This window comes from Schistocerca cancellata, chromosome 1 (genome assembly GCF_023864275.1).
Source record: "Schistocerca cancellata isolate TAMUIC-IGC-003103 chromosome 1, iqSchCanc2.1, whole genome shotgun sequence".
Lineage (NCBI taxonomy): Eukaryota > Metazoa > Arthropoda > Insecta > Orthoptera > Acrididae > Schistocerca > Schistocerca cancellata.
This window is the reverse complement of record NC_064626.1, coordinates 146,564,682-146,708,860: the sequence shown is the minus strand read 5'-3', so window position 1 is coordinate 146,708,860 and position 144,179 is coordinate 146,564,682. Positions and strand designations below refer to the sequence as shown.

General features: G+C 41.6%; 1 protein-coding gene across 1 annotated transcript; it reads right to left on the bottom strand.

Moving 5' to 3' along the window:
• Positions 1–37,377: 37,377 nt before the first annotated feature.
• On the bottom strand, positions 37,378–135,069 carry LOC126167210 (hydroxyacid-oxoacid transhydrogenase, mitochondrial). The gene is made up of 10 exons (XM_049920459.1): positions 134,915–135,069; positions 119,206–119,320; positions 99,495–99,703; positions 99,224–99,420; positions 98,919–99,087; positions 96,072–96,239; positions 82,579–82,737; positions 77,149–77,300; positions 47,286–47,407; positions 37,378–37,880 (listed from the first exon to the last, which is right to left on the bottom strand). The coding sequence occupies exons 1-10, from the start codon at positions 134,965–134,967 to the stop codon at positions 37,797–37,799; spliced, it is 1,428 nt and encodes a 475-aa protein (XP_049776416.1). The 5' UTR covers positions 134,968–135,069; the 3' UTR covers positions 37,378–37,796.
• Between the last annotated feature and the right edge of the window lie 9,110 nt (positions 135,070–144,179).

The following is a 144,179-nucleotide window of genomic DNA, read 5'->3' as shown; positions in this document are numbered from 1 at the left end:
CCCTTATCTGCTTTCTTTCGCTTCTCTCATTCTTCTTCTACAGTATTGCTGTTCTCCTCTACAGCATTCTTTCTCTTGCCTCATTCCTTTCTTCTATCTTTCTCCTACAACCTTCGTCAAACCAGATTTGAGTTCTCAATTGCTTCTTTCTACCCAGTACAGTTTCACTGTTTCCTGTATTATATCTTTGACTGTTTCCCATCTTTCTTTAATAAACCTCTCTTGCCTGATCTTTAGCCTCATTAGGTCATTTTGTCAAAATAGTTTTATACTGTTGTACTGTATTTTCATCATTTCTTATCTTGGCATCATCAAACCTAGGCATAGTAGTTTGCTTGGTCGGTCTGTAACTGGCTATTTTCTATCTGTATTTGATTCTTACCAAACAGTGATCACTATCTCTATCTGCACCATACAACTTTCCACTTCTAATATACCTGTAGCATGTCATCTGTTTATGAGTACTTGACCAATCTGATTTTTTGTGATCCCATCTGGGTAGCACCATGTAATTTTCCTTGTATCCTTCCTTTGCATCCAGGTTCTTTTGATAATCTTGTTATTGCCCATGGCAAAATCAGTTTGTCTGATACCATTGTCATTAGAAGCTTCATGCAGACTGTCTTTACCAGCTGTCTCTGTATGTAATTTCTCATCCTACTTGAGCACTGAAGTCCCTCACAACCACCTTAACATCGTGTTTTGCCACCCTTGCTATTTTGTGTTCCAGTTCCTCACAGAATATGTCTTTTTTCACTGGCTCTACATCTTCGGTTGGGACAGACATGGATATGAAGATATAATATGCAGATTCTTTCACCACAAGGTTAAATTTCAATATGGCAGCCTTATGAGCATTATCAACTAGAAAACCTGTGCCTCCATATCCTCTGCCTCCACAGCTGTAGAACAATGTGTGTGTCCGAGATGCTAATATTCAACTTCCTTTCCATTTCACTGCTTGTACTGCTGCCGCTTGTACTGCTGCATCATCATATTATATTTCTTCATTTCCTTTTTCAGATTCTGCAGTCCTCCAGTCTTGTGTAGTGTTCTCACATTCAGTGTCACCAAATACCAATTCATATGTTGTTTCTGTTGCCAAGGCCATTTATCTGTTATATCCATCCAGCTTCCTTTGGCCTTTGGTTCCATAATGAGCTCTTTCTTCTGGGGCAGGGTTGTTAGCCCCATAACGAATCCTCCTCCTTTATCCAGGCTTGGGACTGGTACTGGGATTTCCATAGTATCTTCCAGTGGACCATGGAAAGTAGGTATAAGCTATAGCAAAGAAAGAGTTATACACAGTATGTAAAAGGCAAAAGATACACTGAATTATAAATTATTTAAATAAAATAGAAGCTCAAGAGTAGAATAAATTGAGCATGAAAGCATATCAATGATAAGATTCACTGTAAACATTGCTATCCCAATAAAAGTAAGGAATAGTTACAGATCCTGTTGATGAAAAAGTCCAATTAGCACAGAATATGGACCAAGGGTAAACTAAATAAAAATGGAGGATATTAATAAAATTTGTCAAATTTGGGAATCACAGGTAGAGAAAGTGAATAATACACAACAGACAAAGCAAGGAGAATATAGTACGCAGGCTAGTACACACAAAGAGGGCATTCCTCAATAAAAGATGCCTGATAGTATCAAACATATTTCTTAATTAGAGGAAGAAATTTTTAAGAATATAGTTCTGTAGCACAGTGTTGTATGGAACTGAACCATGGACTGTGGCAAAACTGGAAAAGAAGAGAATTGAAGCATTTGTGAAGTGCTGTATAAGGATGTGGAAAAAAGCTGTTTCTCAGAACTGGTTGGGAAATGAATATGTAGAAAATATTGGCGAGAAGAATGGATGGTATGACAGAACATATCAAATGTTAGTATGTCAGGGAATGATTTATATGGTACTAGAGAGAGCCATAGAGGGAAAAAAACTTTAGGGTAAGATTGGAATATATACAACAAATGATCATGGACTTCTGTGTAAGTGTTTGTGACAAAGATGTTGGAATAGGAAAAGGAGTCATGGTGGGCCACATAAAACCACTCAGGAGATTGATGGGGAAAAAAGCACTGTTGGTGAATTTTTCACTGTCATCACAAAGGCTAAAACTGTGCTTTACACACAGAATTCCAAGAACAAAGCAAAGGCAATTTCTTACTTTATTAGGCATAAAACAAATTTACTTGTAAGATAAAAATGATATCCAGCTCCCTGATAACAGTAGTGGTGAGACAGATTATGTTAAATTCAAATTATTGGCTTCTGAATGCAAAGAGTTCTTCTTAACTGTATCTGAAAATTCAGGCATAAAAATAAACTGTAAAACTGTATACATTAAACATAGACATACATTGTACATTCCACAACCAGACACCAGTTTTCCTCAGCAAACTGTAAAGGCATTACGACAAATCATAAGTTAAATGTCAAAATTGTAACTCTTCTGGCCATAATTTTCTTTCAACCAAACTACTAAAGCATTGTACTGACTTGATAGCATATTCTTTAATCTACCTACATAATCAGTGAAGGAGTCAAGGTGTATTTCCTAAGAGACTGGAGTATATGAAACAGACAAGTGACTTTTCTTTGAGGAAGTAGCTTGCAACAGAAAATTGAACTGCATATTGGACAGAAACCTTTTAGCAAGAGATTATTTTGGCTTCCATAAGCATTTCTCCCAGAGACAGCTATGTATGATGTCATAAACTCAGATCTAGTAGAACTAAACAAGAAAATTTAGTCTGTTGGCATTTTCTGTGATTCTACCAAGACCTTCCTTTTTGTAAATTATAAAATTATGCTAGGAAAGCCAAAGTGGTATGGTATTAAATGCATTCCCCTAACAAGTGTGAAGTCGTAACTTTGAAACAAAAAGCAGAGGGGTCCAATTAATAAATGATGCCTTATAAATAGGATTAAATTTGGAGTGGGGGAACATAAGTATGGTTGTTGTTCCACACAAGTTTTGATTCTAGCTCTGCTCCTGCTCTTGGTCCACATAAATGATTTGTTGAGACACAAGAAAAAATTGTTGTATTCATTGATAATAGAAGTATAACAATAAAGAGCCCAAAGACAATCATACCAGACACAGTGAGGAGATTAATGGAACAGCCAACAGTTCAATTCTTAATCTCACAAAAGGATATATTACGAATTTCCAAACACATGAAAGTGACTTAAGGTATAAGGACTAGAGATCACTGGGGGCACACTGGATGTCAAGATCCTAGACATATGGGTGGCTGATAAAACGAGGTGGCACCGGTGTATTAATAAGTTGACCAAAAGCACTCAATTTTGCCTGCTTTGCACATGAAATTCCCATTCTGTGTGTTGATTTGCGACCAGATTTTTACCATTCTTTGTTGATGTTGTCCTATGGCATAAACCTGTAAGGATTGTAGCTAAGGCCAAGAAAAATATTTATTCTACAGAAGTGTGCAGTAAGAATATTACATATAGCTGATAATTGATCATCTTGCAAATATCTGAGGTGACAGAAGTCATGGGATAGTGAGATGCACAGATGGAGATGGCATTACTATCATGTATACAAGGTACAAAAGGGCAGTGCATTGGTGGATATATTATTTGCACTCAGGTGATTCACGTGAAAAGGTTTCTGATGTGATTATGGTGCACTATGGGAATTAACAGACTCTGATCATGGAATTGTAGTTGAAGCTTGATGCATGGGACATACTGTTTCAGAAATCATTAGGGAATCAATATTCCATCGTCTGCAGTGTGGAGAGTGAGCTAAGAATACCATATTTCATGCATTACCTCCCACCACAGGCAACACAGTGACCAAGGACCTTCACTTAATGACTGAGAGTAGTGGTGTTCGCGTAGCGGTGTCAGTGCTAACAGACAAGTAATACTGCAAGATATTACTGTAGAGATTAATGTGGGATGTACAATGAATGTATCAGTTAGGATAGTGTAGTGAAATTTGATGTTCATGAGCTATGGTAGCAGATAACCAATGTGAGTGCCTTTGCTAACAGCACATCACCTGCAGAGTCTCTCCTATGCTTGTGACCATATCTGTTGGACCCTAGAGGATTGGAAAACAGAGACTTGGTCATATGAGTCCTAATTTTGGTTGGTAAGAGCTGATGACAGCGGTCAAGTGTGGTACAGACTCTACGAAGTCATGGACCAAGATTGTCAACAAGGCACAGTGCAGGCTGGTAATGTCTCCATAATGATGTGGGCTGTGTTTACATGGGATGGTCTGGGTCCTCTGAATGTTTGTCTACTTAGAGACACTTTGCAGCCTTTTATGAACATCATATTCGCAAACAAGGATGGAATTTCTGTGAATGACAATGCACTATGTCACCAGGCCACAATTGTACATGAATGGTTTGAAGAACATTTTGAACAGTTAGAGTGAATAGTTTAACCACACTGATCCCTCAGCATGAACCCCTTCAGACATTTATGGGACATAATTGAGAGGTCAGTTTTTGCACAAAATCCAGCACTGACAACACCTTTGCAATTATGGATGGCTATACAGGCAGCATGGCTCCGTATTTCTGCAGGGAACTTTCAGCGGCTTGTTGGGTCCACGTCACATAGAGTTGCTGTGCGGTACCAGGCAAAGGATGTCCAACATGGTATTAGGAGGTATCCAACAAGTTTCATCATCTAAATGTATGTGCCGATACACTTATTGCCTAATTATATGTGTGATTGATAGACAGAGTGAATTTATAATTAACTGAATGATTAATGGAAAATCTCATATAAAGATGTGAAACAAATACTAACAAAGAGATAGAGGGGCTGCCCAGTACTTACCTCAGCTCAGTACAGCCGATAGATACACATAAAACAGAACCGAAAATGTACATTCCTAGCTTTCGGAACAAATGTTGCTTCATCAGGGAGGAGAGAGGGGAAAGATAGGGAAGAAGGGAAAGGAGATTCAGTTACTCACAACCCAGGCTATGAAGCAACAGGGAAAGGAAAATAGGGAGGGTACCAAGGATGGAGGCATGGTTGTCAGAGGGAAGCCAAAGATATTCTACTGTAAGTACTGTGCCAGCTTCAAACCAAAGAGGATGCATACAGAAGTAAAGAGGTATATAGTATAAAGATAAACACAACTATGTAGGATGAAAAGATGTGTGAATGGCTAAAGAGGAAAGGGAAAGAGGAGAAGACTGAAGAGTAAATGGGAGTGAGGTTGTTTAACGTAGGTTCAGTCCAGGGGGATGGCGGGATGAAAGGATGTGTTGGAGTGCAAGTTCCCATCTCCGCAGTTCAGAGGGACTGGTGTTGGGTGGGAGAAGCCAAATGACACATACGGTGTAGCAGGTTCCTAGGTCCCTAGAATTATGCTGGAGGGCATGCTCCGCTACTGGGTATTGGGCATCTCCTAGGCGGACAGTTCGTCTGTGTCCGTTCATGCGCTCAGCCAGTTTAGTTGTTGTCATGCCGATGTAAAAGGCTGTGCAGTGCAGGCATGTCAGTTGATAAATGACATGTGTAGTTTCACATGGGGCCCTGCCTTGAATTGTGTATGTTTTACCAGTAGCGGGGCTGGAGTAGGTGGTTGTGGGGGGATGCATGGGGCAGGTTTTGCAGCGGGGTCGGTTACAGGGGTAGGAACCGCTGGGTAGAGAAGGTAGTCTGGGAATATTGTAGGGTTTAACAAGGAAGGAGGGAATGGGATAAGTGATAACCTACAAAGCTGTTACCCAGGATCCCATTCCCTCCATCCAGACTGAGCTGCAAAAACTCCTAAAAATCCAAGGTCCCTCACAAGGCCTCACAACGGCTTCCATAGACTTACTCATTCCACCTGAGCCACGTACCGATACCTTCTACCTATTACCCAAAATCCACAAAGAGAACCATCCTGGCCGTCCCATTGTAGCAGGCTTCAAAGCCCTAACCGAACGTATCTCAGCTCTGGTAGACCAGCACCTCCAACCTATCACCTGCAGACTCCCATCCTACATCAAAGACACAAACCACTTCCTAGAATGCCTCAAATCCATTCCCACTCCTCTCCCACCTGAAACCTTTCTTGTCACCATAGATGCTACATCCCTTTACACAAACATCCCACATACCCATGGTCTCTCTGCCCTTGAGCACTACCTCTCCCAACGCCCACCTGAAGATCTTCCAAAAACCTCGTTCCTTATCACACTTACCAACTTCATCCTCACCCATAACTACTTCACTTTTGAAGGCCATACCTACAAACAAATCAGGGGAATGGCCATGGGAACCAGGATGGCTCCATCCTATGCCAGCCTCTTCATGGGCCGCATGGAGGAGGCTTTCCTGAAGACCCAACAGCTGCTTCCCCTGGCCTGGTATAGGTTTATAGATGACATCTTTGTGGTCTGGACTCATGGTGAAGAAACACTCCTTAATTTCCTCCATAACCTCAACTCCTTTTCGAATCTGAATTTCACCTGGTCCTTCTCCAAAACCCAAGCCACCTTCCTGGATGTTGACCTTCATCTTGTTGAAGCTCACATCCACACCTCTGTCCACATCAAACCCACAAACAAACAACAGTACCTTCACTTTGATAGCTGCCATCCATTCCACATCAAACACTCCCTTCCCTACAGCCTAGGTATTCGTGGCAAACGCATCTGCTCCAGTGATGAATCCCTCAACAATTACACCAATAACCTGACCAGTGCTTTCCTCTCCCGCAACTATCCTGCAGACCTTGTCCACAAACAGATCTCCCGAGCAATACATTCCTCCCTGTCCAACAACAATGTTCCTACCACCAGACCACACAGAAGCATCCCCCTTGTCACCCAGTATTATCCTGGCCTCGAAAACATCAACAAATTACTCCACCGGGGATATGACTTTCTCAAGTCAACCCCTGAAATGAGATCATCCCTTGACAAAATTCTCCCCACACCACCCAGAGTTGCCTTTCGTCGCCCCCCTAACCTCCGTAACATCCTTGTTAAACCCTACAATATTCCCAGACTACCTTCTCTACCCAGCGGTTCCTACCCCTGTAACCGACCCCGCTGCAAAACCTGCCCCATGCATCCCCCCACAACCACCTACTCCAGCCCCGCTACTGGTAAAACATACACAATTCAAGGCAGGGCCCCATGTGAAACTACACATGTCATTTATCAACTGACATGCCTGCACTGCACAGCCTTTTACATCGGCATGACAACAACTAAACTGGCTGAGCGCATGAACGGACACAGATGAGCTGTCCGCCTAGGAGATGCCCAATACCCAGTAGCGGAGCATGCCCTCCAGCTTAATTCTGGGGACCTAGGAACCTGCTACACTGTATGTGCCATTTGGCTTCTCCCACCCAACACCAGTCCCTCTGAACTGCGGAGATGGGAACTTGCACTCCAACACATCCTTTCATCCCGCCATCCCCCTGGACTGAACCTACGTTAAACAACCTCACTCCCATTTACTCTTCAGTCTTCTCCTCTTTCCCTTTCCTCTTTAGCCATTCACACATCTTTTCATCCTACATAGTTGTGTTTATCTTTAGACTATATACCTCTTTACTTCTGTATGCATCCTCTTTGGTTTGAAGCTGGCACAGTACTTACAGTAGAATATCTTTGGCTTCCCTCTGACAACCATGCCTCCATCCTTGGTACCCTCCCTATTTTCCTTTCCCTGTTGCTTCATAGCCTGGGTTGTGAGTAACTGAATCTCCTTTCCTTTCTTCCCTTTCTTTCCCCTCTCTCCTCCCTGATGAAGGAACATTTATAATTAACTGTGCAGTTCACAGCCACAACACTAGAAATTTATTAAATGCACTGAAATTAAATGAATGGATTAAAGGGAATGAAGTCGATTGGTTGAAGGGTACTAAATGGGAACTAAATGGCAAGGTCATACTCCCTGTGATTGCAAAGCTACTTGTGTAAGAGAAAGGGTCCATTAAAAGTGGATGGAATCAGCCAGAGGTGTCAAACTGTAAAGCAAGGAAGTTAAATCACACACAGTAGAAGGTATAAAAGTGTAGGCCAAATCCAAAAACTGGAAAAACACAGGGATAAAAGAGTAGTCTTTGCATGGGTGGGAGGGGGAGGGGGATGGTGATGGTGATGGTGATGGTGATGCTGGTGGTCGTGAGTCCCAGATCTAGAAAACATGAAGAGAGACCCGAACCACAACTACCATACCCCTGCTCCAGGAGTAAAGCAAAACATTATATCTGAAAATAGAAATCACTTTCACACAGGAAACTGAGGACCAATTCAACCAATCATGAATCATCTGCTAATATTAAAGACAAGGAATCTGGAAGGCTATACTTATTGCAAAGGGTTAAAAGAAGGGGACATTTCACCCATATATGGGACACCATCAGTCTGGCTCCACAGCCACATTGTGGGGGTGGCTCATTACACAAAAGAAAATAATGAGTGAGCCTGGTACAACCAATTCATAGACAGCATAAGACAGTGGACTCCTTCCAAGAGGAGAAGGAAGAGTGCCAAATTGCAGTAGTCTCCTTGATTGTGCAGAGTTTATTACAGACAGCAGTGGCTTACCAGATGTCATTCCACTTTTGGGCAAAGAGAGATTTGATTTATTTTATTTTATTTACACATCGGGTTCCATGGGACCAAATTAAGGAGCAAATCTCCAAGGTTGTGGAATGTGTCAGTACATGAAATTACAACAAAAAAGTAATAACAGATAAAAATAAATGTTTATGTCAATCAGTCCAAAAGTTTAAGTAAACACAGTCAATAGTACAATAAGAATCAGCTTAATTTTTCAAAGAACTCCTCAACAGAATAGAAGGAATGACCCATGAGGAAACTCTTCAGTTTCAATTTGAAAGCATGTGGATTACTGCTAAGATTTTTCAATTCGAGTGGTAGCTTATTGAAAATGGATGCTGCAGTATAGTGCACACCTTTCTGCACAAGAGTTAAGGAAGTCCGATCCAAATGCAGGTTTGATTTCTGTTGAGTATTAACCGAGTGAAAGCTGCTTATTCTTGGGAACAAGCTAATATTGTAAACAAGGAATACAGTAAGGAATACATATATTGAGAGGCCAATATCAAAACACCCAGACTCGTGAACAGGAGTCGACAAGAGGTTTATGAACTTACACCACTTACTGCCCGAACCGCCCATTTCTGAGCCAAAAATATCCTTTTAGAATGGGAAGTGTTACCCCAAAATATAATACCGTATGACAGAAGCGAATGAAAATAAGCAAAGTAGACGAATTTTTGTGTCAAACGATCATTCTCTTCAGATACCGTTTGAATAGTAAAAATGGCAGTATTAAGTCTTTGAACAAGATCCTGAACGTGCGCTTTTCACGACAGCTTACTATCTATTGGAACACCTAGAAATTTGACCTATTCAGTTTCACTAATCATATACCCATTCTGTAAAATTAAAATGTCGGGTTTAGTTGTATTGCGTGTTAGAAGCTGTAAAAACTGAGTCTTACTGAGATTTAGCGTTAGTTTATTTTCGATAATCCATGAACTTAGGTCATGTACTGCACTATTTGAAACTGAGCCAGTGTTGCACACAACATCCTTTACTACCAAGCTAGTGTCATCAACAAACAGAAATATTTTAGAGTTACCCGTAAGGAGCAGGAGTGGCCACAACACTGATCCCATCCCTGGGGCACCCCCCCCTCTCCCCCACCCCAACTTGATGGTACTCCACTCAGACCCCACATCACAGCCATTATAAACATTGTGAATAATGACCTTTTGCTGCCTGTTGCTAAAGTAAGAGGTGAACCAATTGCGAGCTACTCCCCATATTCCATAATGTTCCAACTTCTGGAGCAATATTTTGTGACCAACACAATCAAATGCCTTAGTTAAATCAAAAAATACGACAAGCTTTTGAAACATTTTGTTTAATCTATCCAGTACCTCACAGAGAAAAGAGAATATAGGATTTTCAGTTGTTAAATGACTTCTAAAGCTGAACTGTACATTTGATAGCAAATCGTGTGATATAAAATGATCAATTATCCTTACATACACAGCCTTTTCAATAGCTTTTGCAAACACTGACAGCATAGAAATAGGTCTAAAATGATCTACATTATCCCTTTCCCCCTTTTTAAAGATCGGCTTTACTGCTGAGTACTTTAATCGTTCAGGGAACTGACCATTCCTAAAGGAGAAATTACAGATATGGCTAAATACAGGGCTAACATGTGCAGCACAGTACTTTAATATTCTGCTAGGCACTACATCATAACCATGTGTGTCCTTAGTCTTCAGTGATTTAATTATTGACTCAATCTCCCTTCTGTCTATATCACTGAGGAGTATTTCAGACATCAATCTCGGAAAGGCATTTGCCAAGAAAATGATACGATTCCCTGTAGAAACTAAATTTTTATATAATTCACAAGCAATGCTAAGAAAATGATTGTTAAATACTGTACATATATCTGATTTATCAGTAACAGAAATATTTTTACTATGAACTGATTTTATATTGCCGACCTTGTACTGCTGACCAGACACTTCCTTCACAACTGACCATATGGTTTTAATTTTATCCTGTGAATTAGCTATTCTATTTGCATACCACATACTCTTTGCCTTCCTAATAACATTTTTAAGCACCTTACAATACTGTTTTTAATGGGCTACTGTAGCTTGATCATAGGTACTTCTAACATTTTGATATAATTCCCATTTTGTTCTACAAGATATCCTTATCCCACTAGTCAGCCACCCAGGCTGTCTATTACTGGTAGTACCCTGTTTAGAATGTTCTAATGGAAAGCTCAAAGAGCATGAAAATGTGTTAAGAAAAGCATTGTATTTATCGTCTATGTTATCAGCACTATAAACATCCTGCCACTCTTGTTACTTGACAAGGTTTAAAAAAAAGTCTCTGTTGCTGTTGTATTAACTTTCCTACATAGTTTGTAATTAAATATGACATCTGTTTGAGTTTAAAAGCTTTTTAGTGTTAAAATTTGTGCATCATGGTCTCAAACGCCATTCATGCTTTTACTAACAGAAAGCCCATCTAGTAATGAAGAATGAATAAAAATATTGTCTATGGCTGTGCTACTGTTTCCCTGCACTCTAGTTGTAAAAAACAGTCTGCATCAGATAATATGAATTTAGGAGATCTACCAACATCCTTTTTCTTGCACCGTCATATACAAAATTAATATTGAAATCACCACATATAACTAGTTTCTGGTTCTTCCTACAAAGTGAATCAAGAACCCTCTCTAGCTTAAGCATAAAAGTTCTGAAGTCAGAGTTATGGGACCTATAAACGACAATTAGAAGTTTAGTTTCACTAAATTCAACTGCCCCTGCACAAACTTTGAATATCTGTTCAGTGCAATGTCGTGTTACGTCTATGGACTCAAATGGAATACTGTTTTTTACGTACATAGCCACTCCCCCAGCCCGCGAGGAACTCCTTGATGTTGATCCCCATATCTTCACCTGGAATCATGAATGGGAATGAGGAATTGAGGGGGGGGGGGGGGGTGTAAGTATCTGCCTCTCTAGCCAAAAGGTCAGCCAGTTCATTACCTGGGATGCTCACATGACTTGGGATCCAGAGAAAAGGTGAGGTGACGAGAGTAGAATCGGTCTGTAGTCTACAGGCTGCTCATTGAGTCGGTATGTATTAAAATACTAAGGAAGGAGGCCTGAGAAACAAAATGGAGGTTTTAATGGCTAGCAGCTCTGCTGTGAGCCCACTACATTATCCCAGCAGTAAATGGTGTTCCATACCAGTAGGAGACGTAAAAGCATATCCCACCTTATCTCTTATCTATCATTTTAGAACCATCAGAGCAGAAGATGGTAGCACCCTGGAACTCTTGAAGGATGGAAATTACAAAATGCTGAAATATCACAGGCATGACAGAGACCTTAGGACCCTGGAATAGGTTGGTCCTAACCTGTAGTGGAGGCACCTTCTGAAGGTGGAAGGGTTGGGGGGGCTGGGAGAGGAAATACATGGTGAGCATTCCAGTACGTGGAGAAGATCCCGACAAAGGGAAGTAGATGCATTCCAACCGGCAATCCCACACAATGGCAGATATCAGGAGGGAGACATCCCTCATTTGAAAAAAGTACGGGATACATGGGATGGTCAGGGAATGATCAAATGATGATTACGTAAGAAACTAAGAGTTGGCTCTGTCTGGAATCCCCCCACTTCTGCAAGAAGACTGTCAATGGGACTAGTGCAAAAGGCATCATAGCTAGACACACTCCATAATGATGAATAGTGTCAAGTAGTTTCAGAGTGAAAGGAGCTGCCAAGCCATTAACCTGACAAACATAAACTAATCTCGAAATAAACCAGAGTACAGTAAAGTTGGAGAAAATCAGCATGGTCTGCATTGCAAGATTAGTGGGCCAGGATGTGGATAACATGAACCTTCCGCCTACAGATAGTCTTCAGGTGGTGAATATGGGGCAGCCATGTCAGCTTTTTATCAAAGACAAGGCCTAAGAAATGGGTCTGTGCTAGAACATCTAGGAGCTGGTCACCTAAATAAAGTTCTGGATCAGGGTGTACTGTGGTTTGATGGAAAAATGCATAACCTATGTTTTGGAGGCAGAAAACTGGAAGCCATGGGAGAGGACACACGTAGAGACTCGTTGGATGGTGTCTTGCAGCAGCTGGCAATCAGCAGGTGCCACTGAGTGGGAGCTGCACCAAATCCAAGAACTGTTGACATACAATGCCAGGATAATCAGAGGCCCAACAGAGGTTACAGCCTCATTGGTGGTCATGAGGAAGAGTGTGACACTCAACACGTAACCCAGTGGGATAAGGGGATACAAGGGGTACTGAGTGGAGTGCCAACTCAAACCTGGAAGATTAGTGGGATAAAAACTTGCAGATAAAAATATGAAAGCCCCAGTCATGGAGGGTAACTAAAATGTGACGGCACCAAGCTATGTCATATGCCTTATGTAGGTCAAAGAAGGCTGCGACAAGGTGCCGGCAGGTAGTAAAAGCCTGTTGGATTGCTGTTTCCAATCTGAGTAACTGGTCAGTTGGAGATCATCCTTCCTGGAAGCCACACTGATATGGGGACAAAATGCCAAGTACCCAACATAATCAGAAGCTGACCATCCTCTCGAGCAGATTACAGAGTACATTGGTCAGGCTAATTGAGCAGTAGCTGTCGAGAGACACTGGATTCTCCTCAGGCTTAAGGGTGGGGATAACTATACTGTTTCACCATTGCAAGGGAAGACACCCATGAGCCAAATGCAACTGAAGACTCTGAGTAGATGTTGCTTCTGGGTAACATCCAAGTGTTGGATCATCTGGTTGTGGATGGAATCCAGCCCGGGGGTGATGTCATGTGAAGAGGTAAGAGCGTGCAAGAATTCCCATTCATTGAAGGGTTTATTACAGGATTCACCTTGGTGAGGGCTGAAACAGAGGAGGGTTTCTTCACCTCATCAAATCTGCCAGAGAAAGGTAGCAGGATAGGAAGAGGATGTTGATGCTGTTGCAAAGTATGTCGTGAGGTGTTCTGCAAGGACCAATGGATCAGTGCACAGAGCACCCTGTGGCATAATATCCTGAATAGTTAATTGTTGCTGGCAGCCCATAAGGCTACAGAGCTTGGACCAAACCTGCAATGATGAGGCATACATCACCAGGGATGAAACGTAGCTCTCCCACTATTACATTTTACTCTACATAATTAGGTAGTGAGCCTTAGTATGGAGATGCTTAGAAGCAATAAGGTTGTCCACAGAGGGTGTTGTTTAAATTGTTGTAGCACCTGTCGGCAGTCGGCAGTCAACCACAGGATTGGTCAACGATGAGGGCGACCTGTGGGTAGGAGAATGGCAGTGCCAGAGGCATGAAGATGAGTGGGAGAGACATCTAGCATGACCACATCAATGCAGTCCGAGAGAGAGGTGTTGAAGTGTGCAGCAGACACATATAAAAGCCAGTTGGTTCTGTGGAATGTCCAATGTGGCGGACATGACTGCCTGGAGGGGGCAGGGGAATGATATAATCACCAGAAAGTGGTTATTGTCACAAAGATCTTCATGGGGTGAACAATGTAGGAAAGCCATGATAGCAGGGGAGGAAATCATGAGAACAGCACCAAAGAAATAGGTAGGGGAATCATTGAGGAGACACAAATCAAAGTCAGTAATAAGTTGGTCAATCAGAAGACCCCGACCCATCAAAGTGATGCTCCCCCACAGGGGATGGTGTGCACTGAAGTCCTGCAGGAGGTGGTTCAGGAGCGAGAGTTGCTGTCTTAAGGTAGGCAGTCCAACATAAGGAAGTGGCCGGCCTCAAGGGAGGTAGACATTGCATATGGTGATTGCTGGGGTTGTGTGCACTTGTTCCAGGTTGCTACAAAGGGGGATCCAGTCACTGATGACATTGATGCAAACCAAAGTGCGCACCCTTCCAGATGCTATCCCAGGGCTGGCCCTGCTCCAACAGAATGCCTAATAACCACAAAATATTGGAGAGTGGTCATCATGGAAGCATGTGTCTTGAAGAGCAAGACAGAATGCAGAATAAGCTGTTGTAATTGTGGTAGGTGATGGTAATTTCCCTTGCAGTTTCACTGGATTATTGTGTGGTGAGAGTCCAGGTTAGACATAAAGAAACTGAGGGGAGGTCATGTTAGTAGGTCAGTGGTCATCAGTGACAAGGATGGGGTGACATCCATAAATAGGTTGTCGGATTCAGGTTGTGAAGGGGAAATGGCAGCTCTGGGGGCACCAGGGGGCCTGGTCCTAGGGCTTATGTTTCTTCTTCTTCTTCTCTTTAGGTGCTTGAGGAGAGCAGGGCACAGAGGGATAGCAGGCTTCCACAAGATCCAGAACTGAAAGAGAGCAGGCGACCTTGCGGTGCACAGATGGTGCATCCTGTGAGTTGTGGGAGCAGGCCTTCAATGTGAGAGACGCCGGATGGTAGGTGCCCCGGGGGTGCAGCCCCATCACTGGCAGCACTGAAGAAGGGGGAGGGGCGGGCACTTCTTCAGCCAGGGAGGGGGAGGTGCACCCAAAGGGGAGGTCATGGTAACTGCAGGGATGGGGGAGATGAAAGGGGACTGGGGCTGGGGAAATGATGTAACAGAGGCAAAAGTGGAAGAAATCAACACAGGGTAGAAGCAGTTATATTTTTGTTGAGTCTCAGCATAAGATAGACGATCCAGGGACTTGTACTCTTGGATCTTCTTTCCTTTCTTATAACCTGGGCAATCTGGTGAGTGTGGAGAGTGGTGTTCATGACAGTTGAACGACCCACCCACCCACCCACCCGCCCACAAAGTGGCTTCCCTCATAGAGTGGGTGGCCAGTCACCACACAAAGGCTCCGCCATACGGTGGGAAGACATGTGCCCAAAACACAAGCACCAAAAGCACCTCACCGGTGGTGGGATGTACAGCTTCATGTCACATCAGTAACACATAACCTTAACCTTCTCTGGGACAGTATCCCTGTTGATAGCTAGAATGAAGGTGCTGATATCAGTGCAGTTGTCTTTATGACCCTTCTGCACACATCAAACAAAATGAATGCTGCACCACTCCACATTATCTCATTCATCAGTTTGTAGGATTAGGTTCCTATGAAAAATCACTCCTTGGAACATATTCAGAGACTGGTGAGGGGTAATAGACACTGGGACATCGCCAAGGTGATCACAAGCACGAAGGGCTGCAGACTGGGAGGCAGAAGAAGCTTCGATCAACAGGGACCCCAACTGCATCTTTCCGAGAGCCTCCACTCACCAAACTTGACCCCAATATTGTCCACAAAAAACACAGGCTTTGTAGTGGTGAATGTGTCCATCCGAGTACAGATCAGGTAATGGGGGCATCCCAGTACAGACCAGGTAGTGGGGAAAGTGTTTCATTCTGAGATGGTGAGCCTGGCCCTCCTCTCAGGGTGTAACCAGGGAAGAGAAAGCTGCAGGGTCACACAAAGCAGCATTCAGTAATCCGCTACCACTTCAAGTGATGGACATTTGATAACAGCCAGATTTTTGCAACTTGATATGTTCCATATGCTAAGCATCTGCACTGATACCAACCTCTCTGATCAGGAGCTTTCCCCAAGGGTGCACTCAACCACAGCAACAGCAGTCTGGCATGGCAGCCATTACAATGAGTTCTGATGCTCCACGATGAGAAGCAACAACTCCTTGGCATACATGCTGCGGGAACAGCTCAAGTGTCAGTAGTGTGGTCCTTGTGTTGTCAGGGGGCTCAGCCATATGGGCATGTAACAGCCCTACACTGAGGGGAAGGAGGGGGCAACAGGGAAGGGGTGAGGAGGACAGGGATGGAGGGGCACAGTGAATGAAATGCAGCTCAGGAAAGAAGAATAGGCTGTAATAGCTCTGGGCCCCATGTGCGCCACACAAACTAACAAAAGGACTGTGAGCCCCCTGGTAGGTGGGAAATGAAGATGTAATGACATGAAATGATATCACTGTTACTCATTCAGATATACTGCATACGTAATACAGAGAAACTGTAGTGACAGTTCAAAATCTTTGTCTCACTTAAACTTGAAACCTGATTTCCTGCCTTTTGCAAGCAATCATCTAACCATTAAGCCAACTAAGCATGCCCTCAGGCCTGACTAGAATTTTCATTGTTCATGGTATTTCCACTTATAACTTTTGATCACTACTATCAAAGTTCCAGACGGTAAGTTTTTATGTGCATCAAATTTGGTTGTAATTGATAGAGTGATTTAGGAGGAGATGTGGAACATACAGACACATAAACACTCATTTTATATATGTATATATGATACATTTAAAAAGAAAGATGTGAGACTTACCAAACAAAAGCGCTGGCAGGTCGATAGACACACTAACAAACACAAACACACACACAAAATTCAAGCTTTCGCAACAAACTGTTGCCTCATCAGGAAAGAGGGAAGGAGAGGGAAAGACGAAAGGATGTGGGTTTTAAGGGAGAGGGTAAGGAGTCATTCCAGTCCCGGGAGCGGAAAGACTTACCTTAGGGGAAAAAAGGACGGGTATACACTCGCACACACACACATATCCATCCACACATATACAGACACAAGCAGACATATATATGATACAATGAATAACCGTCTTACCACATGAGAAACCACTTGGCATGAATCTATTTAACCACAATTTGTTTTTATGATATGCTTCTACTTGCTTCTCCATTTTTGATTACCTATTTCTTTTAATGGTACATATTCTCCTCTAATAATCATATTGTCAGACTTTTTTTATGTGGTTTTTGTGTGAAATGACAGTCCTCAATATTGTTGTACCCATCTACATCCATAATTGCCTTTTTTGTCTATGTCTGTGTCTTTATTTTTTTCAATGTGCTGAACTTCTAGTTTAATTCTATGTTATATGTGACTATTAAATGAATTTTCAATATTAAACATTGGAAAATCCAGAATGGAATTAACAATATCAGAAAAAGGATAGTCACTGCTCACCATATAGCAGACATGCTGAATCACATATTGACACAACAAAAAGACTGTCAGAAAGTGAGCTTTCTCATTCTGGAAACATCCTCTAGGCTGTGGCTAAGCCATGTCTCTGCAATATCCTATCTTCCAGGAGCGCTAGTCTTGCATGGTTCACAGGAGAGCTTCTGTAAAGTTTGGAAGGTAGGAGATGAGGTACTGGCAGAAGTAAAGCCGTGAGGACGGGGCGTGAGTCGTGCTTGGGTAGCTCAGTTGGTAGAGCACTTGCCCGCAAAAGGCAATGGTCCCAAGTTCGATTCTTGGTCCGGCACACAGTTTTAATCTGCCAGGAAGCTTCATATCAGCACACAATCCGCTGCAGAGTGAAAAATCTCGTTCTGGGTCAAAAATACACACACACACACACACACACACACACACACACACACACACACACACACACACACACACACACACACACACACACAGCACACAATCCGCTGCAGAGTGAAAAATCTCGTTCTGGGTCAAAAATACACACACACACACACACACACACACACACACACACACACACACACAGCAACTATCCTTTCTATACTATTGAATTTATAGTATTAACTTTTCTGAGTTGTTATGCGAGTCTGTTTTGTGTGTGTCGTGAGTCTGTTTTGTTTTCTTCCCATATGTCTCTTTCCATCATGCATCATGTTATTTTCTAACCACTTTAAGGTCACAAGAGGTTTAGGGCTTTCACATTGTTTGTACTTTGTTTATCTATGTATAGGAAATAGATGTATGTGGGCGGGTTTCTTTCAGCATTGCTCTGGAATGACCTGAGCTGTTTCAATCAAACTAGGTACTAATGTAACACACTGATTGGAAAAATGAAGAAGAAAAAAACTTTTATGGGGGTTAGAGACCCTTAGCTCCCCTAAGGGCAAGTTAAGGTTAGATGAGGACAGAGTAGGTTAAGTTCACTATGGTTATTATAGGTTTGGCAAGGAGATGCTGCTGTGTAAAAAGAAATTGAATGACATGATGGTGTCAAATCCACAAGTTTAAGTGTCACTGTGCTTGTTGGTGGCAGTTAATGGTAATGTACTCCTAGAGGTAGTGTTGGTGGTGGGAATGGGACACTGGAAATAATAAAAATAATTTAAAATAACCAATATTAGTGTCAAATGTCAAGTTATTTGTGTTCTGCAATTGCAAACATATGTCATTACATAGGACTCAGTGTTCTGCCTTGATATGGTGAAAACATAACACTCTTCATAGGAGTATTCCTAACTAATACTACTACTACTACTACTACTACTACTACTACTACTAATAATAATAATAATAATAATAATAATAATAATAATAATCATAATCTATTTCAGACAATATATGATTTGCAGCCGTCAGTGTCTTCAGAGAGCTCGTATTATTTTGCACGATTGCTTACTGTTATGTATTGAGTGGGACTCATGTTTCAGCTATTAATATTCATATATGGTGGATTTGTGAAGTGCTGAAGTGACTATAAGATAACAGTAAGAATGATTCATGATGATTTTTATGTTATGCTTTCTGACATGTTCCACACCCATGAGAATCATCTCATTTTTGGGTTTGGGGAATGGAAACTGAATCTAATCTAATCTAATCTAATCTAATCTAATTTGTGTTTTGTCTCTTCTGCATGTATAAAGCATAAACATTTTATTATATGATACTGTATTGTTTCCATACAAAATGAGTTACCTCACCTTCTGCAGAAAATTATGGAGGACAACAAACCAAGGATTGTATCCAGAATGAATTCTCACTCTGCAGTGGAGTGTGCGCTGATATGAAGGTTCGCAGGAGAGCATCTGTAAAGTTTGGAAAGTAGGAGACGGAGGTACTGGCAGAATTAAAGCTGTGAGGACGGGGCGTGAGTCGTGCTTGGGTAGCTCAGTTGGCAGAGCGCTTGCCCATGAAAGGCAAAGGTCCTGAGTTCGAGTCTCAGGCTGGCACACAGTTTTAATCTGCCAGGAAGTTTCAAGGATTGTATGTTCAGCTTTCATTGCACTTTCAGGCTATAATGACAGTGGTCTTTATTCTAAAAAAGCCATAATATCCAGTTTAAGGCAGCAGGTAACTCTGGTTGTAATGTTAAATGGCAATATTTATTTATATTCTTGGATTCTAACATCTTGTTGTCTTGCAGGTATTCACTGATCAAAACACAGTTTCAGTATTTGAGGTATATCAGAATCTTAATAGATTAACATGGGGCTTCTATAATCATGGTGTACAGAAGGCCATTACAAGGAAAAATTTAATGAGACATGGTGAATTATTAGTTCTGTTAGCAGTGTACACAAGTTCGCAGGATTTTGATGGTACTGATGAAAATTGTGCAATTATAAAAACTTTTGGGGTACTATTAGAAACTTTCAGAGAGGAAGATCATGAAGCATACAATACTATAAAAGACTAATTATTAGGAAATTAACAAGACTCTGGAATATGTGCCTTAAGAATAATAGAGGTCCTTGCTCAAAGTACATTTGAATTCAGGTAATGACTACTGCAACTTTGTACACAGTGCTTATTATGTACATGAATGTTGTTTCAAAATAATGACTTCATCCAAGTATTTTAATTTTTATACTCAACTTTTTATTGTGGTTTAAGTGATCAACAGAGATCAAGAACACTATAACATTAACACTATAATGGTAACACTATCAGTTTATTATTTTTGTCTTAAAAAGTCATGAGTAAGGAGAGTTACTGATGTAATAAGTGCCTTGGATTTCATCTAAGGAATGATTTTAGAAAAAGAATTATAAAATCCATTCTTATATGTGAAATATTAATGCTTTGTTTTATGAATAAAAATGACTTTTGTACTAATCTTTTATTTTCATGTGCAAAGTTATGAGTAAGAAGAATTATTAATGTAGCAAGTGCCTTGTGTTCAAAGTGAAGAACACTTTTAGGGAAAAATTGCATTTAAATAACTCATTTTGTATATAAAATATGAATCATCTGTTTTATGAATAAAAAGGATTTTTATGTTAACCATCTGTTAATCTTTCTTGTGTAGTACCTGTACTATCTATCATAATAAGAGCTTATTAACACTGTCAAGGTGAATGCAGGGCCATGGAACAAAACCTTTAGACCACTCTTTAAAAAGCTAGAAATCCTCCCACTTCCATGTATATATGTGAGAGAGATAACTGTGTTTGTGAAAAAATATTCAATGGAAAATCCCCCCCCCCCCCCCCCCTTTCCAGAAACATGAAAATATCCACTCCTATAATACCAGGCAAAAAGAAGACTTTCATCTAGAGCCCACCAACACCACCCTGAATAAAAAAGGAACCCTGTATTATGGGAAAGTTACATTATAAAAACTTCCCCCACAAATTAAATCAATAAATGACCTGGTAAATTTCAAGTCAACTGTTAAGGCATATTTAACTCATCACTGCTTCTATAGCCTCCATAAGTTCCTTCAGAAACTTCACTAATGATTTATATTTTTGCCTTAGTGCTGTATCATATAAATGTTACTAGAATTTTAATGATTTACCATGTAAATGTTACTGTAGAACAAATATTAATGTCCCAGTACAGTACATGCTCTTTCTCCTTTAAAATATCTACTTTTTATTTTTGTACAATATTTGCTCTGTACATTGTAACTCAGCGATCATTTAATGTAGAAATAATGACGTTAATGCAAATTTAATGTTATATTTTGTTATACATTGACTTGTTCTACATCAGAATCTACTATTTGTGTACTATATGATTACCAGGACCAATAAAACTCTGCTCTACTCTGACTATGTATCACTGGTACAATATAGTTACTAACGCTGCTCTGGAAGCTAATGGTCAATATTTGGAAGAATAGAGATAAATAACAACTGAATAAGGCAGCTGAGACACTTGACACAAATTCTGATATATATTCTAATAATGGACAAGAGTTTGTGTGCAATATATTCGTTGAACAGAAATGAAAATTCCAGGGAAAAATGTTTTTCCATCAGTAGAGCCCTTTGGGATATGGAAATAACATTACTAGTGTAATTGATTTGGTGGAGAACCATAACTTACCCTGCAACATGTACTTACATCAACTGAAGTCAATTAACTCAGTTCACAGGATATCAGTAGAATGGTGTGACATGAAATGATGAAGCTGCTATTCAATGAATATATATCATTAGAAACAAAAGTTTTGTCAGACTCTCTTCCACTGTGGATTGCGTTAATGGTGATCAGACAACAGCCTGTGATTTGGAAACCTCTAGGCATGAGAGCAGTGGTTCTGCCTGCTTGGTTTCCCAGACTTGGCCTAGTAACTTCCATGGGCACAGTTCCAATTCTTATTCTATCTCTCATCATGTGGATGAAGATTGTATACGAGAGTAGTTTTAGCATATTGTGTTTAAGGTTGGCGATATCTGGAACTTGACTCCTGTGATGGTGGCATGGGCCCTACAGGCCATCACGGTGGCAGCTGTTTTTATTAGCATGTGAGGTAATCATGTATGACCTCAATCATGAGTAGTTTTGGACTTCAATGCCCCATGATGGTACTGACTGTCCAGCCAAGGGAGCATTTGTAGGTGAGGTACTAAACTGTTGACACAACTTTGGAGAGGGACATGGTTTCTATTTCAAGGACTAATGCTGCAATTTGTGGACTAGAGAAGGTCTATCGATGTCTGGTGTCTACAGCCACACCCTCAGCTTAGCAGCTGCTGTTTATTTGGGATGAGCTTGATGCAATTATAAATGTGATGAGGATGTGATTGATTCAATTCTTTTACAAAACTCTGCTAATGCTGTGACATATAATTGAGGTTTCTTATCAGAGTTTGTAGTCCAGGACAGAGGTCTGCACATTGGGGGAGGGGGCTTTTGCTCACTTTGACATTTACATCTACATGATGCTCTGCAAATGACCATGAGGTATACGGCAGAGGGTACAGCCCATTGTACCAGTTATTGAGGTTTCTTTCTTTTCCATTTGTGTATGAAGCGTGGGAACAATGATTGATTGAATGCCTCTGTGAGTGCTGTAATTATTCTAGTCTTATCCTCACTATCCCTATGTGAGTGATATGTAGGGCACTGTAGTATATCTCTAGAGTTATCATTTAAAGCTGGTTTTTGAAATTTTGTTAACAGACTTTCTCAGAATAGCTTATGTCTGACTTCAAGAGTCTGCAGTTCTGTTCCTTCAGTCTCTCTGTGACACTATCTCACGGTCTAAATAAACCTGTGACCATTTGTGCTGCCCTTCTCTATATATGTTCAATATCCCCTGTTAGTCCTATCTGGTATGGGTTCCACCCATTTGAACAATATTCTAGAGCCAGTCACAGGAGCGATTTGTAAGCAATCTCTCTTGAATACAGATTGCACTTCCCCAGTATTCTACCAATAAACTGAAGTCTAGCACATTATTTACCCATGACTGAAGCTATTGGATCATTTCATTTCATATCCCTACAATGTGTTACACCAAGGTATTTATATGAGTTGGCCAGTTCCAGCAGTGACCCATTGACATAGTCATAGGATACAACGTGTTTTCGTTTTGTGAAGTGCAAAATTTTACATTTTGAAAATTGAGAGCAAGATGGCAATCTCTGCATCATGTTGAAATCTTGTCAAGATCTGACTGAATATTTATGCAGCTTCTCACATAGTACCTCATTATAGATTACTGCATCATCTGCAAAAAAATCCTGATTTTGCTATTAATATTGTCTGCAAGGTCATTAATATAAAACATGGACAGCAAAGGTCCCATCACACTTCCCTGGGGCACACACAAAGTTACTTGTATGTCTGGCAATGATTCTCTATCCAAGATAACATGCTGTGTCCTCTCCACCAAAAAGTCCTCAATCCAGTCATAAATTTCACTTGATACCCAATATGATCACACTTTTGACAATAAACATAGGTGCAGTACTGAGTAAAATGCTTTTCAGAAATCAAGAAACACTGCAACTACCTGGTTGCCTTGATCCAGTGCCTTCAGTACTTTCCCATAATTGATGTTTTCAAAATCCATGCTGGTTGGCACTGAGGTCATTCTGCTCAAGACACCACATTGTGTTTGAGCTCAAAATATGTTCTAAGATTCTACAACAATTCGATGTCACGGATATTGGATGGCAGTTTTGTGGATCACTTCTACTACCCTTCTTGTAGACAGGTATGACCCATGCTTTTTTCCAGGGATCTGCAGTAGATTATAGTTAGAAGAGGGAGTTACTCAACTACAATTTCAGTATCAGTCTGAGAAGGATTTCATCAGAGTCTGGAGCTTTGTTCAGTTTTAATGATGTCAGCTGTTTCTCAACACCACGGACACTAATACTTATTTCAATCTTTTCAGTGGTTTGAGGATTAAATTGGGACAATTCTCCTGGATTTTAATTTGTAAAGAAACATTTGAAAATAGAGTTAAGCATTTCAGCTTTGGCTTTGCTACCCTCAATTTCAGTTCCTGTCTCATTCACTAGGGCCTGGATGCTAATTTTTGTGTCACTAACAGCCTTTACATTTGACCAGAATTTCTTTGGGTTCTGAAGAAGATCACTTGACAATATTCTGCTACAACAGCCATTAAAGGCATCATGCATTGTTCTCTTATTCAAACATGTTCCACTCAGCATCTATCTAGTGATAGGTCTACACTTTGTTTTACACCTATTATGCAGTAATCTCTGTTCCTTTAGAGGTCTCTTTGCAATAATTTTATATGATGGAGGTTCCCTCCCACTATGAACTGTTCTACTGGGTACATATCTGTCCAGCATGGTCAACTATTCTTTTAAACTTGCTCGAGTGCACCACAGTCTGGAATGGCTTGTTCAAATATGAATGCTCAGAATAGGCAGGCAGTGTTCAAATAAGGTATTGTGGGGGTGGGGAGGGCAGATGCCACTCTGATGTTGAGGCTGTCAAAGCCACTCTGTGTGTGCAGGCTGGTGATTATTTTGGTATATTTCCACAAGTTGATGGTAAAACACTCGTATTAGTTATGCTGTACATTTATATTCCTGTGTGTAGGATGTAAAGCTTTAAACAACAAAGAAGATTCGGAAACTGTTAAAACTCTTTGAGGACACTTCAGTTGTTCTGTAAAACTGTCAGTTCATTGTTGCATTCGATTGTAGCCAACATAAACACAATTTCAACCATCTTAAAACTTATTCAGGTACGCATTCATTATTTTTTCATAGAGTTTCTGTGATTATAGTCTTTTCTCTAGTATGTCACATTAAGGGTAAACTTAGCTAGTAGAATATCTTTAGTTTTTATAACTACTGTTTGTCATTGTTTTATAATTAACCTAAAAATTACACAGTGGTAACTGTGAATTTGGACTATTACATATGATTTTAAACTTGGGAAAATAGCCAATTTTGGACAATTTCACCGGTATGACTAACCTGTGTCACTTTCACTCTAGAGTACCATGTCCAGAACCAAAATATATCTCAGAGGGAAAAAGGGAGAAATAGAATGAAAGAAATATCACGTGTGCCCAAGGTAATTCATGCGGTCATAAAACATAAGGGCACTGAAGGCTGCTAAGATATTAAATGCACTATGATCTAAGTTACAAGCATTTAGTAATGCTGAAGTTTCTCCTTCAAAATTAACTTCGCAAAAAACTGGAAGAATACTTGTATTAGGTGTAAAATTGGAAAAGGAAATAGTGTCTAGTGTACTTCCAATAGAAGAGACAACAAGGCACAATCTATAATATCTGTTTAAGAAGGGAGTTGTAGGAATAGCTTGTATAGATTTCTTTTTGCAGCATCATAAGAAATGGATAAGAATTAATTGCTTTTACGATGTGTGTGTGCGCTACCTGTGAGACCAGAGCAGATGATTTACCAGAGTAACTGGTCATCACTAGATAAAAAATTCTTATATATCTGGGATTTCTGAACCTGTATGATGGAAAATCACACGAGTGTCTGATAACAGGCCTGCACTGATTGTTAGTAATTTGTTCTTCCCTCCTGTAGTGTTTGACAGTGTGAAAACCATGCACGAACTCCACTGGCTTGTGATTATGGCACTGAAGCTGTTTAATAACTTACATTCAGCTGTAAAAGAAGATATTCATGTCACTACAATTTCAAAAACTCTTGTATTTTTAGCTGTATTTTACTAACAGTAATGTACGGTCTAGAACGTAGTAATTGATAAGCTGCATGCTATCACACTTTTTCAATATGAGATTTGTAAAACAAGTTCACATGCTTGGCAAATAACATCATTTCACATTGACTGTTATTAAATATGAAAAGATAGAGGATTTATTAAAGAGCTAAGATTTCACACTGCCACAAGTGAAGAAATCAGATTTTACAATGGCATACTTTCTTCAAAATCAACTGAGAAACATTATGAAACTAAACATCACAAGAAACAAAAATGAGCATTTTTTTTTCTTTTTTCACATGGAAAGTAAAGCTACTGATGAAGAACTGAGTTCATAATATGAAGTGACATGGTCTTGTACACCAAGTATTTTTGCAGCATGAAAATCGGACAAGTGGATTATCTCTTTTTCCTGGAGTGGACAGTCAGGTCATTCAAGCATAGGATGCTGAACAAGCATGAGGGAAGTCAAACACAGTTTCTTTCTGCATGCAAAGTGTCTAAACTGACATCTGTTAGACTTTCATGGAACTACAAGCACCAAATAATTTGAGCAATAGAGATACAGACTTCTGGTCCGGGGGTTCGCCTGTGATGACAAAGACTTTTGATACAACTTGCCCAATGGCTGCTGATGTGCTAGACATAATTCATATGACACACAAAAATACCAATAGCTTACTCAACCTGTAACATTCTTCTAGAAACCAGTCTGAAATACTGACAACAAAGCCCAGTCTTGTAGCTGGCTTGTAATTAATTCACAGAGCATTTCTACAAAGTTCTGTTATAAATAATGAACTGTTACTTGTCTTTGTCATTTGTCACTGAAGGGGTGATTGTTAACAGTTCTCAGTTCATCACTTGTGTAGGATCTTTGAATCTTCTCTCTAGTTAAACAATGTACACACATTTGTTATCCACCTCCAGTGTCTCATAAAACACGTTAATTTTTACATACTTACACAAAACAACTACTGCTGAGCTGTAACCACAACTGAGCCAAAACAATTACTGCTACTTCTACTGGCTAGGAACCCACTTAGATATAACATAATGATGTCCATTTACCACCATTGACATGACAGAGTTTACAAGGAACATTTACAATTCAATAAGAATTCAGATATTATACATATTGGTTCTTAAGAAAGTAATATATATGTCTGCTTGTGTCTGTGTATGTGCGGATGGATATGTGTGTGTGTGCGCGTGAGTGTATACCTGTCCTTTCTTCCCCCTAAGGTAAGTCTTTCCGCTCCCGGGATTGGAATGACTCCATACCCTCTCCCTTAAAACTCACATCCTTTCGTCTTTCCCTCTCCTTCCCTCTTTCCTGACGAAGCAACCGTTTGTTGCGAAAGCTTGAATTGTGTGTGTATGTCTGTGTGTCTATCGACCTGCCAGCGCTTTCGTTTGATAAGTCACATCATCTTTGTTTTTAGATATATTTTTCCCACGAGGAATGTTTCCCTCTATTTTTTATATTATATATATATATATATAAAACTCCGCTGTACCGGTCCCAAGCCCGGGCCTCATTATGCAAGTGATGAGGAAGGAGGAGGGGGAGGAGTAACAACCTCGTTTAAAAAACCAGAGTTCACCTGGCCCGGGTGATAGTGCTCTGTCAGGGCCCCTTTGCTAGGGTTACAGCGAAGACCTCAACGGTAGTGAAGGCGGAGAGAACGAATCTCGGTACGGTGGAACTAGCGGAAGAGGCACATAATACAATAAATCCACCTTGCGTCTGACTTGTAACAAGCGGCACTGTGGTCGGCGTCTGTTCACCAGAGGTGCGGCCGTAATACAAATTCTGGAACTAACCACTCCAGTCTTAACCACTGAGCTTTTCTGAGCTCAACCCTTTGATTCTAAGTACTATTATGGAGCGTTTTAGTAATTACAAAATTACCCCAGGTGGTAACAAATCCTCCGCCATCAGTGGCGCAACTAGTCTATCGGATTCTGGGGAGACTAGGCTGAAACGCTATATCCCAAACCAGAGGAAATCCAAGTCTTTTGACCGACTCATGCCCAAGGTCGAAACATTTTTTGGAACTATCAATATTAACTCTCTCTTGACACCAGGAAAACTCTATAAATTAGGAGACACACTAAAAGAACAAAATATCAAAATTTTAGCCCTGCAAGAAACAAGGTTACCTGATGAGAATACCATGGATTTTGGAAACTACCGATTGTTTAAAAGTAAAACAGACAAAAGAATTCTTAAAAACACTCCACATCTGGGTGTTGCATTCGCAATTTTGCAAGACATTCTTGGCTCCGTAATCGAAGTAAATCCAGTAAACAACAGACTAATGACAATTTCCATGAAATGTGCAAATAAAATGTACTGTTTAATTAATGCACACATGCCTATCAACCAGGAAAATAAAACAAATCCAGAAAAAGTAAATAAGTCATGGGAAGTGTTAGAGAATACAGTCTCCAAAATTCCTCAAAATTATGTAAAGATTTTAATGGGTGATTTTAATGCACAGTTAGGGAAAGAGAGAAAATTTGGAAAAACGGTCGGTGAATTGCCTGCACATAAATGGACCAATCAAAATGGAAAGAGGCTGGTAGAATTTTGCAGAAATTTCAATCTCAAAATTATGTCAAGTCATTTTAAGAAAAAACCTTCAAAACAAAAGACATGGCGATCACCTAACAAGGACATAGGTGAATTCCAAATTGACCATATTGCAATCTCGTATCCATGTCACAAAGAAATTTTAAATGTTCAAGTTCGTAAAGGCGCCAATATTGACTCAGACCATTACTTAACCCGTGTGAAACTAAAGCTAAAACCCCAAAATTTCAACAAAAGGACACCATTAATCCCCAAATTTGACACCAGTAAAATCCAACCATCATTATTAGCAGACGAATTTGACAAAACAAGTGCACAAAATTGGGAACAACTCAAACACAAGATTATCAAAACAGCTCAAGATCAAATTCCTTTACGAAAACACAAGAAACATGCTTGGTGGAATGAAAACTGTGATCATGCAATCAAAGCCAGACAAGAGACATTTAAAGCATGTAATAGCAACAAGACAGAAGACACATATGATACATTCCTGACAACTAGAAAAGACACTTCAAAACTAATTAGACAAACAAAAAGACAATATGAGAATAGTCAACTCTTAGAAATTGAAGAAGATTTTCAGAAATACAATACCAGAAATTTTTATAAAACTTTTAAAACCAAAATAAAGGGGTACCAACCCCAGAATCTTTGCTTCAAGAAGGAAAATGGACAGTTGGCTCTTAACAACCAAGAAAATTGCAAAGAACTTTCTAAATATTTTAAGAATCTTCTAAATTGCCCTGAGCCCACAGAAAGATTTCCACCAAAAATTCCCCAACAATGCAATCCAGTTTCACTTGCACCAAATGAAGAGGAAATCATTAAAGAAATTCATAGGTTGAAAAACAACAAAGCATCTGGTGAAGATGGAATTGTTGCAGAACTTTTAAAGGCAGCTGGTCCAAAAACCGTTAAAGAAATTACTTCAATCATGCAAAACATTTGGCAAACTGAAAAAATTCCTGATGAATGGAAAACCGCCTTGATTCACCCACTTCATAAGAAGGGAGTCAAAACTGATGTTAATAATTACAGAGGAATTTCTCTTCTTCCAGTCACATACAAAATCCTCTCTCAATGTCTTCTGAACCGAGCACAACAACAACTTGAATGGAAAATTGGCGAATATCAAGCAGGTTTCAGGCCAAATAGATCTTGCCCAGAACAGATTTTAGTCCTCAAACTAATTCTCAGACATCAAAAAATTTACAATAAAAAACTAGTTTGTACCTTTGTAGATTTTAGAAAGGCTTATGACTCAGTGGATCGTGAATCTCTTTTCCAAATTGTGAAAGAACAAGGCCTGGATCCTAAAACCACGGCAATTATCAGAGACACGCTAACTGGTACAAAATCAAAAGTAAAGTTCAGAGGAGAAATTTCAGAACCCTTTGAAATAAAAACAGGCGTGAGGCAAGGTGATGGACTCTCTCCGTTGCTATTTAACTGCGTTCTAGAAAAAGTAATACAAGAGTGGCGCGAACGAAAATTGGAGTTCAAAATTGACCAACCAGTGAAATTAGGACGAACAAATATTCGAATAGACTGTTTGGCCTTTGCAGACGACTTGGTTATTCTAACGCAGGACATCCAAATTGCTCAGAAACAAATAGAAATTCTTAAAGAAACAGCAGAAAGAGTAGGTCTCCAAATCTCATTTGAAAAAACACAGTATATGACTAGCAACAAACTGGCACACAAACTTTTGGAAACTAAGTATGGAAAAATCAAAAGAGTTTTGCAATTCAAATATTTAGGTGAAACAATCTCAGAGACTGGTCTAGAAAAAATTGGAAATGAAATTCGTTGTCAAAAGATGGAGACAGCTTTTAGACTTACAAAAGACATCTACAACAAAAAATGTCTCTCGAGGTACTCTAAATTGAGACATTACAACATGGTCATAAAACCAGAGTGCCTTTATGGGGCTGAAACGCTAATTTTAAACAGAAAAAAGGACATTCAAGAAATCCAAAAAAGAGAAAGAAAAGTAATCAGAAAAATTCTAGGTCCAAAATATACTGAAGAAGGAACATACAGGCTAAGAGCAAATAGTGAAATTCAACAATACACCAGCATATATTCAGATATGAAAAAACGCAGATTAAAATTTTATGGGCATATTAAAAGAATGGATGCTACCAGACTAACTAGACAAGTAGTGGAATTCTACGAAAATCGAAGTAAAGCTAAATTTGAGACAATAAAATGGATTGCTGCTATAAAAGAGGACATGAAAGAGGCAGATATAAAACAAGATGAAATTCAAGACAGAAAATTATTTAGGCAAAAAATTCATGACTGGGTAGTTGGTCAAGCTGAAAAACCAAAGAAAACTGGAACCACATGGTCTGATGAAAGGAAAAGAGCTCATTCCGAGAGAATGAAAACAATTTGGGCAGAGAGAAAGTCTAAAAGAAAATAACTGAATGCCCCGTGATTGTACTTCGCGTGGTCCAGTAGGGCCCAAACGTGAATAATATATATATATATATATATATATATATATATATATATAATAGAGGGAAACATTCCACGTGGGAAAAATGTATTTAAAAAGAAAGATGATGAGACTTACCAAACAAAAGCGCTGGCAGGTCGATAGACACACAAACAAACACAAACATACACACAAAATCTAGCTTTCGCAACCAATGGTTGCCTCGTCAGGAAAGAGGGAAGGAGAGGGAAAGACAAAAGGATATGGGTTTTAAGGGAGAGGGTAAGGAGTCATTCCAATCCCGGGAGCGGAAAGACTTACCTTAGGGGGAAAAATGGATAGGTATACACTCGCACACACACATACATATCCATCCGCATATACACAGACACAAGTAGACATTTGTAAAGGCAAAGAGTTTGGGCAGAGATGTCAGTCGGGACGGAAGTACAGGGGCAAAGATGATGTTGAAAGACAGGTGAGGTATGAGCGGCGGCAGATTGAAATTAGAAATTTGTAAATGTCTGCTTGTGTCTGTGTATATGCGGATGGATGTGTGTGTGTGTGTGTGTGTGTGTGTGTGTGTGTGTGTGTGTGTGTGTGTGTGTGTGTGTGTGTGTGTGTGTATATATACCTGTCCTTTTTTCCCCCTAAGGTAAGTCTTTCCGCTCCCGGGATTGGAATGACTCCTTACCCTCTCCCTTAAAACCGAAATCCTTTTGTCTTTCCCTCTCCTTCCCTCTTTCCTGACGAGGCAACCATTGGTTGCGAAAGCTAGAATTTTGTGTGTATGTTTGTGTGTCTATTGACCTGCCAGTGCTTTTGTTTGGTAAGTTTCATCATCTTTCTTTTTAGATATATTTTTCCCACGTGGAATGTTTCCCTATATATATATATATATATATATATATATATATATATATATATAATAGAAGAAAACATTCCACGAAGGAAAAATATACCTAAAAATAAAGATGATGTGACTTACCAAATGAAAGTGCTGGCAGGTCGACAGACACACAAACGAACACAAACATACACACAAAATTCAAGCTTTCGCAACAAACTGTTGCCTCATCAGGAAAGAGGGAAGGAGAGGGAAAGACGAAAGGATGTGGGTTTTAAGGGAGAGGGTAAGGAGTCATTCCAGTCCCGGGAGCGGAAAGACTTACCTTAGGGGGAAAAAAGGACGGGTATACACTCGCACACACACACACACATATCCATCCACACATATACAGACACAAGCAGACATATTTAAAGACCAAATAGTTTGCTGTCAACTGAGCGGAGGGATGATACTGGTCTACAATAAAATATTGCATTAGGATATCTTTTAGCTTATGTTTATACTGCATGAAGGCTGGTTACATGGATTGCCCTAATTTCTTTCAGATTTTTAAATGTATACATCCAAGTACAGCAGCTTGTTGAGTTGTGCTTATTAAATTTTTTAATGCAAAGTTAAGTGTCTTAAAATGGATATTTTCTTAGACTGAGGGCAAAGAACTCTTAACATCTTGCTAATATATTAATCACTGCGATAACCCACCTTAATGACAGTGGGAGAGCCAGCCATGACAAAACATCTACATCTACATTTATACTCCGCAAGCCACCCAACGGTGTGTGGCGTAGGGCACTTTACGTGCCACTGTCATTACCTCCCTTTACTGTTCCAGTTGCATATGGTTTGCAGGAAGAACGACTGTCAAAGCCTCCCTGTGCGCTCGAACTCTCTCTAATTTTACATTCGTGATCTCCTTGGGAGGTATAAGTAGGGGGAAGCAATATATTCGATATCTCATCCAGAAACGCACCCTCTTGAAACCTGGACAGCAAGCTACACCTTGATGCAGAGCGCCTCGCTTGCAGAGTCTGCCACTTGAGTTTGCTAAACATCTCCGTAACGCTATCACGGTTACCAAATAACCCTGTGACGAAACGCGCCGCTCTTCTTTGGATCTTCTCTATCTCCTCCGTCAACCCGATCTGGTACAGATCCCATACTGATGAGCAATACTCAAGTATAGGCCGAACGAGTGTTTTGTAAGCCACCTCATTTGTTGATGGACTACATTTTCTAAGGACTCTCCCAATGAATCTCAACCTGGTACCTGCCTTACCAACAATTAATTTTATATGATCATTCCACTTCAAATCATTCCACATGCATACTCCGAGATATTTTACAGAAGTAACTGCTACCAGTGTTTGTTCCCCTATCATATAATCATACAATAAAGGATCCTTCTTTCTATGTATTCGCAATACATTACATTTGTCTATGTTAAGGGTCAGTTACCACTCCCCGCACCAAGTGCCTATCCGCTGCAGATCTTCCTGCATTTCGCTACAATTTTCTAATGCTGCAACTTCTCTGTATGCTACAGCATCATCCGCGAAAAGCCGCATGGAACTTCCGACACTATCTACTAGGTCCTTTATATATATTGTGAAAAGCAATGGTCTCATAACACTCCCCTGTGGCACGTCAGAGGTTACTTTAACGTCTGTAGACATCTCTCCATTGATAACATGCTGTGTTCTGTTTGCTAAAAACTCTTCAATCCAGCCACACAGCTGGTCTGGTATTCTTACTTTGTTTATCAGGCGACAGTGCGGAACTGTATCGAACGCCTTCCGGAAGTCAAGGAAAATAGCATCTACCTGGGAGCCTGTATCTAATATTTTCTGGGTCTCATGAACAAATAATGCGAGTTGGGTCTCACACAATCGCTGTTTCTGGAATCCATGTTGATTCCTACAGAGTAGATTCTGGGTTTCCAAAAACAACATGATACTCGAGCAAAAAACATGTTCTAAAATTCTACAACAGATCGACGTCAGAGATATAGGTCTATAGTTTTGCGCATCTGCTCGACGACCCTTCTTGAAGACTGGGACTACCTGTGATCTTTTCCAATCATTTGGAACCTTCCGTTCCTCTAGAGACCTGCGGTACACGGCTGTTAGAAGGGGGGCAAGTTCTTTGACGTACTCTGGGTAGAATCGAATTGGTATCCTGTAAAGTCCAGTGGACTTTCCTCTGTTGAGTGATTCCAGTTGCTTTTCTATTCCTTGGACACTTATTTCGATGTCAGCCATTGTTTCGTTTGTGCGCGAGGATTTAGAGAAGGAACTGCGGTGCGGTCTTCCTCTGTGAAACAGCTTTGGAAAAAGGTGTTTAGTATTTCAGCTTTACGCGTGTCATCCACTGTTTCAATGCCATCATCATCCCAGAGTGTCTGGATATGCTGTTTCGAGCCACTTACCGATTTAACGTAAGACCAGAACTTCCTAGGATTTTCTGTCAAGTCTGTACATAGAATTTTACTTTCTAATTCACTGAACGCGTCACGCATAGCCCTCCTTACACTAACTTTGACATCGTTTAGCTTCTGTTTGTCTGAGAGGTTTGGCTGCGTTTAAACTTTGAATGAAGCTCTCTTTGCTTTCACAGTAGTTTCCTAACTTTGTTGTTGAACCACGGTGGGTTTTTCCCGTCCCTCACAGTTTTACTCGGCACGTACCTGTCTAAAACGCATTTTATGATTTCCTATTAACTTCCATATTCAGGAATGCTGCAACGGCCTTATGATCACTGATTTCCTGTTCTACATTTACAGAGTCGAAAAGTTCAGGTCTGCTTGTTATCAAACTATTCCACTTGGTACGCAAGGACTTGGAGCTGCAGTTGATCGGGATGGACGGTGTCTTGTACATGCTGTTCAATGATGTGTGCAGATTTATAAAATGATTTACCTAAATGTGAGTGATGGGGAATAAACTGCCTAAAGGAATAAAAGGTGAAAAAACTAAAAAGCTATTCTCTAAACTATGGGTTAAAACAGCGGTCTTCAAAATTTTCTGCTCCAGTACGAACATTGTGGGGCAGCACCTAGGGCCAAATACATACCGAACTTATTATTAATTGACAATCTACATAAATTAGTATGTCCTGAGCAACCTAATAGACTAGCTTTAGTCGGGGCGTGAGATAAGATGGACTCCGGATCCCAACTACTGATTGTTAAAAGTCGGCACCATTCGGAATGCTGTGTCAAATCTTCCCTGTTTTGGTTTGCTGTCACCCTCAGTGGGCCTAAAGATGCAAAGGTGTAATTGCCTGACAAAGTGTTGTGTTGTCTGTGAGAGCAGATGATTAACTGGTTAACAACAGTAACTGCACAAATATTTAAATGGCATATTCAATACGAGACATGATCACAAATGTTTACTAAATGTTTTGAATTTCATTTTCCTGCTGCTCATTGTGATGTATTACAGTCAGTCTTAATTTCATATTCCTTGCTACAAACCTTTACCACATTTGAAAATGAGCATTCTTGAATCTGTGCCACTTCTGTAAAGATTTGCAGCTCACTAGCTGCTCAGTACACTTTGCACACAGCTGTGAGTTGTCAGGACTCGAAGACGGTGACACATTCCCCCTCTAACTCCACAGTGGCTGCACTACTTACATCTCTGCCCCTGCGGTAAGGCAAATCTTACTTAGCTCACAGCCAAATTCACCAATGTCAATTCAAAATAAGCATCTCATATTACTACCTCTAAGTATTTTTGTTACTGAGCAGGAAAACTACACTCTTAAGAACCCACATTAGTTGACTTTTGGATTCAGCTGTTGGCTGATAGATGCATATTATGAAATACAGCTGAGAACAGCAGGCTGCGCAAATGTTTATTCATGTCACAGTTGATGACCACTGGCTTAAAGTGGAGGCACATATTTGAATGCAGTTAGATGTAAATGGCTTACATACAAAACAAAAAAGAAGGCACAGGGGCAAAAATTGACAGTCTAGAATTCTTCTCTCAGAAGGAGGGAGAAGTATTAATAAAAATTGACAAATAAAATATTGCATCAAAAATCTTAATAACTTGAACTATGAAAAATTGGACGATTTATTCAAGAGGAAAGGCTTCACAACTGAGTTAATCATGAGATGAGCCACCTCTGTCCCTTATACAAGGAGTTATTCACCTTGACATTGATTGACAGAGTTGTTAGATGTCCTCCAGAGGGATATTGTAACAAATTCTGTCCAATTGGTGCATTATATCATCAAGATTTTGAGCTAGTTGGAGGCCTTGCTTGTAATGCTCAGCTGGGCAGACATCTGGCAACCATGCTGGCCAAGGTAGGGTTTGGCAAGCACAAAGACAAACAGTAGAATCTATCAGCATGTGTGAGTGGGAATTATCTTGCTGAAATGTAATCCCAGGATGGCACATAGTGAAGGGCAGCAAAACAGGGCATAGCACATCATTGACATACAGTTGTGGTGTAAGGGTGCTATGGATGACAACCACATGAGTCCTGCTACAAAGCTACAAAATATAATCGTACACCAGACCATCACTAATGGTTGTCGGGCCATATGACAGGCAACAGTCAGTTGATATCCCACCCTGGTCCAATAAAATCAAGCAATGTTGAGTGATTAGGAAATTACACACTGAAAGTAGTAGACAAGTTAAAAAAACTGATGATAGCCAAAGCAAACTAGTAATAGCAAGAAAATAATTTATGAAAAAGAAAAATGTTACTGGTCAAAATAAATTTAGGTGTTGGAAAGTGTTTTGTGAAGGTATTCACCTCGAGTGTAGCCTTCTATGGAAGTGGAACTTTTAACTTTGAGCAGTTGGGGAGAGGGGAGAGGGGGAGAGGGGAGAGGGGAGAGGGGAGAGGGGAGAGGGGAGAGGGGAGAGGGGAGAGGGAGAGGGGAGAGGGGAGAGGGGAGAGGGGAGAGGGGAGAGGGGAGAGGGGAGAGGGGAGAGGGGAGAGGGGAGAGGGGAGAGGGGAGAGGGGGAGAGGGGAGAGGGGAGAGGGGAGAGGGGAGAGGGGAGAGGGGAGAGGGGAGAGGGGAGAGGGGGAGAGGGGAGAGGGGAGAGGGGAGAGGGGAGAGGGGAGAGGGGAGAGGGGAGAGGGGAGAGGGGAGAGGGGAGAGGGGAGAGGGGAGAGGGGAGAGGGGAGAGGGGAGAGGGGAGAGGGGAGAGGGGAGAGGGGAGAGGGGAGAGGGGAGAGGGGGAGAGGGGAGAGGGGAGAGGGGAGAGGGAGAGGGGAGAGGGGAGAGGGGAGAGGGGAGAGAGGAGCTTTTGAAATGTGGTGCTACAGAAGAATGTTGAAAGGATCAGATAGCTAATAAAGAGGAAGAATGGAAATTTATGGCACAACCTTACTCTTGATAGCATACTTCCTGAGGCATCAGTTTGGTTATGGAAATAAGTGTGTGGGGTACCAATTTTAAAGGGAGATGTAAACTACAATACAGTAAGCTGTTGGAAATGAATGTTGGTTGCAATAGTTATGCAGAGATGAAGAGGCTTGTATAGGATAGACTAGCGTGGACAGCTGCATGAAATCAGGCTGAAGAAGCAACAGAGGAGGAGGAGGAGGAGGAGGAGGAGGAGGTGAAAATCTCCGAGTGTTTCTGTAATTTGCATAGTTTTTGCTCTATGATACCATTCATCTCGCGTGCTTTTTTTGAACATGATCAGATACTCACTGGGGAGATTCATCAATCTTTGATTGAATCAAATGGTTGTTGTCTTTATGAGCTGCAAAGATTGAATGGATACTACTGCTCAGCTGTAAGATGGAACCACAGAGAGATCTGTATGAGCAACCTTAAAAATTAACATTGAATTAAATTTATTTATCAATTTTTAACATCCAGGTACAAAAGATACACATAAAAATACGTAACAAATCAGTGCTTTAACAGTAATAAGCCACTGAAACATATGTATGTATACATCAAAACATTTTTAATACATTAATAACAAAAAATATTTGTGGATTTCTTTTCCCTTCAGATAACCTGCCTTCTTACAAATATGAAAGATGTTTCAGTAAATTTATGTTGGTTAATTTTGTCCACATTACATTATATGGGGAGAAAATCTCCTTGAGCGTGTTATGCAATTTCTTATTGGCAGATTTGCTGTTCAGCTGCCTCTCTCCAGTTATTGCACAAAAACAATGTCTCACAAATAAGAAACATCATGTTGCATAGCTTCATATATTCTGTATTTCAGGACACATGCTTTGTGACTAATACACTGTAAATGAATTCTCAAACATTGTTGTCAGATCCTCTTCAGTTTGTTCCAATGGAGCCAACTTCCTGACACGGTGCTGGAAAAAAAAATTTAATTTAGAAACCAGAGCCTGTCAAAATCCAGAAAAAAAAACCTAAGCAATGCCTTAACTGACAGATTATGGAAAAATTTATGCATCAAATTTCAAACTAGCTGACAATTTCTAAGTATAATTTTTTTTTACAAAATACTCATGACATTTCAAAAATTTATTCTCATTACAAAGTCGAATATTTACATACATACTTTATATGATGTTTGTATGTGTGCTGTTCTGGCTCTTTTTGCCCTGCAGCAAGGTTTTAAGGTAATGTGACACCTCTATTACATATAGACACCTCCCCTCCCCCCCCCCCCCCCTACACACACACACACACACACACACACACACACACACACACACACACACAAATGTGGTATTTTTGCACAATATTTTAATTTCACATACACAAATTGTATCAGTGATAGATTGTGTATGTGTGAATTTCTGCAAAATGGAGCCATCACAGTATCTTCAAACCACAGATAATGCCTGTAGACCAAGAGAGGTAGAACACACACATGCAAACATCATATAAAGCATCTATGTAAATTTTTGCACTTAATAATGAGGATAAATTCTTTAAGTCAGTCATGCTAGGCATGAAGAGATACACAACTGATCTATTGTTTCATTATTTAACTCTTATTTCCTTTTTATATGATCCCATTAACACATTACATCATGAGCAATTACCATGCATTTCCAACACACTTTCATATTGCAGAAGGGTGTACCTTCACTAGTCAACCAAAACATACTCTTCCACAATGGATGGTTTGAGATTAAAAAAAAGGGGGTAGTAGATAGTCTAGAGAAAAGAGTTACTCATTACATATGTATATATTATGGCGTGATGCACGTTAATCTATAGTCATCAACTCAGATTATTCTGTGTGCTTTTGATAAATGTTTGCGTAATTTAACATGTTCAACATATATTTTCAGCTTTTTCATTGTAGTTAGTTTGTTACGACAGATAACTTTGATGCTTTAATATGCTGTCAAAACAATTGACCAGTGTTGTCTAATTAAGCACATAGGCTACAGTTTCACACAAGAGAACTGAGATAGCAGTCTAGCAGTCCCACCCACCCTCCCAAATGTCTCTTCAGTCAGGGAGCTAGGATATATAGTGGTGAAAGGTTTATCAGAGCAGACATTTTTGCATCTACACTCTGAAAACCACAGAAATGGAGGGTACTTCCTGTTGTACAAGGTAGCAGAGCTTCTTCCAGATCTATTTAGATGACTGCTTGAATGCCTTCGTATACACTGTAATTAGACTAAGCTTGTCTTTGCGATACCTACAGAATTGATACATAGGAGGGTATAGTATATTCCTCACTTAAAGCTGATTCTTGAAATATTTTTAAGTAGGTTCTCCATGAGATAATTGTACCCCTATGTATCTTCAAGTGTCTTTGAGTTTAGTCCTTTCTGCATATCTAACACGTTTCACAGGTCAAACAAACCTGCAATCATTCAAGCTGCTTTTTGTACACATTACTCCTCTGTTAATCCAATTTGGTATGGTTCCCACATACCTGTGCAATATACTGGGATTTATCATAAATATCTTTTATCTAATCTCCTATATAGACTGGTTCATTGCCAGGTACTAAGAGAATCAAATTAAAGTCTGGCCTCTGCTTTACATATGATCAATCCTATGTGATCATTCCATTTCATATTCCTACATGGATACGAATTATGTGTAGGGGTAAGCATAAAACTCATGTATACAAATCAGGACATATCTGGCTTCTACGTGATCACTTCTAGCCAGAGCAATATATTTTATAGAGGTTTGAGCAACAGAAATATCACAATTTAAACAGCATATGGACTACTACAGGCAGGGGATATAACAGACAGAGTGCAGTACATATCCGAGAAAAGGCTGTGTGTTGAAAATTATTTGTGTATCACTAGACCACCTCAGAACTATACCATACATTAATGAGTTAGGAATATGTTCCTACCTATGTGTTAACTTTCAAATGACACAAATCACTGTGCCCTGTCATGTGATGTATGACTGTTGCATACAATGGATGAATTCAAGTAAAATGGACAGTGTACCAGCATGTGTAAAACCACTAACAAATAATTTGCAAATGGCAGGTGAGCAATTAAACTGTAATATCACCGTATATTTCAGAGAGTTTGGCTCAATCGAAATCAGCAACTGTGCATAATACAGGATTGTGACAGAAATGAGAATGTTCGTATGTTACAATGTGTTAATTTTAACTGATCATAGTATTTACAGTGCTATATATTGGGAATCCTGTTTATGCTGGTAAAGAGCATCATATGGAAGGAGCTCAAACTGAAGTCTAGAGCAGAATACTGTTGATACTTTTGGACTGTCAACTAAGTGTGTCATGTGCATGGCCCACAAAATTTAAGTCAGCAAGAAGTCCATGAGCTTGTTTCACTGATTTCATAGTCACAACTAAGTTCTTAATGAAGTGTTTTGTGCAGAAACAAGGCTGTGGAGGCCTGGGCTACAGTGTAATGAGTGTTACATGGAAGGGATGGCAATAACTTCTAAGTAGCTAGCACTATTCACATTTTGTGGAGAGAGATCTAGAACCACAGGAGGGAGAGGCCACAAACAAAAGTGAAAACATTACTAACCTATCCAATGATGTCTTTTTTTGTGGTTTTAGGGCGCACAACTTCAATGGTCATTAGCGCCCTGACTACTCTAAAAATGCACCGCGAGCCACAAGTTGACAACAACAACTAAAAGGAAAAACACAATAAAAGACAGACTGACAGGCATAGGATTAAAAAACTTCATCAAATGTCCTTAGCGAGGTGTGTCAAATTGATAAAACAAAGAACACGAGCAGCTGCTCGTGGGTCATCCGCTAAAATGTCATCGAAAGTATTAGGCAGGTTAAGATCGAGGCGCAGTTGGTTAAGATCGGGACAGGACATTAAAATGTGTCTAACCGTCAGCAAGTGCCCACATGGGCAGAACGGCGCCAGCGCAGCCGTCAGCAGATGGCGATGGCTGAACCGGCAGTGTCCAATCCTTAACCTTGCTAAAACGACCTCCTCCCGCCGAGAAGGGCGTGAGGAGGACGTCCAAGCCACGGGAAGAGGTTTTAAGGCCCGAAGCTTGTTGTCGGTAAGTGCAGCCCAATCGGCATGCCACAGCGACACAACGCGCCGACAAATGACCCTGCTAAAATCGGACGAAGGGACACAACAAGAAGCTGTCCGAGGCTGGAGGACCGCAGCCTTGGCCGCGGCATCTGCAGCTTCGTTCCCAGGGATACCGACATGGCCAGGAACCCACATAAAGCTAACCGGCGGACCGACGTCCACCAGCCGCTGAAGAGAGCGTTGGATCCGGTGTACGAAAGGGTGAACCGGGTACGGATCACTGAGGCTCTGGATGGCGCTCAGGGAATCTGAGCAGATGACATAAGCAGAATGTCGGTGGCGGCAGATGTAAAGAACAGCCTGGTAGAGGGCAAAGAGCTCAGCTTTGAAGACCGAACAATGGTCATGGAGCCGGTATTGGAAACTTTGTGCCCCGACTATAAAGGAACACCCGACCCCGTCATTGGTCTTAGAGCCATCTGTATAAATGAAAGTCATGGTGATGAACTTCGAACGAAGTTCCAAAAAACGGGAGTGGTAGACCGAACTGGGGGTGACCTCTTTTGGGAGCGAGCTGAGGTCAAGGTGAACGCGGACCTGAGCCTGGAGCCAAGGTGGCGTGTGGCTCTCGCCCACTCGAAAGGTTGCAGGGAGTGAAAAATTAAGGTGTTGAAGGAGGCGACGAACGCGAACTCCAGGGGGTAGCAGGGCAGAGACATACAACCTATATTGACGGTCAAGAGAGTCGTCAAAAAAGGAACGATAAGACGGATGGTCGGGCATTGACAGTAGCCGACAGCCATACCGACAAAGCAGTATATCGCGCCGGTAAATGAGTGGCAAGTCGCCAGCGTCAGCATGAAGACACTCTATGGGACTGGTATAAAATGCTCCGATCGCAAGTCGTAAACCCCGATGTTGTATGGAGTTGAGGCGGCGTAAGATGGATGGCCGTGCAGAGGAGTATACGAAGCTCCCATAATCCAGCTTGGAGCGGACGATCGACCGATATAGACGAAGTAGGACGGTTCGATCCGCTCCCCACGACATACCACTGAGAACACGGAGGACATTTAAAGAACGGGTACAACGGGCGGCCAAATATGACACATGTGGAGACCAGCTAAGTTTCCTGTCAAAGGTAAGGCCTAAAAATTTGGTTGTCTCCACGATTCGGAGAGCAACGGGACCAAGTTGTAAGGACGGTGGGAGAAACTCTTTGTAGCGCCAGAAGTTAATACAGACCGTCTTCTCGGCAGAAAAACGGAAGCCATTGGCGACACTCCAGGAGTAAAGACGGTCAAGAGAACGCTGAAGACAGCGCTCCAGGACACGTGTACGCTGCGCGCTGCAATAGATGGTAAAATCGTCCACAAAAAGAGAGCCTGATACATCAGCTGGGAGGCAATCCATTATTGGATTGATCGCGATGGCGAACAGAGCGACGCTCAAAACTGAGCCCTGTGGCACCCCATTCTCCTGGCGAAAGGTGTCGGACAGGACAGAACCCACACGTACCCTGAACTGTCGATCCATTAAAAAGGAACGAATAAAAAGAGGGAGGCGACCGCGAAGGCCCCATGTATGCATGGTGCGGAGAATGCCCGCCCTCCAACAGGTGTCGTAAGCCTTCTCTAAATCAAAGAACACAGCCGCGGTCGGGCGCTTCCGCAAGAAGTTATTCATAATGAAGGTCGACAAGGTAACCAGATGGTCAACAGCAGAGCGGCGCCTACGAAATCCACATTGGGCATTGGTAAGTAGGCGTCGAGACTCAAGCAGCCAAACCAATCGAGAGTTAACCATTCGCTCCATCACTTTACAGACACAGCTGGTAAGTGAGATAGGTCGATAACTGGAAGGCAAGTGCTTGTCCTTCCCCGGCTTAGGAATCGGGACAACAATAGACTCGCGCCAGCATGCGGGAACATGTCCCTCAATCCAGATGCAATTGTATGTACGAAGAAGAAAACCTTTACCCGCAGGAGAAAGGTTCTTCAGCATCTGAATATGAATAGAATCAGGCCCTGGAGCGGAGGACCGTGATCGGCCAAGTGCGGTTTCGAGTTCCCGCATGGTGAATGGGGAATTATAACTTTCACAATTCGAGGAGCAAAAGTCAGGTGGCCTAGCCTCCTCTGCCTGTTTGCGGGGGAGGAAGGCAGGGTGGTAATGAGCGGAGCTCGAAACCTCGGCGAAAAAGCGGCCGAAGGCATTGGAGACAGCCTCAGGGGCCACAAGGACTTCATTCGCGACCTTCAAGCCAGAAACTGGGGAGTGGACCTTAGTGCCAGATAGCCGGCGCAGGCTACCCCAGACAACAGAAGAAGGAGTAAAACTGTTGAAGGTGCTTGTGAAAGCAGCCCAGCTGGCTTTCTTGCTTTCGTTAATAATACGACGACACTGAGCACGTAATCGTTTATAATTAATACAATTCGCCACTGTAGGGTGGCGTTTAAAGGTGCGTAAAGCACGTCGACGAGCACGTAAAGCGTCTCTACATGCTGCGGTCCACCAGGGGACCGGTACGCGACGTGGAGAAGAAGTAGGGTGAGGGATGGAATATTCAGCAGCAGCGAGAATGACTTCCGTGAGGTGTGCGACCTGACGATCGCAGCTTGTGAAGGTTTGATCCTGAAAGGTCGCCCTGGAAGAAAAGAGCCCCCAGTCTGCCTTGGAGATGGTCCAACTAGAGGAGCACGGAGAGGGAGTATGCTGCAGGAGATGGATAACACATGGGAAGTGGTCGCTCGAATAAGTATCAGCAAGTGCATACCACTCAAACCGGCGTGCAAGTTGGGGAGTACATATAGAGAGGTCTAAATGGGAATAGGTATGAGATGTGTCCGAAAGAAAAGTAGGGGCGCCAGTATTAAGGCAGACAAGATTGAGCTGGTTGAAAAGGTCTGCTAACAAGGAGCCCCTCGGGCAGGAGGCTGGAGAACCCCAAAGGGGATGGTGGGCATTGAAATCTCCAGTTAACAAAAACGGTGCAGGTAGCTGAGCAATAAGTTGCATCATGTCTGCCCTGGTAACGGCAGATGACGAGGGAGTGTAAACGGTACAAAAGGAAAACGTAAAAGTGGGGAGAGTAATGCGGATGGCGACTGCCTGCAGGCCGGTGTGCAACGTGATGGGATCGTAGTAAACATCATCCCGGACCAGCAACATAACCCCTCCATGAGCTGGGATTCCTACCATAGGGGGTAGGTCAAAACGCACAGAGGTGTAGTGTGCCAAGGCAATGTGATCGCATGGGCGTAGCTTCGTTTCCTGGAGGGCTACGACGAGCGGACGATGCAAGCGGAGCAGCAACTTCAAGTCCTCTCGGTTGGAGCGAATGCTGCGAATATTCCAGTTAATAAGTGCCATCGTAAGAAAAGGAAGATGAGAGAAGGGGTCACCTCGAAGGCCGCTTAGGGCCTGGCTTCGAGCGAGCACTGCCGCCGCTATCAGTAGGCGGACAGTCATCGTCCATGGGGTCTATAGGGTCATCGGCCATCTCGGGAGGATGGCCGGGAGGGGGAGCGTCCTCCGCCGGTGAACGGCCAGATGTTCGGCTACCAGCGGTGCGGCCAGGCGAAACGGATGACGGCCTGGGGCGGCAACCGCTGGGTGGCGCAGGAGAAGAAAGGCGCCGTGGCGGAGAAGGAGAACTGTGCTTCCTATGCGCCTTTTTAGAAGGACGTTTGGTGGAAGTACCGGTCGAAGGCTGGGAGGTCGAGGGACGGAGGAAGTCTGCACGGGATGGTTCCTTCTTGAAGGACCGTGCATCTGACTTCGGGGTCTTCGACTTAGCAGAAGCTGAGGAAGTGGCTGGTGTCTGTGGTGTGATGGGAGGAAGAGGAGACGTCGACCGCGCGATCTTAGCACTGGCCGAACGGACGACCGTGGTGCTGAAGGTCAGATCGCATGTCTGGGTTGCGACCTCTCGGGTAGTCCGAGGAGAGGCGAGGACAGTACTATATTTCCCCGCTGGGAGCAGCGTGGGCTTCCTACTAGCCAATAGCTTGCGAGCAGCCGAGGTGGACACTTTCTCTTTGACACGAATTTCTTGGATGCAACGTTCGTCCTTACAGACAGGACAGTCGCGGGAGGATGCGGCATGGTCACCCTGACAGTTCACACAATGAGGAGACGGAGGTGGACAGTCACCCTCATGGGCATCCCTGCCACAAGTGACACATTTAGCCGCATTGGAACAAGACTGTCGAGTGTGATTGAAACGCTGACACTGGTAGCAGCGCGTAGGTGTCGGGACATAGGGGCGAACAGAAATAACCTCGTAGCCCGCCTTGATGTGCGATGGCAACTTAACACTATCGAAGGTCAAGAAGAGTGTCCGGGTCGGTACAAGGTCGTTGTTGACCTTTTTCATGACCCGATGGACAGCCGTCACGCCCTGCTCAGCGAGGAAAGATTGAAGCTCCTCGTCAGTCAATCCGTCGAGGGAGCTAGTATACACTACACCACGAGACGAATTCAAAGTTCGGTGGGCCTCCACCCGGACAGGGAACGTGTACAGGAGGGTGGCCCGAAGCAGTTTTTGTGCCTGAAAGGCACTCTCAGTTTCGAGTAATAAGGTGCCGTTACGCAACCTGGTACAAGATTTGACAGATCCGGCTATGGCATCAACGCCCTTCTGAATAACAAAAGGGTTGACAGAGGAAAAATCCTTTCCGTCCTCAGTGCGAGAAACTACGAGGAACTGTGGGGCACGCGGTAGTACTTTTGTCACTGTTGGCTGGTCACGTTTCCGTTTTTGGGTCGAAGTCGAAAGCGATGGAGTAGAATCCATTGCGGAGGAATCCCCCATGATTGCCAGCGTCTCCGATGGCGCGCTCCTTCCTTGTGGGGACCCTCTCAGAGGGCACTCCCGCCTTAGGTGAATGTTTACACCTCAGGTCACACCTCCCGAGAAACAGACGGAGGGACCAATCGGCATGGTCAGAAGGTATCAGCTCAGGCAATCACCCCTCCCCGGGCCTGGCCTTTACCAGGGGGTACGCGCGTGCCTTACATGTCTACCCAGGGCGGGGACTTACGCGTTACCCCGTCACCGGCTACGCGTGCGAACGCGTGGGTCGGCCTTCAGACACGCACAGGGAGGAAGGAAGAAGAGGAAAAAGAAGAGAGAGAGGGAGAAAGAGGACAGACTGTCTCAAACGCCGAGGCGGAGACCAGAGAAGGCAAGGAGAAGAAGGCAATGAGAAGGCAAGGAGAAAAAGGCAATGAAAAGGCAAGGAGAAAAAGGCAATGAGAAGGCAAGGAGAAAAAGGCAATGAGAAGGCAAGGAGAAAAAGGCAATGAGAAGGCAAGGAGAAAAAGGCAATGAGAAGGCAAGGAGAAAAAGGCAATGAGAAGGCAAGGAGAAGTCAAGGGAAAGAGTAAGGAAGACAGTGAGGTGGAGAAGAGCAAAGAAAGGGACCAACAAAAGGAAGGAAGAAACGAGAAGTGAAAAACCAAAAAGACCACGATTATAGGTCGTGAAACCGTCCGTCTCCGGACGCAGGCGCTAACTACCCCCGTGAGGGGGATGGACTCCTTTTAGTCGCCTCTTTCGACAGGCAGGAATACCTCGGGCCTATTCTAATCCCCGGACCCGCAGGGGGGATGATGTCCTTTAGTGTTAGTGCAGTGCAGAATACATACAAATCTGCACTTGCATAGGTACAATGTCCCAGTTGACAATAATGTAACAACACTGCAACTGTCACATGAAAGTAATGAAATGCTAACAGAGTTTTATGACATATCTTCAAACTGGCTTCTAACACTACATATCTTGTTAACACATTAAGACTCTGGTGTCCATTGTTCATGGCCATGGAACCACCAAATAAGGCATGCTTAAGGTGCATCTTACAGCTTCTACCTGCCAACAGTTATTTTCCAAATTTTGCATAAGGGCTGTTGCTGACACTGTGGGACAGGTGGTTTTAAAAAATAGAGCAGAGGGGAGGGAAGAGCCATCACCTATATTGCCACTTTGCTAAAATTATACAGACGTAGTTCTGGATAATATGAGATACATGAATTGAAATATTTCTCTTTAATATTTAACTTCAGTTGCTAATGATAGGCTATGTAAAACACTAGAATAATAATCAAGGAAAATACAGTAAATTATGCTCATGAAAGACTGCTATCATTTAGAAAATAAGAAACTGTTCAATGTAAATTTCATATTGCTCATTCTTTTATGAGCCACTTATGTTCCTATTTTCTGAGCATCGTGTCTTTATTCACCATTATGTATCTCCCTGTTGGAAGACTTACCTGTGGAACAGTGCCTTTAACTAAGTTAGGAACGTCATCTTTAGTGAAGCCAAGGGCAGACAAGCCATTATCTACTTTCATGACCTGCATATATTCTCTTACAGTATCTGCCAAGATTTTTCCTGCAAACAATCAGATACATGACTTGTGAAAAAATGCTGTTTATCCTCTTAAATACAAATCAATTGGTTTGCTGTATCCAGACTAATGACGAAAACGTCAGCAAAACTATTGTATGAAAAAATGACTCAAAAAAAGATTAAGAGCATTAAAACCTGAGTTGATCAGTGAAATAATTCAGGATAGTATTTAAAGCTCAGATTAATGCAATATTTCAATTTCAACATCAATAATTATTTGGCATACTATTTCAACCAAACTCATTGGATAATGATACAAAGCCAGGTGCTCTGAAGCAGTATACAGACTAAAAGAGTAGATTATGCAGTATCGAATGGGTGGAAGTATCACAATGTGAAGCAACACAGCATTTACCAAAAACCAAACAACTGTAAATAAGAGGCTATGGTTTAAGGAACATAAATAAGGATTCTTTGCAAAACCAAGTAATACTGGCCTTTCTGGTCTGTCATGTAGCACTCAATGTACTGGCAGATGAACAATGAAAAATGAGAAATCAATCATAAAAAATTATTATAAAAAGAATCTGCTAGTATGAAGTACAAGGTTTTTTTTCCCCATTAGTCTTCCGGCTGGTAAAATGTGGCCTGGAACGAATTCCTCTCCTGGGCAAGCCTCTTCATTTCTGAGTAGCACTTTGACTCAACATACTCTATTTGCTATATATATTCCAAACTTTGACTTCCCTTGCAGCTTTCTCCTCTATAGCTCCCTGTAGTACAATGGAACTATTCCCCCGATACTCCATCTTCTAGCTGCTGTTTCCCATATATTCATTCTGTCACTGATTCTGCAGAAAACCTCAATTCTCATCTTACTAGCCCATAATTCTCAGGATTCTTCTGTAGTGCCACTTCTCAAATGTTTCAAATCTGTTCTTTTCCAGTTTTCCCATAATTCGTTATTCACTTCCATACAATGCTATGCTCCAAATGTACCGGTAGATCAAAAAGTCAGTATAAATTTGAAAACTTAATAAACAACGAATTGATGATGATAGTGTGCTCAGCCACCACTTTCGTCATGCTTGGCCTCCCAGGTCCCCAGACCTCAGTCCATGTGATTATTGGCTTTTGGGTTACCTGAAGTCGCAAGTGTATCGTTATCAACCGACATCTCTAGGGATGCTGAAAGACAACATCCAACGCCAATGCCTCACCATAACTCCGGACATGCTTTACTGTGATGTTCACAACATTATTCCTCGACTACAGCTATTTTTGAGAAATGATGGTGGACATATTGAGCATTTCTTGTAAAGAACATCATCTTTGCTTTGTCTTACTTTGTTATGCTAATTATTGTTATTCTGATCAGATGAAGTGCCATCTGTCTGACATTTTTTGAATGTTTGTATTTTTTTGGTTCTAATAAAATCCCATGTCATTCCAAGCATGTGTGTCAATTTGTACCTTTCTATCTACATTATTCCGTGATTTATTCAGTTTTCAAATTTATACTGACTTTTTGATCACCCGGTACATTCTCAGAAATTCCTTCCTCAAATTTAGCCCAGAAATGCACTCTTTGCATACAATAATCCACTTTTAACATCCTCCTTGCTTTATCTGTCATGTGTTATTTTGTTTCCACATTATCCTTCACTTCACCTACATCACGATCCCCAAATCTGATGTCGATAGTATCACTTATTTCATTTCTGCTACTCCTCATTACTCTCATCTTTCTATAGTTTACTCTCAATCCGTGTTCTCTACTTATCAGACTGCTCATTCCCTTCAAAAATTCCTTCAATTCTTCCTCACTTTCACTGAGGATAACCATGTCATCAGCAAACCCTACCATCAATATTCTTTCATCCTGAATTTTAATTCCACTCTTGAATCTTTTATTTCCATCACTGCTTCTTCAATGTATAAACAGAACAGTAGGTGTGAAAGACTGCATCCCCGTCTCACACTTCATTCTTTGCCTTTCATTCTATTGTTCCCTGTTGTGTCTTGTGTATTTTGTGCATTACCCATCTTTCCATATAGTTTACATCTACTTTCCTGAGAATTTCTAACAACTTTCACCATTTTATATTGACGAATGATTTTATAGGTCAACAAATCATCTGCATGTTTCTTGCTATTTCTTAAATCTTGCTTCCATTATACACTCCTGGAAATTGAAATAAGAACACCGTGAATTCATTGTCCCAGGAAGGGGAAACTTTATTGACACATTCCTGGGGTCAGATACATCACATGATCACACTGACAGAACCACAGGCACATAGACACAGGCAACAGAGAATGCACAATGTCGGCACTAGTACAGTGTATATCCACCTTTCGCAGCAATGCAGGCTGCTATTCTCCCATGGAGACGATCATAGAGATGCTGGATGTAGTCCTGTGGAACGGCTTGCCATGCCATTTCCACCTGGCGCCTCAGTTGGACCAGCGTTCGTGCTGGACGTGCAGACCGCGTGAGACAACGCTTCATCCAGTCCCAAACATGCTCAATGGGGGACAGATCCTGAGATCTTGCTGGCCAGGGTAGTTGACTTACACCTTCTAGAGCACGTTGGGTGGCACGGGATACATGCGGACGTGCATTGTCCTGTTGGAACAGCAAGTTCCCTTGCTGGTCTAGGAATGGTAGAACGATGGGTTCGATGACGGTTTGGATGTACCGTGCACTATTCAGTGTCCCCTCGACGATCACCAGTGGTGTACGGCCAGTGTAGGAGATCGGTCCCCATACCATGATGCCGGGTGTTGGCCCTGTGTGCCTCGGTCGTATGCAGTCCTGATTGTGGCGCTCACCTGCACGGCGCCAAACACGCATACGACCATCATTGGCACCAAGGCAGAAGCGACTCTCATCGCTGAAGACGACACGTCTCCATTCGTCCCTCCATTCACGCCTGTCGCGACACCACTGGAGGCACTCTTAATATTGACACTTTTACCTTTGATTTCACTATAGATTGTTCTGACTATTCTATACACTGAATGTGTTGCATGACGACCATTTCTTTTTTATTTCTTTGCATTTGTTCTGCAAGCATTTTGCTAGGTTTCCCTGCATTCGCTATTTATTTCATTCCTAAGTCTCTTGTAATGCTGTACTTCTGCCCTGTCTTTAAAATTTTTTTTATGCTTCCTTCTTTCATTGACCAATTTAAATATTTCTTCTATTGACCAAGATTTCTTCACAGTCACCTTCTTGGTACCTACATTTGTCTGTCTAACTTCAGTGACTGCTCTTTCTAAAGATGTCTGCTCATCTTCAACTAAACTGCCTACTGTGGTATTCATCATCAAAATATCTATAGTCCTAGAGATTTTCAAATGTACGAGATCACCATTTTTCAGCATCCGAGTTCTTCCAACTGATTCTTTTGAGCAGTTCTCTTTAAGTTCAGCCTACTCTTCATTATTACTAAACTGTGATCTGAATTCATATCTGCTGTTGGAAATGCCTTGACACCCAATATCTGATTTCAGGATCTCTGTCTTACCATGTCTTAATCCATTTGGAATCTACGTCTCCAAATAAGTTACTTCCTCTTGCGATTTTTTAGCAGTATTTGCTATTACCAGCTGAAATTTATGGCAGAACTCAGTATTTCTCCTTTCACATTGCTACTACCAAGACCACACACTCCTGTATGCAACTTTCTTCCCCCCCCCCCCCCCCCTCTCTCCACTACAGCATTTCAACTCCCCATGATTATTAGATTTTCTTCTTTTACATGATGTATTATCCTTCAAACTCCTCATATAGTTTACCTTCTGCTTCGTATGAAGACATGTACACCGGAACTACTACTGTTCTGACTGGTTTGCTGTTGATTCTGATGAGAATAATACTATCACTGAACTATTCATAGTAGCCCACTCTCGGCCTGACTTTCCTATTCATGGTGAATCATTCTCTAATTATCACATTTACCTCTGATGTTCGTATTACCCTACATTCGTCTGACCAGAAACTACCATTTTCGTTCGATTTCACATCACGGACCCCTATTGTGTCTAGATTGCACCTTTGGATTTCCCTTTTCAGATTTTCTAGCTTTCCTATCACATCTGAAGTTCTGACAGTCTCCATGCTCCGACTCTTAGAATGTTACTCTTACATTGGACATTCGATCTTTTTCTCATGGTCAACTCCCACTTGACATTGCTCTACCAGAAATCCAAATGGAGAACTAATCTGGAATTTCTTGTCAATGGAGAGATCATCATGTAGTGTGGATACATATTATGTGACTTTAATGCAGTGGTTTCAATTCCCTTCTGCATCATTGAGCCATTGATCTTGGCTGATTCTTCCACTTTTAGGATCAGTTTCCCACCCAAATAGCAAGAAGGTATTCCTCTGCCTGCTCCTCCACCCTGTTTGACAAGGCTCTTGGCAGAACAAGTATTTGGACATCATTGCTGATTTTTATTTATAATTCAAGCAGTGGCAGGATTCAAACCCAAGGCCAAGGACATATTGATTACTAGTCAAATGGTACTACGTTTAGATCACAGCCTTAAACGAAGTGAAGATAAAATAGTGAAGAGAAAAGTGACAAAAATAAGACTCAAAGGAAAAGAGGAGTGAAATGCAAAGGAGGAGGAAGGATGTAAAAGGAAGTGGCAGAGAGAAAAACAAAACTTTAGGCTCAAGAACAAGAGATTACTTTTAATACATACAGGTGATTAATCCATGTGATTCACAGAAAATGACATGCATGTGTTGGGGGGCTCATGCACACAACACTTTTTCAATAGCAGTCCCTAACAAGTAGACCAGCAGCAAACATACAAGTATTCATCTACATCTACATCCATACTCCGCAAGCCACCTGACGGTGTGTGGAGGAGGGTACCTTGAGTACCTCTATCGGTTCTCCCTTCTATTCCAGTCTCGTATTGTTCGTGGAAAGAAGGATTGTCGGTATGCCTCTGTGTGGGCTCTAATCTCTCTGATTTTATCCTCATGGTCTCTTTGTGAGATATACGTAGGAGGGAGCAATATACTGCTAGACTCTTCGGTGAAGGTATGTTCTCGAAACTTTGACAAAAGCCTGTACCGAGCTACTGAGCGTCTCTCCTGCAGAGTCTTCCACTGGAGTTTATCTATCATCTCCATAACGCTTTCGCGATTACTAAATGATCCTGTAACGAAGCGCGCTGCTCTCCGTTGGATCTTCTCTATATCTTCTATCAACCCTATCTGGTACGGATCCCGCACTGCTGAGCAGTATTCAAGCAGTGGGCGAACAAGCGTACTGTAACCTACTTCCTTTGTTTTCGGATTGCATTTCCTTAGGATTCTTCCAATGAATCTTAGTCTGGCATCTGCTTTACCGACGATCAACATTATATGATCATTCCATTTTAAATCACTCCTAATGCGTACTCCCAGATAATTTATGGTATTAACTGCTTCCAGTTGCTGACCTGCTATTTTGTAGCTAAATGATAAAGGATCTATCTTTCTGTGTATTCGCAGCACATTACACTTGTCTACATTGAGATTCAATTGCCATTCCCTGCACCATGCATCAATTCGCTGCAGATCCTCCTGCATTTCAGTACAATTTTCCATTGTTACAACCTCTCGATACACCACAGCATCATCTGCAAAAAGCCTCAGTGAACTTCCGATGTCATCCACCAGGTCATTTATGTATATTGTGAATAGCAACGGTCCTATGACACTCCCCTGCGGCACACCTGAAACCACTCTTACTTCGGAAGACTTCTCTCCATTGAGAATGACATGCTGCATCCTGTTATCTAGGAACTCCTCAATCCAATCACACAATTGGTCTGATAGTCCATATGCTCTTACTTTGTTCATTAAACAACTGTGGGGAACTGTATCGAACGCCTTGCGGAAGTCAGGAAACACATCATCTACCTGTGAACCCGTGTCTATGGCCCTCTGAGTCTCTTGGACGAATAGCGCGAGCTGGGTTTCACATGACCGTCTTTTTCGAAACCCATGCTGATTCCTACAGAGTAGATTTCTAGTCTCCAGAAAAGTCATTATACTCTAACACAATACGTGTTCCAAAATTCTACAACTGATCGACGTTAGAGATATAGGTCTATAGTTCTGCACATCTGTTCGACGTCCCTTCTTGAAAACGGGGATGACCTGTGCCCTTTTCCAATCCTTTGGAACGCTATGCTCTTCTAGAGACCTACGGTACACCGCTGCAAGAAGGGGGGCAAGTTCATTCGCATACTCTGTGTAAAATTGAACTGGTATCCCATCAGGTCCAGAGGCCTTTCCTCTTTTGAGCGATTTTAATTGTTTCTCTATCCCTCTGTCGTCTATTTCGATATCTACCATTTTGTCATCTGTGCGACAATCTAGAGAAGGAACTACAGTGCAATCTTCCTCTGTGAAACAACTTTGGAAAAGTCATTTAGTATTTCGGCCTTTAGTCTGTCATCCTCTGTTTCAGTACCATTTTGGTCACAGAGTGTCTGGACATTTTGTTTTGATCCACCTATCGCTTTGACATAAGACCAAAATTTCTTAGGATTTTCTGCCAAGTCAGTACATAGAACTTTACTTTCAAATTCATTGAACGCCTCTTGCATAGCCCTCCTCACACTACATTTCGCTTCGCGTAATTTTTGTTTGTCTGCAAGGCTTTGGCTATGTTTATGTTTGCTGTGAAGTTCCCTTTGCTTCCGCAGCAGCTTCCTAACTCGGTTGTTGCACCACGGTGGCTCTTTTCCATCTCTTACGATCTCACTTGGCACATACTCATCTAACGCATAATGTACGACGGTTTTTAACTTTGTCCACTGATCCTCAACACTATCTGTACTTGAGACAAAATTTTTGTGTTGAGCCAACAGGTACTCCGAAATCTGCTTTTTGTCACTTTTTCTAAACAGTAAAATCTTCCTACCCTTTTTAATATTCCTATTTATGGCTGAAATCATCGATGACGTAACCGCTTTATGATCGCTGATTCCCTGTTCTGCGTTAACTTTTTCAAATAGTTCGGGTCTGTTTGTCACCAGAAGGTCTAATATGTTATCGCCACGAGTCGGTGTAAATCAGGTATGTGCTGTAAGAATTGTAAATCAACGCTGATCTGACAACTATGTAATAGGTATTCACAGAAAGTAACATTCAAGTAGAATTTGTCTTCTTCTCTAGGGGATTCTGCATTCAAGTACAAATGTCTAACAAGCTGGTCACATAATGCAAAGAACTGACACTATGCACATTAAAAGAAAATTAAGCACACACCTTACCGGTCACTCTCTGTACACATATTCATTTTTATGGATTACTACTTGTCATGTTGTTAACACTAGTCTTCAATGTTCAACAAAAACATAACTTTACAAAGACATGGTGTGTGAATATTATCTGTGATTCGTGTTAAAGTAACAGTAATGAAGAAGCAGCTGTTAAGTAACACAGGAGGAGGTAACTTTTCTTTCCTGCTATTTTTATTACATTCATTTCTGCACATATAAGAACTAATGCACTGGTGAGCCAGTATGTCCTAACTATTGTAAACTGCAAGGCTAAATACTGCCTGGTGACATTGCAGACATGTAACAGTACATAAATTATATAAGCAGAGGAGAGATAAATTGGAATCACTCCACCAATGATACAGGCTGTGAATTGGGAAATTCATTGAAATAAGCAACTCTGATAAAAGGATTGTTATTATGGCCTGGCACATGAGAACAAGCATCTCAGAAATGGCAAAGCTTGTCAGCTGTTCACATGCTACTGTTGTGACCATCTACAGAAAGTGGTTGAAGGAGGGTAAAATCATGAGTAGGTGATGAGGTGTTGGATGTCCACACTGTGGTATCGATAGCTAGGATGCCATGGTGTAGCTGCCAGTTAAGTTGCCACTATGACAAACGATGACAGTGCCCTCTAGCAGGCGCTGTTCAGCTCTACGAGCACCACTGTAGATTCAGCCCATTTGATTCAGAGCAGATGGCCAGGACACCTCGCACTTCATTGCAAAGTCATGTATTCTTGCCAAAGTAAAGGTGATTTTAATTCACACTGCAGTACTGATGTGTATTACCTTTTCCTGCTCCTACCCACGCACCACCTTCCAAGGCGGGATACAAAAGCTGTCGACGATCAGGGATTATTTTTTTTTTTTGTTCTTATCATTTCCTTTTTTGCTCAGTACTGCTTTAGCTTTTTTGTGATTTCCCCAGTGTGACCATGTGAGTGTATGACTGCTTCCCCCAGTTGCTACAAGACTTTCATTTGTGTAAACCATGGCTTCGCCACAGGAACAGGCTTCGCTGTCCGATCTTGTCCGTTTTCAGGCTCAGCAAATGACTCAGCTACTTGCTGCCATAAATGGACTGATTACACTACAAACTGCAGCTACTTTGCCACCTCTGACGGTGCCACCATTTCGTGCCTTCAATCCTGACGTTGAATGCTGGCCAGAATACATCGCCCAGCTCGAGGCACACTTCGCAGCATACAACATACCAGGTATAGAGCGGCTTGCTTTTTTCATTGCCAACGCGGGTGTTGTGTTGTAATGTGTGCTCATCAAGTTGTTTCCCACCGCCCGCCCAGAAACTAAAACTTATGACGTAGTGATTGACGCTTTGAACTCCCACTTCCGTGACATTGTAAATGTGGTAGCTACATGCTACAAATTCTTTCGCCTCCGGCATGGCCCTACTCTGTCGCATAAATCTTGGTTATAGGACCTTAAGGGATTAACTTCTGACTGTGACTTTAATTGCTCATGTGGACACTCATATGCAGATATAATGATTAGAGACGCTATTGCACAGAGTGTGGTGGACCACTGCATCCACAAACAAATCCTCAGATTTAAAAAACTGTCTTTGCAGGAAGTAGTGGACTTGCTAGACAGACAAGATACATCAGACATGGCTACTTCCACGTTTGACATGACCCCGGGTGTGTGTACTGTTAGCGCGGCACAACACGTGCTCTTCCACCCAGCCCCAGCCACACCGTGGCGCTCGCGCGCACACGCACGTAAACGTGGTTCAAACCAGGCACCCTCCAAGAAACTGAAATGATGTGCGAACTGCTTTAGTGCCCACCCACGGGACAGTTGCCCATCCCGTCAAGCACAGTGTTATTTTTGTAATAAGAAAGGACATGTGCAAGCTGTGTGCAGCCAGAGAAACTCTAATTCACAACTTGTCTCCCGTCTGCATGACTCACGTGGGCGTCACCACAACAGCAACCGCCATAACCATGATTCACATCAACCTATGGATGTTAATGCCATGTATTCAAAGCCTTCTGCTTCACGTGCTTCAGCAGCTTGTTGTGTTAATCAAGTTTTGCCAGACACTTCCCCTCGCATTCAGCACGATACGAGGAAACTTTTTGTGGACGTTCTGTTCGCATGCAGCTGGACACTGGTGCGTCAGTTTCTTTACTCAACTAATCAACGTATGACTTGCTTGGTTTGCCCCCGCTTCATCATTCTCATTCCACCCTGACTGCATTTACTGGACAGGAAATCTCAGTGCCCGGCGTGTGTAGTTTGCAAGCCACATATGGTGCAACAGCCCGCACACTGTGCTCCACTCTAGTGATGCTACGAACATTTTTGGCATGTTGATGTATTTGAACTTTTTGGCCTTGCCATTCAGGACAATGTACTTTGCATCAACACTAGTGATCATGCAGACAGTGTCGCCACACTATGCGATGAATTTGATAAACTGTTTTCTGATGGCCTTGGTTGCACCACAGATATTGCAGCGCATGTTATAGTTACAGACAATGCCATGCCTATTTTCTGGTGTGCACACCCCGTACCGCACTCACTGCATGACGCCGTAGCTGCTGAACTTCAGCATTTGCAAGCCATTGGTGTCACTGAACCTGTTTCTGCTTCGTCATGGGCTTTGCCTATTGTGTGTGTGAAGAAACAAAACAGTCATCTCCGTATTTGTGCTCACTTTAAGCCTACAGTAAATCCCCAGACAGTGGTAGCTACATTTCCCTTACTGCGTCGTCAAGACATTTTTATAAGCTTGGCGCGGGAAAATTCTTTTACACAATTGACTTGATGGACGCATACTTTCAGATTCCGCTCAACGAACAGTCACAGCGCTATTTTGTGATCAACACCCACCTTGGATTGGTCAAGTTTCGCCGCCTTCTGTTCGGCTGTGCTTCGGCTCCTGCTATTTTTCAGTCTTATTTGCAGCAGTTGTGTGCCACTGTCCCTGGTTGTTTCAATTATCTGGACGATATAGTTGTATCAGGTCGCACCCCTGACAAACATTTGTAGAATTTGCATGCCTTATTTACTGTACTTTTGCAGACAGGACTAAAGTGTAACAGAGACAAGTGCAAATTTTTTCAAACTGAGATTCAGTATTTAGGACATATGGTTAACGGACAGGGTATCCACCCCTCGCCATCGCATCTTTGTGCCCAACACAGACTGAAGTTCTTTAAAATTCCTGGGTGCTGACAAGTCTCTAATCGCACTATTACATATTATATTCGGTTTATACCAAATGCAGCACAGATTGCAGCGTCTCTGCATCACCTTCGGTGTAAGAACATTCCTTTTGTTTGGTCTTCGGAATGTGATTGCTTTCCACAAGCTCAAATCTGCTTTGTTGAGTGACTGCTGTTTGATTCCTTTCAATCCCTCCAAAGCAGTTGTTTTTGCTGTCGATGCGTCTTCTCACGGCATTAATTCTGTCGATCGCCTGATCGCTTTTGCTTCTAAGTTGCTCAATTCTGCTCAGCAAAACTATTCTCAAATCGAGAAAGAAGCTTTCGCTATTGTCTATGGAGTGACTAAGTTTCATGATTTTTTTGTATGGTCGTAAGTTCTATTTGGTCACTGACCACAAGCCTCTGACGTAGTCGTTCCACCTGTCAAAGCCAGTTCCGGCCCGTACTGCACAAAAGCTGCAACGTTGGTCTTTGTTTTTATCTAACTACAATTATGAATTTTTGTTTCAGCCTACGGCCCAGAGTGGCAATGCTGATGCTTTGTCTCATCTGCCTATCGGTCCTGACGAAGTGTTTGATTCTTCCGAACTGTCCTGCAGTTTTATTGATTCACAAGATAAGGAATTAGCTGATGGTTTTCCGGTAGATTTTCGTTGCATTGCTTCTGCGGCAGCGGCTGATGCTTCTTTGCAGATTCTTTTGTGGAATCTTTGTACTCACTGGCCTCAATCTGCTATGCAGATTTGTGATCCACTTGTTCAACGTTACTTTGCGCAATGTTGTCTGAACACCATGGTGTTATCTTCTTACAAACTGACAATCATCAGCCTCGTGTGGTTGTACCTCGTTCGTTGCAGTCTGAAATACTCCGAATGCTGCACGCTGGTCATTGGGGTACAGTGTGGACGAAGCAATTAGCACGTCGTCACTGCACTTGGGTTGGCATTGATAAACATATTGAGAATTTGCTAACTGTCGCTCTTGCACAGAGCACCAATCTACTCCCCGCCAGTGCTTCTTTGCGTGGCCAACTCCTACTGTGCCTTGGCAGCGCGTTCATATTGATTTTGCGGGTCCATTCTGGGACACCCGCTGGTTCACAGTTATTTATGTGTACAGCAACTTTCCTTTTGTTGTACCTTTGTCTTCTACTACATCTACCAGTACTATTCAGGCTTTGACATCTATTTTTTGTATAGAGGGCCTTCCTGAAGTTATTGTCTCCGACAATGGCCCCCAATTCATATCCTCAGAGTTTGAAGCATTCTGTGCAGCTCCTGGCATTCGCCATCTAACCTCATCCCCGTTACGCCCCCAGCCGAATGGCAAGGCCGTACGCTTTGTGCGTACGTTAAAGTCGCAGATGAGCAAGTTGCGTGCCACACATTCTCATTCTCATGAGCGCGCGCTCTGGACTTTCCTTGGTTCCTATCACTCTCAGCCACGCGGCACCCATTTCCCAGCGGAATTGCTACACGGCCATGCCCATCTGTCGCACCTGCAGCTATCGAACCCGTCGCTGCATGCTCCCACTGCTTCACCTCCTTCTGGCTTGGCGCCACATGATTTGGTGTTCTATCGCCTTTTCTCTGGCAGGCAGCACTGGGAGCAGGGGCGCATTGTTCGCCAGCTTGGCCGTGCCTTATTTGTCATTTCTGGTCCCTCCAGCACTGTCCTGCGACACCGGAACCAAATCCGTTTGTGCCGTCCTCAATTTTCTGCCACTGGTTTGTTGTCCGGCAGAATTGGAGGCTTCGCTGTTTCCGCTGCCTCAGCTCACGACTCCACCGAAGGTGCCTCCGCTGCAGGTGCGTGCACGCCTGCTGTCGTCGCTGCTGCCGGTCCGGTCACCTGCACCGGAAGGGCGCCTCTCGCCACCACCACAACCCCACCTCCAGCCACCGCTACCGCTGCCGCCGCCGCCGATGGATGCTGAGACTGCCGTAACGTCACTGCTGCCGTCGTCCATGGAGCTCGTTGCTCTGCCTCCTCATCTGAGCATACCCAGTGGTTGTGCGCGGCCTGGGCATGTTTTCCACAGGGCGTTTTTCTCGCTCCCTCGTGAGCAATTCGGGGTCACGGGTGGACAGCGCGCCCTGGCAGTTCCGCTGTCTGCCCCCTCAGCTGCGCCGCCCCTGGGTCCCTCCACCCGCTGTTGGAAGCCATACTCAATGACGGTGCGTCATTTCAGGGGGGAGGGATGTGGTATCGATAGCTAGTATGCCATGGCATGGCTGCCAGTGATGTTGGCATATGACAGACAATGATGAGAGCACCCTCTAGTAGGTGCTGTTCAGCTCTACGAGCACCACTGTAGATTCAGCCCATTTGATCCAGAGCAGACAGCCAGGACACCTTGCACCTCATTGCAAAGTTATGTATTCTTGCTAGAGAAAAGGTGATTTTAATTCACACTGCAGTACCGACGAGTATTACTTTTTCCTGCTCCTACCCACATGCCGACTACCAGGCGGGATACAAAAAACACATTATCGCAAAATGTGGAAGTTGGAGGCTTGCCTGCTCTGTAAGGCAAGATAGGTGGCAATATGTGGCAGATCTGATAGGGTATAGCTCTGCTGCAGGCACAGGTAGTTTGAAGCACATCATGCAGCACACAGTGTTAATACTGAGCTACGCAGCAGAAGACCCCTATGTGCTGCTATGTTGACCCAACAACACTGATGTTTATGATTGCAGTCAGCACAGGATCACCGAGATTGGACTGTGGATCAACAGAAACAAATCATCTGGTTGGACAAATCACTTATCTCGTTACACCATATCAATGATTATGTACTGATATGCTGTCATCCAGACAAATGACTGCTCAAAACATGCACCGTGCCACAGGTGCAGGATGCTATGGGGGGATATTCACCTAGACTTCCATGGGACATGTGGTAGTGATATAAGGCAATGGGACAGCTCTGGACTGTAACTGTGGACCTCCTGTATCCCTTCAAGCTTAAAGTCTTCCCTGACAGTGATGGCATCTTCCAGCAGGATAACTGTTCATGTCACAAGGTCCATATCATGCTACCATGGTTTTATTAACAGGACAGCAAACTTGCACTGATGTCATGGCCACCGAATTTGCCTGATCTGAACCTAACCTAACGCATCTGGGAAGACACTGAGTGCCAACTCCAGAAACACAAATCATCTGCCCGTATTTTGTAGGAATTGTGAAATCTGTGCCCAGACATTTGGTGCCACATACCTCAGGAAACCTACTAAGAACTTTTTGAATACATGTCAGGAAGAACTGATGGATTGGGCTCCAAAAGAGGGCCACCATAACATTAAGTAGATGGTATAATTTTTTGACTCATCAGTGCAGTATTCAGGAGATAGACTAAAGTTAATTCTTAATGTAGTGCACAAGATTTGGTTCTGGTAATTGCTTCTCTCCAGTAAAGTGTATTTTGGGTCATTCCCATTTCTGAAGTCTTCCTTTCTTCTCTAACTTATCTCGCACCACTGACAAATCAGCTCTAAGTTTCTACAAAAGGTAGCAGTAATGACAATCACAGCACCTCCAGAAGTTAGTTGGTTGGGTGGAGAAGGGATCAAACTACACCGTCCTCAGTCCCTCTGACCTTGGGTTAACTAAAACCGATAAAATCCCACATTAGAAGAGGAAACTACAATGTCCATAAAATGATAAACTATGGACAGGGAAGGAAGGAAAAGGGCGGAAGAAGAGGTGAGGGAAAGGAAGTGACTAATGACGGGCGTGAAGGAAGAAGCACAGGAGACAAGAGAGACGCTCAAGATATAACAGACCCCATAAGGAAAGGGGGGGCAAGGCAGAGGGCCAGGATGAACCACAAAGTCCAGTTGAAGCCAATTCAGTTAGGGCAAAGGGGGGGGGGGGGGGGGGGGGGGAGCAAGAGGGCCTGCCATCCCCTCTACTCACTGATAGGGTGGAAGGTCCCTCTCTTAAACAAAGTGATAAATAACCCCCCCCCCCCCAAAATCACGAATAAAACTTAAAACGAGATCCACCACTGAGGCATTGAGGCATTGTCAGCCAACACCAGGGGTAGTGAGTCTGGAAAGCTAAAAGTCCATCGCAGGGTGGCCAAGTTGGGGCAGTCCAATAAGATGTGAGCCACAGTCAACATCAATCCACAATGACAGAGAGAGAGAGAGAGAGAGAGAGAGAGAGAGAGAGAGAGAGAGAGAGAGAGAGAGAGAGAGAGAGAGAGAGAGAGAGAGAGAGAGGGGGGGGGGGGGGGGGGGTCCTCACGACAAAGGAGATAACCGTGAGTCAGCCAAGTATGGCCGATGCGGAGCTGGTACAGAGGCTGTAAGGAGGACCACACGGAGTTGTAGAATCCTTAATCACCCTGAGCTTGTTTGGCAAAGAAAGAGTGTGCCATTCTGCATCCCAAACGCCCAAAACCTGATGATGTAATGCTGAGCGAAGGTCTATTTCCGGAATGCCAATAGGAAGCGATGGTCTGGTAGTAGTTAATTTAGACAGTCAATCGGTACTTTCATTACCAGGAATCCCAACATGGCCTGGGGTCCAAATAAAAACCACCAAGCACCCACATTGAGCAAGGAGAGAAAGGGCGTCCTGGATAGCGATGAGCAATGGGTGGCGAGGGAAGCACTGGCCAATAACGTGCAAATCGCTCAGTGCATCACTACAGATAGTGAAGGACAGTCCCGAGCAGGAGCGGATATGGTCCCGTGCGTGCAAGATGGCTACCAATTCTGCAGTAAAAACACTACAGCCATACGGCAAGGAATGAAGTTCCGTGCGTCACGCATAGGTGTAAGCAAAACCAGTACGGCCAGCAACCATGGAGCCATCAGTATAGATCACTTCTGAACCCGGAAAAGAACTGAGGAGACAGTCGAACTAGTGGTGAAGAGCCATGGGAGGGACAGACTCCTTTGAAGTGACAGAGATCAAGACAGAGCTGCAGCCGAGAGACGCACCATGGAGGGGTACGTGTTTGGGTGGAGAAAAGAGGTGGTAAAGGGAATTTCTGGAGCTCAGAAAAGAGCGACTCAATACAGATAGCAGTGGTAAGCCCACATCGTGGCCACTGCTGTGGCAGGGTGATCTCCATGTCTGGATAAAGGAAACTATAATTAGAGTGCTTTGGAGTGCAGCAAATGCAGAGTGCATAAGATATCAGCTGTTATTGGCGCAAAACTCGCAGTGGTGGAATCCCCGCCTCTGCAAGAATGCTAAGTACAGGGATAGTCCAGAAGGCACCAGTTGCAAGTTGGACCACACAGTGGTTGATGGGGCCTAGTACCTGCAACGTCGAAGGCAACACAGAACCATGGACAGGACTTCCATGGTCTAAACGAGACTGGACCAACACTTGATACAATCACAGGAGAACAGAGCAGTCTGCACCCCAGGTGGTATTCCACAGACGCCAAAGAACAGTGAGATGGGACCAGCTCATCCTCTTCTGCTGGCAAAGATGAGGGAGCCATGTCAACCGGGCATCGAAGACCAGACCCAAGAAGTGATGGCTGTCCACCACCACCAGGGGCTGGCCATCAAGGAACAGTCCAGAAGAGGATGGACTGTATGGCGATGGCAGAAATGCATGACACATGACTTGCTCGCCGAAAACTGAAAGTCACCAGACCATTAATGGCGATAAGAAAGAGAGGGACACTCAGCATGGAACCCTGGGGAACCCCATTTTCTTGCTGATGTGGAGTGCTGTAGGAGGAGCCAACTTGGACCCAAAAAGAGCGACAAGAAAGGAATTTATGGATAAAAATGGGCAGAGTGCCCTAAGGCCCCAGTCGTGAAGGGTGGTGAGGATACGGTGGCGCCGGGTGGTGTCATAGGCTTTATGCAGATCAAAGAAGACTGCAAGGAGGTGTTGCTGATGGGAAAGAGCTGACCAGATAGCAAACTCCAGGTGGACGAAGTTATCCACCACAGAGTGGCCACAGCGAAAACCATTGAGTCGATGACAACAGGTCGCAGGATTCAAGGATCCAAAAGAGCTGCCAACTCACCATGCATTCAAGGAGCTTGCAGAGGGTGTTGGTAAGGTTAATTGGATGGTAGCACCCAACTGAAGAGGTGGCTTGCCTGGCTTCAACACCGGAACAACAATGCTTTCCTGCCACTAGATAGGAAAGACTCCCTCATTCCACAGACAGTTGAAGAGGGTCAGCATACGATGGTGGCCAGCCACCAATAAGTGTTGGAGCATTTGGTTATGTATCCGATCCAGTCCAGGAGCTGTGTCAGGACAAAGGGCAAAGGCATTGGCACATGCCCACTGGCTGAATGGGGCATTATATGGCTCCGAGCAGAGAGAAACAAAAGACAAAGGCAGTCGTTCTGAGCACTCTTTCAGGAGAAGGAACATGGGCAGATACTGAGCCAATGCCGAAGCTTGAGAAAAGTGTTGAGTGAAATTTTCAGCTACAAAGTCCAAATTGGTAAGGACAACACCACACACAGAAATTCCTGCAACCCCAGTGGATGGACAGTGGCCAAAAATTTGCCTGAGTTTCGCCCAGACTTGGGAAGAGGGGGTGTGTGGTCCTATGGCAGCTACATATCATTCTCAGCAAATCCGTTTCTGAAATTTGACTGCGTAGGGGGCCCAGGTGTGGAGTCATTTAAAGACCAGAAGAAGAGCAGTAGAAGGGTGCTGCTTGAAGTGTTGAAGAGCATGGTGGTGGTCTTTTATGGCAGCAGCAATTTCCAGAGTCCACCAAGGGACCATCTTCCGTTCCGGTGGGGGGAATCTGAGCAAGAAGGGATTGCTGAAACAGCTGCTGAAAGGATGGCAGCAGTCAAAGTCTGTGTAGATTCATCAACACTGTCATGTGGCAATACAGGGGGGGGGGGGGGGGGGGGGGGGGATGGGAGAAGAGAAGGCACCCCAATCAGCCTTAGATATGGCCCACCTGGGAGGGTGACGGAGCGAGAGACACTGAAGGAAGATCAAAACAATCTGTTAACGATATATGGAGGTAGTATTTGTTCCCAAAAGAACAAATACCATCGATGACCATGCAGATTCTCTAGAATGAAATGATAATTAAATCGACACCCAAGCTGCAAACACGTGTTAATATACATTACGCACACTACGAATGTAGTGGTGTGGACATGGTGGGAATATGGGGCTCACAGGGAACGTGAAAGGGATAAGTCCCTGCAGGTGCACTATCCTCTGTGCCCTCGGTGGCTCAGTTGGACAGAGCATCTGCCATGTAAGCAGGAGATTCTGGGTTCGAGTAACAGTTGGGGCACACATTTTAAACATGTCCCCAATGATGAATATCAACTTTTGTTTGCAGCTGGTGTGTTGATTTAATTATCATTTCAATCGTGTAATGGTCGCTGTCACATAAGTTATCCTGGACACTCCACTGAGGGAAGAAGGCCGGGACTGCAGATGCAGAGGTCAATGGTAGAGGAAGTGCCGTGCACCACACTGGAGTGTGTGGGAGTCTTTTTTTTTTTGTGGTTTTAGGGCGCAAAACTGCTAAGGTCATTAGCGCCCAGCCCGTGACTTAAGACAGTAAAAAACCGAATTTTAAAACCAGCAGCAATGGGAACAAAGTCAGAAAATTTGAGAAACTAAAAATAGAAGAATGCTTAAAAATCCACTACAGGAAGGGGGTGATTGTCCCCAAAAAAAGGTTCAAATGACTGACGCCATTTCACTGTCACTAATAAACTGGAGAACGCGGTCGGCGGAGCGCGTGTCATCTGCTAAAATCGACGATAGATCAGGCGATAGCTGTAGACGGGAGCGTAACGGATTAAAATAGGGGCATTCAATTAAAACGTTTCTTACCGTCCACAGCTGAGAGCAGTGGGGACAGAGTGGGGGAGGATCGCCGCTTAAAAGATGTCGATGGCTAAAACGACAGTGCCCTATCCGGAGTCTAGCTAAAATTACCTCCTCCCGACGACGCGTTCGGGAGGAAGAGGTCCAAGCGCAAGGAAGGGCTTTCACTTCCCGCAATTTATTACAGGGAAGTGCCGACCAATGCGCATGCCATAAATGAGCAACTTGGCGACATAAACCGCTCCGTAGATCGGTGAAGGGAAGCGACCGAATAGCTGGCCGAGGAAGAGAGACTGCGGCCTTGGCCGCTATATCAGCCGCCTCATTCCCACAGATACCAGCGTGTCCCGGGAGCCAGAGGAACGCCACCGAGACGCCCCTCAGGTGGAGCAAGCGCAGACAGTCCTGAATCCGGTGGACCAGAGGGTGCACAGGGTAAAGAGCTTGGAGACTGAGGAGAGAGCTGAGAGAATCTGAGCAGATTACGTACTGTATCCGCTGATGGCGGCGGATGTAGTGGACAGCCTGGAGAACAGCGTAAAGCTCCGCAGTATAAACCGAACACTGGTCGGGAAGCCGAAATTGATTTGGGGTGTCGCCAACAATATAAGCACTCCCTACACCTAACGATGTTTTCGAGCCGTCTGTGTAAATAAATGTGGCCTCCGTCATTGCTGCACATAGAGCAGCAAATGCCCGACGATAAACAAGTGTAGGGGTACCATCCTTGGGAAATTGACAAAGGTCACGGAGCAGGCAGATCCGGGGACGGAGCCAAGGCGGTGCTGTACCCCAAGTTGTCCAGAAGGTTTTAGGAAAGCGGAAGGAAAGAGAATGGAGCAGTTGACGGAAGCGGACTCCCGGGGGTAGTAGGGAAGAGGAGCGGCCTGCATACCCTACATCAAAGGAGGCGTCGAAAAAAAGGTCATGGGCTGGATTAGTAGGCATGGAAGACAGATGGCTAGCATAACGACTCAGGAGTACTGCCCGCCGATTGGACAGCGGAGGTTCAGCAGTCTCAGCATAAAGGCTTTCCACAGGGCTAGTGTAAAAAGCTCCAGACACTAAACGTAATCCACGGTGGTGGATAGAGTCGAGACGCCGAAGAATAGACGGCCGAGCAGAGGAGTAGACTATGCTTCCATAATCCAATTTCGAGTGCACTAAGGCGCGATAGAGGCGGAGAAGGACCACTCGGTCCGCTCCCCAGGAGGTACCATTCAGGACACGGAGGGTGTTAGGCGATCGCAGACAGCGAGCCGAAAGATAGGAAACGTGGGAGGACCAGCTTAGTTTTCTGTCAAACATAAGACCCAAGAATTTAGCGACGTCTGAAAATGGAAGGTTGACAGGACCTAGATGTAAGGAGGGCGGAAGAAACTCCTTACGTCGCCAAAAATTGACACAAACGGTCTTACTGGGTGAGAAACGGAAGCCAGTTTCGATGCTCCACGAGTGGAGGCGATCGAGACATCCTTGAAGACGTCGTTCAAGAAGGCTGGTCCATTGATAGCTGTAGTAGATCGCAAAATCGTCCACAAAGAGGGAGCCCGAGACATCAGGAGGGAGACAATCCATAATTGGATTTATGGCGATGGCAAATAGTACAACACTCAGCACGGATCCCTGGGGTACCCCGTTTTCTTGGGAGAAAGGACGGGAGAGAGTAGTGTTCACCCGCACCCTAAAAGTGCGCTCTGCCATAAATTCGCGAAGAAAAAGGGGCAGCCGGCCTCGAAAGCCCCAAGAGAACAGTGTGCGGAGGATGCCTGTCCTCCAACAGGTATCGTATGCTCTCTCCAGATCAAAAAATATTGCTACCGTTTGGCGTTTCCGGAGAAAATTGTTCATGATATAAGTGGAGAGAGCAACAAGATGGTCAACGGCAGAACGATGCTTCCGAAATCCGCATTGGGCTGGTGTTAAAAGACTGCAGGATTCTAGCCACCAAGCTAAACGGTAATTCACCATACGCTCCAAAACCTTACAGACACTACTCGTGAGAGAAATGGGGCGATAGCTAGAGGGGAGATGTTTGTCCTTTCCAGGTTTCGGAACGGGAACGACAATAGCTTCCCGCCACCGTTTGGGAAAGGTAGTGTCAGTCCAAATTCGATTATAAAGGCGGAGGAGGTACTGCAGACTAGGGGTTGATAAATGCAGCAACATTTGGACATGGATACCATCCGGTCCCGGGGCGGAGGAGCGAGAAGATGAGAGGGCATGTTGGAGTTCCCGCATGGAGAAAACAGTATTGTAGCTTTCGTGATTTTGAGAGGAGAAAGCAAGAGGTCGCACTTCCGCTGCACGTTTCTTCGGGAGAAACGCTGGCGGGTAATGTGAAGAGCTCGAAATCTCAGCAAAGTGCTGACCCAACGAGTTAGAAATTGCGACGGGGTCCACTAAGGTATCATGCGCGACAGTGAGCCCAGAAACCGGGGAGAAACTAGGCGCGCCTGACAACCGTCGAAGCCGACTCCAAACTTCCGAGGAGGGAGTGAAGGTGTTAAATGAGCTAATAAAGAATTTCCAGCTTGCCTTCTTGCTATCGCGGATGACGCGACGGCATCGCGCACGGAGCTGCTTATAGCGGATACAGTTGGCCAAAGTAGGATGGTGACGGAAAATGCGAAGAGCACGTCGCCGCTCACGTATTGCATCACGGCATGCCTCGTTCCACCAAGGAACTGGGGGGCGCCGGGGCAATTCGGAGGTGCGTGGTATTGAACGTTCCGCAGCTGTAAGGATAACGTCGGTAATATGTGTGACCTCATCGTCGACGCTGGGAAAGCGACGGTCATCGAATGTCGCGAGAGACGAAAAAAGTGTCCAATCGGCTTGGGCAAACTTCCAGCGTCGCGGGCGCATATATGGCAGTTGAGGCTGCAGTCTGAGGACACATGGAAAGTGGTCACTCGAGTGTGTATCATCAAGGGCGAACCATTCGAAGCGCCGAGCTAGCGGAACAGTACCGACCGCAAGGTCCAAATGAGATAAGGTTGTCGTGGAGGCAGACAAAAATGTGGGGACCCCAGTGTTGAGGCAAACTAGATCCGCTTGGTGGAAGACGTCTAGCAATATGGAGCCACGTGGACAAGGATGTGGAGATCCCCAAAGCGGGTGGTGGGCATTGAAGTCCCCAACCAGCAAATAGGGGGGTGGAAGCTGACCAAGGAGATGAAGGAGATCAGCTCGTGCCATTGGTGTGGATGATGGAATGTATACAGTACAAAGAGAGAACGTGTATCCAGAAAGGGAAAGACGGACGGCGACAGCTTGGAAGGAAGTGTTTAAGGGGATTGGGTGATAATGGAGAGTATCATGGAGAAGAATCATGAGTCCTCCATGAGCTGGAGTGCCTTCAACAGAGGGGAGGTCATATCGGACGGACTGAAAGTGAGGGAGAACAAAGCGGTCATGGGGACGCAGCTTTGTTTCCTGAAGACAGAAGATGACCGGCGAGTAGGAGCGTAAGAGGACCGACAATTCATCCCGATTGGCTCGAATGCCGCGGATATTCCAGTGGATAATGGACATGGGGTGAAAGGAAAATGGAGGAATGTGACCGAAGTTGCTGTCAACTCCGAGACTGCTCGGAGCTAGCAACCGACAGCATGGAATGGCATTCAGCCGAAGGCAGAAGATCCTGATCCATAGGTTGGTCAGGAGCAGTCCCTGCCACCAGCGATCGGCCGGTTGACCGGCCACCAGCAGTGCGCCTCGGCGACACAGAAGATGGCCGAGGGCGATTTCCGCCAGGTGGTGCTGTAGAGGGGGCACGTCTTGGCGGAGAAGGAGAGGAACTGGGTTTCTTTGTAGCCTTCTTGGAAGAATGTGGTTTAGATGAAGAAGGAACCGATGGTTGTGAAGTTGCGGTACGTAAAAACTCTTCACGAGTATGCTCTTTTTTCGAAGACTTGGCGTCCGACTTTTGGGCTCGAGATGTAGCAGAACCCGACGAAGGGTGAGCCACAGAGTGGGCAGGCGAAAGTGGTGAGGTTGAACGAGCGATCTTTGCGCTGGCCGATCTGACGACCGTGGTACTAAAGGTGAGGTCGCAAGTCTGCGTGGCCGCCTCCTTTGTTGGCCGAAGAGAAGCAAGGACAGTGCTGTATTTTCCTGTCTGAGGCACGGTGGGCTTGCGACTGGCGAATAATTTTCGAGCAGCAAAGGTCGACACCTTTTCCTTCACCCTTATTTCCTGGATGAGCTTCTCGTCCTTAAAAACGGGGCAATCTCGAGAGGAAGCAGCGTGGTCACCCATACAGTTGATGCAGCGAGGGGATGGAGGTGGACAAGCACCCTCATGGGCATCCTTGCCACACGTAACACATTTGGCTGGATTGGAACAGGACTGGCTGGTGTGATTGAACCGCTGACATCGATAGCAACGCGTAGGGTTTGGGACGTAAGGGCGAACGGAAATTATCTCATAGCCAGCTTTGATTTGCGATGGGAGTTGAACTGTGTCAAATGTTAAGAAGACAGTGCGGGTTGGAATGATGTTTGTGTCAACCCGTTTCATTACTCTATGAACTGCCGTTACGCCCTGGTCAGACAGATAGTGCTGAATTTCTTCGTCAGACAATCCATCGAGGGAGCATGTATAAACGACTCCACGCGAGGAATTTAAGGTACGGTGCGGTTCCACCCGGACAGGGAAGGTGTGGAGCAGAGAAGTACGCAGCAATTTTTGTGCCTGGAGGGCACTGTGTGTTTCTAACAACAGGGTGCCATTCCGTAATCTGGAACAAGACTTTACAGGACCTGCTATTGCGTCGACACCTTTCTGAATAATGAAAGGGTTGACCGTGGAGAAGTCGTGACCTTCATCAGACCGAGAAACAACAAGGAACTGTGGAAACAATGGAAGAATCGTCTGTGGCTGAGACTCAGTATACTTACGTTTGTGAGCAGACTTCGTGGAAGGTGAGGAAACCATTGCGGAAGAATCCCCCATGATTACCGGCGTCTCCGATGGCGCGCTCCTCCCTTGTGGGGGCCCTCTCTGAGGGCACTCCCGCCTTAGGTGATTGTTCACACCTCAGGTCACACCTCCCGACAAACGGACGGAGGGACCAATCGGCATTTTTGGAAGGTATCAGCTCGGGTAATCACCCCTCCCTGGGCCTGGCCGTTACCAGGGGGTACGTACGTGTCCTACCTGTCTACCCGGGGCGGGGAATTACGCGTTACCCCGTCACCGGCTACGCACGAAGGGCGTGGGTCGGCCTTCAGACACGCACAGGGAGGAAGAAAGAGAAAGGGAAGGGAAGGAAGAGAGGTCTCAAACGCCGCAGTGGAGAAAAGGGAAAGAGAAGAGGTAAGGAAAAGAGAAGGACAAAGGAAGGAAAAAGACAAAAGCAAGGAAGGCGAAGAATGCAGTACATTTACGAGCGTCCGTCTCCGGACGTAGGCACAAACCATACTCCCAGATGGGGAGAAAGGGAAGGAAAGAGCCAGAGGTGAGGGGAGGAGGGGCGAAGATAGGGATGGGGAAGGATGCGGAAAGGGAAGGTATGCAGCCCAGAAAGGAAGGAAGGCCACATTAGCTCGGGGTCCCGTGCTCGCTACGCACGTATCCACAAAAGAGTTGTGGACCCCCTGGGGGGAGTGTGTGGGAGTGCCTGTGTTTAGTAAACAGAGCTCAAGCCCTGCCAGAACAGCTTCAACTGTCCTGCCTAGGGCAGTAGTCGTATGACTACCCCAAAGAGGGTTGTTGGCATTAAAGTCCCCCAGTAGCAGGAAGGGAGAATGGAGTTGTTGAAGAAGGGTGATGAGGGCAAGGGATATGGGCAGCCGTCAGGTGGGAGGTAGAGATAGCAAATTGTGATTGGAGTCGTCACATGGACCCTGACAGCAATGGCTTCCAGAGTGGTATGGAGGGGAACCCACTTACTAACTATGTCCTTGCAGACCAAGGTGCAAACACAACCAGAAGCCCGCAAGCGACCAAAGTGGTTCCGACAGAAGGTGTGAACCCACGAAGGGCGGGTGAGTAAGAATTGACAAAATGGGTCTCCTGGAGCACAGTACAAGTGACAGAGTAGAAGAAAAGAGGGGGCTGCAACTCTAGAAGGTGACGCAAATAGCCATTACAATTCCATGAAGGATTCTCAAGCCAGAGTCCAAACGGGAAGTGAATGAGCCGAAGTTGGTCACACTGCCGAGTCGCCATCCGTCACCGATAAGGATGGGTCAGACTCTGTTGGTTCATTGACTGGAGGAGGGGAAGGCTGCACCTCAGGGGGTACCAGAGGGGCCTTGTTCTTGCATTTCTGCTTCTGAGAGCGGGCACAGAATTACACCGGGCAATCTTGGCATCCACCGGCTGCAGATCGCACTGCTCATGTGGAGCAACAGATCTCCTTGCAGAGGGATGCCGGGAAAAGGAGTCCCGGGAGAGAGCTCCAGTACTGGTGGCTGCCAAAGGAGGGGAGCATTTCTCCGGCGGGGGAGGGGGAGCAGCACCCGAAGGGGTGGGTATGGGTACTGACAGGGAGAGGGAGGGGGAGGGGGAGGGGGAGAGGGAGGAGGAGGCTGAAGGCATGGGGTGAATGGGGTGGGGCTGGGAAGAGGAGGGGGTAGGAGGGGAATGGACATAACTGCAGCAAAAGTAGAAGTCTCTGACACAGGATGGAGCTGGTCATACTTTTGGTGAGCCTCAGTGTAGGTGAGCCGATCGAAGGTTTTGTACTCTTGAATCTGTCTTTTTCACAAACACCGGGCAAGCGTGGAGAATTCTGACCATGACAATTACACACACTGGCAGTGGAGCACAGGCACTCCCCTCATCCCTCATGGGGGGGGGGGGGGGGGGGGGGGGTGCCCACAGTCACCGCAGAGGGGATCAGTGGTGCAGGGATAAGACATGTGTCCAAACTGTAAGCATCTCATCGGTGGTGGTATATAAGGTTTTGCATCACACCAACACACCGATACACCATTACCTTGACCTTATCTGGGAGGACATCCACCTCGAAGGCCAGGATAAAGGTGCCCATAGCGGTGCGATTGTTTGGAAAGCCTTGCTGCACATTGTGGATAAAACGAACCCCTCGCCGCTCGAGGTTAGCACGGAGCTTCTCATCAGTTTGCAGAAGAAGATCTTGGTGGAAAATAATGCCCAGTACTGACTTCAAAGATTTGGGGGAGTGTGACACAGAATGGGATGTCACCAAGACAGTCCCAAGCGTGCAAGGCATCAGATTGGGCAGCAGAAGATGTCTTTATGAGCAAAGCACTGTACCAAATTTTACTCATTGATTCCACTTCGCCAATCTTATCTTCAATCGTCTCCACCAGAAACAAAGGCTTGGTCGCGACAAAACTTCCACCATCCATCCTGGTACTAACCCAGTACCGAGGGAAAGGTCTCAACCCATGCCAGTGTGCTTGACCCTGCTCCCAGTGGGTGGCCAGGGAGGTGAAGGCCAAAGGATCAGAAGGAGTGTCACATCTGCTACCACTCTTGAGAGATGGCAACAGGGTGGCCAGGATGATGAAGCTTTTGTCACTTCATGTCCAATGCGTCCGCCCTAGAACCACCCACTCCGATCAAGGGCTCGCCCTGTGGGCGCCACCCAGCCACAGCAAGGGCCGTTTGGCATGGCGGCCATTGCCGGGAGTTCTGGTACCCCAAAGTAATGAGCATTGACTCCTGGGCATACACGAGGCTTTAACAGCTCAGGTAGTACCAGTGTGATTCCTGTGGTTTCAGGGGGCTCAGCCAAGTGTGTAATACAGCTCCACCACACCGACTGGCTACTGTGCTGGTGACCTAGCAGGAGGGGGGCCAGGGTGCAAAGGGAGAGGGGAGGGGAGGGGGAGAGGAACCTGCACAATGGAAGCTAGGTAGGGAGTCGATCCCCAAATGGCTCACACTGAACAGAAAATTTTGGAAATTGAGGTCAAACCCCAAGGGGACCAAAAACGCTGAAAAGGAGATGGAAACAGCAAACTAAACAATAGTACAGACCAAAACAAAGCCAGGAGGATAGCCAGGTCGACATAAATAAGTCCACTATGAGGGAAAAGAGGGGGCAGGGACAAAGGAGCAAGGATAGGGAGGGAGAGGTCAGGGATGGTAATGCAGCCTGGAAAGGGAAGGAGACTGCAATAGCTCGTGGCCCCGTGCGCGCCACATCCACACACCCACTAAAGGACTGTGGGCCCCCTGGGGAGGAGGGGGTGGATCTCCAGAAGTGATCAGCATCATTGTTCATTTGTGTAATATTACAACATACAACGTGAAGATAATGCCAACATTACTGACACTTAGTGTCATTTATTAGGTTAGCAATTTGTACACTGGACTTCAGGCAGTGCCCAAGGATGGAAAAGTCAGGGTGTATATGTGGACAAGGAAAAAAAAATTCCTGGATTTTTCCTGGATCTACTGGTTAAAAATACATTTTCTCCCAGGCAAAAATACACTTTTTCTGTGTTAAGTGACAGTATACTTTCCATCAGAAGTGTAAAACTTATCAATCCTTTGAATGGATATGGTTTTATATAGCAGCATATAATATCTCGGCATTTTAGAAAATAAAACTCGGGAGGGGGGGGGGGGGGGGGGGGGAATAACGCATTTTGGAAAGATCTTTGATGGTATGCTACATATTTTTATATTATGAAAGTATAAATACAAATTCCACCAACACGAAAAGTTAATATACAAAGTGTTGCTACAAGAAATGCAAAGCTTTCACATATAATATTTGTCTCTAAGATTAATAAGCTACAAGAGAAGCTAATGTTTCACATATAACGTTTAGCACGTTTCACTTTTAAGATACATCACACAAATATGCCAGTAAAATTTTTACTACTGACATAAATCTCTGATCTCATACATGTAAAACATTAAAAGATCTGACTTACACTATGTCATAAAAGAAACAAGCCATCAGAGGGTACTCCAAGAGCGTCGGAATTTCGTGAACCATACTAAAATGCATTGTTCACCTTAAAGCGCACATTTCTATGTCAAGATTCCCAATGACGTAGGCCTCGACCTGATACTAAGCTTTTTGGTATGATTTTCAGGACGTAAATTTTCTTGGAGTACCAGTACTGTATTATCTCATGTTTGGTTCTTTATTATGGCATAATGCCATATGTGCTAGACAATGAAAATATCCACTTGAAATGCAACGAACAGTTGAAACTAGCCAATAGTGTGGAATTAAACACTTTGTTTCAAATAAGTTTCCTGCCTCAGTAGGAAAGCTTAATAAAAGCCAAATTTCTTTAGTAAACCAACAAAAATAATTTACCAGAATGAGATTTTCACTCTGCAGAGGAGTGGGTGCTGATATGAAACTTCCTGGCAGATTAAAACTCTGTGCCCTGTGGCTAAGCCATGTCTCCGCAATATCCTTTCTTTCAGGAGTGCTAGTTCTGCAAGGTTCGCAGGAGAGCTTCTGTAAAGTTGGGAAGGTAGGGGACGAGGTACTGGCAGAAGTAAAGCTGTGAGTACCGGGCGTGTGTCGTGCTTCAGTAGCTCAGATGGTAGAGCACTTGCCCGCGAAAGGCAAAGGTCCTCAGTTCGAGTCTCTGTCGGGCACAGAGTTTTAATATGCCAGGAAGTTTCAAAAATAACTTAATTGTTGTGCAAGGTTATTAATGCTTTACTGTCAGAAAGGTGGAAATAAAATAAAATCTGAAACTAGTAACATATTTTGGCCTTCTGTAATTATGTGAATGTATTTTAATTCACTTGATAGCTCCCAGCCACAGAAATCCGTCTCCGTTTCATTTGACATGAGAGCAGTAAACTAAGAGGAAACAGAAAAAATCACTAAATGTAAACACCGGTCACGTGGTGACTCCCCCGCCACCTCCCACTATAACTCAGACTGCTCTGCGCATCAGAATGTAAAAAAAATTTAAAAAACCACTTTTATTAAATAAGTTCATTTTGTAGCGCACATCTTTCTGGAGAGTCTGATACATAAAATATATATCTTCGAGGAAATGTAAGAGATGTTATTGGTCGTAAGTGTCCTGAAGTGCAAACAACATTCTTATACCTCACGTCACTGTATTTTGCTCTGTGGAACTCAAAAGCGTATATTTTGCAATGGATGCCATTAAACTATTTCAGGACAGTGGAAATTAAAATGTCCTGTAGTGCCTCTCCTGCTTTGAGTCTGCCTGTTTGACATCCTGACTAAAAAGAAAAAAACACTATGCAATTAATATTGGACGGGATTATTTGTAACCAGGAGAACAAGAACTCTTCAGAAAATCTGGACTCTTTATTGCCTATTAGCTAATAACTTGCTCTTCTGTGCAACATAAAATTAAATATAGGATACCTAAAACCAGTTAAGATACGAGACAGGCAAGACAGTACGCATTTCTTCAATCCTTAGGTCCTAGCAATTTTTCTCTCCAATCTTGCTACAGCTTTACATGGCATGCTTTCCTTTCTGCGAAAGTGTTAAAGTTTCCTCTACCAGAGGGTACTTATCAGTCAAGATAACATTATCTCAGTTCTAGCACTTCATTCATGAGCACATTTCCTGTATCAAGTGGCAATCAAATGGCACAATTTCTGTTCCATTTTGTTTTTGTTTACTACTGGTTCATCTTTTGAAACAGCAAAGGGACTTGTTTATTTATATTTAGAAATGGAAAGGTTGCTTTCAGAAAACGATGATATCTTTAATAATATCTCGTAGTTAGATTAGATTAGATTTACTTTCATTCCAGTTGATCCACAGTTGGCAACACGAAGATGAAAATTGCATAGAAAATATTCAGCATCATTTCACGACATCAAAACACTGCAACAGATCCCACAACACGCTTTTGCTCACATTTGTTCAACCCGCCATTGCTTTTTGTCTACTTTTAATAGAGGTACAAACATGCCAATTATACGGAATGATTGCCAGGGAGTGCTTATCACTGTTTTGTAGATCACCCTTTGTGCAAACCACCACATCTAATAAAGCACAAATTCTGATCAGTTTACACCCCACGGAAGGTAATTATTATTACTGACAGTTCTGTTGCTCTCGAAAGGACATCATGTGGGATGTTGCAGCTTTGCAGAAATGAAAACAACAGCTGACAAGTGACAGCAGTAGAATGGTGTGTCAAACTGACCTTAGGGTTGATGACCAAAACAACATGTGATATCTGACACATCTACTTATTCCATCATTTAGTAACAATGCGATTATGTCAATAGAAAAATTCCCCTAGCAGGCGAACAACTCAGCAACAGATCACAGTGATAAAATGCAGCATTGTTCTTTTGATGTTGTGGATCTGAAATTCTAATTTAGAGATACTAATTCATGTTTCTTGTGGTTTTCCTCAACCACTTACAAAATACCACAATAATTCCTTTCCCAAATAACCCAATAAAACCTCCTCCAAACATTAAGTCAGACCTCCACTACATATCCTCACGGCCAATGAGAAATTAAATCCAACCAGTAAAGAAAAAACACACATACCTCCATCTGCCCTCTTAGCATTTCTTACATCAGCTCCTAGGATACCCGCTGCTTCAATATGTCTGTCAGGACATGCTGGTCCCGTAAAGTTGAAGACTGCTGGTGCACTCATTACAACAGACAAGCCATGTGGAATGATGGGATGATCCTTGCTAAAATCAGTGACAGACAAAAGTATAAATAAATTTTATTATCACCAAAAATTCAAAAAACAATTCTTAACTACACTCCCGGAAATTGAAATAAGAACACCGTGAATTCATTGTCCCAGGAAGGGGAAACTTTATTGACACATTCCTGGGGTCAGATACATCACATGATCACACTGACAGAACCACAGGCACATAGACACAGGCAACAGAGCATGCACAATGTTGGCACTAGTACAGTGTATATCCACCTTTCGCAGCAATGCAGGCTGCTATTCTCCCATGGAGACGATCGTAGAGATGCTGGATGTGATCCTGTGGAATGGCTTGCCATGCCATTTCCACCTGGCGCCTCAGTTGGACCAGCGTTCGTGCTGGACGTGCAGACCGCGTGAGACGACGCTTCATCCAGTCCCAAACATGCTCAATGGGGGACAGATCCGGAGATCTTGCTGGCCAGGGTAGTTGACTTACACCTTCTAGAGCACATTGGGTGGCACGGGATACATGCGGACGTGCATTGTCCTGTTGGAACAGCAAGTTCCCTTGCCGGTCTAGGAATGGTAGAACGATGGGTTCGATGACGGTTTGGATGTACCGTGCACTATTCAGTGTCCCCTCGACGATCACCAGTGGTGTACGGCCAGTGTAGGAGATCGCTCTCCACACCATGATGCCGGGTGTTGGCCCTGTGTGCCTCGGTCGTATGCAGTCCTGATTGTGGCGCTCACCTGCACGGCGCCAAACACGCATACGACCATCATTGGCACCAAGGCAGAAGCGACTCTCATCGCTGAAGACGACACGTCTCCATTCGTCCCTCCATTCACGCCTGTCGCGACACCACTGGAGGCAGGCTGCACGATGTTGGGGCGTGAGCGGAAGACGGCCTAACGGTGTGCGGGACCGTAGCCCAGCTTCATGGAGACGGTTGCGAATGGTCCTCGCCGATACCCCAGGAGCAACAGTGTCCCTAATTTGCTGGGAAGTGGCGGTGCGGTCCCCTACGGCACTGCGTAGGATCCTACGGTCTTGGCGTGCATCCGTGCGTCGCTGCGGTCCGGTCCCAGGTCGACGGGCACATGCACCTTCCGCCGACCACTGGCGACAACATCGATGTACTGTGGAGACCTCACGCCCCACGTGTTGAGCAATTCGGCGGTATGTCCACCCGGCCTCCCGCATGCCCACTATACGCCCTCGCTCAAAGTCCGTCAACTGCACATACGGTTCACGTCCACGCTGTCGCAGCATGCTACCAGTGTTAAAGACTGCGATGGAGCTCCGTATGCCACGGCAAACTGGCTGACACTGACGGCGGCAGTGCACAAATGCTGCGCAGCTAGCGCCATTCGACGGCCAACACCGCGGTTCCTGGTGTGTCCGCTGTGCCGTGCGTGTGATCATTGCTTGTACAGCCCTCTCGCAGTGTCCGGAGCAAGTATGGTGGGTCTGACACACCGGTGTCAATGTGTTCTTTTTTCCATTTCCAGGAGTGTATTATTGAATAATTTCAGATCAGGATAGCCAGCCAAATTAAAATACAGATTATTACTTAAGAAATACAGCTGAAAATTCTGCAACTCAAGAATAGTACAAATGAGAAAAGAGGAAATAATTATCCACTCACTCATGTAGTTTTAAGTAGTGGATCAATAGTACGGATGGTAAAGTAGAGTTTTTTTGACATGACAAAATAATCTTTCTAACAATAAAGACCATCAAAATATAGTACACTAATGCCATGCCTACTGAAAATGCAAAACCATGGTGTCAACATGCAACAAGCTCAAACTGGCATATGGTGATTGACATTTTTGCATATGCAGATGATTAGCATTTTAACACATCTGCACAAAATAGGAAGGAGTTATATCATCTATATTCTGTATATAAAGAAAGATCACTCAGCAGGTTTCTCATTCACAAATTGTGTTTGAATGTTGTTCGTTTGCGAGAAGATTGTGTTATCCCTCATGCAAAAATGATGATTGTGTTCCAGTACATGTCGTAATTCTATAGCAGCAAGATTGTGACCTACAGGGACTGCTTGCTATTAATCGTTCTGCGATTTTGCTGCTCGCGTGGTCTGTATCCCACAACTGTCATGTGAATATTGAACCAATTGATTCAGGAACACCATATTCAACACCATGCAGGATTTTAATGATGCCACATGACTTGTGCTCAAGAGGATTGACATGGAAGATGGAATAGCCCTGTCGTGGAGCTTGAGTCAGAAAATGAGCTTGTTTGCAGCAATAGAAGTGTCCAAACAAACTGTGTCTATATCTAGAGTGTCATGTGCTGTGAACATGATAACGATTGTTGTGGGTGTCTGAAGTGGCAGCAGAGGGAGGTGTGTCAACAGTGGTGCACCCAACATCCACACTGGTCACAGGAGTGCCACCACATGTTTCAGATGAGTCCTGCTTTTGTGATCATCATCACAATAGGCATGTTCATGTGTGAAGGTTCTAAAGAGAATGGATGTTGCCTGAAAGCATTTGCCACATTCATACGGAGATGTGGTGAGATGGTATGGAGCACCGTTGAGTGCACTACACTATCTCCTGTAGTACACGTAACTAGTAATTTGGACACTAGGCGTTACATTTCCAATGTGCCAAGGCCAGTGACTGTACCCTATCTCCAAGGACTCTGACATTTTCTTTCAACTAAATAACAGAAGGGAGCATGTTGCCTTCGCAGTGCTGGTGCAGACGGTTTTCAATTGTTGCCCAGCCCAGCACATTCTTCAGATTCCTCACCCATTAAAAACATCTGCTCATATATTGCTGAGAAACTGGCATTCTGCCATTTGTCAGTCACTATGATTTATGAACTCAAGTACAGAGATGAAGCTGTATGAAATGGCATATGGGTATCTGTTATCCAAACTCCATATGTCTATTCCCCACCTTGTTAGAGCCATTGTAGCTGCAATAGGTGGCAACTGTATGTACTAATTTTCACACTCTGAATACCCTCACATCACTTACAAATTTATTCGTGTATTGTTGCTCAGGAAGTAAAAGTTCGTTACATGCTATGCTTCATGGTGTTCCAACTTTAATGGTCAGTAGTGTATTTTCCTGTACAAAACTGCACTTAGCATTATTTGCAAACTGTTCACTGTGAATGATAATACTCTTTATGGAAAAGTACACTTCATTGGGACTGGTGACAAAGTGTATAAAATACAAATGAGTAATAAAAAGAAGACTACTTTAAACTGAAACTTCCTGGCAGATTAAAACTGTGTGCCCGACCGAGACTCGAACTCGGGACCTTTGCCTTTCGCGGGCAAGTGCTCTACCAACTGAGCTACCGAAGCACGACTCACGCCCGGTACTCACAGCTTTACTTCTGCCAGTACCTCGTCTCCTACCTTCCAAACTTTACAGAAGCTCTCCTGCGAACCTGCAGAACTAGCACTCCTGAAAGAAAGGATATTGCGGAGACATGGCTTAGCCACAGCCTGGGGGATGTTTCCAGAATGAGATTTTCACTCTGCAGCGGAGTGTGCACTGATATGAAACTTTAAACTGTTCACAGAATAACAGAATATTGATGCGGGAACAACATTCTTAAGCAAGTAGAGCTCATGGTTCTCTGCTACAGATCCTCTGAATGTAGAACAAGAGAAAAGTACTAGCTGTTTTTAGGAGTGATATTATTATGGCCTACCCAATGCAAACAGAAATGACAGAATATTTTTTTAAGTAACTATGCTGTTTTTGTATATGGATTTTAGTCAAACTCTACAATATATTTATGAATACGTAATCATTAGTTATACCTAATTGGTGTGTTACCTGCAGTTTTGTTTACTATGTTTTCAGATAACTGACAGAAATATTGCAGGGAGTTGATAACATAACCCTAACATCCAAAAAACTGAATTTCTACATAATTTGACACTAAATTCAGCTGTGTAACACAAACACTTTAGTTTGTTCCCCTGATATCTTAGATAATAAGGAAAACTGAAATGACACAAAAGTTTAATTTTTGGTTGGGCATAATGAAAAAAATCCAGTCTATAAAAATAATCTGTATGTAGCAAAATTACAGTGTTTCAGAAATATGTCATAAGGAAGGTAACTTTCAATTCTGGAAACAAGTCAGTAAAGTAATCAGTGTGAATTCTTTTTATCCAGTAGTGTCTATTGTGTAACATTCTGATGTAACTCAACCTTAAATGGAAACTAGTTCTACAAATGCAACTTATGGTAATTAATTTTGATGCTAGGTTGCCTGCACATTATATTTAGGATATTATGATGTGATATTATACTTGCACCACAGATCTGGTTATTTGCAGCATATTGCATTATAATTAGTACTGTCACACAGACATTCACAACAAAAAATATGGGATGATCAATAATTACCTAGTCCTTACTCTCAGCTGATAGAAATGCTGCATATAAAAATAAGAAAAGGCAACATTTGAGGGGAGGAACTATAGGGCAATAGGGGCAGGAAAGTGAAAGCCTGTTTATTTGGAGAAGTCACTATCTTTCTTTCACATAACATTTATTCTTCTGAATTTCTAAAGATTCCTTTAAACATATCAGTACTTGATCACTGCAAACACTAATCATCCTCTACATGATAATGTCCAGGGATGGTAGGAATTAATTTTCTTTCATTTGTTCATAAAAGATGATTTTGCCATTGTTATAAGTTCAAGTTGAGCAAATATATTTCAAGGACAATGCAATACATGAATGTCACAGATCAAGTAAACATAGCAAGACGTGTGGCACTTTTAAAAGTCAAATCATAACCGAGTCCAAGTCTAACGGCCGCTGGCTGGCTGGCTGGCTGCTTAGGTGGCGCTGCTGCTGCATGGCTGGCAGACAGCGCCACATGTAGAGGACGCAAGTAACAGCGTGGCGGAACTTTGAAAGATCGGTGAGTCACGACAGCCATATATGCCATTGAGGAGAGAAAGGAATTTAATATGGTTCCAGGAAAAACTAGTGCAAAATACCATGTTCAAATAGGGCATTGTCCAAGCCAACTTAAAATAATAGTACTATGATTGCTCATATGCTGCTGCAGTACTCTGTGTGTTAATGTAGTTTCATATTTGTCTCCAGCTTATGATGAAGATACAATACAAAAACAGTTTCTCATGCACCATATTTTGCATTTTCAATGAGGCAGTACTGCTAGATTACTTCAGTAATCGTTTGTAGATCAACAAATCCCACAATGGCTTACAAATTGTCCTTTAATTATCTCTTACAACGGTAAGTACATCACATACCTGTAACCTTCAGGTTTGTAATCTTTCACATTCCCAGATATGGCATATGACAGACCATGGCAAAGGTGCACCCCGGCATTACCGAAGCCAACGCCTGCCATTACTGATGCCAAGTGCATGGCAGATCGGGCCTCGACGTCGTCCGGCTGGTAAACTGACCTGAACAACACATTATTATTAAATTTCTCTGATATTTTCTAAGTAAAAGTAAAACTAAGGTACAGCAGAGAGAGAGAGAGAGAGAGAGAGAGAGAGAGAGAGAGAGAGAGAGAGAGAGAGAGAGAGAGAGAGAGATTTATAAATTATTATTTCTCTTCTATTATTCATTCATCATGTTTCAAGGTCCAGCACGGCTTTTTTCATTAATAAATTGCTAGCAGAGGTGAAAGAAGAAATAAGCTACAAATAAAGTTAAGATACTTTTGTATTTTTAATATGATATTTATGCACAGGGTCACCAAGCCACATGGTACACATTAAGAATGTGAAGTAAATGACAGAAACTGCCTGACAACCACTGTTTAAGTACAATTAACTATTTGTGCTTATGCAAGTGATATTTAACACAGTAAAAGAAATGCCACTGACTCTCACTGATACTCATCTCTTGTGGAATCTTCAAACATATTCTGATCTCAAACATAATGAGGTAGCTCTAACAATTATTTCCTCCATGTTTATCTGCCTGCATTACAAAAATGTCGATAACGTGAAACCTAACTTGCACTTTCTTCATATGACACTTTTACACACATCCTCCCGCACGCGCACACACACCCGCGCACATGGCTGTTCATCCTGTTGGACAGCTGGATGGTAGTCATACCAACATAAAAATCTGTGAAATGATTGCAGCAAAGCTGGTAAATGACATGGTTGCTTTCACAGGACAGTAACAGGAAGTGCTGGGTGGGTGTATTGGGCAGGTTTTGCACCTGGGTCTTCCTCAGGTGTATGATCCTTGTAGCATGGGGTCGACATTGGGGATGACATAGGGATGGTCTAGGACATTTGTGGGGGTTGGGAGGGTGAGTGAACAACACTTTAGTAGGGGTGAGAAGTATGTCAGTAGGATGTCCCTCATTTCAGGTCCTGATGACAGCTAGTCAAAGCCCTGGCGATGGCTGTGGTTCAGTTGTTCCAGCCTGTGGCGGTACTGGGACATCCTTACCAAAATCTTTCCCACCCCTCCTGCTGTTCCATCATCCACCCAACCTCATCTACATCCTAGTCCATCCCTATGCCACTCCTAATCCCTTGCCACAAGGATCACATCCCTATGGAAGCCCCAGGTGCCAAACCTGCCCAATCCACCCAAACAGCATTTCCTATTCCAGTCCTGACAAGTTTATCCTACCCCATCAGAGGCCACTCCACCTGGGAAGGCAGCCAAATCATTCTCCAGCTCTGCTGCAATCATTGCACAGCATTTTGTGTTGATATGACTACCAACCAGCTGTCCATCAGGCTAAACGGCCACCGTGAAACTGTGGCCTAGAGCAAAGTAGACTACTCTGTGGCACAGCATGCAGCTGAACATAACACACTTTATTTAAATGGCTGCTTCACTACCCAAGCTATCTGGAATCTTTCCTCCACCATCAGTTTTTCTGTGCTGCGGAGATGGAAGTTATCCTTGCAGCACATCCTCTGCTCCCAGCCTCAACCTTTGGTAACATACCATCTCCACACTCTCCACCCAACAGTTTCCATTCCCTCTGTCCTATCATCTCTTCCCCACTCTCATCACCCATCCTGTTTATCTGCAGCCCTCTGCCCATCTTTCCCCGCTCCTCTCTCTTTTGCTCATTTTTTCGACACCTACCTGCCCCGCCAACCTCTTGATTCTGCACATGTTGGCAGTCTAGTCCCTGCATACTCCACCAAATAGTGTTCATCTCTCTTGCCTCCCATACACTACTATCCCTTCCCCTTCCTCACCCCCTCTACATTGCTGCTTGCATCCCACATGATGTTGCGTTCTGGCCCGGGAAGCTGGAGTTGCTTCAGAGGCAAAAACAGAAGGGATTTCTGCTTCACTTTGTGACCAGGGGTGAAAAATGGGTTCATTAAGATAACCATGAACCCAAAAAATCATGGGGATATCCCAGCCATGCTTCCACGTCAATGGCCAAACCGAGTATTCATGCCTCCAAGATCATTCTCTGCATTTGGGGGGACCAGCTCAGCATCATGTATGGTGAGGTGTTAAAACCAAGTGAAACAATCACAGGTGCTCATTAGCGAATGCAATTAATGTGTTTGAGCAGAGCATTAAAAGACAAACGGCCAAAATACAGCAAGAGACACAATAAAGTGATTTTGCACCATGATAACGCTCAACCCCACGTTGCAAAAACATATTTGAAAACGTTAAAATGGGAAGTCCTACCCTACCCATTGTATTCTCCAGGCACTGCTCCCTCTGACTATCAGCTGTTTACATGAATGGCACATGGCCTGGCTGACTAACACTTCCAGTCTCATGAAGAAGTCACAAATTGGATCGATTCATGGATCACTTCATAAGATGAACAATTTTTTTGACGTGGAATTCGCACACTGCCCATTAGATGGGAGGAAGTAGTGGCCAGCAATGGAAAATACTTTGAATGATACATGTGTAACCAATTTGTTTCATTAAAATCTCAAATGTTGGGGAAAAAACAGTGGAAGCAAAGTTGTAGCCTTGCACAAAAGCATCAAGACAGTATCAGGAATTAAGAAAGTGAAATTTATAACAAAGTGTTACATATGAAATCTTACACTGACAAGCAAAAACATTATAACCACCTGCTTAATAACTTGTTTGTCCATCTTTGGAACAACTTACATAATTGATTCTGCATTTCAGCAATCCAAAAGTTTGTTGGTAGGTTTGTGGAGGCATGTGGCATTAGATTTCTATGCACTGGTCATGTAATTCGCATATACTATGGGCTGCTGACTTGTGTATGTGGGTGATGGTGCCCGATAGTGACCCAGATGGGTTCCATATGGTTATCATCCGGTGAATTTGTTTGCCAAGCATCAACGTAGGTTCACTAGTATGTTCCTCAACCCACTGTAGCATGTTTCTGGCTTCAAGACATGGACAATTATACTACTAAAAGATGACATTGCCTTGGGGAAGACATCAGGTCCCATGCAAGTGTGGGAAAATGTCTCCCATAGCATAAGACTGCTCCCACCAGGCTGCATGTGTGGCGCACACACATTTCGAGCCACTGTTCACCTAGATGATGGTATTTGTGAAGATGACTATCGACATAGCGTAGTAAAAATGAGATTCATCCAAAGAGCTGATATGTTTCCATTGATCAATGGTCGAATCCCGATGGTCCTATCCCCACTGTTATCACAATTGACAATGTCATTGGGTTAACATGTGACCATGTAAGGATGGTCTGCTGAGGCACTGTATTTTCGACAATGTACAATGAACGGTATGCCCCAAAACACTTGTGCGTGCATCAGCATTGTGCTCTTTCATCAGAGGTGCCACAGATCACCATCTATCCTACATTATAGGGCAGATAATCCTCCAAACCCCACGTTCTGTGAAGAGTCATGAACATCCAACCATTTAGCACCTAGTGGTACTGTTGTTGTACCTCTTTCTGTAGATGCTCATGACAGTAGCATATGAATATTTAGCCACATTCGCCATTTTCGAGATACTTGTTCACTGGCTCTGCATAATAATAACCTTCCCTTTGTCAAAGTCGCTTATCTCAATGAATTTCCAAATTTGTACCCCATACCTTTGCTACAGTGATCCCCATCGGTGTCTGCTCCACTTACATACTTTTGTTACCATGTCAGATGGCACCCAGCTTTGCAGTGAGCAGTGGTCATAATATTTTGGCTCATCAGTGTACATTGACATTATCAGTATCATTACTTTTGTTGTACATCCAACTTAACCTCTGGTGCCAGCAAAGTAATCAGTCACCCACTGTACTTTAAACTTAAGATATCGTATTATGGATGGAATATGTTCATTGATATCAATTTGAGATTCCATATTTTCACATTTTATTGTGTAATTCACAATGGAAATTCCAGAGATACTGGTGACGCTCTTGTAATGTTATAGACTGAAATCTGTCAGTAAAGGCTGCTGAGTGCAATTGGTGACTGTCCTGAAAAGGCTTAATTTCAACAGTCACTGTTTCCCCTGCAGGCAATGCCTACTCTCACTAAAGTAATGTATGTCAGTGTTCATGACAAGAGCACCACTAAGTCAAACCTTGCTCAGATTGCTTGCTGATGTCAATGTGATGAGTGAAATTTAATCATACAGTACAAAGTAGTAACTGAGACAAATGTCAGGAGTAAATACAAACAGTTACTTTTAGATTACAGCATGAAAAAGTGACAAAATTCAGACTAGTGCTTCTGCCCAGAATATTATGATTGAGTCTGGCACTGGTAAATAGGCTTTTTATGACATTAAGAAAAATCAAAATAAAACTTTGGACTTTGTGCTAAAACAGAATGAACTAGCTGAAAAAACTAAAGCTGACAACTGTACCAAAACTGACCATTTATGATGATGTGCACCCCCTCTACAAAGAACACTTCACATTTCCTGCAAGAGAAGATGAACTGCAGGCTGCAATAGAAAAATTTGTGCAGGAATAAGGCCAACTGTTTCACAGCTAGTAATGTTTAGCTTCCATAATTGACACATTATCTTTAACAGAAAAAGAGTGTGAGCTCTCTGCATTCCATACTGAGTGCAGCTCTTTTGTCACTGTACTGTTTACGTAACGCTTCTATCTAGGCTGAGAGATGGTACCTATGCTGAGAGATGGCATTCTGGTTACTATGAAATACTTCTCATTTTCAGGAAACTTCAGTATTTTTTTTCTTTTTTCCCCATCTGACAGGCTGATACCTTTGCTCAATAAAGGGCTGAATTTATTTTCATTATTTGTCATACTTACAGTGCTGCACAAAACTCTGAAGACTTTGTACAAGTAAAAATGCATGTTGTAAACTTTGAGTAGCATTGATCTTAGCTCATACATTGCAGTGTATGAAATGTATATAAAATAACAAAACTTTATTTAAAATTGAGAGCAGAATGCCATCTCATTTGTTATTGGTTTTTATATCCCATGGAGAATCACTTGCGACATCCCCATTGCTGTCCCTGAGCATCAGGAGCCACGTCGTCGTCGTCGTCGTCGTTGTGTATCAAAAATTGTTCAAGATACCAAAATTAGGATTTTTGCAAATGATAGCATGCAGAGAGGCATGTATGTGGTGCAATAAATACTTGAAACTTTTTCATTCAGCAAGATATGCAAGTAACTCGCCCAGATCACGGGGTCAGCAGAATGGGATGTGTAATCATGTCAATAGTGCATAAGGAAAACTCAGGGGCCGTTTTAAAAACATGTCCTTAACACTTAGTAGTGGCAGAGCATGATGAGTTAACTCATCCACACACGTTGCAAGTATTGATTGCCTGGTTCATTCATGCTTCCATCCATCCACCCACCCACCCAGTTTCATGAATCCAATCAAGAAGGAGAACCTACAGTTATGTGGAACAAGGCAGGGTATATATTAACAAAAGATAAGGAAAACATAAATGTACTCTGTTACCGTATTAACAGCACACTATCACTATCCTGCTCAGTACTGTTTATGATTAAGACACCTAAAAATTCCATTTACCACACAGAGTGGTCTCTTACCAGTCCCAGGACAACTTCATCCTTTAAGTTCAACAATTATTATTGAAAAGTTAAAATTGAAACTTAAATATGTGAAAATATTATTGATTTTAGGCAATGCTCCTTCTCACCCCCTCACTGTGTAGTGACAATGGACTGAATAAATTCATGTTTCCCTCTCCAAACACTACTTTGCTGATGCATCCTATGGATCAAGCATCTATACAGACCAAAGTAACTTTATGAATATATGGTTTTCTTCAACCAAGGAACAGAGTTTGGTTTGGTTTGGTTTGGTTTGGTTTGGTTGTTTGGGGAAGGAGACCAAACAGCGTGGTCATCGGTCTCATCGAATTAGGAAAGGATGGGGAAGGAAGTCGGCCATGCCCTTTCAGAGGAACCATCCCAGAATTTGCCTGGAGTGATTTAGGGAAATCACGGAAAACCTAAATCAGGATGGCCGGACGCGGGATTGAACCGTCATCCTCCTGAATGCGAGTCCAGTGTCTAACCACTGCGTCACCTCGCTCGGTAGAGTTTGGTTTCTAAGCAATAGGAAAATTTAGATTTCCAGGTAACATTTGGAGTTACAGGCATAGAAGACCAAAGGATGTTCATGACTTGCTGTACAAAGATGGAGAATATTTTGGCAACCAAATCCTGAATGAGGACAAAATAACAGACCAGGCACAAGGCATTTACAGCAGAGAGGAGGAAATCAAAAATATCAGTGAATGTGCAGGAAACAAACCAATGTTTTAGCTATCAAACTTGGGGAAATTTTGAACATTAATCCAAATTATCAAAAGTATTACTTTACATGAATAGAGACATGACAAAAATTGGTAAAACAACAGAGCACAGTGTTGGGACACTTGCTGTTATGTTCTACATCAATGACATTGTGGACAATATTATTAGTAAGACCCTGATAAGATTTCTAAATGCTGCAAGGATTGACAACTTGCTTCAAATGTTCAGAAATGTAAAACTGTGTACTTCACAAAACAAAATACGTATCTCTTGACTATAAGATCAGTAAGTCACAGTTGGAATTGGCCAACTCATACAAATACCTGGGTGTAGCACTTTGTGGAGATATGAAATGGAATGATCACATAGACTCAGTCGTGGGTGAAGCACTTTGTAGACTTAAGTTTCTTAGTAGGATATTGGGAAAACAATTAATCTACAAAGGACATTGCTTACATATCACTCATGTGACACACTCTAGAATATTTCTCAAGTGTATGGGATGCATACTAAACAGGACAAAGAGGGATATTAAAGAGAAGGGCAGCATGAATGGTCACAGGTTTGTTCGAGCTGTGGGAGAATGTCGGAGAGATGCTGATGAAACTGAACTAGCCGATTCTTGGAGATAGACAAAACCATCCCGAGAAAGCCTACTTACAACTTCAAGAACAGGCTTTAATTGATGACTCTGAAAACATTATGACCCCTTATGTACTGCTGTCGTAGGGATCGCAAGGACAAGATTAAATAATTACAGTGTGCACAGAGGCATTCAAACAGTAATTCTTCCCACGCTCTATATGTGAATGGAATGGGAAAAGATCCTAATAACAGGTACAATGGGATATACCCTTTGCCATGGACTTCACAGCTGTTTGTAGGTTATAGATGTAAATGTAGAATCAACCAAAAATAAGTTCCTTCTTTAAGTATATGGTGTCCATAATTAAAGTTCCAGTATCAAAATGCTATAGAAAGAGAACGATTACTCAGAATGGCATCAAAATTGAACAGCATGTTACTGATGCAGGAGAAGAAAAGTCGTGAAACAAAATTTAAAAAAAGATTTTACCAAGAGGTAGCACTGTAAGTATTTTTAATTAAACGAGGTCAGCTACAAATAACAGCTGAACCGCAATACAATTGCTATGGTTTGAGTAGCACATTACACCATCCATACCATTCAAAGTGCATGGCTGCACAAGTTCTGCAGTCAACAGTTGTGGCAGTGTTAGGTAAGCCCTTTCATCGATGCAAGGTTGTACCACATTAGATGGGAAAAATTTGTTTTTAATTGCCCTGAGGCCAAAAACCACATAAAAAGGACACTGACACCAGTTTTTACGTGTCCTGGGAGCAGAAGCTGCATAAAAATCAATATCACATCAGTTTCTAATTTTCGTAACACTTGCGTAAGACATATTCAATATGCTGTCCACCATTTTATGCCACAAGATAAAATAAAAAAACAGCATATTCCACAACAAATCGGTGTATCTCAGGGGTCACATTCAAAATACGATACAGGATGTGTACTTTCAATTCACCTATGGTCTTAATTGGAGCACAAAACACATCTTTCAGATAACCGCACAGCTAGAAGTCACACGGATTAACATCAGGTGACTTTGATAGCCACGCTGTACGGAAATGATGCCTGATAATTCCAGCATTTTCAAAATGCCTCTGCAGTACCCACTTCACTGGCTGTGCAATGGGCAGAGGTGCGCCATCTCGTATAAAATGATCCTATCCATACATCTACACTATTGAAGGGTTGGAATTCAGAAGGTGCACAAAAGACTCTCAGAATTTACCAGCAATGGTATAGGTAACAAGACACACAGGTCTAATCTCCTCAAAAAAATATGGCTCTACGATAAACAATGCCGTCAACCTGAACCACACAGACACCTGACATGTCCTGGGAGGTGAATGATTCTTTCGCTGGAAGGTCAGCTAGAAGCAACTCCTGAACATGGGTGATTTTGTATGGATAGCAATGGAGGATATTTTGTAGGATTTTATGTACCATGCTCACAGGCATGTCCATTGTTCTGGCAATTCCCCATGCACTGCGTGTTTACATGCCACCGCTTGACCCCTCTTGCAATGCTGTGGCTGTCCACATCCTTGACAGATCTCAGATTAACTGATTTCCTCCCTCTGCCTCACTGCAGTTAAAAAACCTGCCTTTTTGGATTTTTTAATAATTTTCTCCACACCCTGAGCAGACTTCAATCCAATGCATTTTTTCAGACCATGAGTGTCCAGAACTTCTGTACTGCTGCTGACACACAGTCACTGTACATGTAAAAGAGCTTTGCCAGCAGCTTGTGATGCTACATGGAGACAGTCATGTTGGGAGTCCCAGATACAAAATGAGGAACAACCATGTGCTGCGAGGCTGTTTGTGTGCATATTCTGACATTTACTGTACCATCTATTGGTCAAATTTTCATTAATTTTTTCCATCCATGTCATTTCTCCTGTGTCAAAAATATGCTGGTCAAATCTGGTGTCATTCTGAGCAGTGGTTCACTTTCTACAGCATTTATAAACTGGAACTTTAATACTGGACACGCTGAAATTATCAAAACTTATGGCAAATGAAAATATTTTCTTGGCATCAACTTCATATAGTAGTGCCTCCTTAGATGCTGTGTATCATATCATTGTACATCAAGGTGTCGGCAGAAAATAACTGGAGAAATCCATATCATTCTCCAAAAAAATTATGTAATCTTTGAAAATGTATTGTAACTTTAATTTGTTTAAAATATTAAGTACCTACTGCAGCCTACATCCTTCTGAATCTGCTTAGTGTATTCATCTCTTGGTCTCATCCTATGATTTTTACCCTCCACGCTGCTCTCCAGTACTAAATTGGTGATCCCTTGATGCCTCAGAACATGTCCTACCAATCGATCCCTTCTTCTAGTCAAATTGTGCCACAAACACCTCTTCTCCCCAATTCTATTCAATACCTCCTCATTAGTTATGTGATCTGCCCATCTAACCTTCAGCATTCTTCTGTAGCACCACATTTCGAAAGCTTCTATTCTCTTCTTGTCCAAACTATTTATCGTCCATGTTTCACTTCCATACATGGCTACACTCAATACAAATACTTTCAGAAATGACTTCCTGACACTTAAATCAATACTGGATTTTAACAAATCTCTCTTCTACAGAAATTCTTTCCTTGCCATTGCCAGTCTACATTTTGTATCCTCTCTACTTCGACCATCATCAGTTATTTTGCTCCCCAAATAACAAAACCCCTTTACTACTTTAAGTGTCTCATTTCCTAAACTAATCCTGCAGCATCACCTGACTTAATTCAACTACATTTCATTATCCTCATTTTGCTTTTGTTGATGTTCATCTTATACCCTCCTTTCAAGACACTGTCCATTCCATTCAACTGCTCTTGCAAGTCCTTTGCTATCTCTGACAGAATTACAATGTCATCGGAGAACCTCAAAGTTTTATTTCTTATCCATGGATTTTAATACCTACTCCGAACTTTCCTTTCGTTTCCTTTACTGCTTGCTCAATATACAGATTGAATAGCAACGGGGGGACGCTACAACCCTGTCTCACTCCCTTCCCAACCACTGCTTCCCTTTCATACCCCTCGACTCTAACTGCCATCTGGTTTCTGTACAAATTGTGAATAGCCTTTCACTACCTGTATTTTACCCCTGCCACCTTTAGAATTTGAAAGAGAGTATTCCAATCAACATTGTCTAAAGCTTTCTCTAAGTCTACAAATGCTAGAAACGTAGGTTTGCCTTTCCTTAATCTTTCTTCTAAGATAAGTCGTAGGGTCAGTATTGCCTCATGTGTTCCAACATTTCTATGGAATCCAAACTGGTCTTCCCCGAGGTCAGCTTCTACCAGTTTTTCCATTCGTCTGTAAAGAATTCGCATTAGTATTTTGCAGCTGTGACTTATTAAACTGATCGTTCGGTAATTTTCAAATCTGTCAACACCTGCTTTCTTTGGGATTGGAATTATTATATTCTTCTTGAAGTCTGAGGGAATTTCGCCTGTGTCATACATCTTGCTCACCAGATGGTAGAGTTTTGTCAGGACTGGCTCTCCCAAGGCTCAGTAGTTCGAATGGAATGTGGTCTACTCCCGGGGCCTTGTTTCGTCTTGGGTCTTTCAGTGCTCTGTCAAACTCTTCAGGCAGTATCATATCTCCCATTTCCTCTTCATCTACATCCTTTTCCATTTCCATAATATTGTCCTCAAGTACATCACCCTTGTATAGACCCTCTATATACTCCTTCCACCTTTCTGCTTTCCCTTCTTTGCTTAGAACTGGGTTTCCATCTGAGCTCTTGATGTTCATACAAGTGGTTCTCTTACCTCCAAAGGTCTCTTTAATTTTCCTGTAGCCTTACATTTGTCCTCTAGCCATCCCTGCTTAGCCATTTTGCACTTCCTGTCGATGTCATTTTTGAGACGTTTGTATTCCATTTTGCCTGCTTCACTTGCTGCATTTTTGTATTTTCTCCTTTCATCAATTAAATTCAGTATCTCTTCTGTTACCCAAGGATTTCTACTATCCCTCGCCTTGTTACCTACTTGATCCTCTGCTGCCTTCACTATTTCATTCCTCAAAGCTACCCATTCTTCTTCTGCTGTATTTCTTTCCCCCATTCCTGTCAATTGTTCCCTTATGCTCTCCCTGAAACTCTGTACAAACTCTGGTTCTTTTAGTTTATCCAGGTCCCATCTCCTTAAATTCCTACCTTTTTGCAGTTTCTTCAGTTTTAATCTACAGTTCATAACCAATAGATTGTGGTGAGAATCCATATCTGCTCCTGGAAATGTCTTACAAACCTGGTTCCTAAATCTCTGTCTTACCATTATATAATCTATCTGATACCTTTTAGAATCTCCAGGGTTCTTCCATGTATACAACCTTCTTTCATGATTCTTGAACCAAGTGTTAGCTCTGATTAAGTTATGCTCTGTGCAAAATTCCACCAGGCGGCTTCCTCTTTCATTTCTTAGCCGCAATCCATGTTCACCTACTACGTTTCCTTCTCTTCCTTTTCTTACTGTCGAATTCCAGTCACCCATGACTATTAAATTTTCATCTCTCTTCACTACCTGAATAATTTCTTTTATCTCGTCATACATTTCATCAATTTCTTCATCAGCTGCAGAGCTAGTTGGCATATAAACTTGTACTGCTGTAGTAGGTGTGGGCTTCGTGTCTATCTTTGCCACAATAATGCGTTCACTATGCTGTTTGTAGTAGCTTACCCGCATTCCTATTTTCCTATTCATTATTAGACCTACTCCTGCATTACCCCTATTTGATTTTGTGTTTATAACCCTGTATTCACCTGACCAAAAGTCTTGTTTCTCCTGCCACTGAACTTCACTAATTCCCACTATATCTAACTTTAACCTACCTGCCCAATTAAGGGATCTGACATTCCACACTCCGATCCGTAGAATGCCAGTTTTCTTTCTCCTGATAACAATGTCCTCTTGAGTAGTCCCCACCCGGAGATCAGAATGGGGGACTATTTTACCTCCGGAATATTTTACCCAAGAGGACGCCATCATCACATAATCATACAGTAAAGCTGCATGCTCTCGGGAAAAATTACGGCTGTAGTTTCCCCTTGCTTTCAGCTGTTTGCAGTACCAAAACAGCAAGGCCGTTTTGGTTAGTGTTACAGGGCCAGAGCAGTCAATCATCCAGACTGTTGCCCCTGCAACTACTGAAAAGGCTGCTGCCCCTCTTCAGGAACCACATGTTTGTCTGGCCTCTCAACAGATACCCCTCCATTGTGGTTGCACCTACGGTACGGGTATCTGTATCATTGAGGCACACAAGCCTCCCCATCAACGGCGAGGTCCATGGTTCACAGGGGGGGGGGGGGGGGGGGGGGTTCATTGCATTAGTTGCTTTTAAATTAAATATACTCTTCAGTATTTCACATAATATTGCAGTACATCCAGTTTTTATCCAAGTTCTAGACACATTGTATGGTATCTAATTGCAGCTTCCGATAACTCCTTCAGAAAACATTTCTATAATTCAACCTTTCAAAAATTTGGACAGAGTGACCCCAATTACTCCAGATTAATCATCTTTCACAGTACCAATTTAATCAAGTAAAATTTCTGCTAAATCAATTAAAAATTAAGCTACCAACAGATGATAAACAAAAGGTATTTAAAATAGTAACAGCTTTCTGTGGTATCCGCCATCATTCAGTCACCACCAACAGCGGCGGACGTCAACATGTGCCAACATGTCCAAAGCGTGGCCAGTCACACAGCTGCATAGGTAGCACACGTAAACCAGTCATACAGATTCGCCGACAGGCCACATATTCCATTTTGAGATGGCCACTGGAGGGCTGGTGTCGTGAGATGGAAGCGAGTTTCCACTTGGCCCCTGGTGCCACCACATGCTGTATTCACGGACTACCAGGGTGGTATATAGGCCACTGCAACAGCATCGTACAGCCTGCCTTCACTCGTACTAGTGATCGCACGTACTAGGAACCCTGTGGAACTTAGGATACTGTCTTAACTATCTCGGATGTAAACTGGAGTGCCCTGGACTTGTGTAATTGCTATGGATTGTGAAATGCTACTGTGAAACAGTATCGTTGTGAATAAATTATTTAAGTATTTTGGATGTCGTCGTGTTATTCTGATATAACACTTTCCTTCCAATTTACTAGATTATATTTTGCTAATAAACAGTAATAGTGTTATCTACACTTACATGGATACTCTGCAAATCACATTTAAGTGCCCAACAGAGGATTCATCACACCACTTCACAATAATTCTCTATTACTCCAATCTCTAACAGGGTGCAGAAAAAATGAACACTTCAATCTTTCAACGCGAGCTCTTATTTCCCTTATTCTACTATGATGATGATTTCTCTCTCTGTAGGTCTTCTCCTGGCTTCAATTTGACCTTTTTTTTTATAAATTATCATAGTTTTTTTGCTTTTATCTATTCTGCCATTTACATTAACCTAATATTCCTTACCTTTTAAAATATTTCTGCATGACCTGCAATGCATATTTAGCCCAAACATCTGATATTGGATTCTGGCCTTGATAAGCAGGACGCTGAATAGGATTTGGAGGGCGTGGTTTTCGTTCAGTGTAAGGGACAGCTGTGAATGATTCAAGTGCATGGCACAAGACATCAAACCTGTAAAAGAAATCTGTGTGAATTAAAGATTTCAAACTATATTATGCTGAAAATCACGTTTTTTTATATATATATATATATATAAAAAAAAAGGTAATATAAGTTTGGCAGAAGAAACTGATAAGGAACTCAACAGAAAACAATGAAACCAAAATATCTCTCTCACAACACACACACACACACACACACACACACACACACACAAGTAAGTCAACAATAAACACACACATTAAACTTGGAAGGAAGGTTAGTTACAGTCAAAAGGGGAGCAACAGTCACATTGTCAGAGAAGAAGATGGGAAGATTCTGCTGCGGCCTTACTGAAGGAGCTACCTGAGCAATTGAGCAAGCCGGTTTAGGGAAATGATGGTGAGTCTAAAACAAAGTTTTGTATGTGAATTTCTATTCTGTTTGAATTTAACAGTAAATTGGTTGCACTGAAATAGGGAAAAGTCAACTCGTCATAAGTGATAAACAGTTTTGTAAGGTCTTTTTTATGTGAGCAGCTCAAACAGCTATACCTACTGAATGCTGAATGGAGTGTTGGACTTGGCAATCAAAATTCCAGAGAACTGTTTCATTCAGTGATAATAATTGAAATTTATGTGGCATATTGTTATTTGTTATTAGAGTGAAGGAATGTGGTTCACAGTATGTTAGCTATTGTATTGCACATTAACCTCTGTAGCTGGACAGACTGATTTTAAGCAAGATGGAGGACAACAATCCAATTTTCGGGGTATAGTAATATGTATTATTTGTGGCAAGACATCACTGATAGGAACAATGAATGGAAACCAATATTTACCAAGTGACATCACTAAACATTTAAGTTAATGTTCCTAAATATCCACATAGTTAATGAAATACAAGGTATCTCAAAGTCAGTCAGCATCTGAAGCACTGTTTCTGGAGTGGACTGTCTCTGCACACTATACCAACTGAACATTATCTACAAAGAGGCAACCTGAAAAACATCTAATCACTGTGGAAAATGCACCAGTAAAATATAACTGGTACCAATTCTAGCTTTAGAATAGGTAACTGAGTACAGGTCTGCACCACCCACACCACCCCTCTGCACCCTTTCACTGTTTGGCAAATGAAAAAATTTTTTCTAAAGCATTTGACAAGTTCTATGCACCTTTTCTGTGGCTTTTTTTTTTAGGGCGCAAAACTGCTACAGTCATTAGCGCCCAGTCTGTGACTTAGGAAAAGGCAGAAATGGGAACAAAACTCAAAAAAATTGGAGAAACCAAAAATAGAAGGAAAGCTTAAAAAACCACTATAGAAGCGGGTAACCTTTCTGTGCTGATCTGCAGCACTATGCCAGGCTGAAGGGCACCCACTCCTTTATTAATCAAGTCCAGGTGCACGTATTATTTCCATAATGATGTGTGATACACAAATTGTTCTCCTCTAGAAAAACCCATTCACTATGAACCAACCATGTATGTAGCCAAACAACTACACAATGAACTAAGAGAATAGTCAGGAATGACTGCAGAATATAGACATGAAATACAATAAAGCACTGTACACAGTAACTGCAAAAATAGAAATGTTAAGAAAAAAATTTTGTAATTTAGAAAAGTAAATCATTTTTAGTGCCAATCCCCAAAACATTTTCTCCAGGTTAAATGTAGGGTATGAGCTGACAGGTGTGATTCAAAGGAGAAGAAATAAAACCAGAACTGGATGCACTCCTGACAGCTGCAAAAGATTACATGTCAAGAGACCACTTGGGTCAAAAAGCTGTCATGGATAAGATGATTCATAAAAAAATGTTATCTCAGTAGGCTGCGTGATAAAGAGCTGATCTCACAGTGCTTACCACTGTTTACGCAAAGGCTAACATTTGAGAAGGTTTAATAGGCTGCTCAGCCCTTCACAAGCTTACATGTAAGGCTATAATATACCAGATAACAGCGGTAATGGTGATAGAATAAAGCATTACACTTTAAAGACTTTTTCATCTCCTCCCTGGAAGCATCTATTTTTGCTTTAGTTCAGCATCAGCAAGGTTTCATATTACATTTACATTTTATTGTCAGCATATTCTTTGTATTCATTACACATATTTTCTGACTGGGGTAGGTTTCTCTATTGTATGTATGTACTAAGTTATGCATCAGGCACTATTGTTTTTTGCAGGTTGATTTAACATCTTCTACAGTTAATTTGTTTTGTATGGAGTATTGAGAACTAACTGGCTGGCTGTCATCAACACCTTAACAGCTTCTTCCAGGGTAACACTTTGTGAGTTTGCTGATGTAGAATGGCAGTTAGTCTGTGTCAATAGCTACCATGCCTGCTGTCCTATCAGCAAGAGGCTGACATCATTGGGAAGCTTGAGGTTTCCTTATCTCTCTGACATTCCTTCTGAGTAGCTTCAGTTTAGAATTAAGGAAATAACTGAATTTTTATTCCAGTAGAGATTTAAAGTATTTATAATTGACAGTGGGGAATTCCTTGTGGGGTCAACATAAAAACAGGAATGGCAGAGAACTCCGAGTAGTAAAATGAAAGCACAAAACACACAATGATGAGAAGGTAAGGCCAAGAACACATTAAATGAACAGAATTGAAAGAAAAAGATTCAGTACGACAACTGACAACACGAAAATCAAACACAGTGAGGTGCTACTTCTAGTGCTGCCTTGTACCACAGTAACATACCCGCTGTAAACACATACTCTCTCTGGCATTGTCAAGGTATGCAGCGGATCTACAAGTCCCATTGTTGGGCGAATAGCCCTGTGAGCTATCCCAGTCTTGGCTTTCAGAGGCTCATAATCAAAAATACTCACACCCGTAGTTTCACTTCCAGTACCAGCAGTTGTTGGCACTACAGTTGTGGCAAAAAAGAAAAACAGGTCAGATGGAAAGCTATCTGAAGGCTTTAGTTTATACCACTGTTATATATAAATATCAGTTATTAAAAGTGCTCTAAAGTAACAAAAAAATTATTTACTACAGTTCACCTGCTACAAAAGGTTTCAATGGAAAGTTGACAGGTTTTCCTTTCCCTATGGGCTCATTAACATAATCCAAGAAGTCTGCTTCAGGGTTGGAAGAATACAGATTGGCAGCTTTGCAAGTGTCCATAACAGAACCACCACCAACTGCAACGAAAGCATCAAACTGCCCTGCTTTCGCGAAGTTTATTGCATCCTGCAAACTGTCAAGCAACAATTTAATAATGAGGTACTTCAGCCTAAGGCTAAGGAATAATATTACAAATATCTTGTTCACCTTTTGTCTGTTGGTTCCACTCTGACTCTATCAAATACTTCAAAATTGATACCATGCTTAGTTAATGAATCCATTGCTGTTCGGATGGAAGGGAGTTTTGCTATGTTTGTATCAGTCATCAAACAAACTTTCTTTGCATTCATATTGGCCATATCCATTCCAATTTCCTGTGTGACTCCTGGCCCATAACGGATTGTGGAACAAGCCATCTGAAACACACGAATCTATTATGAACTGTATGTCAAAATTTTACACAATAACTGTCAAATCAATTACTGAGAAAAGGATTTCAATAGTTTACCTCTCTAATCTGAAAAGCCTGCAGTATGATACCAATGGCTGATTGTAATTTAAATCATAGCTCTCCGAACAGTAGGAGATATATAATAGCAATTTTAACTTTTCCTAATTAGGAAAGCTAAATATGGGGAATTGCATTAAATGAAAGACAATCTTTCCTTCTAATCACCAAACAGTATAAACTATAGCAAGACAGAAAAGACATTGAATGTTTAACTTCCTGAACTTTTCAATTATTTCCTTGTGAGCAAAACACACAGCACACATTAACAAGTAAAAATATATTCTCCTTAAAGGAGCGCCAAAGGGGAATAACGCTAAACTAAAATCACTTAAGGCAAATGATACAAACTGGAAAGAAGTCAAAGAACACAGAAAAATGGAAAGAAATCAAAGAACACAGATGCACAGAAATGAGAAGGTGAAAATGTGCAAGAAAAAACCCATAAAAATGAAAAAAGTAGAAAGGAAAAAAGAGCAGCAGCATATAAAAAACAGACAATAGATCATATGATAGGGGGATGCATTGTGCAAGTCTTACAGTGACAGTGATGTTATCCTCATGGAAAATTAAACGGTTTACATAAAAACTAACTCAGCTACTTTCAAGGAAAGCATTCAGGAGATAAGTCCCAAACATAGCAAGGGGAGCTGTGTGAAAATTAATCCTACCTGCAAAATCTGTTGCTGTAGAGGGAATGTTTAGCAGAGAATGGGCGACAATTCTCAAAGTAAATATTCTGTTTATCTGTGTCACCTAAGCCAACTGTCAGTGTATTCCAAACAGTTCTTTTAAGAATTTAAGCTTATCTAACTGTGAGTACATAGCATAGACCATAGATAGTTTTAGTGAAACTAAGCACCTCATCTTCTTTATAATTTAATAATCCAGTTATTCCTTGTACTTTTTCTGGTGTATATGATTACTACCACCTTGGGCAATGCTTTGCGTGGCAGAATAGAAGGTGTGTGGTACTGTAGTGGGAGCAGGTAAGGAGATAGATGGGTGGAGGGCAGGGACTAGCAATGGTTGAGGCCAGAGGGTTACAGTAAAGAAGGATATGTTGCAGAGAGAGTTCCCTCATGCTCAGTTCAGAAAAGCTGGAGTTCATGGGAAGAGTCCATGTGACTATGGCTGTGAAGCTACCATTAAAGTGAAGCACATTGTGTTGAGCAGCATGGTCAGCAACTGGGTGACCCAGCTGTTTGTTGGTTACAGTTTAGCGATGTTCATTCATGTGGGCAGACAGTTTGTTAGTTGGCACACACATGTAGAAAGCTACACAGTGTTTGTAGTTTAGCTAGTAGCTCAAATGGCTGCTTTCACAGGTGAAAGCATCTACTATCCATTGATGGGGTAGCAGATGGCTGTGACAGGACTGGCGTAGATGGCAATGGGAGGATGAATGGGACAGGTCTATTGTAGGGGTATGAGCCACGAGGCAAAGTATTGGGAGCAGGGGTAGAATAGGGACGGTCAAGGTTATACGTAGGTTTAACGAGTGGCAGAACACCACAGTGGCAACTGGGAAGAACACAGTGAAAACAATTTTGTCACTAAAACCAATACTGAACCCTGCCTAATTCAGTTTCCTCCTCTCACATTAGCTTTCCACAATTTCCTAACCTCAAACCTTGCCTTACCATCACTCCCCAAATCACTCAACATGGACACCAACCTTGCATCTGTCGAAAGAACTGCAATTCACCATCTAAAAACAAATGCCAAACTTACAGTGCTACCTGCTGACAAAGGCTCCGTCACTGTGGCTACAAACCATCAGGATTACATGATGGAGGGGCTGCATGAGCTATCAGAAAAGTCCCCCTACAAACCCTGCCAGTGACCCCATTCCATAAACGCAGCTGATCTCCAGCCCCCCCCTCAAATCTTCCACTCCAGCCCAGAACATCTCCCCTCTGGCTATGTCTCCCCTCACCCTTTCCCAACATTCCCTGCTCCCCTACCTTCTACATCCTTCCAGAAGTTCATAGACCCTACCACCCAGGAAGCACCACTGTAGCTAGTTATTGTACCCTCACAAAGAGAATTTTCACTCTTCTTGCTCAACACCTTCAGACTATTAGCTGTAACTTACTCTACTATAAGAAAGACACCAACTATTTCCTCCACCAACTCTCCACAGTTCCAATTCTTTACCACAATGAGCCCTGCTTGTCACTATTGATGCCACCAATCTCTACACTAACATCCCTAATGTCCAAGGCCTTGCTGCTTTTAACATTGATTTTCTCAGTACCCAAATGGTTCCAAACCCATGCCCTCCTTCCTGGTAACTATGATGAACTATATCCGTACCCACAATTACTTCTTCTTTGAAGGCATCACTTACAAACAAATCAGTGGTACAGCAATGGGCATGCATGACATCATCCTATGCCAACCTATTCATGGACCATCTAGAGGAATCCTTCCTTACCTCCAAGAATCCCAAACTCCTCACTTGGATCAGGTTCAGTGAGGACATCTTCATGATCTGGATCAAGGAAAAAACACCCTATCCACATTCCTCCACAGCATCCACACCTTCTCACCCATTCACTTCAACTGGTACTCTTCAAGGATGGCTGCATCAGTACATCTGTTCACATCAAGCCTGCCAACCACCAATAATACCCTCCAGTTTGGCAACTGTCATCCATTCCATAACCAGACATCTCTTCCATACAGCCTAGTTCCCAGTAATCATTGTATCTACACTGACAAGCAATCCCTCTGCAAGTATGCCCAGTGTCTTACTGGTGCCTTAACAAACCAAAATTACCCTTCCAACCTTCTTCAGAAACAGAATTCCCTTATTTGTCTCTGCCACAACCTACCTCCTCTGACAGAAGCACTGTCCAGCTACAAAAGAACATTCCCTTTTTCACTCAGTACCACCCAGGACTGGAGCAACTGAATCACATTCTCCATCAGGGCTTCGACCCTTCCCTCAGTGGTATTCTTCCACCCACCGAACCTATGCAATATTCTTGTCCATTACTATTCCACCCATGCTCCTAACCCCTTGCCTCATGGCTCATATCCCTGCAACAGAACTAGCTTCAAGACCTGCCTCATACATCTTCGAACTACCACCTACTGCAGTCCTGTCACAGGAATTTCCTACCCCACCATAGGCAGGGCCACCTGTAAAACAGCCATGTGGTCTACCAACTAAGCTGCAACCACAGTGTCACTTTCTGTGTGGGTATTGCAATGAAGTTGTCTGTCTACATGAATGGCCAAGAGGCAGCCGGAGTACCTAGTTGCTTTACTTTAATGAAGGCTTCATAGCCTGCACCATTTGGTTTCTTCCTACCATCATCAGATTTTCTGCAATGCACATGTGGCTACTCTCCCTCCAACATGTCCTACATTCCTGTAACCCTCTGACCTCAACCTTCATTAGTCTACTCTCCACCCACTTATCTCCTTCCCTGCACCCACTCCAATACTACATACCTCTTCTTTCAACTCACCTACAAGTCTTTTCCCTTCTCTCCTCACCTTTCCCCCTCCTCCTTTTCCCTGCCTCTCACATGCCCTTCATTGCAGCCTCCCAACATAGTACCTAACAGACCTATCCAGTCCCCACACACTCCCTTAAAGCTCCCACAGACAGCACTAGCATCTTCCCTTACCCCTACCCTGCTATCCTTCCCCTTCCCCATACCATGCCAGCTCCCTATCCCTACTACTCAGTCCATCAGATTGCTGCTCATGCGAGATGCAGTAACAGTCAGGCCCGAGCGCCTGGTGACTGGTCAAGTGTGTGTGCGAGTCGTGCTGCTGTGAATGTGTGTGTGTGTTTTCCACTTTGAAGAAGGACTTTAACTGAAACATTAACTATTTGTGCACTCTTTTTCATTGTCCTACCTGTGAGTCTATGGCTCCTCGATGTGGTGAGTAACAATATACCCTTTCCATATTACAGTGAATTTTAGACGGATGTTTATTATAATTATTTAATGACACATATTTACTGATTCCACATTATTATGATTTTTAAACTCGTGTAGTGAAAGTCATGGTCATATGTAGAAATAATGCAGCAATAGTGTATTGGCATAAAAATTATGAAAGATCTTCCTAGAAATAAATTCATCAGATGAACTGCATTATGATCAGAAAGGAAAAATTCCTATCCCTGGCACATTTAGGCAATGAAATAATTCACTGGCAACAAATGATAATTTGTACCAAGGCCAGGGTACGACTTTGATAGTATGTGGCAAACGCGAATTTGCATTGAGGGGGGAGGGAGGCACATGCTCAGATAGTCCATCCAGTTGTGCCAAACTATTATGTCAAGGTGGTAGAGATGGTTAATGCAACTGCCTAGTAAATAGGAGACTCCGGCTCAACTCCCAACCTTGGTACAGATTTATTTATTTATTTATTTATTTATTTATTTTTTTTTTTTTTTTTTTTTTTTTGTTGCCAATGAATTCTTTCATTGCCCAGATGTGGCAGAGATTGGAATTTCCCTTTCTGAACATATCCTGGCCTTGGAATGAAACACACAAACGGTGTCTGTTCTTTTGAAAGAACAGATACAACTCATATAGATATATGAACTGTATTGACATATTTGCTGCTCCTGTAAAGCATAATACGCTCACTAGAATATAATGACAGTCCTGACTGCAACTGAAACCTTTGCCATGAAAACCTGCAGCAGGACTTCTCCTTTACAGGTGAACTGAAGACTTGCACTAACCCACTTCCATGGCATGACGAAAGTCTGAACTGGATGTGTGCTGCAAACAATTGTGTCCTCACAATTTGGTTAGCGAAAAGAGTTATGGCATAAATAGATTGTGCACTGGTTTCCTGAAATATATTTTATTGAACAGAATTACCACCACCACCACCACCACCACCACCACCACATCCTTTCAGCTGTAATTTTTCTCTTGGCTGTGATCTATTTTGAAGCAGCAAAAGCAGCTGTTTCACACACACAGTATGCTCATCTACATACAAGGCAGTTCAACAACTATCACTATTTAATGCATAGCAGTACACTGATAAGAACTACAGAGATTGTGAAGGAGAGTTTCGATCTCTGCAGAAATGCAGTGAACTAGAATATGGCACACATTTTTAAAACAGCATCTTCCAAAATGTTGACTCCATCATACTTGACGTGACACCACAATGTTCTGTTCTTGGTCGCCTAGATCTCTCACCCTAACAGTTGTTTATTTAGTTTTTGGGTTTCTGGGAAAGACACTGCACTTGTGCCTCCTTGGCCAAAACCAGCACCAGATTTTCAACTGCGCATTTCGAAGTGCTTATGTTGATGACTCCACTTATGCTTCAGAAGGTATGGCATGAAATGGATTATCACTTAAATGTTGACCATGTCTTCATGCAAAATATCACAAATATACAAATTCCTACTCCCACAAAGAGGACCCGTTGAGTTGCAGACAGACAACGAAAATTTTGTTATACATTATAGCTTTCAGCCAAAGCCCCGACAGAGCTCCAGTTGGTGCTGCTGGTGGTAGTGGTCATGTGTGCATGCCTGCTTATGTATTTTGTTTGCTGAAGAAGGCTTTGGCTGAAAGCTATAATGTGCAACAGTTTTTTCATTGTGTCTGTCTGCAATTCAATGGGACATCTTTACAGTGAGTAGCAATCTATCCTTGTCCTAATATTTTTGTCATTCCAACCTGGAATTTCCATTGTTTGACAAGTAAGTAAAATTGATAATGGCACATTCTAGTAGCGCTTCGAAGTCTTTAGTGACAGCAAATGTCAATCAGTGTAAATAGAAAGACAGAAGCCACAGGCTTAAGAAAGATGCAAGCAATTAAAGGAAAAGACTACTAATTTTATTATTATTATTATTATTATTATTATTATTATTATTATTTCTCTTTTCTGTCTCAGACATTATGTCTGGTTAAAAATGGAAATTGACGCGGACCTTGATCAAGCGTGACTTCCTTTTAACTGTACGGTATATGTTACATTGCATTTAGGAACTTTCGGGTAATTGAACATGTATCAATAATTACGGATTTTTGTAATTGTATATATAAGTTTGGATGTAGCTGTATTGTGTTGATGTACTGGTGGATAGTGTGTGGTATGACTCCTGTAGTTGATAGTATAATTGGTATAATGTCAACTTTATGCTGATGCCACATGTCCTTGACTTCCTCAGCCAGTTGGATGTATTTTTCAATTTTTTCTCATGTTTTCTTTTGTATATTTGTTGTATTGGGTATGGATATTTCGATTAGTTGTGTTAATTTCTTTTTATTGGTGAGTATGATGTCAGGTTTGTTATGTGGTGTTGTTTTATCTGTTATAATGGTTCTGTTCCAGTATAATTTGTATTCATCATTCTCCAGTACATTTTGTGGTGCATACTTGTATGTGGGAACGTGTTGTTTTATAAGTTTATGTTGTAAGGCAAGCTGTTGGTGTATTATTTTTTGCTACATTGTCATGTCTTCTGGGGTATTCTGTATTTGCTAGTATTGTACATCCACTTGTGATGTGATCTACTGTTTCTATTTGTTGTTTGCAAAGTCTGCATTTATCTGTTGTGGTACTGGGATCTTTAATAATATGCTTGCTGTAATATCTGGTGTTTATTGTTTGATCCTGTATTGCAATCATGAATCCTTCCGTCTCACTGTATATATTGCCTTTTCTTAGCCATGTGTTGGATGCGTCTTGATCGATATGTGGCTGTGTTAGGTGATACGGGTGCTTGCCATGTAGTGTTTTCTTTTTCCAATTTACTTTCTTCGTATCTGTTGACGTTATGTGATCTAAAGGGTTGTAGAAGTGGTTATGAAATTGCAGTGGTGTAGCCGATGTATTTATATGAGTGAGTGCTTTGTGTATTTTGCTAGTTTCTGCTCGTTCTAGAAAGAATTTTCTTAAATTGTCTACCTGTCCATAATGTAGGTTTTTTATGTTGATGAATCCCCTTCCACCTTCCTTTCTACTTAATGTGAATCTTTCTGTTGCTGAATGTATGTGATGTATTCTATATTTGTGGCATTGTGATCGTGTAAGTGTATTGAGTGCTTCTAGGTCTGTGTTACTCCATTTCACTACTCCACATGAGTAGGTCAATATTGGTATAGCATAAGTATTTATAGCTTTTGACTTGTTTCTTGCTGTCAATTCTGTTTTCAGTATTTTTGTTAGTCTTTGTCTATATTTTTCTTTTAGTTCTTCTTTAATATTTGTATTATCTATTCCTATTTTTTGTCTGTATCCTAGATATTTATAGGCATCTGTGTTTTCCATCGCTTCTATGGAGTCACTGTGGTTATTCAATATGTAATCTTCTTGTTTAGTGTGTTTTCCCTTGATTATGCTATTTTTCTTACATTTGTCTGTTCCAAAAGCCATATTTATATCATTGCTGAATACTTCTGTTATCTTTAGTAATTGGTTGAGTTGTTGATTGGTTGCTGCCAGTAGTTTTAGATCATCCATGTATAGCAAATGTGTGATTTTGTGTGGGTATGTTCCAGTAATATTATATCCATAATTTGTATTATTTAGCATGTTGGATAGTGGGTTTAGAGCAAGACAGAACCAGAAAGGGCTTAATGAGTCTCCTTGGTATATTCCACACTTAATCTGTATTGGCTGTGATGTGATGTTATCTGAATTTGTTTGGATATTAAGTGTGGTTTTCCAGTTTTTCATTACCACGTTTAGAAACTGTATCAATTTAGGATCTACTTTGTATATTGCAAAGTAGAATCAATCACTGTCGCTTTTGATGGTTAGCCTTCCTTTGTGTCCAAATTTGTTTCATCCTTTCAGAATGAAGTCTCTTTCTTTCATCAGACCACGGTGTTCCAGTCTGTTTTCTATTATCCTATATGACCAACTTTCTTTGTCTGAATGTTTTTCCATCTGTAATGTCTGCCTGAATTATACTGGCTACTTTAAGATGACGTCATTATCAGGAGAAAGAAAACTGACGTTCTACGGATCGGAGCGTGGAATGTCAGATCCCTTAATCGGACAGGTAGGTTAGAAAATTTAAAAAGGGAAATGGATAGGTTAAAGTTAGATATAGTGGGTATTAGTGAAGTTCGATGGCAGGAGGAACAAGACTTTTGGTCAGGTGAATACAGGGTTATAAACACAAAATCAAATAGGGGTAATGCAGGAGTAGGTCTAATAAAGAATAGGAAAATAGGAATGCGGGTAACCTACTACAAACAGCATAGTGAACGCATTATTGTGGCAAAGATAGACACGAAGCCCACACCTACTACAGTAGTACAAGTTTATATGCCAACTAGCTCTGCAGCTGATGAAGAAATTGATGAAATGTATGATGAGATAAAAGAAATTATTCAGGTAGTGAAGGGAGAAGAAAATTTAATAGTCATGGGTGACTGGAATTCACTGGTAGGAAAAGGAAGAGAAGGAAACGTAGTAGGTGAATATGGATTGTGGCTAAGAAATGAAAGAGGAAGCCGCCTGGTAGAATTTTGCACAGAGAATAACTTAATCATAGCCAACACTTGGTTCAAGAATCATGAAAGGAGGTTGTATACATGGAAGAACCCAGGAGATACTAAAAGGTATCAGACAGATTATATAATGGTAAGACAGAGATTTAGGAACCAGGTTTTAAATTGTAAGACATTTCCAGGGGCAGATGTGGACTCTGACCACAATCTATTGGTTATGAACTGTAGATTAAAACTGAAGAAACTGCAAAAAGTGGGAATTTAAAGAGATGGGAACTGGATAAACTGACTAAACCAGAGGTTGTACACAGTTTCAGGGAGAGCATAAGGGAACAACTGACGACAGGAATGGGGGACAGAAATACAGTAGAAGAAGAATGAGTAGCTTTGAGGGATGAAGTAGTGAAGGCAGCAGAGGATCAAGTAGGTAACAAGGCGAGGGCTAGTAGAAAAGGAATACAAACAGGCAAAAAGGAATACAAACGTCTCAAAAATGAGATCGACACGAAGTGTAAAATGGCTAAGCAGGGTTGGCTAGAGGACAAATGTAAGGATGTAGAGACTTATCTCACTAGGGGTAAGATAGATACTGCCTACAAGAAAGCTGAAGATACCTTCGTAGAAAAGAGAACCACTTGCATGAATATCAAGAGCTCAGATGGAAACCCAGTTCTAAGCACAGAAGGGAAAGCAGAAAGGTGGAAGGAGTATATACAGGGTCTATACATGGGCGATGTTCTTGAGGACAATATTATGGAAATGGGAGAGAATGTAGATGAAGATGAAATGGAAGATATGATACTGCGTGAAGAGTTTGACAGAGCAATGAAAGACCTAAGTCAAAACAAGGCCCTGGGAGTAGACAACATTCCATTAGAACTATTGACAGCCTTGGGAGAGCCAGTCCTGACGAAACTCTGCCATCTGGTGAGCAAGGTGTATGAGACAGACGAAATTCCCTCAGACTTCAACAAGAATATAATAATTCCAATCCCAAACTAAGCAGGTGTTGACAGATGTGAAAATTACTGAACTATCAGTTTAATAAGTCACAGCTTCAAAATACTGACGCAAATTCTTCACAGACGAATGGAAAAACTGGTAGAAGCTGACCTCGGGGAAGATCAGTTTGGATTCAGTAGAAATGTTGGAACACATGAGGCAATACTGACCCTACAATTATCTTAGAAGAAAGATTGAGGAAAGGCAAACCTACGTTTCTAGCATTTGTAGACTTAGAGAAAGTTTTTGACAATGTTGACTGGAATACTCTCTTTCAAATTCTGAAGGTGGCAGGTGTAAAATACAGGGAGCGAAAAGCTATTTACAATTTGTGCAGAAAGCAGATGGCAGTTTTAAGAGTCGAGGGACATGAAAGGGAGGCAGTGGTTGGGAAGGGAGTGAGACAGGGTTGTAGCCTCTCCCCGATGCTATTCAACCTGTATATTGAGCAAGCAGTAAAGGAAACCAAAGAAAAATTAGGTGTAGGTATTAAAATCCATGGAGATGAAATAAAAACTTTGAGCTTCGCCGATGACATTGTAATTCTGTCAGAGGCAGCAAAGGACTTGGAAGAGCAGTTGAACGGAATGGACAGTGTCTTGAAAGGAGGTTATAAGATGAACATCAACAAAAGCAAAACAAGGATAATGGAATGTATTCGAATTAAGTCGGGTGGTGCTGAGGGAATTACATTTGGAAATGAGACAAAGTAGTAAAGGGGTTTTGCTATTTGGGGAGCAAAATAACTGATGATGTTCAAAGTAGAGAGGATATAAAATGTAGACTGGCAATGGCAAGGAAAGCGTTTCTGAAGAAGAGAAATTTGTTAACATCAAGTATAGATTTAAGTGTCAGGAAGTCGTTTCTGAGAGTATTTGTATGGAGTGTAGCCATGTATGGAAGTGAAACATGGACGATAAATAGTTTGGACAAGAAGAGAATAGAAGCTATCGAAATGTGGTGCTACAGAAGAATGCTGAAGATTAGATGAGTAGAACACATAACTAATGAGGAGGTATTGAATAGAATTGGGGAGAATAGGAGTTTGCAGCACAACTTGACCAGAAGATGGGACCGGTTGGTAGGACATGTTCTGAGGCATCAAGGGATCACAAATTTAGCATTGGAGGGCAGTGTGGAGGGTAAAAATTGTAAAGGGAGACCAAGAGATGAATACACTAAGCAGATTCAGAAGGATGTAGGCTGCAGTAGGTACTGGGAGATGAAGAAGCTTGCACAGGATGGAGTAGCATGGAGAGCTGCATCAAACCAGTCTCAGGACTGAAGACAACAACAACAACAACAACAACAACAACAACACCACTTTACGATCCTCCTCAATCACAGCAATCCATTTCCTTGGCTCAGTTTTGGCCTTACTTCTGTTTTAGTATAATTCTACTCTGTTTAGTCAACCTAGTGAATGCCATTCGTTTAATGTGATCATAAAATTAAATTCTTCATTTTGTCATGTCACGATGTATGTATGTGTATTATTCTATTTCCTTTTTACTTCTTAGCATACAAGTTCCTCAATCAGTAATTTTGGGGCCTAATATTTTCCTAACAATCTTTCTTTCTTCCTTTCATTCTTTTGAATTTCTTCTTTCAATTTAAAATTAAAGTTTCTGCTCCATAAAGACAGTCAGGTTTGATTACAGTTTACTGAATTTAGGAAGTTATTTTTTATTATAAACATTGTGTGTTAATCTGAATGCAGCTGCCATTTTTTGACAGCGAATGGCATCTGAGGTTTTTTCCAGACCATTTTCTTGTATGATTTCCCCCCAGGTATTTAAATTGAAAAACTCTTTATTTTTCCATATTTTGTGTTCAAAATCTTTGGTGTCTGTTCATTGTACGTCATTTATTCCCATTTTTCGAATGATATTTGTAGTCCTACTTTTTCTGTAACTTCAAGAATTTCAATCTGTGGTAATAGTCTTATCTGAAATTGCCAAATCATCTGCAGATGGAAAGCTGTCTAATATTACTTCTACCTAACTTAATTGGTTGATCTATATTTTGACTACTTTTTCTCTTGCCATTCTGTAACTACCTTTTCCAAAACACAGTTAAACAGTAAAGGGGAGAGTCAATCTGCCTGTCCAACACCAGTCTTTATATCAAATGGTTCAGAAATTCATCCATGAATTTAACTTTAGAGCTAGTGTCTGTTAACGTTTCCTTCATCAGTGTTAGAGTTTTATTATCTAGCCCTCATTCCTTTAAAATTCGGAAGAGAGATTCATGATCAACTGAGTCTTAGACCTTTTTAAAATCCACAAATTTACACACAATATTGTTACTAGAAATCCTTTGGTGCCTAAGGATAGGTTTTAAATCAAGAATTTGTTCCAGTCAGGATCTGTTTGAGCTAAAGTCTGCTAGGTATTCACCAATTTTAGGTTCTAACTGTACTTAGGATCAATCAAGCAAACATTGCAAGAGAATTTTGTATATGACCAGGAGAAGAGAGATTCCTCGGTAAATATTAACATTGGTTCTATTCCGATTTTATGCAATTGATGAATTAGGGCAGTTTCCAGTCCTCAAGTATTTTCTCAGTTTGCCAAACATGTCCAATCAGTTGGGTAATCTCTCTTTTAGTGTTTGGGCCAGCTGATTTTTGTAGTTCTGCAATTATACCATTTTCTCCAGATGCTTTATTGTTTTTTAGTCTCTTAATTTGTTTGGTTATTTCGATTTTGTCACGTTTTTTAGAGTTAGGGTTGGAGGGGTTAGTTTGCGATAGTTGGAATTTATTCGCAGGTTCTGGACAGTTTAATACTTTTTTCCAAAATATTAGCAAGTGCCTTACAATTTTCCTGATTATTATGAGCTAACTGCAATTTTCATTTTTGAAGCAAAGACTCTGAGGTTGGTAACTGGGTAGTTTTGTTTTGAATGTTTTTTATAAAAAGTTTCTTGTATTGCTCTTCTAGAATTCTTTTTCAATTTCTAACAGTTCGGCATTTTCACAGTTTCTTTCAGTCTGTTGGATTAATTTAGATGTTTCTTTTCTTACAGGTAGAATGGTGCTGTACATATTTTCAGTTTGTTACTAATCCAATTTCTGAATGGCTGTTTCACAATCCATGTTCCTCCAAGGGTGTTTTTGTTTCTTTCAAGGTGGAATAAAATTTTGTGCTGTTTTGATGAACTTTTCCTTTAGCCTTTACCAACTGTTGGATTATTTTTTTTTTTTTTTTTTTTTTTTTTTTGTCAAGTTCGCTTGTTAGAGTTAGGTAAGGTTTATTTTAGTGGTGCCAAATTTTGGGATAACTTTCCTTTTTTTCTCCCAAGAGTTTTTGGGGTCGAGGTTGAGGTTTTATTTTTATTCATGTTAAATAATAGTCAGAATCAATATTAGTCCCTTTCCTAACTTGAACATTTAAAATTTGTCAGTAGGATATGAAATTGCTATATGATCGATTTGAAATTTCCCAATGAATGTATTGGATGGTCACAAATTTTTTGTTTAGAAGGAGTCTTTTTAAAATGTGTTGATAGATTTTAAGGTTAAAATTTTTGCATCTTTTAACAAGTTTGGCCATTTTGGTTTATCCATTTATGCACAGGAAATCCACCCACCGTTTTCTTATATTATCTCTCTTTACCTAATTGAACATTGAAATCACTGTTAAAAATTTAGAAAGTTTGAGAGAATTTTCGAGATGCTATTTGACGTTTCCGAAGCTTCATTAACTTCTTCAGGTTTTTTACAGTTATCCTCATTGACTGACATATGGGCATTAATTAAAGTGTATGCTTTATTTGTGCATTTAAGATAAATCGTACTTAAGTCTATTATTAATGGGCTCTACTTTCATTACTGAATTTAAAATATTTTTGGAGACTACTAAAGCAACTCCCAGATGTTTATTATTAAGTATTCTTTTATACTTTTACTTTTTAAAAGACAATAACTGCCAAGATTCATGGTGTTATTGTCCTACATTCTTGTTTCTTGAAGGGCCAAAGTTTGAATCTTCCGTTCTTTTAATATATCTCCCAATTTATGAAGTTTACTTGGTTGCAAAAGTGTCTGTATGTTACGTGCTGCAAAAAATTTATTTGGTTTGGTTTTAAGATGGCCAGAGGACTCCAAGTTCCACTGTTGAATCTCACTGCATTTTAACACGGCTGCCCCGGAATCTGAAAGAGTAGTTGTGCCAGTGACACTTGTGGTGGATTGACCACCTGGGGTAATATTGTCATCATCAAAATGCTCCATGATGATTGTACCTGGAATCAGGTGGGGTTAACTCACTGAGTGAACTCATAGTTTTAATACTGAAAGTGTTATTTCCAGAATATAAATTTCAGCCACACCACTGTGAACATACGTTGACCACTTTGCTGCTTTCTAGAAGACAGACGAAAAGAGGATTTGGTTTGGTCTTGTTTTGCCTTGGTCTGGGACTGCTTATTCTCTATTCACAGCTGTCCACCATATCTGATGCAACATTCACTACCTGCCACCTGTGGTCCATACAATGCCCTAGGCAAGGTCAGCTTCTTAGACTTTTAGTTACAGAGTCTTGCAGCCTAGACTATTAATATTATAAAACAACTACACTCATTGACAGATGTAACTGCAAGAAGTTGTGTAATTTCTGTAGACAGTAGTATTTAAGAGCAAACATTTTGTTCTTTTGAGAGCCATGTTTGAGCAAGTTGGTGTCAGGCTAGAGCATAATTTGCATTTCTTGTTTTATTTCCTTATTTATTTTAAATTTAACAGACCTTGGGTACATAGCAACAGTCATAGCAACACCATACAAAAGACAACATATTTATTGGCAAAATCTGTTGACTGAGAACCTGTACTCAAAGCAGTATGTGTGACCATTACACTCCCACAACTAGGGATTATGGTAAGAGATTAGGACACTTACAAATGCATTGTCTCACTCAGTATTTAAATTGTGTAAGACAGAAAAACAATAATATTGGTATGATGTACCCTACATCAAGCACTGCGCAGTGGTTTGCACAACGTGTGTGTAGATGCAGATGATGATAGTAAAGCACATAAATAAAATTTAACAGTCAGCCAACTGGTTGCACACAACTCTTTTTTTAAAAAAGAACACGTTAACCAGGTTTCAGGTTTTGTTAGCTCTAAGACTATTTTCATCAGAATAGTAAAAGTTACCTAGAAAATTATACAAGGTACAGGTAATATACATGAAATAGTTACATATGTGGAAATTCTCAAATAAAAACCAGGAAACTGTACTTACATGAACTCGCATGACAACTTTTGAATTTTTCAGTAATAGTGCTATCGCCAAATGACATGGTTTTGTTCCAAGAGTCAAGAGTATAGGTAATAATAGAAAAAGATGGACACTTGTAAGAGTAATACAATCATAGTTGGAAGTGGCGGCACAAGTTAACTGCTGTAGCCAGCTGGAAGACCAGCACACACACAGCCTAAGAGACATCAGAGTAAATGGCATGTAAGCTGACACTGCCATGAGATGTACACAAGGATTAGTAGTGCCATCTAGTAACAAAACAGCAAACTTATAAACATCTATGACAAGAGCAAAATTACACAGCTGTAGGTATATATCAGTAACTGTTTCCCATACTCCTGTTAGTAATGATAAAAAATAATTAAAGCCATTAATAATAAAGTTAAAGTAAATAATGCTTTAATAATGGAGTCTGATAAAGGGAATTCCATTGTCATTGCTAAAAAGCAAGAATAAGTTACGAAAACCTTGGAGTCTTTTGAGGAAAATGATATTTCTGGGCTTCATGAGGATCCCACCTCTGTTTTGCAAAAGTAAATCACAGCCACAGTTAACGATGACAAATTTCTACTTAAACCTTACCAAAAAAGGCAGTTAATTAACATGACCTCTCAAGCTCCAATGTAATGTGTACAATTTAAAGTTCATACATTAGTACATCCTGTACATCCCATTTCAAATAGTAGGAATACTGCCTACCATGACCTAGCTATCTGCATGACAAATTGAAAAAAAAAAAATAATAATAATAATAATAATCTTTTGTTTTCCAGAATAATTATTCTATCTCCAACAGCCAAAACTAAGTCAATAAAATTAGAGACATACATTGTGATCAAGGTACTATGTTAATTTCTTTCGACATCAAAAATCTCTATGCAAATGTGGCAGCCAAAACAGTGTTGGACGTAGTAGTAAAAAATTTACAGCACTTCAAAAAAGATATTTCAGATGAACAAATTACTGATTTCATGAATTTGCTTCAAATTGTAATTAAATATAATTATTGCAATTTCAATGGGGAGTTATATCAACAACTTGATGGTCATGCAATGGGAAACCCATTTGCAGGAATCCTAGCAGACTTTTTATAAATTCTCTACAAGAAAAACATTTTAATTTTTCAGCTGTTGCATTAGGCATTATATCATATTCTAGATATGTTGACAATATTCTGATTATTTATAAAGGACCAAATAATGGGACTGATCACCTATTCAAAATCTTCAATGAACTTCATGAAAAAATTTCTGCCACCTGCAAGCTTGAAAACAAATTCCAGCAATTACACTACTTAGACCTTACTCTGACAATAGTAGATGATAAAGTTTCCTTTAATATCTTCCACAAAGAAACTTCCACTGATCAAATAGCACCTTTTACTTCAACAAACCCCCAGTCTCACAAAAAAGCCTTTTTTTCATTCACCTGGTCTTAGAGCTATTTCTATTCCCTTATCCGATTAAAATCTTGAAGCACAAATAAATTTGATCAAAACTCTCGCAGTTAATTATGGCTATGAACCCAACATAGTAAGTAACATTTTTAATAATAGAATGAAGAACAGAATCACCACTCTGGGTGTTTCCACTAATAACTGAAATTAAAAATTTTATTTCTATACCAGTTCTTGGACCTGTCTCTTACATAATACAACATCTTTTGCAAAACAAATATGATTGCAAAGTAGCTTTTTCCACCAACAACTCTCTAAAAAATAATCTTATTCAGTGTCTTGATTCAACACAGTCCCATTCGCAAAAGTCAGGAGTTTATAAAATCATCTGTGACTCTTGTCTGGCCTATTTCATAGGACAGACAGGGATAGCTATACCTGTAAGATCTAGACAACATCTTCTTGGAAAAAAGGTTACTGATATTCACAATTCATCCACTGCTGATCGCTTGTTAATCACAGGCCATAAGTCCAAGGAGTATCTACAGTCTGAGAAAAAAAGATCTCCGACTCAACATCCTAGAAGAGCTGAAAATTTTCAAACACCTGTCGTATAAAGACGGTTTTATTCTTAACAAACAATTGCAGTTGTTTAACAAAAACTTCTTTCAAGGTTTAGAGCCGTTACTTAGAACTGATTAATTTTTGGAATTTTTCCTCACAGTAGGATCACGATTGTCGGTTTTCCTTATTCTACTGTCATTGTAAGCCTTTATGTTAAGCTTTTATTTTAAAACTACCTGCAAAAAGGTGAATTTACTATTTTTGAACTTCCATTTTGCTTATTAACTAGGTACTATATGGCACTAATGTATATCTACAGCTACGTAATTTTGCTCTAATCGTAGATGTTTGTAAGTCTGCTGCTTTGTTACTGGATAGTGCTACCAATCTTTTGTCCATCTCGTGGCAGTGTCAGCTTACATGCCGTTTAGTCTGATGGCTCTTGTGCTGTGTATGTGCTGGTCTTAGCAAGCTACAGCAGTTAACTTGTGCCACCACTTGCAACTATGATTATATTACTCTGATAACTGTCTGTCTCTTATTATGACCTACACTCTTGACTCTTGGAACAAAACCATGTCATTTGATGACAGCACTATTGCTGAAAAATTTAAAAGTTGTAATGTGAGTTCATGTAAGTACAGTTTTCTGGTTATATAATTTTATAGGTAATTTTTACCCTTGTGATGAAGATGGTCTTAGAGTTATCGAAACCTGATTAATGTGATTTTTTTAAAGTTGTGTGCAACTGGTTTGCTGACTGTTACATTTTATATATTTGCATATATGTTTGCTGAGCATACAGCCAAAAAATGTTTAAAATATCAAGTAAAGCATATTTTGGAGATGATGATTTTAAATGTTCAGTAATTTTGTTGTGGCTCATACAGTTGAGACACTTTGCCTTGTACTGACAGTAGAGTAACAATTGTGTTTAAAAGTTTGTGCTTTCATGTGATAAATTTCTGTAATTACACTGCCAAACCAACATTTTCTGGGTTTCTATAGTCTCAAGTACATTCATTAATAATTGCTACTTTAAATCGACAGTGAGCAGCAACACACACACACACACACTCTTTGTTTCTTAAACAGTGGGTGGATTATGTGAAAGAGCACATACCAAAAATCAAAGAAGTTGTAAGTGAAAGAAAGAGAGAGAGAGAGAGAGAGAGAGAGAGAGAGAGAGAGAGAGAGAGAGAATACAGATGACAATGAACATACAGTATGGTGAACATTCGGTATCTAGTATCAAGCATCTGAAAGTGGACTGCAGAACTTACAATTATGTTTTGATAATGAGTTCAACAGTTACAACTAAGCACAGGGAGTAGCAAGTGTGATAGCAAACATGTAAAATAAGAAAGCAGTAAGTGATAATTCAACATACGAGGAAACAATAATACTAAAGAATAAATCGGCAATACAGGTGACTTTCTGATAGCAGCAGTGAACCCATTCCCAAGGAAACAAGGATGTAAAACATATAGAAGACAGGATAATGGATTAATGACACAAGATCATGAGAAATATCATAATATACCCAGAATTTTAAAATGAAAAAAAAAATCAAAAAAATCAAAAAAATAGGAAATTTACTTTTCCAATCTAATAGATATTTTAGATCACTCAGCAGATGATCCAGAATGTTTGGGGATCACAATTATCTTCTATACACGATAAAATCAATCACAAAAAAGAGTAATAAATTAATTTCATTGTTCTCTCATCTATTGTTACAATTATTGAGATTTTATTTCTTTTCTTACAAGAAATTTTATTTTCCACATGATAGTATACAAAAACAGCCAACATGAGCTAATTTCAACATTTGTTAATGTAAAAGATTCGAACACTGCTGACCCTAGACTGCATTTCCTGTGGTTCAAATTATTCACATGTTTCATTTATTACATTTTTTATTGTTAATGCCTCTGTTCATGGATGCAATTTAGTGTACATTTTTTTTAGCTAAAGCATAAAATCACTTAATTCATTACAAGCTATGTTACTACTTCCTCTGGTGATTTGTAGGCATTAGGATAGATTGTAATCGCTATGTGAACAAGAAGAAACAGTACAGAATCACTGTATTAACTGGACATTCATATGTATAAAATTTTCTGTATTCCTCTGTAGCAACACATTTCAAAAGCTTGTATTCTCTTCTTGCCTGTGATTTGTATCATCTATATTTCAGTTCGATAATAGACTACGCTTCAGATGAAATCCTTCAGAAAAGATTTCCAATTTAAATTTATATTCAATGTGAACAATTTTTTTCCTTTCTTTTTCAGAAGTGCTTTCTTGCTTTTTCCAGTCTACATTTTATATCCTGTACTCTGGCCATTGTCAGTTATTTTACTGTCCAAATAGCAAAACTCTTTCATTGCTTTTAATATCTCATTTCCTAATCTAATTTCCTCAGCATCACCTGATATGACAATATTCCATTACCTTTCTTTTATTTTTGATAATGTTGTTCTTATTACTTCTTTTCAAGACAATTAGCATTACATGAACTATTCATTCACTGTAGAACTTTCTTACTAAAACAGCTTACACTGGTCACATGCAAATTACGAACACTATTATCTTCTCATTAGTATCTATTTATTTATTTATTTTATTTATTGGTTATTTAGCCTGACCAGATTAGGGCCGTAAGGCCCTCTCTTATATCGGGACAGGAAATCTGTAGCCATACCTCAAATGCGTATTCCTTTTCATTCTGTGATGTGCTTGTGTGAGAATGCTGTACACATGAAGCTGACACAACATTCACTGGGCCAGCAGTGTGTGAATGAGCAGGGCACCTACACCTGAAAGAAAAAAAGTTAAAAGTTGTAAGAAAATGAGAGCTATTTTGCAGCTTTTAGGCAAAATTGTGGCAGACTACTTAAGAGTTTTATTACATTCAAGGATGTTTAGAAGTTAGCAGATATAGAATGTAGAACATTCAGTAAGAAGTATCTGAGAGTGAGATGTAGAACTTTTCAAATCACATTCTGATGACAAGTTTAGCAGTTACAAAATTTTATCTCGGTGCACATGTCAACTGGTTATCAAGTAGTAATAACTATTTCAGACACTAAAGGTACAGTACATTAAACTCTGATGAACCAAAAAAGGGTAACTGAAAAGTATAATGTTCAATGCTTGCTGAGAATTTTTTTCTGGCCCACTGGAAGTCAGCAAACAATTGGCTGTTGATAACAAACCCACTAAACTTGTTGCCAAGTTTATCTTCTTTGTTTGTACATTTCTGTGCTTGAAGATGTAGATACTGAGAGATTTAACAGAATACAAGCTACAGTAAGTCCAGCTCTAAACAAAAAACATTTGAGGAAGCAAACACTGCTGAAATTTTACAGTGTAAGTTGTTGTAACATTGATCCTTAGGAAAAAATGGGCAGTGCAGCAGATAGATGATGACATTGGCAAACATGAGCACCTGCAAAACAGGATACTTTGCTGCATCCACTGCCTCCACCATGCCCCCCCCCCCCCCCAAAAAAAAAAAAAAAAAAAAATCCCTTTCCACCTTTGCTGGTCTTTAATTTTAGTTTATTTCCTGTTTATTCACTTTTCAGAAGTATTATTCAATTGCACATTTTGGCTGATTCTTTTAGTTGGTATCCAACAAATGCTCATACTTTTTTCCTCAGATTTTTAATTTTCAGTGGCAATCTGAAAATCCCAGTATATAAATAAAAAAAATCTGTAGTGGGATTTTCTATTTTTATTTACTAACTTGTATGTGGGATACATACTGGATTAAGTCATGTAAGTACACACTTCAAATCATTAATTAAAAAGTGGAAAGAATAAAGATAATTCATCTATATCTGTAGTGAATGGAACAAAGAAAAGTTGTCAATGAAGTTAAAAATGACAAAGTCCAAATCTATTGCAATCAGCAGCTCCTGCATAGATCAACTCAGTGGTGCCTGCATAGACCAACAATTACATGACTGTGCTTGTGAACTACTGCTGTGTTATCTGCCTATGTTTCTTTGAAATGCCATTCATTCACACAAGTGCCCCCCCCCCCCCCCCCATTAATAACGTAGAATCCGTAAATCCACAACTCCCGTGGATGTAGGCTGCTTATTTTGAGATCACTGTCTGAGGTTGCAGGTTCATGGGTGTATTTTAAATCTGATGTGGTCTTAACTTATTTACACCAGATAGGACTAATGTGGGATATTGAACATATACAGAGAAGGGCAGCACGAATGGTCACTGGTTTGTTTAATCCGTTTGAGAATGTCACAGAGGTACTGAAGGAACTAAAATGGCAGACTCTTGAAGACAGGCAAACTATCCTGAGAAAGTGTATTAATAAAGTTCCAAGAATTGGCTTTAACTCATTACTCTAGGAATATACTACAACCCCTCACATATCACTCATATAGGGATTTTGAGGATAAGATCAGAATAATTGCTGCACACACAGAGGCATTCAAAAAATCATTCTTCCCACATACCATATGTGAATGGATAAGGAAGAAACCCTAATAACTGGTACAATGGAATTTACCCCCTGTCATGCATCTCATGGTGGTTTGCAGAGTACAAATGTAGCTGTCGATGTAAAAAACAAAAACTCTGTATAATTTACTTATTATTTTCTGTAAAAAAGCAATATCACAAGTGAGATGCGCTGAAATATCTCCCTGCATTAGTGTTTCCACCTTAACAGTGGGCAAAAGCAATAAAGCACCAACTTTAAAAATATGCTTAACTTTAGCTGTTAAAGCTTATTCTGGCTACACCCATCAGTGTCTTGCTGAAACTCCCTCCACTGCCCACACCTTCCTGAAAGGATGCTAACAATAGCAGACTGAAAATATCCCCCTGTGATTTCCATAAGAAATTTACATTTGCAGAAGTTATTTACATTTTTAATAATTTCAGCAAAGCATGGAGTAATAGTGACATTACTCTTTCCACAGAAATTTCTCAAACAAGTGAAAATTTTTCACTTTGGGGTTCCATTTACAAAATACCTGATGATGTTTTGAGTTTCTGTTTAGTATGACTTCTGCCCCACGTTTCGTTTTTGTAAATACGTCTCATCTTACTGAACTCACTCTCATAGTGAACAACATGTTATTGGAGGTTGCATTCTTTTATAGTGAAATAAACATAATACACCATAAAATATTCTTTTAGTTTCACATATTTATGATTTTTTTCCTTTGCTATAGATATTTTATGCGACAATGGGGGTTGCCATAGGATGCATTGTGGGAAATGTGGCAAAGGTTTCACTGGGGCAAATGTGGTAGGGGGAACTCTGGAGATGTCACTAAGGACCTGCCTTAGAAGTGCAAAAAATGCAGCAGAAACAGGTTAATAGAGGAGCAGGAAAAGAAGATCTGTGCCATTCAGAAACAGCTGAATCAAGGTAGGAGAGACATAGCTAGGATGAATAAAGGGAGTGGTGAGTGGAGTGGTTAGGGAAAAGGCAGTTGGTAGTAAGGCTAACAGGAGGATGCAGCCTGACAGTTTTCTTGTGTGTACCAGTAAAGGGTTCCAGCTACCAGAGTTGAGGAGAGAAGAGCCTCAAGATGGTGTAGAAGTAGGGAATGTTCAACAATCTCTGCTTGTGAGTAGGAAGGCTAGGAATAAGACTAATATCAGAAAAAAAAAAGGTTTTGGTGCTAGGCAGCATTCAATTGCAAGAGAAGCTAGTGGAGAAATATCAGATAATCAGCAATTTCAAGTTGAGTGCTGTCTGAATCAAGTGTCTGAAAATTTAGGGCCTTTCCATAAGAAGTTCATGAAAGGTAAGCTGATTGCATCTTAGGAACAGGGCACACAATTAGTTGGTGACCTAAGTATGATAGCTTCCCTAACTGGTAGCACCCATGTGAGCACATTTGAGCTGTTCCAACAACATGATTGGCCACATAGCTGGAGTTTGGGCTGAGGACTACTGACCGGACACACATTGCACTGGTGCCAATAACAATTATCAGGAGATAAGGCTATACTAGGTTCAAATGGTTCAAATGGCTCTGAGCACTATGGGACTCAACTGCTGTGGTCATAAGTCCCCTAGAACTTAGAACTACTTAAACCTAACTAACCTAAGGACAGCACACAACACCCAGCCATCATGAGGCAGAGAAAATCCCTGACCCCGCCGGGAATCGAACCCGGGAACCCGGGCGTGGGAAGCAAGAACGCTACCGCACGACCACGAGATGCGGGCGCTAAATTAGGTATAGTCTGCACCCCAACTAGACTGAAATGGGGAGATTGCCAGAATTCATTAATGAAAATATAGCCCACATATGGTCAAGTACGAGTCTTAGTATGTAGCAATACTACACCTTTTCAGGATAATCATGACAACACGCTCACTCCCCTTTAAAGTTTCTCAATAAATTTTGATATTTCTTCAGTGTGTTCATGAAAGGTAGAATGTACCACAACAGAGTGCACGAGCAACACACAAATTTGCTCAGAATTATCTATTCCTCATTAAAGTGTGCAGTCTACTAAAAAGATAGTACACCAGTTTTAAGCTGAATTCCAGTCTATAAATAGTACAGTGGTAAGTATTACAGAGCACTGGTAGACAGAAAATTAAATACCATATACAGTACTATCATTATATGAAAGTGCAAGTTGCTATTGTAGAACTACCTTAAATGGTGGGAGAGGGGGGGGGGGGAGTAAGCATTAATATGTGGTGTACATATTAAAGCTAGAGAAGATCTGATAGTAATTAGTACATACAAACATTTTGAATTGCCAGCCACTGAATTAACAAAGCTAGTCATCCATTAGAAATTAACCATCCTGTATGTGTACCATTCACCTAGTGTTAATGTGTCCACTTTCTTCGGCAAATTACTTGGAATCCTGGGAAGAGCCTCAACCTCCAAAACTAACTTACTAGCATGTGGAGACATGAATAGTAATACAAGTCACAAGAGTGAAATTACTAATAACTTACTCAACATTTATGTACTTTTAGCAAATCACAAATGGTAAACACTGCTATTAGGATATCAAAAACTTCACCATCAGTCTTAGGCTGAATGGAAAACTTTGTAAATGACTGCTTCTCTGATATTGAGAAAAGCTTTCAACAAAACCTTGCTGAAACACACACAGCATCCACAATGACAGGCACAGCAAGCACAGTTTTGTTGATTCCTTCTATATCCCCAGCCTTTCACCTGAAATAATAGCTACCACTAATACAGTTGTGTCTGGCAGTTTGCCGACACTCTAGCTCACTGTTGATGCCACCTTATGAAATTCAACACACTGGTTTGTTGACAAGAGAACTACTTGCACCCGCTCTGAAAACAGGCGGCACTAGATTCATCACTACAGGCACCAGTTTCGTCATAGTTATTATTACAGTCAACAGCACTGCAGTCATGGCCACTACTTCATATCCACAAGTCACTTGCCCACCGAGTCCATATCCTTTCACTGGGCATGTATTTACAATAGTGACCGGCTGCTATACAGTCGGTTCAATTTGCTGAGCTGAAGAAGGATATCCTCCTCACAGCATCCAAGCAGCTAGCAGTGACAGCTGCCATACGAAGTTTGACATCAGGCCTCCATGGCCACAATGGGCTGCCAGCCATCTAGAATGAACCTTAGTCTCTCTGGCATTGGCCTCCACAGACTCTGGGCACCAGAACTTCATATCTGCCAGTGTTTATTGACTATAGTGATTGTGGTCAAGGACAGCTGCCCTCCAAGTGGTCCTTCTGGACTTAGAATAGTAGTATTTCACTCAGCAGTGATTACAGTCAGAACCAGACATAATTACTTAAAGAGTTTGTATCTTCATCACAAACTCTAAGAAACAATTATTCAGTATCAATTACTAATCATGAAGATCTATTCTTTGTGTTCAGTTATTCTTTCCTCTTGCTGCATCAGTGGACTTAAGTGTGACAATTCTTTCATGCTTGCTAAAATAATGTGAGTCTGGGTTTATATTTATATGGAAATCTTATATTGCATTATGAGTCCATACAAGGTCACTACAGTTCTGGCAATGAGACTAAAATGCTATGCAATTTCTACCAATTGTAACTGCAACAAGGTGTCAAATGAAAGACTGAGTTTGACGATTTCTAATGTAGCAAGTGCATTTACAGACACTTTCCAACACTTTACATAATTGGGAGAATTGATATAAACAACTTTCAGTGGAGGGCAACTACAGCTCAGACGCATTATGAATAACAATAACAATACTCAACAGTCAATAACATTGTTATTGTTATTCATTGCTACAATCATAATTGGCAGTGCCATTGCCAGTGACACTAATCTTGTTTTCTCCTTCCAGCACAGTGACATAGCAATAGGAATTATTCATGCAGCTACCACTTTCCATGCAGCAGCTTCATAAAAGTAGGTGATTCTTCTCAAAAAGTTGTCCCATCTGGACCCCCCACAAGGACGATGCTTCCACCACCATCTCAAACATACAGTGAGGGAATGGAACCATGGCCAGCCTTTATCACATGGCTGGAGCACCACTCTGTGGCCTCAACAATGTGCCTGTTTACTGAGCTATTCCACACCTACAGGTTGTAAAACCCTGCAACTTAGAAACCCAGGTTGTAACATGATATCTTATTGTATGTCCAATTAAAGGCCCAACTAACTGCCTATTATGTTTCACACAATTTTCATGCTCATGTGCACGGTCAACACTCATAGGAGTCTTCCACAATACTACAGGATTTACTGCCAGTCCATCCTATTTGTCAAACCCTTTGTGCCCATATGCAACACATGCATTTCATGACATCTTCCATGGTGCTAGATTCACCACGAGAAACACCAGCTTCACCAACACCTGTGCAAGTATCGCTGTCAACAGCACTACTATCATGAGTGTTACTTCACATCTGCTAATTACGTGCCCACTGAGTGCCAAGCCAATATCTATCTGCCGGGCATGTACTTATGAGGCAGCCTGGCTGTTATGCAATTAGTTAAGTTCGCGTGAGTCAAATGAGGATTTATTCATTGCAGTGTCCAAGCAGCCAGTAGTTCCAGCTGCCACACCAACTTTGACATCGCACCTTCACAGCCACAACGAGCCTCCCACTGGCCCCCATGGACTCAGGGCATCAGTAATTTGTAACTGCTGTTTACTAATCTTAGTTCCAGTGGGTAACGACAGTTGTCCTCATAGTGGTCTGTCTGTACTTGTCAATTTTGCTATTTATGCTCAGCAGCGATTGTGGTAAACACCAGACATATTTTACTTCAAAAACCCCTAAGAAACAATGATTCAGAATGCAGTATTGATCAAGAAGATCTAATCTTTGTGTTCAATTGCTGCATTGGTGAACTTTATTTTAATAAGCATGAAAGAATTCATACTAAAGTGTCTGTGGCTTTATATCCACCTGGGAATCTTTTTGCAATGTGAGGCTGTCTCGCTAAATTTCCCACAAGAATTTTAAGTCGGGAAGATAATACATAAATTAAAAGAATAAGACATCAGAAATCATAAATTAAGTTCCAGGTTCTCTTCTGAAGCTGTGCATATACAGCATACAGTCCCATTAACAAACATAATGAATTCATCATTTATGTCCATCTATTTTTCCTGAATACATAAAGCACGAACAAGCTATGTCCTTACTAAAGGAAGGTGATATGGAGAGTACTGAAAACAACAGGCCACTTTTACCACTGCCTGCATTATCAGAATACCTGAATTGATTATGAAAAATAGACTAATAAGTTACATTGATAAATTCAACCTTTTTAAAGAAGCACAGTTTTTTCCCCAGTGGAAGAAGTACAACATCTGACATTAGCAAGTTCACAAAAGTACCACCCAATGTTCTTGACAAGGATGCTTGTGTTACAAGCATGTTCTTAGACTTGTCCATGACTTGACATAGTTGGCTGTAAATTTTTTAAGGTACATAGACCTGTTTATTTCTACAATGTTTTACATCAGTTTACATTTAGCTATTTTTCTACATAATCACCATTTCTGTCAATGCATTTTTGTAGACACTGGCAGTTTTTGTATGCCCATGTCATACCACCTCACTGCCATGCTGTTTAGAAAGTTATGAACCACTTCTTTCACCTCGTCGTCCAAGCTGAATCGCTGGGACCACAATTAATGCTGACAGGTACTGTGAGATCTGAAAAAACTCAAGTGGGCACTTCAGAACTGGAGAAGAGGAATGTTTAGCAAGGGCGTACACATTCTCCACGACAACACTCGCCCACACATCGCTCAGCAAACCATTGCTCTCCTGCAACAGTTTCAGTTGAACATAATCACCCATCCATCCACCCTATAGTCCTGACTTGGAGCCCAGTGACTATCACCTGTTCCCTAGGTTAAAAGAACATTTGGCCGGAAAGTGATCCAGCTCCGACGACGGGGTGAAAGAAGAGGTAGCATGGCGGTGAGCTGGTATGACATGAGCATACAAAAACTGCCACAGTGTCTACAAAAATGCATCGACAGAGATGGTGATTACATCGAAAAATATCTAAATGTTCAAGCTGTAAACTGATGTACACCATTGTAGAAATAAACAGGTCTGTGTACTTATAAAAAAATAGGAGACATCACTTTAGGGATTACCCTTGTAGCAATCAAGCTCACTGTAAACAACTGCTTAAAGAACTGGGTATCATTACTGCATGAAGTGCATGCACCTACCAGTCTGCTGTGCATGTCAGGGAAAACATTAGAAAGTTTTTCACTAATGGGACTACAGTCAATCATGGAAAGAGAGATCATATGGGCTTATATTTGCCAGGGAAAAACAAACAAAAAACCTCCAAACTGTGTTTCCTATCAGGGAATAAAACAGCTTAAAAAATTGTCCAAGGATACCAATTGAAGACAAAGTGTGTAAATGAGTACGCAATCATGTTGCACTACTTTATTTCTATAGTACTGTCTCACAGGCACAGGCTCCATGGGGCCTGAGGGGGCCGAGCCCTCTCAAAAATTTGTTTGGTGGGGGGGGGGGGGGGGGGGGGGGCAGAGCCCACCAAATAATTTAATAAAATTATTAGTTATATTATGCTTTGTAAAATCACAAAATTATGTTGGAATTGTTTATTTTATTGTTTGACAATAGTCACCTTTTAAAATACATTCAGTAATGAGCAAAAACAAATAATTATTATGGTAGTAAGCAGGTTAACTGAAAACAAATGGTGTGAATCATTACAGTGTTACAGTGCTCCAGGCACACTTAGAATTGGTCCCGGTGTGCGAACCTTTGAGTAAAGTCTGGCGCCAGCTGCGGCTGCAGCGACATTGAAAGGTCTGGAGCAGAAGCGCCTGGAACCCTCCGCCTCGCGTCGCCTTGATGCTTCGACACATTGCAATGCCACGGTTATATAAAGCCCACCCCGCTGTTTCAATCATTCAGTGTGGATAGTTTCGTTCAGTGCATGCTGCAGACATGTTTTAGTGTTCCGACTTTATAGTGTCTAGTGGGCTATTTTATATGACAATATTTTATTCCTTTACTTTAGTGTCTTGTGAATTAAGTTTGTAATGGATAAATTTGTTACCAAAAAGGCACGCTTGGAAGTTGTTGATGCTGCTACAAGTCAACCGCCAACAATTATTGTGTCATCAATTGCTTCATTGTCTTCAGGTGAAAACTGCTCACAGCCGAAACTTGGACAATCCGGTAAGGGAAGATCATTTCATAAGTCGTGGTTGATCAAATATACATGGCCAGAATATGAAGCATCTACCAAAAAAGTTTTTTGCATAACGAACCAGCAAAGAGGCAGATGCTAAAAATCTATTACAATTTTCTTTTTTTTTTTTTAAACAAAAAAAAAACCTAAGGTAGATGCATTTACTTCCGTAGGGTTTTCTATCCTGAAAAAGGCTTTGGAAAAATTTTGTCTTCACGAAAATATGTTTACACATAAAAAAGATGTTCTGAATCTACATTCTATCACTAACTGAAGTGTGGCCTCCCAGTTGAATGAACAGTTAGATAGTGATATGAAGAAAGGCCATTTAGCTCTTGAGAAAATTTTTACTACTGTGCAATTTCTACCCCAACAAGGACTAGCAATTGGAAGGCACGAAGCTGTAAACTCATTTATTTTTTAAATTGTTGGAACTCCAGAAGAATGACATACCCGAGTTCAAATATTGGTTAGAGTGTTCGAGGTATACGAGGACATCCCACAATATTCAAAACGATATCACTGATCTACTAGGAAAGTCTGTGTTGAGAAAGATACTGGCTTCAATCACGAAGACTGAACATTTTTATACTATGGTTGACGTAGCAAGTGATTCTTCGATTCATAAACAAATGTCATTTTGTATTTGTACTGTCGATGATTCCTTAATCATCAACGAAGACTTTATTGCCTTATACAAGACCCCCAACACTGAATCACAAACTCTGTTTAGTATTTTAAAACATGTTTTTGCTCATTTTGATTTGTCAATGGATAACTTAAGAGGACAGTGCTATGATGGTGTCTCAAATATGAGAGGTAAGTTCAAAGGACTAAAAAAAGTTAGTTTTGGATATACAACCAAAAGCTCATTACGTGCACTGCACTGGTCACAGTTTAGACTTGGCAGTTGTAGACAGTCTCCGCCATCTTACGTCTATGAGCAATATTATGGCTTTAGCCAAGGACTTAATAAACATTGTAAGGGAATCCAACAAAAGGATGGGACTTTTCAGAAGCATACGCTGTGAGAGCGCAAACGACCACTTTGCCCAACTCGATGGACTATGCGTGCTTCTAGTATCTTGAGAATATTGAAAAACTTTGAAGAACTTCTGGAGGTTTTTGAAACATTTTCTGCAGAGAACAAAACAGAGGCAGATTACAAACGTGCAGGCTGCCTTGAGTCAATGTTACAATTCAAGACTTATTTCTCTTTACGTCTTTATTGCCATGCAATGAACCCAGCAGAGAATGTCAATGAAAAAATTCGATGCCCTCATCTAAGTGTTGCTAACCTGGAAAAAATATGAGGGCTTGATGTGTATATTGAATGGAAGGCATGAGAGTTTTGAACATTTTTGGGAATTGTGTTTAAATGAAAAACCCTCACAAGTTTATGGTCCTTCACTTCCTCGGAATCTAATTACAACAAAGAAGTATGAAAACAACAAAGTAAGCTCACCACACACTTTCAAAACCCCAAAGGAATACTACAAAGCTATCTACATTGAAGTTTGTGAAACAGTGCAATATTGCATTACTGAGCAGTTTGCTTCAACTGGACTCGCACAGGTCATTGCAGTTGAACAAGAGTGCTTGTTTTTAGTAAAACAGAGGTGAAACAAATTTGGAAAAATCAACTGAGTTTTTCACAAATGACCTAGACATTGAGAGACTGCACTTACACTTGAATATGTTAGCCGATATCACTAATAAAAAACAACTGGTCTTAAAAAACAGGTGTGATGTAAGAAAGTACATTACACAAGTATATGATATCAATGGCCCATTAAATTATGTTCATAAGACAGTATTAATGACATCCGCCATGTGTGGAGATGGAGAAACGTTATGTGAAGTAATGAAGTGCATTAAGCTTTTCGAAGTAGTTCCAATCACAACAGCAACAGCAGAACAGTCATTTAGCGCCCTTAGACATCTGAAGTCATATCTCTGATCCACAATTGAGAAGTGATTGAACAGCTTGGCTGTTCTTCATGACCACCAAGATGGTTTTGATGAATTGGATATCTGACCAGTCATCAACGACTTCATATTCAGTAATCCAGTCCAACGGTCAACATTTGCACCTTTCTAAAGACACTCTAGCCCTAATAGTGGCATTTAGAGCAATATTAAAAATCTTTAGAGAATTAAATTACATATATAATGTTAAATTTTCAGTTTTGAAATATTGGTACTAGTTTAGTACTATATTACTGTATTAGTTGTTTTCAAATTCTTAAATATTTTTAGGGCGTAAGACCCAATTAAAACCCAATATTTACATACTTGTTGACTGAAAGTATTAGGAATACTGTATTAACTGTATTAAAGCATTAACTCTGAGATATTGTTTTTATTTAATGAACCCTGAGCCTTTTTCAAAGTAAGATTAAATTAGCTATTTTACTTATTAATCAAAGTTTTATTACTGTGCGACAGCAATATTTTATGCTTTATTCTTTTAATGATAGTTTAGGATTTATTTAAATATAATTTCAGTCTTTTCAGAGCTATATATTCACTTCTCTGTAATGGTCTGTAAGCACGATTATTACCATAAATTAAATTATCTTTTTACAAAAATACCGTACGTGTTTATGTTCTGTTTCTTTTTTCAAAGCCAAAAAATGTGTCAGGCTTGTCGAGTTTCCAGGAGTGCCGAATTATCAAGAGTCCAGTTTTTGGGGTTCTAATGTTGACCATATGAGTCTAAAATGCTTAAAAACTTTAAAACTCACTATTTTTCATCTAAAATTTAGAAAATTTCCTGAGGCATGACCCCAGAATGACCCCCGCCATCCCCCTCCCCCCCAAATAATTTTTATAAGTCGGCACCCCTGGTCTGTCTTGATCTCGCAAATCTGTGTGATCAAGACCTTTACAAATACTGTCCAAGGAGATGAGAAAGATTATTACACCACATTCATTTGTTTAAAAAGCAGTTAAAACATTATTCATAAACAGTGCATACTACACAATTTAATATTTCTTACCAGAATCAGTGCACTGGTTAATAACAAAAGGGGGATAACTACAACATGCTGTCACAATACAATATATGATCACAATGTAATGCATTTATATGAAAATCATGTGCCAAGTACATGACAGTAACATATTCTCGTTCCTCTGAGAGCAACATCTCATTCATTATGGGGAGTTGCGGATTCATTTCTTCAGGCAAACCAAAGGGAGGACAGAGACTTGCATGGGGTGTAGTAGCACATTTTGGGCCTGGAGGCACTTTGCCAAACAGAATGAAGTTAGTGCAAGGAGCACAGCAGTCACCAGTGGATGCCCTTATAGTGTGTTCTAATCACAGGAAGTCTATCATTGGTGAGCTCAGTCTCCCCCTCCCACCATATTATTAGCTACCAGCTAAACTTACCTATCTTTCCCCTCCTGTGAAGTTGTAGGTCATGTCTTGTGTATCCCCATCTCCCAACAGCAGTAACATGCGAGATTCGTCTAAAGTTAGCAGTAATGTGGTCAGTTCACCTGAAGGCTTTGTTCAGCGAGTGTTGATCATGATGTACATCAACAATGCTCAAAATTGCATCCATTGTTGCTGCCCCTTGCTTATACATGTCACTCCTGATACTATATATTCTTGGCCACACTGTTGCATCCCCCCCCCCTCCCACAATTATCAACACCTGTCCCTCTTTATTCAAATCCCTAATCAGTTCCTCAATATCCTCCACTACCTGAACAAGGCTAGCACCAGCTTTTGTAATATTGGTGATCTGGTACCCTGATCATACTTCTACATATAGCTGTGAGCCTACAAGACTCACATGGACACTACTTGCCAGCAAGGCCTTTATTTCTCTACTAGAATCAGTCACACCTCTTAAATTCTTATTAATGGTGGGCTGCACCATACATTTTTCATAGCCAAGTGAAGCTCCTCTCCTTCAACAGTAACAAACAGTCTATACTTGTTCTGGGGCTCAGTGATAACAGAACTATCCAAACTACTCCCTTTTCACTCCTTCCCTTTTATTTTTTCCCCTTCTCTTATTTACTCATCCCCCAATCCCACACTGCTCTAATCAAATGTCTGCAACCTCAATATCTGCTTCATCTCAATCCGATCTTCCCATGTTTTAAATATAAAGTTCATATCCATGCTCAGGAAAGCTCTAGGTGGACGGATCTTTTAATGAGATACTGTAAGTGGACAGACAGACAGACACAGACACACAACTCTACTATTCAGTAGTGATCTTCTTTAAGAGTAAAGTATGTATACATTCATAGGATAGTCTAATCAGGAATCCCTTAATCGGGAATCCCTTCTGTTCCACTGTAGTTGCAACACTGAAACAGTATTCACAATCTACACACACCAATGCAAACTACTAACTAATTACACAGATATAGGTATTTCTTGATATCAGAGGCCCATTAAATTATGTTCATAAGACACGTAGTATTAATGACATCTGCCATATCTTAAAAGAAATAGAAAACAGAGGGACACATTAGCAAATAATGCCTTAGAATTATAAAAAAATTCAGAGTGGGAAAATTTTAATATGATGCCACCTAAGATTTGGTGGTTGAGCAGCTACTGTTTCTGATGTATATAAATAATTTGCCAAAGACAATGGAGAGCTCTTCAAAAACTTATGTTTGCTGATGATACAAGGTGTAGTCTGCTGATAAAGACCTGAACACATTCGTAACAGACTCAGCCAGGATAACAGTGGAACATGCTTACAACTGGTTCTTAGAGAAAAATGTAGTGCCTAATCATAGAAAATTCATATCGTAAAATTACAAGGAGAGAGAGTAGTTGCCTAGTATTTACCTTCAAGGAGGTAAAATTCCAAGTACAGTTGAGAAGGCACAATTAAAGGCAGGAAAAACTTTTTAGGTTTTGATGCAAATAGTTTCATCATAAGAAAGGAGAGAGGGAGGGATTAAGGAAGATTTGGAAGAGAAGATGCATCACTCAAGACACCAGAATGTGCGACTCCTACTGTGAGGGCAAAAATCAGGTACGTCCCTCCCAGCCTTCTCTGTTTAATGCTTTTCTCCTCTGTGAGGAAGGAACTAATAGTTCAGAAGGCTAGGGTAGCTACTTTTATAATTTTATTTGTGTATATTAGCAGTACTCAATTTCCTGAATATAAACACTGGACAGCCATTCTGTTTCCTTATAATTTTTGCCACTTCCTCATGTAAGTTTTTCTTTTGATTTAAAAAAACTCCTACTATGCAATTCTAAACAAAACAAAAAAATAGCTACCTACAGGCTCCAGCAGTAGAAATCAAGGAGGGAATCTTGCAAAAATCATATAAAGTCCACAAGTGAAAATCTTGGAACTTCAGAACCATGAAAGAGTAGTGTAAAATAAATTCCTTATGGGCCCTGTCTAGAACTCAGAAGAGAGTTTCCATCTACTGATGTATAGATCAGTGACAAATGCCCAAGAAGTGACAGACAGGAAACTGGAAACCTCAAGTACCCAGAATCTAAATATTACACGTATACATCTGAATACTCAGACTATGGCATGTAAATTCTGTAAACACTAGTACTAATGTCAAACACGTTTTTAATTTTTACAGTATATAAACCCCTGATAGTGCTCGCCTTTAAGTTATATAACCTGTTAGTGTAAATATTTTAATCAACAGTGGCTGTATATAGGAAGAACAGTGACCTATTTTAAAAGCATCTGCCTTGTTCCCTATTGTTATTAAAAGACAGTCACCGTGATTAGATCAGTAGTAGTCATACTTTGTTGGTTTATGCCAGTTAACACTCAAACACAACATGAAAACGTAAATGAACAGAAAACTGTTGAAACTAGTTGCTTTCTTCAGCAATAGCCCTTTGAGTTTTTTAGTATTTGTGTGCAAATATGAGGCTTGGGAATACAAATAGAAAAGGAGAATTGTAGCAGTGTGCAACTGCAGAGTTCATAAATTAGAGGTGTCTCCAAACTTATGCTTCCCTGCTTTTAAAACATAATAGTGTGTCTCTAACGCTTCCTCTACTGGGTGAAACTTCCACTAGTAATTTTAGTACCAATCTTTCTTGCAGTCAAACACCGCTCACTTAAGAAACGTATCCATACTTTATTCTGTCCTTGGTTATTTTCTGGTGAAAGTTACAAATAACTTAAAGACAGCGTGCACAGGAGAATTTAGAAACAGAATTGCACAGCTAACTACATTACTTCCAGTTGCAGTAACTATATTTTTCTGGCGAAATAAATTTCGGATTTCATGTCAACCGATTTCTCTTCATAAACACGGTCTACAGCTTTCCATATGTGGACGTAACATCAATTGCGAACGCTGCAAATCGAAACTGTGATGCTCGGTAAAATGAGCGTATAGCACTGCATTCCGCTCACAAAAATTGCGAGGTTCTGAAACAGCAGCTTTTATTTACGAAAAAAGAAAAAAAAACTCTTTAATAAGTGTTTATTACTGGCCACCAGTAGTCTGCTTCTAACCAAAAGCTAAAAAAGTCACGATATGAAATAATACAATCCATATATATACATAACAAAAATCATTACCCCACTATTCGTAAAAATTTTGCATGCGTATCGAAACCGGTTGTTCAAGAGAGTTGAGTGTTGTTTTACTCGCAATCTGGCAGTCACAGATTGTTTCTTTAGCTGCTTATTTTTCGTAATCTGAGAGCTTTAGTGGAAACACAAGGTACAAATAATACTCACGAAGCACTCGAGATGACACGCATTAAATCCAACACCTGTCTTCTAGGAGCCATAGTTTCGTAACTTTGGTGGTAGCCTCAAACGAGCATCCACTATGCCACGCGCTCACTCACGCACTGCCAAGTGCCAAGGTTGTTTTCATGTTTTGAAGGCTGGACGACTTGTTGACGATAGTGCTACGGGCGTGGCAGGCTGTCCAACCTGCTCAGTTCAGTGCCCCTCTTATCACGGACTAGTCTTGTAACCAACCGTGCTTAACTCACGATTGAGGAAACATATGCTTACACGTTTGATGTTCAGTGATGAAGTAAACGACATAAACTTGACTCACTAACGTCAGAACAGTGTAAGTTAACATGCAGTTTCGCAGCGCAGAAGTTGCGAGCTTTTCACCGTGCAATCAACAAGCCATCACTCAGGGTCACATCACTTGCGTTGCCATGTCAAGGTTAATAATAGCAAGAATTTGTAATGAGGTTAAAGCTCTCAGCTGTGGCTGATTGTACAATGTTTGGCTGCACTACGGCTGCGATGTATTTCGCACACGTACTAAGTTATTACGAGGCAAGTTGAGGAAAAATAACTAATAACAGTAACATGTCTGTCCACGGAAATTAAAATAAGGTTGTTGTTAAAAACAAACTTTTTTTTTACCTGTCAGCTCTAAAACTTGTTATAAGTGTGAGTAACTTAAGAGAGAAACGTGGCTGGCTGATATTAGGACTTACGGATGCAGCCGACTCTACAATACATCAAATAAAGCTTTCAGCCGAAAAGCTTCTACGATACTGAAATCTGTCCAGAGCACTACCTGATCTTGGCCTCAGTGTTCGGCCCTCTACAGGAATCTGGGCACAGATTTTTAATTCATTACGGAATTCTCGCAAATTTGTAGTAACGTCTGCGGCCCTAATGAACTGCAGATTTAACATTGCCGAGAGCGTGGAGAAATAAGAGTGACTTTAGCAATCATTATTTTTTTCGGACAGCAAAAATGGTTGCGAACGTTTACAGCACCGTACCGAAAGAGTGTCCTTAATTTCTTATGTCACTCCCTCTTACAGCCATTAGCGAGCTGCAGAGAGACTTCTCCACCACCATGACGCGAAGGTTCCTAGTGCAACATACTTAAGGGATAACTATCAACCGTTTGAGATACAGTAAGTTTTATGTGCGGTACTTCTTCTGACGTACGGTACTCCTTCTCAAACTTAGTTCTTGTGGGATGATACGTTTTTCGGACCCAGTCAATCAGTTATAATAAAAGTGGCAGTTTTAGAATCCTGTCCCTTCCCGCGAAATTTTCTGCGGACGCCCATGGACTGTGGCGACCGTGGCAATGCCTCAGCGTCTCAAAGAACAAGATGCCTCTTGGCGCCTAAGAGTAAAAAAGAGAAAAATAAAGAGAGAAATAATGAAGAAATTTAGACGGACGAGTAAAGTGGGAATACATAAGTGACAACGTGCATCCATGTGTGTTCATAAATGTGTATATCCTAGAATTACACATTTGAGTCGCTCCTTGCGAGTTAGTGAATTTCACACTGAGGAAGTGGAAGTAGGTCACAGGTGATAGCTATACGACGACGCTGATTTCCGTCAGCACAGCAACCCAGGAGAAAACAAGGAATCCGTTTCGCGGAAGGAAAATAGCAAATATTCATGGAACAGTAAACAATCATGTTGTAGACACCCACCTACCGGATGATCAAAAAGTCAGTATAAATTTGAAAACTGAATAAATCACGGAATAATGTAGATAGAGAGGTATAAATTGACACACATGTTTGGAATGACACGGGGTTTTTTTAGAACCAAAAAAATACAAAAGTTCAAAAAATGTCCGACAGATAGTGCTTCATCTGATCAGAATAGCAATAATTGGCATAACAAAGTAACACAAAGCAAAAATGATGTTCTTTACAGGAAATGTTCAATATGGCCACCATCATTCCTCAACAATAACTGTAGTCGAGGAATAATGTTGTGAACAGCACTATAAAGCATGTCCTGAGTTATGGTGAGGCATTGGCGTCGGATGTTGTCTTTCAGTATCCCTAGAGATGTCGGTCGATCACGATACACTTGCGACTTCAGGTAACCACAAAGCCAATAATCGCACGGACTGAGGTCTGGGGACCTGGGAGGCCAAGCGTGACGAAAGTGGCGACTGAGCACACCATCATCACCAAACGACGCGCGCAGGAGAGCTTTCACTCGTCTAGCAATATGGAGTGGTTCTAATGAAACCCCATGTCACTCCAAGCATGTGTGTCAATTTTTACCCCTCTATCTACATTATTCCGTGGTTTATTACGTTTTCAAATTTTTGATCACCCGGTACATAGGAAAAACTATCATCATAATAAAATAAGGGAAATCAGACCTCGCACGGAAAGATACAGCTGTGGCATATTGGACGCGTGTTGGAGGCTACCACCAAAGTTAAGAAGCTATGGCGTCCAGAAGACAGGTGTTGCACTTAATGCGTGTCAACTCGAGTGCTTCGTGAGTATTATTTGTACCCAGAAGAAAACATGACCCACCGCCACATGGAATTTGTTGCGAAGGAGACAGTTGTATAGAGAGAGATGACGAGAATTATGTGAATGGGTGGAAAAAGTGACAGAGGTGATTTATCCCACCAACAGAATGTCTTCACCCACTCTAGTTGCTGTCGGTGTGGAAAACTTTGACAGAGTAATTTCATTTGTCTACTGCTAGCTCTGGCTCCTGTACTTGTTGATAGGCCTCTCCACCTCAGCTGATAGTTCTTGCCGTGCACTTCGTATAAACGACAAGCGTTTACTTACATGGGGCAACCGTTCCCAATTCCATAGTCTTTAAGAAGCTGATCGAGAAGTTTACACTTCATACAGAGCTTCTTCTTCATCTGCATCTACAAAAAAATGTTCAAATGTGTGTGAAATCTTATGGGACTTAACTGCTAAGGTCATCAGTCCCTGAGCTTACACACTACTTAACCTAAAGTATCCTGAGGACAAACACACACGCCCATGCCCGGGGGAGGACTCGAACCTTCGCCGGGATCAGCCGCACAGTCTGCATCTACACCTATGTATACATGGATACTATGCAAATCACACTTAAGTGCTTCGTAGAGGGTTCATCGAACCACCTTTACAATAATTCTCTATTAGTACACTCTCGAACAGCGTGCGGAAAAAAACGAACAGCTATATCTTTCCGTGCGCGTTCTTACTTCCCTTATTTTACTATGATGATAGTTTCTTCCCATGTAGGTGGGCGTCTATAAAATATTTTCATATTATGAGGAGAAAGTTAGTGATGGAAATTTCGTGAGAAGATCCAGCCACAACGACAAACGTCTTTGTTTTGATGATGTCCACCTCAAATCCTGTGTCATGTCCGTGACAGTCTCTTCCCTACTTCTCGATAGTACAAAACGTGCTGCACTGTTTTGAACTTTCTCGATGTACTCCGTTAACCGTATCTGGTAATGACCCCTCACCGCGCAGCAGTACTCCAAAAGAGGAAGGACAAGAATAGTTTAGACAGTCTGTTGCATTTTCTAAGTGTTCTACCAATAAATCGCAGTCTCTGGTTTGCCCTTCCCTTAACATTTTCTATGTGTTCTTTCCAATTTAAGTTGTTCGCAATTGTAATTACTAGGTAATTAGTTGAATTTACGCCCTTTAGATGCGACTGATTTATCGTGTAACCGACGTTTAACGGATTCCTTTTAGCACTCATGTGGGTGACCTCACACTTCTCAGTATTTAGGGTCAATTGCCAATTTTCGCACCATACAGATATCTTTTCTAAATCGTTTTGCAATTTGTTTTGATCTTCTGATGACTTTACTTTGACATGTCCTATATCCTTGGAAAAAGAGATCTACGGATGAATAAAACTACTACTGCCACTACTAAGATAAACGACAGCATCATCTGCAAACAACTGTATACGACTCCTCAGATTGTCTCCTAAATCGTTTGTAAATATAAGGAACAGCAGGGAGCCTATAACACTACCTTAGGGAACGCCAGAAATCACTTCTGTTTTACTCGATGACTTTACGTCAGTTACTACGAACTGTGACCTCACTGACAGGAAATCACGAATCCAGTCGCATAACTGAGATGATATTCCAAAAGGCAGCGTGGAGGGTAAAAACTGTAGAGGGAGACCAAGAGATAAATACACTAAGCAGATTCAGAAGGATGTAGGCTCCAGTAGGTACTGGGAGATGAACAAGCTTGCACAGGATAGGGTAGCATGGAGAGCTGCATCAAACCAGTCTCAGGACTGAAGACCACAACAACAACATTCCAAAAGGAAGCAGTTTGATTACAAGCTGCTTGTGAGCTACGGTGTTAAAGGCATCTAGAAATACGGGATCAATCTGAAAACCCTTGTCGATAGCACTCCACATTTCGTGAAAGTAAAGAGCTAGTTGTGTTTCACAAGAATGATGTTTTCTGAATCCGTGTTGATTGCGTGTCGATAGACCGTTCATTTCGAGGTAATTCATAATTCTTCAGTCTGTCTTAATGCATTGCTGGATATAAGCCTCTTCCACATGTCTTCGATTTTGGACCACTTGATATCATCGTGTTCTAGTCACCATCTACACGTAATGAAGACATCTCTTTTGGGGTCTTCTAGCGCCTCTTTTGTGGTCCCATGGTATCCATTGAACAATTGTAGGCGTCCAAATGTTGTAATCTTGTCGAGCTACCGTCTGACCCATTGCCACTTCAATCTTGCAATTCTCTCTAGGACGTCTGTTACCTTTGTTCGCCATTTAATGTCCTCTGATCGAATCCTATCTCTGAGGCTGACTCCTAGTTTCTGCTTCTCCATGACTTGTCAGGTGCTCCGTTAGTTTACGAGCACTTAAGAGTCATAGTTTCCAGACCATGTGTTGTAACTGGTAGTATGCACATATTAAAGGCCTTAACATTCAGGTTATTTGGGACTTCCTCGTTGGTCAGGATAAATCTAAGTTTCTGGAATGTTGGCAAGCTCAGTCTTATTATGCGAGGAATTTCTGCATTTTGATTGTTTTTCCCTAGTTTAATTTTGTGGTGGATGTATTCATTAACAGTTTCTATAGACTGGTTTCCGACAGTAAATGGCTGATTCCCTGGGCTTAGTATTTTTGTTTTATTGATGTTTATTTGCAAGTCAATCTTTGCAGATGCAAGTTTTTGTTCTTGGATCATACTCTTTAGTTGTTCGAAATCTTCTCTTACGACCATAACATCAGCAGCACAGCACAGATGGTTCACATGTAAGGCACTGATTTTTATTCTTCTGTTATTCCAGTCTAGTGATTTAAATGAATTTTCCAATGCAAGGATGAACCGTTTCGGAGAACCTTTGCCTCTGCCGATCGGGATCTTACTGGTTACATAGTACTTATTCACTCTAACTGTTATTGTTGCCTGTTTGTAGATGTTTTTCAGGGGCTTTATAGAGCTTCATTTTATCCTGGCGTTTTCAAGCGCCTTCATTATTATCCAAATCTCCACCGAGTCGAAAACTTTTCGATAATCTATAAGGTCAGATGAATCCTGATGTTATACACAGTTATCTCTCAAGAAGAATGCGAATGGCCTGGATGTGACATGTAGTCGAAAAACCTTTACGAAATTCCGGCTGCTCAACAGATTGACGAAAATCCAAGTCTCTTCTGAGGCGGTTTGTTACAATTTTAGTCAGGAGTTTGTAAAGATGTGATAAGAAACTAACTGGACGATAGTTCAGTTTTCATTGTTACTCTTTTTGAAGAGCCAGTTAAGCATTTTTCCATTTTTCTAGTATTCTTCCAGAATTGATGTATTTGTTGATTAGATATCCTCGCAGTTTCCAGCAGGTAACTCCCACCTAGTTTCAGCTTTTCATCTGTTATTATTTCCCCCCTCCCAGGGGCTTTTTGGTTTTTGCTTGTTTAAGAGCACTTTAGACTTCAGCAGTTTTTTGTTTCGGTGCTTCTTCCTGAATATCATTCAGGCCAATTTATTGTTCCTCAGGCGGTTATCGTAGCCGTAATTTCGTGTGAGGATTTAACATTATTCTTGAATTTTTGGTAGGGAAAATTTCGAGTGTGAGTGAGCTACGCTCCATGAGTGGGGTAGGACAAAGAGACTCTATTTTCCCTAATAGATAGTACACCTGCATCGTTATTGATGTGTACGATACATTTATTAAGTGTAACTGTGAGAGGCGCGAGGCTGAATTAGTTTATTCATGTGCTTTCGGAACTTGAAAGTAGTGAAGAATGGTATGATTTAAAGCTATTCCTTGTTAGTTTCAGTTAATATACGATCCCTCAGTGTGATAGTGTTAGCCGTAACAAGCGTATATTCCGAACTGATATTAAATTCATCTTTCGTGTACTCATGATTTTTCATTGTGTGAGCGTGGCTGTTCTCGACCACACGTGTTCCAGGTAGAACGTGTAGCAGTTGCTTACTAATCAATGGATAGATCTCCGTCTGCAGAGTGGAATGAATAGTTACATGGCCAAATTATTTTTGGTGTTCTAGAATTCACTCCATCCCTTCATTCATCCTGTGCCTTTAGTGTTCGTGGATCATTTGTGCACGTCACTAAATTTCTGTGGATTTTATCGAGGTTTTTATGGTTGTATGTATAGCGGCATGAGCGAGCACGTGTTGTTCAGGGCATGCTGTATTTCCCCTAGTAAATATTCTCTCTGCTGAGTAGGTAGTGGGTTTTGTTGTGGTACTGGTGGTTGTGATGTAGTGTTTATTTCGATTTATTGTGATAGGAACGACTGTACAAATGCTATATCTGTTTCCTAATTAACGTATCCTTTAGTTATCCCAGCTACCCTTTGTCATTATTTAGTTTAGTGCACTTCTAAATCTCATTTAACTTTCGTGTGAAGTTGAGACCACACCAAGGACCATATTACTAAACGCCATTTTTATTGTTTGTGCTTGCTCGGGTCTAACCTAACTGTTCAATAAAGGCAATTTTGGAGGAACAAGCCGAAACACCCATTAATGAAATTAGATGCGATATTCTGCCTCCTTGGTTAATATATTATACGAAAAGAAAGCTAGCCGCGGCATTTTATTGTAAGTGTCAGGTGCAAGTATTAACGGGCCAGTAGTTACTAACAACTTTTAGAGAAACCTGACTGTAGATGTATGAGTCAAATGGCTCTGAGCACTATGGGACTTAACATCTCAGGTCATCAGTCCCCTAGAACTTAGAACTACTTAAACCTAACTAACCTAAGGACATCACACACATCCATGCCCGCCCGAGGCAGTATTCGAACCTGCGATCGTAGCGATCGCGCGGTTCCAGACTGAAGCACCTAGAACCGCTCGGCCACCAGCGGCCGGTTATGTAAGAGTCAAATGACACGAAAGGGAAGCTGATTTAGAAGCGAGTGAGACAGAGCTGTAGCCTCTCCCTGATGTTATTCAGTCTGTGTACTGAACAATCTGTGGAGGAAACCAATGAGAAATTTAGAGAAGGGAATTAAAGCTCAGTGAGCCGAAATAAGAACTTTGATGCTTGCTATAATCTGCCCGAGTAGGTAAAGAACTTGGAAGAGCAGCTGAACGGAATGGACAGTGTCTTAAAGAGATTAGTTTTGAATACATTATGGGAGTGGCAGTGATCAATGTGTTACAAATATTTATTATTAAAAACAGTCTTGATGATTTATTTATCAAGGTGGCCGGTTTCGACCACTGCTGTGGTCATCTTCAGACCATTGAGTAGGAACGTCTTTCTGTTGGAGAATCACTACTCAATGGTCTGAAGATGACCACAGCAGTGGTCGAAACCGGCCACCTTGATAAATAAATCGTGATCAAGACTGTTTTTAATAGTAAAAAAATAAGTCTTAAAAAGAGACTATAAGTTGAAAATCAAGAAATGTAAAATAATGGTTATCAATGTAGTCGATTTAAATCGGGAGTCGCTGAAGGGAATAGATTACTAAATGAGATACTAAAAGTTTTCGATGAATTTAGCTGTAGCACGATTCTGATCTTGCAACACGAATAGTTAACCTGCTGAAAGATATCATCGCCGTTGTGGGACGCTCCCAGCATGAAGCGATGCAGGTGATCCGCAGTAATGTTCAAGAGGTTCACTGCTGCCAAGATACCTTCGATTACCACCATAGATCCCATAGGAGTCCAGCTCAATGCACCCCATAGCATAATTCTAGTCTCATTAGCCTGCATTTGTGGCGTGGTGCATGTTTCGTGTAGCCATTCAGCTGGATGACGGCGTGTAAGGGCTCAACCATCGGCCTGGCGTAACAAGAAATGCGATTCATCCGACAGGCGACACGTTTTTATTGATACACGGTGAAAATTCAGAGACGCAATCCCCACTGCAGTCATTATTGACGATGTCGTTGAGTCAACACAGGAAAGCGTATGTGTCGAGTGATGTGGAGCTCCACGTTCAACAATGGCCTTTGAACGGTGTGCTCCGGAACACTTGAGAGCGCTCCAGCACCGTACTCTGTCGTCAGATCGGCCACAGATCGCAGCCTGTACTGGATTACACAGTAGGGAATCCTCCGACACCTATGTTTTCTGATGAGACGTGATGGTCCAATACCATATGGCCAACATACACTCCTGGAAATTGAAATAAGAACACCGTGAATTCATTGTCCCAGGAAGGGGAAACTTTATTGACACATTCCTGGGGTCAGATACATCATATGATCACACTGACAGAACCACAGGCACATAGACACAGGCAACAGAGCATGCACAATGTCGGCACTAGTACAGTGTATATCCACCTTTCGCAGCAATGCAGGCTGCTATTCTCCCATGGAGACGATCGTAGAGATGCTGGATGTAGTCCTGTGGAACGGCTTGCCATGCCATTTCCACCTGGCGCCTCAGTTGGACCAGCGTTCGTGCTGGACGCGCAGACCGCGTGAGACGACGCTTCATCCAGTCCCAAACATGCTCAATGGGGGACAGATCCGGAGATCTTGCTGGCCAGGGTAGTTGAATTACACCTTCTAGAGCACGTTGGGTGGCACGGGATACATGCGGACGTGCATTGTCCTGTTGGAACAGCAAGTTCCCTTGCCGGTCTAGGAATGGTAGAACGATGGGTTCGATGACGGTTTGGATGTACCGTGCACTATTCAGTGTCCCCTCGACGATCACCAGTGGTGTACGGCCAGTGTAGGAGATCGCTCCCCACACCATGATGCCGGGTGTTGGCCCTGTGTGCCTCGGTCGTATGCAGTCCTGAT

Excerpts from the sequence above, each read along its gene's own strand:
- LOC126167210 (XM_049920459.1), bottom strand. The coding sequence starts at position 134,967 with ATGGCTCCTAGAAGACAGGTGTTGGATTTAATGCGTGTCATCTCGAGT. Across the intron at positions 99,421-99,494 it reads GTGGAACCAACAGACAAAAG|TTTGCAGGATGCAATAAACT; the intron begins GTGAACAAGATA and ends GTTGCTTGACAG. Across the intron at positions 82,738-96,071 it reads ATGCAGAAATATTTTAAAAG|GTCAGTTTACCAGCCGGACG; the intron begins GTAAGGAATATT and ends TGTGTTGTTCAG.